This window comes from Dryobates pubescens, chromosome 17 (genome assembly GCF_014839835.1).
Source record: "Dryobates pubescens isolate bDryPub1 chromosome 17, bDryPub1.pri, whole genome shotgun sequence".
NCBI classification, from domain to species: domain Eukaryota; kingdom Metazoa; phylum Chordata; class Aves; order Piciformes; family Picidae; genus Dryobates; species Dryobates pubescens.
Genome location: NC_071628.1, coordinates 20,838,508 through 20,973,450, shown reverse-complemented (window position 1 = coordinate 20,973,450; position 134,943 = coordinate 20,838,508). Strand labels below are relative to the sequence as shown.

Genomic DNA, 134,943 nt, shown 5'->3' with positions numbered 1-134,943 from the left:
AGACAGCACTCGGCACACACAGCACACGGACAGACAGCACTCAGCACACACTGACAGACAGGACACGGACAGACAGCACTCGGCACACACAGCACACGGACAGACAGCACTCGGCACACACAGCACACGGACAGACAGCACTCGGCACACACAGACAGACAGGACACGGACAGAAAGCACTCGGCACACACCGACAGACAGGACACGGACAGACAGCACTCAGCACACACAGACAGACAGGACACGGACAGAAAGCACTCGGCACACACAGACAGACAGGACACGGACAGACAGCACTCGGCACACACCGACAGCACACAGACAGACAGCACTCGGCACACACTGACAGACAGGACACGGACAGACAGCACTCGGCACACACTGACAGACAGGACACGGACAGACAGTGCACGGACAGACAGCACTCGGCACACACTGACAGACAGCACACAGCACGCACAGACAGCGCACGGACAGACAGCACACATGGACAGAGCACAGGACAGACAGACAGTGCACATGGTGACAGTGCACGTGGACAGAAAGTGCACATGGACAGACAGAGCACACAGCACACATGGACAGACAGCACACACGGACAGACAGCGGACATGGACAGAGCACAGGACAGACAGTGCACATGGAGACAGCGCACATGGACAGAAAGTGCACATGGACAGACAGAGCACACGGGCAGACAGTGCACATGGATGGACAGACAACACATGGACAGACAGACCACACGGTCAGACAGCACATGGATGGACAGACAGCACAGGGACAGACAGCACACATGGACAGACAGCACACGGACAAACAGAGCACATGGGCAGACAGCACATGGACAGACACACAGCACAGGGACAGACAGAGCACATGGACAGACAGAGCACACAGCTCAGAGCATGCGGACAGACAGCACTCGCGGACAGACAGCACTCATGGACAGACAGCGCATATGGACAGACGGACAGCGCACACGGACAGACAGACAGCACACAAACAGCTCAGAGCACGCGGGCAGACAGCACTCGTGGACAGACAGACAGCACTCATGGGCAGACGGCACACGCGGCCAGCGCAGCCGCGCCGCCGGGGAGACAGCAGCGCGGGGCGTGGCTCGGTGCAGGGCTGTCCCCCCAGCGCCCCCAGAAGAGATCCTGACCCTGCCTCAAGCGCCGTGCTCCCATCCACACCCCCAGCCAAGTTATCTCCTGCCGGGGGCGACCCCGCGCCGCGCCCGGGCAGGCACTGCGGCTGCCACGATGGCAGCGAGAGGAGCGGGCATCAAAGACCTTGCTGCTGATGGGCATCAAAGAAGGACCTTGCTGCTGGTGATCCTGAACGAACGGCACGGCAGGGACGATCACCGTGGTGCTGACAGTGACAGCAGCTGCTGCCAGCCCGCATCACCCGCGCCCGGAGCCACAAAGCCTGACATGGCCATCAAGGAGGGGCGTCCGGAGGGCCCCTCGGCTGAGCGCGGCGGCGTGGGGGCTGCAAGGCAGAGGGCACCGGGCAGCGCCCCTGGGCTTGCTGTCTGCCTGCTCTGGTGTACGATGGGCTCTGCCTGTGGCACTGGCTGGAGGTCAAACGCAAGGGCAAGAGCCCTCCCTACGTGCATGATGCAATCTCCAACCCTTCCTGGGTCCCACCTGGAGCACTTCCCCCAGCCCATGGCACCTGGGAGCTCAGCTACAAGTCATAGCAGAAAAGGGCAAGATGAGTTTTAGCTCAGCCTCTCTCTCTGGAGAAAAACAAAACAGAAAGAGGCATTGAGCCAGCAAGCATCTTCCTCACAACAAACAGAAGTCTCAGCTCATACCTCCTCTGACCCAGCCAGCTCCACCTGGCAGTTGTCCCTGCACACTGGTCACCATCATCACAAACAGGGCTGGAAACCTTCCCAGGGCAAGAGATGCCTCTGCTGTGCTTCCTTCAAGGCGTAGGCCTTGGCTCTGGGTTGTGCCTTCATCACCTTTCTGGGTGCAGGCCTGGATGGGCATCATCTGCAACTTCAAGTGACAACACTCTGCCCTGGACTGCGTGGTCCCTTCAGCCCTCCAACGCATTTCTGAGGTTCTGCTATTCCAGTTTTCCCCTCTTGCTCTCCCAAGCCAGCAGTCAGTAGATGCAGCTATGGGGATCTCATAAACATTCCCTGAGAAGCCCTCAGCTGCTGGAGCTGCAGCGTGGCTGGCACCTGGCACTGGGGCTGAACTGACACTTGGCAGCACACTGGCTCTTGCCGTCCACCAGAGGCACCCTCCTTTACCTCCAGCAGGACTTTACAACTTGTCACCACAAAGCCCATGGATTCCAGAGCAGGACATGAGCCAGGACAGCCCAGGATGGTGGTGCCAGGATGGATCTGAGCCCTTGTAAGACATGGTTACAAGAGGGTCTTGTCTTACAAGTGCAGATGGGGCAGTGGGAGCTCAGCCAGCCTGCCTGTGCAGAAGGAAAAGGGAATGAGGTGCACCAGGGAGCCCAGTTGGAGCTGGGGGTTGCTCCAACATCAGGATGTGATGCTTGTGCCTTGCACACAGGCATAAAGCACCTCCAAGGTGCTATGAGACAGCAGCTAATGCAGGTGCAGTAAATTAGGCTGTGAGGACATGGAGGATTCACCATGCTGCAGGCTGGGAGGTGCAAGAGCCTTCTCCATGAAGCAGGACCTGCTGTGCAGGGCCAGGGGCTCCCCCAGAGCAGCTGTGCTGCTGCCTGCAGAGTGCTGCATGCTGGGCACACACAGCCAGCTTGCCCCTGGCTGCCACACGGCTCCAAGCTGTGCACAGCCACTTCATGGAGACAAAGGCAGCAGGCAGAGGTGTCTCCCAGAAATGAAGAGAAAGACCTGTGGCTGTGCAGGCCATGAAGCTGAGCCAGCTGTGAAGGACAGAGGCTGCCTCAGGCACAGCCATCAGATGAGGACATGCTCTGAGTGCATGAGATGAGGGTCAACAAGGAAGTGCTGTGCAAGATGGGGAAGGAAAGGAGCAAGGTCACCTCACTGAGAAGGAAGGACTAGATTTAGGGTAGCTTGGATGTGGCTCAAGAAGCAAACAAATGCAGCTCGTGGTGGAGAGTAGCTCTGGGGAAAAGGACCTGGGGGCCAGAAGGATGCTCAGAAGCCAGCAATGTGCCCTTGTGGCCAAGGCCAAGGGGTGGGGTGGATTAGAGGGATTGTGGTTAGCAGGTCCAGAGAGGTTCTCCGGCCCCTCTGCTCTGCCCTGCTGAGGCCACAGCTGGGATATTGTGTCCAGTTCTGGGCCCCTCAGCTCAAGAAGGACCTCAGGGAACTGCTGGAGAGAGTCCAGCCCAGAGGCACAGAGCTGCTGCAGGCAGTGGAACATCTCCTGTGAGGCCAGGCTGAGGGAGCTGGGGCTGGGAGCTGGGAGCAGAGCAGCCTGAGGGCTGCCCTCACTGCTGGGGCTAAAGATGTGCAGGGCTGGAGCCAGGCTCTGCTCAGGGATGGCCAAGGACAGCACAGGGGGCCCTGGGGGCAAGCTGGAGCAGAGGAACAGAAGGGAAATCTTTGTGAGTGTGAAGGTGCTGAGGCCTGGAGCAGGCTGCCCAGAGAGGTTGTGGAGTCTCCTCTGGAGAGCTTCCAGCCCCCCCTGGCTGTGCTCCTGGTGTGCCCTGCCCTGGGTGCCCCTGCTCTGGCAGGGGGCTGGGCTGGATGATCTCTGGAGCTCCCTTCCAGCCCCTGGCACTCTGTGATTTGGGATGTGCCTTCCACATCCAGAGAAGGGAAAAGAGGGATCAAACACATCCAGGCTTTCATGCTTTCTGAGGTCTTCTTCTGAAGGAAACTCAGCCTCAAGAGAGGAAGGCAAAGACAAACAGACAGCTGCATGGTCTCAGTGCAGTGATTCGCCTGACAATTAGAGCAGATGATGCAGCACATTTTGATTGAAGGGAGGAGTTTGATCTGCACCCAGTCTAAACCAGTTTCCAATGCTGGGAGTCATGGGTATGGATAGAGCAGAGGAGGAACCAGCTAAGCAAGCAAACGAGGGTGCCTCTGAGCAAAGAGATGCTTCAGTGATGTTCCTCCACCCTCGTCCTGGGATCACCCCACCAGGGTAGCAAGCAGTGCAGGGCCAGGAGTGTGGAGTCCTCATGCCTGGAATGTTTGCAGGAGAGACACAACCACGCCACTGGGCAGGCACTGGGAAGCTCTTACCTGCCCAAACATGTGGCCTCCATAGAACCATGAATGGTTTGGTTTGCAAGGGACCTTGAAAGGTCCAACCTCTGCAGCCAGCAGGGACATCTGCAGCTAGAGCAGGTGGCTCAGAGCCACATCTAACCTGCTACAAACGCTGGCAGCCAAGCCACCCTCCTGCAGATGGCTGTGGCTGCAGAGAGAACACAGGGCACAGTGTGTGCAGGGTCCTGTGTGCAGCAGTGCTGCAGAACTGTGGCACCCCTCTGGGATGGCTTTGAAACTAATCCCTAGGCTTGGTCTTCAGGGAACATCTCCAGGCCAGAGGGGCAGGAAGGGGGCATGGATGATGCACCATACCCTACACACATCTGAGGGCTTTGTCCAGTGCCACAAGGATCAGCTCCTGGAGAGAGTCACAAAGTGCTGAGGCAGAGCAGTGGTGCTGTGGGTGCTGAGGCAGAGCGGAGGTGCTGGGGTGGGTGCTGGGGGTGCTGAGGCAGAGCAGAGGTGCTGGGGTGGGTGCTGGGGGTGCTGAGGCAGAGCAGAGGTGCTGGGGTGGGTGCTGTGGGTGCTGAGGCAGAGCAGAGGTGCTGAGGTGCTGGGGTGGGTGCTGTGGGTGCTGAGGCAGAGCAGAGGTGCTGGGGTGGGTGCTGGGGGTGCTGAGGCAGAGCAGAGGTGCTGGGGTGGGTGCTGTGGGTGCTGAGGCAGAGCGGAGGTGCTGGGGTGGGTGCTGGGGGTGCTGAGGCAGAGCAGAGGTGCTGGGGTGGGTGCTGGGGATGCTGAGGCAGAGCAGAGGTGCTGGGGTGGGTGCTGTGGGTGCTGAGGCAGAGCAGAGGTGCTGGGGTGGGTGCTGTGGGTGCTGAGGCAGAGCAGAGGTGCTGGGGTGGGTGCTGGGGGTGCTGAGGCAGAGCAGAGGTGCTGGGGTGGGTGCTGGGGGTGCTGAGGCAGAGCAGAGGTGCTGGGGTGGGTGCTGTGGGTGCTGAGGCAGAGCAGAGGTGCTGGGGTGGGTGCTGTGGGTGCTGAGGCAGAGCGGAGGTGCTGGGGTGGGTGCTGTGGGTGCTGAGGCAGAGCGGAGGTGCTGGGGTGGGTGCTGTGGGTGCTGAGGCAGAGCAGAGGTGCTGGGAGGGGTGCTGTGGGTGCTGAGGCAGAGCGGAGGTGCTGGGGTGGGTGCTGTGGGTGCTGAGGCAGAGCAGAGGTGCTGGGGTGGGTGCTGTGGGTGCTGAGGCAGAGCGGAGGTGCTGGGGTGGGTGCTGTGGGTGCTGAGGCAGAGCAGAGGTGCTGGGGTGGGTGCTGGGGTGCTGTAGCTGCTGTTGGGCGCTCACTGGAGCTTCATTTCCAGCAGCTGGCAGAGCCCAGGGGCTGTGGCAGTGCCAGCACACAGCAGCTCCCAAGAACAGCAAGCTCAGATTCTGCCCTCAAAGAGCCTTCACCCCTCTGGGCTGCCTTCCATTCAGCTTGAGTACTGCCTTCAGGTCTGAGCACCACGGGATAAGGACATTGAGGTGCTGGAGGGTGTCCAGAGAAGAGCACCAAGGCTGGTGAGAGGTTGGGAGGGCATCACACAAGGAGCAGCTGAGGCAGCTGGGGGTGCTTAGTCTGGAGCAGAGGAGGCTGAGGGAGACCTCATGGCTCTCTACAGCTCCCCGAGGCTGCAGTGAGGTGGAGGTGGTCTCTCCTCCCTAGTAGCTCACAATAGGAGAAGAAAGAGGCTCAGGTTGTGCCAGGGGAGGGTTAGGTTGGAGATGAGGAAAAGATTTTTGCCAGAGTGGTCAGGGATTGGCACAGGCTGCCCAGGGAGGTGGTGGGGTGCCCATCCCTGGAGGCATGCAAGAAGCTCTAGTGTGGCTCTTCAGGACATGGTTTAGTGACCACGGCAGCTGGCACTCGATGATCTTGGAGGGCTTTTCCAACCTCAGTGATTCCATGGTTCTGGCCAGTGAAGCCCTGTGCAGGAGTAATGCTGGCCCCAAACTGGCACAGCCCCAGCAGTGTGGTGCAGGGCTCGGGCACCACGGAGGAGCTCTCCCAGCAGCGCTAATCCTATTGCACAACAAACTGCCTGAGGCAGCGGCCGCGGCGTGCTGAGGCAGCGCCGAGATTAGGGAGGGTTTAGCGAGGGGCTGGAGATCAGGCAGTGAATGGCAGAGCTGTTCCCCTTGCTGGGAGGAGGGAGCACGGGGGCAGCCGTGAGGACACGGAGGGGGACTGCTGGGACAAGGGGATTGGGAACTGCTGCAGACAAAGAGGGCTCTCGTCAGCATTCATGCTCCCAGGGGGCTTAACCTCAAAGCCACACTGGGTTGCTCAGGCCTTTGTCCATCCCATGTTAATCCACATCCTCATGAATGAGAATCCTTTCACCCCTCTAACCCTGTGGCATGGCTGCAACCACCCACCCCGTTCTCAAACCACCCTCCCTTCAGTTATGGGATGGAGAAGGTGGCACTGAAATACCCTTGCAAGGGAGACACATCTCAGATCTTCTGAGGAGCTCCTGCCCAGCTCCCCTCACAGAGAGGATGCAGTGCACCAGCCAGCCAGAGTCATAAACTTGCTGTGTGTATCAGACCCTCTAGGTCCAAACAGGACCCAGGACCTGCTTGGATCTGCCCCAGGTCCATCCCTGACCCAGCATCAAGCTGTAGGCTGGCCCTTTGCTGTGATTCTGCATCCTGCACTCTCCTCCTACCATTGTTCTTGCTGGACTTCCTCCACCACGAGGGCCCAAGGCAGCTGGAGGCTGCACTGGACTGGAGGCATTGTCCCCAAACTGCAGTGAATTCACAGCCCTCTGTCCCCAGTGTCCAGTGTCTCATGGTAATGCTGTGGAGAGAGGGACAAAACCAACTGAGCTGGGCTTGGAAAGCTTCTCTCCTAAAAATCCCTTCTTGACTCTGGTCAATGCCAGTCAGTGTTCAAGGATCACCTTCTCTGTGCCCAGGAGCACAGTTCACCCACAAAGAGGAAAGCAGGAAAGAATGCTGGGAGGCCTGCCTGGAGCTCCTGGACACCCTGGCACACAAAAAGAAACTCTACAGGGAGTGGAAGAGAGGAGAGCTGGAATGGGGAAGGTAAGGAAGCTGCCTGAGCAGCAGGAGAACTGGTTAGAAAAGCTAAAGCTCAGCTAGAATTAAATCTAGCCAGGGAGAGCCAGGGGAGGAGTAAACATTTCTGTAGGTACAGTCGTGGTAAAAAGAAGCCTGGGGAAGGTGTGGAGCCCTCAGAAAGGAAACTGATGAGCTGGTGACAAGTGACATGGAGAAGGCTGAGGCTCTCAATGAGTTCTTTACCTCAGCCTTCACTGGCAAGGGCTCCAGCCACACTCCCAGAATGATGGAATGGCAGGGACTGGAGGAAGGAACTGCCCACGGTGAGTGAAGGTCAGGTTGTGACCACTCGAAGAACCTGGAAGTGTTCAAGTCCATGGGACCCCATGGGATACACCCAGGGGTGCTGAGGGAGCTGGGAAGGAGGCTGCTAGGCCACTCTCCATCATACTCCAAAAGTCCTGGCAGTCCAGGTTGGTCCCCAGGGACTGGAAAAGGGGAAACATAACTCCATTTTCAAGAAGGGAAAGAGGAATGAGCCAGGGACCTATAGGCCAGGCAGTGTCACCTCTGTGCCCATAAGATCATGGGGCAGATCCTCCTGGAGGCACTGCTGAGGCAGAAGAATAAGGAAGAGGTGACTGGGCACAATCAGCAGGGCTGCACCAAGGGCAAATCCTGCCTGACAAACCTGGTGGCCTTCTGTGACAAGGTCACAACATCAAGAGATGAAGGCTGAGCAGCTGAGGTCATTGACCTGGAGCTGAGCAAAGCCTTTGACACCGTCCTGCAGCACATCCTGGGCTCCAGGCTGGGGCAGGATGGTTCCATAGATTAACCATTCAGTGGATACAGAACTGGCTTGAGGGCTGCACCCAAAGGGTGGCTGGCAATGGTCCATGGCCAAGTGGAGTCCCTCAGGGCTCAGCACTGGGACCAGTCCTGTTTAACATCTTTTTTGGTGCCATGGAGAGTGGCACTGAGGCTCCCTCAGCACCAAGCTGTGTGGTGCTGACTGCTGGAGGGAAGGCTCCATCCAGAGGGACCTGGGCAGGCTGCAGAGCTGGGCCCAGGACAACCTCCTGAGGCTCAACAAGGCCAAGGGCAAGGTCCTGCAGCTGGGGCAGGGCAGTCCCAGGCACTGCTAGAGGCTGGGCAGGGACTGGCTGGAGAGCAGCCCTGGAGCAAAGGCCTCGGGGGTGCTGGTGGAGGAGAAGCTCCACAGGAGCCAGCAGGGAGCACTTGCAGCCCAGAGAGCCAAGCAGAGCCTGGGCTGCAGCCAGAGAAGTGTGGCCACCAGGGCCAGGGAAGGGATTCTGTCCCTCTGCTCAGCCCACAGCTGGAGCTCTGGGGCCAGCTCTGGAGCCTCTGTGCCAGGAAGGCTCTGGAGGGGCTGGAAGGTGTCCAGAGCAGGGCCAGGAGGAGGAGCAGAGGGCTGGAGCTGCTCTGCTGTGAGCACAGCCTGAGGGAGTTGGGGTTGTGCAGGCTGGAGAGGAGAAGGCTCCCAGGAGAGCTTCTGGTGGCCTTCCAGGAAAGCTGAGGAGGGACTTTTGAGGGTGACAGGGAGGGATAGGACTGGGGGGGATGGAGCAAAACTAGAAGTGGGGAGATTGAGATTGGATGTGAGGAAGAAGTTGTTGCCCAGGAGGGTGGTGAGAGACTGGCACAGGTTGCCCAGGGAGGTGGTGGAAGCCTCATCCCTGGAGGTGCTCAAGGCCAGGCTGGATGTGGCTGTGAGCAGCCTGCTGTGGTGTGAGGTGTCCCTGCCCATGGCAGGGGGGTTGGGACTGGCTGATCCTTGAGGTCCCTTCCAGCCCTTATGATTCTATGATTCTCTCACTGCTTGGAGCAGGAGGGTGAACTACAGATCTCCTGTGACCCCTTCCTACCCCAGTCATGAGAGGAGTGTAGCCAGATCAAAGGCAGTGGCTGATCCCCTTTATTTGGCACTGGTGATGCTACATCTGAGTACATCTAGTCCATGACTGTCCTGGGGAGCTGGTGCAGTGCACACAGGTCTCACATCTCTTGGTGTCCAGCATGGATGCCCCTGAGATGCAGCCAGGGGCAGGATTCCAGTGTCAAGCTGCTCCAGCCAGCACTGGCTGCAGTTTGCTCCCTGCCACAGCTTCCCAAGAAAATCAACCAGACAAGAAGTGTCCCTCCTGGGGCTTCATTCCAGTGTGCCCTGGGATGAGATCTGTGCTAGAGCTGTCAGGGCACAGCAGGGCTGCTAAGGGCCCCTGAAACCTTTTTCAGAGCATCTAAGGGCATCTCTCTCTCTGCATCTCCAGCCCTTTCTGCAGGCTCTGCTGTAGCACTGCCGAGAGAAAAGCCCTCCAGCTGGAGTCACCTCTGTCCCTGCCAGACAAGATGCCTCCCTGGGATGGAGAGAGGCAGCTCCCTGGCTGCAGCTGAGCAGGGCTGTAAGGAGACACCGGGCGCCCAAGCAGCTCAACCACTGCCTTTTAAGGAGTGGCAGAGCCTGAGGCATCCTGGAACAAACCACCGCAGCTTCTGCAGGCTCCGAGCCACGGAGTGCACTCAGGGACCGTGCTGGCTATGCTTGAGGGTCCCCGCAGAAGCTCAGAGTGATGAAGGGCAGCAAGGACCACAATCCCCTGCCTACAGACTGAACCTGGGACGCCCAAGTCCCCAGCGGTAGAGCAGGGTTCCTGCTCCGGCTGCGGCGCTCACCCATGCAGGGTCCCCGCGGTGCCATCACCTTCACCCCCCAGCAAACAGGACCAGCTCCTTCCAGGCAGTGGGGAGGACGCTGCATCTTCACAAGGCAGCCATGGAGCCCCCGGCAACGCAGCCCACCGGCAGCCCGAGCACTTTGCTCCACCATTGAAGGCTCTGCCGGTCCAGCTGCCAGCACCCCCTCTGCTGAGCGGCGCGGAGGGGAAGGGGCCGCGCTCAGGGGAGGAGCGTGGGACCCAGCTTGCTCGGAAGCATGGACGGAGGACAGGGACGTGCGAGGGCAACACCACAGAGCAAGGTTAACAGGCAAGGGATGCATTAAACGCTCAGAGCACCAGACACAGCTTCAGCCAGGTGGAGAGGAGCAGCAAGCTGGCCCAAAGACAAGGCAGCAGGAGTCTGAAAACATCCAGAGGAGACGGGAGGGGGTGAAATTGAAGGGATTTGCCGAAGACTGGCAAGGGGTGAAGGGAAACAAGGAGGCCGAAGGTCCCCAGGAGCACAGCCTTCTGCAGGCAGGAACAGGCAAGCCCAGCATCAGCTCAGTGCTGCTCAGGAAGGGTCCCAAAGACACAGCAAGGACATGGCCCCTCGTCCACCGTGCCTCCCGAGGGAGCTGGCTGTGCCAACTGGGCACAGGGGGCTCGCTGTGTGCAAGAGCCAAGGAGAAATCAACTCGCTCAGAGCTTTGTGTAATGAGAGCCCCCTCCCCACCACTGCCCCAGCAGCCCCCTCCCTTCTCAGGGTGGTGGGATGCAGGCAGGCAGTGCCAGTGGCACAGGAGGTGCCCATGCACCGCTTTATTGGGCAGTGGTGCTGCAGCTGCAGCCCAGACTGGGCACTATTTACATTTGGCAAAGGACGGTGGCAAGTACCAGGCACGTGTGGGGGCCACCACCAGCCTGCCCAGTGCCTCGCTAGCCCTGGGAGGCCGCCGCTTGCCCCCTGCCAGCCTCACCTGTGGGCACAGCCCTTCCATCTCCTGTGAGCACAGCCTGGCACCCTCACGGTGGCACCTCAGTCTGCTACTCGATGACTTCCCCCCTTCTCCTACACACAGCCCCCAACCTGGCCTCTCCAGGGCCCCAGTTCCAGTCCTTGTGTCCCAAGCTCTGCCCGGAGGCAGGTGAGGGCAGCGGGCAACCCGTGAGCTCCACTCCGCTCCTCCGGCGCTGTCCCAGCAGGCAGACCAGCAGACAGGAGGCCCCGAGAGAGCAGGACCAGGGCTCCGGCCGCAGCAATCCCCAGCAGCAGCAGCCGTGCCCAGCAAGCCGCTCGCAGGCTGCCAGCCCAGAGCCGGCCCGCGCTCCGGGGGCGCTGCGGAGGGGCCCGTGCCAGGCTGGCAGGGGCCAGTACTATAAGGTACGGATGGCCACCGGGTAGAGCAGGGACATGTGCTCGGCCCCCTTGATGGGCAGCTTGCGGCTGGCGTAGTGGTGGATGATCTCGGGCACGCTGTCGAAGGGAGGGCTGTGCTGCCCCAGCACGTACTTGTTCTCCTGCGTCCGTGACAGCTTCATGTGCATGAAGCCCTGGCTGCTCCTGTGGGACAGAGTGAGGCAGGGGTAAGGGCTCCGGCCTCTCAGCCGCTCCCCACCCTCCTGAGACACATGGCCTGCCCCTGAAGCTGCGGCAGGGATGCCCCTCCCTCCCCTCCCCAGACACAGCCCGGCCTGCACCGGCCTGCTCCTGGCCAGCTGCAGGCAAAGCCCCCAGCGCAGTGCAGGGACACAGTGCAGTGGAGGGACGCGGCTGGCCACACCGCACTGCGGGCCCTCTGGGGAGCGTGAGGATGAGCAGGTCAAGCATGGTGCCAAGGCTGGGGTAGTTGGCACAACCCAGGCCGGAGCAGCAGCAAGTCTCACCGCAGGGTGATGCAGGGGCAGCAGCTTTCACACCTCCCATGTGTCAAAGCCCCTTTGCAACCACCCTGGCTCACAAGGGAGGCCTTCAGCTCACAAGAGAGGCTTTCAGATCCCATCTCCAGCCTCTCGGTGGCAAAGGAGGATTCTCTCCTCTGACCCACAACCCTCAGCCCCCTCTCCCGGGGCAGCACGGCAGGCTCCACACAGCCTGCTCAGCACAGCAAAGTCACTTACTGGCAGGGGCAGGCGGCGCGGGCAGCCCCTGCCACCAGCGCCGATGCCGAGTGACGAGCTAATGGCCCTGTTGCTATTAATTTGTGTCTCCGAGGAGAGCCACAGCCTGTCTGCAGCGTCTGGAATGCACATTACGGCAAAATATTGATGACTTAAAAGCAGACAGGACCTCATCAGCCATGCTGAGCCTCCAGCGCCGCAGCCCGGCCCCAGCCCCAGCCCCCGCTGCAGACGCTGCCCGTAATGGACGCGGCGCGGCTGCATTAGCAGAATGAGTTTGCAATCCACTTACGGAGGCGAGCCAAGGAGCTGCCTGCCCCCAGGGAGGGCAGGGGCAGAGCTGCAGCCCCCCGCCAGGGGCCAAGGGAAAGCGATCTCTGGCTGCATCCTGCGCCTCGGCAGCGGGGCGCAGGGAAGGGCTGCCGCAGGCTGCAGCCTGCGTGGCAGCCGGGAAGGCGCAGGGGCTGACCCTGCACGCACACGTGCACGGAGCTGCAGCCTGGCCGCAGGCAGACCCAGCCCCTGCCCGCTGCTGGCGGGAGCCCAGAGCAGTCAGCACCGGCCAAGAGCTGGAGCACCGATAGGTCCACAGCGGGGAGATGCTGTTTGCCCACATCACTCTGCGGGGCTTTGTCACCAGCTCAGGGACGTGACTGAGACCCCCGGAGAGATGTCCGAGGGAGCAAACCAAATCACCTCAAAGCCAGCAGCAGGGACAAGACAAGAACAAAGGACAGGTGCTGCTCCTGCTGAGCTCCTTGCAGCTGTGAGGAAGGACCCAAACGTTTGCAATGTGGCCTCAGCCACAGAGGCACAAGCCAGGGGGTCTCGTTCTCTGAGTGTCTGAGGCAATGACCCTGTCCGGGACAGGCCCCGTGGGGTTGCAGAGCCTGGACCAGGCAGGACTGAATCCTTGCAGCCACCTGCCATGCCACGGGGGCAGCCCACTCCTGCTGCTCTCTCTCGTGCGTATTTTGATTTAAAGCAGCACTAAAGGGCTTCAGGTCAGCACTGGAGCTCTCTCTCAGACCACTCCCCTGCTGGCCTCCTTCCTCCAGGTAAAAAACAAAACCAAAAGGAAGCCAACACGAAAAGAATTTAAAAATAAATAAACAATTGAGGGCAATGCAGGCAGGCAGCTTCAGACAGATACAGAACATCCCAGGGGACCTGCCTTGAGAAGACTCTGCAGAGGAGTAAAAATCTGCTGCCAAGGCTGTGGGCTCTCTGCAAGCACTGCTGGTGGACAGCCCAGGCTGCTGGATGGGATGCAGGCTCCCCTGGGGAGGGGGCACACAGCTGCAAGGCCACAGCCTAGCCACACATGCTACTTGAGAAGAGGATTTGGCCATTTTTGTCACTAGGGGTAAGGACAAGCAGTAGAGAAGTAAGGGGGGGGAAAAAACCACCAATGGCCTTGTAGAGAGGTGATGGGAAGAGGCAGCAGGGGTTGGCATGGGAGGAAGCCCCAGCCCCACCTCCCTGGCTGTCCAACACACACACCAGCCCATGCCACCCACGAGGGCATGGCTGAGAGGACCTCTCACAGCCTCAAATCTGACTTAGCCAGCTGGCAGAAGCTATTGCTTCAAAACTGCTCACAAACCAAGGCAAGGAAAAACTGAGGAGACCATTAAAACACCAGTGAAAGTTCTGAGCAAAGGCAAAGAGAGGAGAGAGCCTTCCCAGCAGGGCTGCTTGGGCAAGCTGAAAGCTACAAATGCAGATGGAAGAAAGACTATTTTCAGCTCAAATTCTGCACTGGATTGGTGCTGAAGGCAGCAAGAAAAAGTGAGATTCTGTCTCTCTATATACAGAGAGAGAGAGAGCAATCTAGTGCCAGGCTGCTGGGCCATGGCTTTGAGCTGGGAGAGGGGAGACTGGGACTAGAGATGAGGAAGAAATCGTTGGCAGTGAGGGTGGGGAGACACTGGGACAGATTGCCCAGGGAGGCTGTGGCTGCCTCCTGCCTGGAGGTGTTGAAGGCCAGGTTGGATGAGTAGATGATCTTCAAGATCCTTTCCAACCCCAACCATTCCATGAACCCAGGAATTCACAGTTGTGTCACTGGGAAACACAGAGGGCAGTCTGAACCCAGCAGGGAGCAGTGCAGGTGCAGACACCACCAGAGAAAAGCATCAGGCTCAGTGGGCTGTGGTTGGGCAGAGCAGGCTGCAGTACTCCATAAATTCTTGTTTCCCATCTGCCAGCAGCAGAGCTAACAGAGCCATCCAGCAGAAAGGCAAGAAGCTGTCAGCTCATCCATCATCATCTTCAGGACACTAACAGCTTTGGGGTTTGGGCTGCCCACAGATGAGGAGCTCTGGGCAGCTCCTCCTCGCAGCCTCAGCACTCAGGAGATCTGGAAAACATGGGCAGGGGGCAAAGATCCCCCCCAGAAAACCCAGGGCATGCTGTGGGGTGAGGTGATCCTGCTGGGAAGCCATAGCAGGGTACTGCCTGGGGGGAGCAATGGCAGCAGTGATGATGAGGGCTGGGGAGGCCATGGGGGGACTGGGGAGGGCCAGCACCACAGAGATTTGTGAAACTTAAGCTACAAAAACAACAGGGTAAGGTGAAGCCAGAGCTGGAAGCTGTAACCAGATACAATCAGGAAAGCACTGAGGCACATCCCTGGAGCCATCTGAGGGATTTCTAGCACTGCCAGGGGAAGAGCAGCCTGCCAGCAGATCCACAAAGCCTCCCAGATTCATGGAATGGATGGGGTTGGAAGGGAGCTTAAAGATCATCCAGCTCCAACCCCCTCCCACCAGCACAGGCTGCTCAGGGCCCCATCCAGCCTGGCCTGAAACACCTCCAGGCAGGAGGCAGCCACAGCCTCCCTGGGCAACCTGTGCCAGTGTCTCCCCAGCCTCACTCACAACAATTTCTTCCTCCTCTCCACTCTCAGTCTCCCCTCTCCCAGCTCAAAGCAAATGTTCCTTGTCCTGTCCCTCCCAGCCCTTGTCCAAAGTCGCTCCCCAGCTCTCCTGCAGCCCTTCAGCTCCTGGGAGGCTGCTCTGAGGTCTGCCTGGAGCCTTCTCTTCTGCAGGCTGCACAGCCCCAACTCTCCCAGCCTGTCCCCACAGAGAAGGTTCTGCAGCCTCTGCTCATTTTCATAGCCTCCTCTGGAGCCTCTCCAGCAGCTCCAGGTCCTTCTTGTGCTGGGGGCCCCAGAGTTGGATGCAGTTCCCAGGAATTGCTTCTGCCAGACAGCAAAAGCGAAGCTGCTCCCACACCACAAAGTGCAGCCCTCCCAGGCCAGCCACTTCCGCCCAGCCCGTGGTCATCTCAGACCCCTCCCATCAAGAGAGTTCCCGTGGGGCACCCACCCACAAGGGGCCACCCAGGGCAGCAGGTCAGGTGTGCTGTGGGCCCAGCAGCGCCCGAGTGCCCCCTGGCTCACTCACTTGAGGGAGAGGGAGAAGTCGTTCTTGCTGGTCTCGCTGTTGCGCACCAGGTAGCTGGCCTCCTTGCACAGCCGCAGCAGCGTCTCGGCGTCCGTCCGGCTGATGGCTCCGTGGTACCAGCTGCGGGCGGGACAGGGGCGGCTGTGCCACGACTCTGCCCGGGGCGGCCGCGGCGCCGGCACCCCGGCGCCTCCCCGGGGACGGCGGCCGCTGGCGGGGACGGGGATGTAGGTAGCGCCACCAGGACTGGGGCACAAGGTTCAGGGCCTTCCACCGGGCGGCACAGGGCAGCGCGGAGGGAACGCCGCGACCGTGAGATGGGCGGCAGGGACAAGCAGGCAGAAAGGCGGCGCCGGGGAAGAAAGTGAGAAGCAAGTCTGCCCTGGGGCTCATCGTGGTGTGGCCACAGGGATGCTGGAGCGGGCAGGACTCACCACTGGCTCTCCAGGGGCAGGGCAGGGTCAATTCTCTCCCCAACAAAGGGTCCGGGCTCGGGGGTCAGCGTCTTGCTGCTCTTCAGGCTGCTGGAGCCGTGCCTGAGGGCAGCTCTGGCCTTGTCCTCCCTGCAGGGCGAGGTGCGGCCGTAGCCCAGCGCCTCCGATGGACCTGCCGGACAGACACACAGCACAGATGGCAGTGAGGACAGCTGGACAGGCCGGGTCCAGCCTCCCTGACACAGAGGGAGCCCACACAAAAAGCCAGAGCCACATCACATCGTCCTGGGTCTCCTCACACTGCCCTATGCCTCTGCTCTAATCAAGGGCAGCCTGCTGCTCACTACAGTCCCCCCAAGACAGACATGGTTGGTTCCCCACCACAGCCACCACACCATGCCAGGACTGAGACCCTCACAGCACCGGTGCCCCTGGAAGGAGTTTCTTGGGAGGTTTCAAAATGCCAGGGAGGTTTGGCTGATGCAGCCAGAGAGGCAATGGGTGCAGCAGAGAGCTAAGTGAGGAGTAAGGCCACCAATGTGCCCTGGTGGCCAAGAGGGCCAAGGGCATCCTGGGGTGCAGCAGGAAAAGTATGGCCAGCAGGGCTGGGGAGGTTCTGCTGCCCCTCTGCTCTGCCCTGCTGAGACCACACTGCAGGACTGTGTCCAGCTCTGGGCTCCCAGGGCCAGAGAGGCAGAGAGAGAGAGTCCAAGGGAGGCTGTGAGGATGATGAAGGGACTTGGAACATCTCTGCTGGGAAGAGAAGCTGAGAGCCCTGGGGCTGCTTTAGTGTGGAGAGAAGGCTGAGAGGGACCTGATCAATGTCTATCAACAGCTGAGGGGTGGCTGGGAGGATGGAGGTGCCAGGCTCTGCTTGGTGGTGCCCAGGGACAGGACCAGGACCAATGGGCACAGGCTGGGACCCAGGAGGTTCCACCTCAGCATGAGGAGAAACTTCTTTGGGGTGAGGCTGCTGGAGGCCTGGAGCAGGCTACCCAGAGAGGTTGTGGAGTCTCCTGTGGAGACTTTCCAGACCCCCCCCGCCCCGGATGTGTTCCTGTGTGCCCTGCCCTGGGTGACCCAGTCCTGGCAGGGCTTGGCCTGGATGATCTCTGGAGCTCCGTTCCTGCCCCTGACATTCTGTGACTGTGTGAGACTGTGTGAACTCCACAGGCCAAGTGACTTTGCCGTCACTTGGCATCCCCTCATGTGAATGATTAAAGCCAAAGAGAATCTTGTAATGATGGACACATTTCTGCTGGCCCAAGTAAACCTCTGTGGGGAGGTGGAATTTCCCAAGGTGGGAAGGAGTCATTCTGACTGCAAGGTGCCTCCCCAGCACAAACTCCTGCCCGGCAGCAGCCCAGCCGCGGGCACCACGCACGGCCGAAGCGCAACCACCGCCGTGTGCTGTGGGGACAGCGCTGCCCCAGGGACCCAGCCTGCTGCTGGCTGTTGTTTCCATGCAGGATGATTTCAGCATGAACAATTTTGTTTCTCCCTCCTCCAAAGAGTTCATCACTGCTCCCCTGCCAGCAGCCCTCTCAAACAGATTGCTTATTGATCGGCAGTGCTGCCCTAGCGAGAGGCTGTGGTGCCTGCAGGCAGGGTTGGCCTGGATGTGGCCAAGTCTGGGGAGCTGCAGCTCCCAGGGAACTTGGGATGACCTGGGCTGTGCAGCTGCCCCCCAGTCCACACTCCCTGGCAAAAGGGAGAAAGATGCAAAAGCAGGGAAATGCTGAAGTCACTCTGCTGCAGGGCAGAGGCAACAAACACCCCGAAGGGGATGTTGTTCTCTCTAGCAGGGCAGATTGAGACTGGAGATGAGGAAGAAATTGTTGGCAGTGAGGGTGGGGAGACACTGGCACAGGTTGCCCAGGAAGGCTGTGGCTGCCTCCTGCCTGGAGGTGCTCAGGGCCAGGCTGGATGAGACCTTGAGCAACCTGGGCTGGTGGAGGTATCCCTGCCCATGGCGAGCAGGTTGGAAGTGGATGAGCTTCTAACCCAACCCTTTCTGTGATTCTATGATCCTCTAAGGTGGCTACTTGAGCGACATCATGCCTGGACCCTATACAGGCAAGCAGGTCCCCAGCCCCACCCCCAGCATCAAGAGCAAGGCAGCTGAAAGAAAAGCCAGCAAAAATCCCCAGCAGCTTAGCTGGGGGGCTCAATCCCCCCTGAGAAGGAGCTCGGGGAGGAGGTGCCTGGCACTGAGGCTTGCTAAGCTCTGCCTCTGCAGCAGTCAGCCTCTCACTGGCCAGGTTTGCCCTCCTACATACAACAACCAGGCTTCAATTTCAATTCATGTCCTTAAATACACAGGAGTGCTCGTTAAAAAGCCAGACAATCAACACACCAAAGTGTCTGCTGGCCCTGCAGAGCGGCTGTGCTGGAGGCTCAGGCAAGATGCGCCAGGCAGAGGCATGTGCATGACTAAACAGGATATTAAAAATCAGCCCCTAGGAGCAAGAGGACTAAAGAAGTTCAAGTCACCTTCAGACAGGGGAAGCAGAAATTCATGAAACAAAACTCTGGCAAGATAAACCTAACCGAACAAAGCAGTCAGGGGGTGAAAAAAACAGAGCCTCTGCGTTGCTAAAGGCAGGAGAAATGAGGGCCTGATGTGTTCATCGGCAGGGAACACGTGTCACAGCCACTGCAGGGATAATAAACGATGAGGGAAGAGGAGAGGCTGCACAGCAAAGAAATTAATTTTTCTTGACACCTGCATTTATTGTAGGAAGAGGATCAGGAAGTTTCCCCCTGGCAAGACCTGATCTCAGCCTGTAGCATCCCTGTGGGTTTGGGGCAGCGCCTCGATGCGGCCCAGGCACAGCATCCGGATCGCAGCTACCAAGGGCAGCCAAGCCGGCTGTCATGTGCAGCCTGGTGCTCAGCCCCACCTGGGAGGCAGCAAAGCCAGACTGGCTTTTCTTTCCCAGGCTCTGCAGGGATCTGGGTAGCTGCAGATAAGGCAATCAGCCATCTGCACCTGGCACACGGTGGTGCCGGCCGGGAGCAGCGTGAGCACCGCAGGGGCAGCCATGGCACACCAGCGAGCAAGCCACGGCTCACACACACCTCCTGGTGCCCTGCACAAAGAGAATGGTTGGGTTCTCCCAGCCCTGAAAGCCTGGCATGCCTTTCAACAAACCCCTCACCTCCTGGCAGAACCCAAATCCACTGCAGCACAGAGCAAGGTCCTTAAGATACCAGCAATGAGCCGAAGGAGCAGCAGTGATCTTTGGGCTCTGTAAGCAACAGTGCCAGAGGAGTCCAAGGGGGATTTCCACCAGGGCCCTGCCGCTCCGCACACACGAGAAAGGCTTCACAACAAAGCAAACCTGAGATGACAAAGTGTACTTGGGAGACTTGGCTGCTCAGGATGGCAGAAAGCAGAGCAGAGAACCCAGAGGGACCTCCTGCCGCTGAGCAGGGAGGTAATAAACCGCCGGAGGAGACATCGCGGTGCTGACAAAGGCAGGGAACCAACCCCACTGCAGCACTGGGACTTGCTGCTCCCACACCTCCAAGGGACTGGGGCATTAAGAGCTGAAAGAAAACATCAACTGAACGTTCAGAGTAGTTGTTGAGAGAAGCATAAAATCAGCCCTCAAACCCCGGGAATTTGGAGACAAAGAGGAGAGAACAAAAGAGGAGGCAGCAACTCTGCCAGCAGTGCAGCTCGGCTGCAGCATGCACAGAGGCACAGTGAGGCTGCGGAAGATGCAGAGGAGGTGAGGACAGACGCCTGGTGTCCAGCACAGGGCACCTGAGCAGGCCAGGAGCTGGGGGAAGGCAGAGGAGAGTGGGTGTCTGGCAGCACCGTCCAGCAGCAGGCAGGGCCCGGGCAGGGGCAGGCAGGCCGCAAGGTGTCGGCGCTGGCAGGGCAGCACGGCAGGGTCGCAGTGAGCCGGGCACAGTCCCCCCGCACGCCCCACTGTCACCCACCGTTGGTGTCCTCGAAGCTGGGCTGGCCGTGCTGCAGAGGCACGGAGGCACCGCCCTCACCCTCCAGGGGGCTTTCACTGCTGTCCAGCTGTCCCACCGGCGGGGGCCATGGCAGGTCTTTAATGACCTTGATTTCAACTGGATGGAGGGGGGAAGGTAGGGATGGAGAGGAAAGAGAGAGAAAGAGAGAAAGAAAGGGCTTAGAAAAAAACACGAGTAACACCAGGCCCATGGAGAAGAAGAGCAGCTGGGGGGGGGAAAAGACCTGAGGGTAATTCCTGGGAGCTCTACACCAGCTTGGCCATCTCATCCTCTCTGCAGCACTGAGCAGGAACAGGCCTGATGTGGGGCACACTCCCAAAGGAGAGACCCTGCCCCTCCATCAGCTTTCCCGGCCGACCCTCTCTGGGGTGAGGGGAGAGCCTGGGACCAGCCCGATCCCCATGTGCATATCCATGCAGGAGACCTTGGCAGAGCGTCCCATTGCCATCTGTCCTGCCCAGGCATCCTTCTTGCTCTGGGTGCTTCCCCACGGGGCCCACATTCCCCTTCCAGGCACCAGTGGGTTGCTGCCCATTAGCACACCCCGCAGGGGGTGAATGGGCCTGCAGAGATTCTGACAGCACCGCAGAGGAGAAGCTCCCTGCTTCAAGACCTGCTCCAGCTCTGAAAGAAAACGGGCAGCAGGTCCTAACGTGGGGCACAGGGACCTGGCTCCCTCAGGACTCTGGAGCACCCACACACAGACCAGACCTGCAAGCACCTCCACCCAAGCACATCAAGCAAGGTGGCTCCTCTGCCCAGATCCAAGGCATAGACAGCTCAGCACAAACCCAGCTCCCTGATGGAGCCTGAGAAGCCGAGTCCTCAGCGCAGCTGTGCCACGGGCACCAGCCCTGTGCCTAGCCAAATCCCCACAGCACAAGCTCAGCACTGGGTGTGAGCAGGCACCACAGCATTGAGCCCAGCATAGGCATCTCCAGCTGGCAGAGCCCAGACCTAAAGGGGAGTCACTGCAAACCCCACAGTGCCCCAGCCCATGCCCCTGCCCAGCACTGGCACCCCTCAGCTGCAGCCACACCAAGATGCCATTGAAATGCAGCCTGGCTGGCAGTGCTCAGGCACAGTGTGGGGCTCCTCATCAACAAACACAAACACCATGATCCTGCAGCACCAGGGCAGGGCAAGCACAGCTGCCTAGATAGAGGCTTCCATGGGGAGCACCCAGCTCTCCTCTGCCCCAGGCAAGGTCGAGCTTCTCCCCTGCAGTTTGAGGCTGGGGAGGTTGCACTGCAGGCTGTGATCAGTCAGAAGGAGGATGAGGCCATGAGAGAGGGCCACTAGAGAGGCTGCCAAGGCAGCTCCATCCACCACTCCACCCAGCCCAGCCTCCTGCTGAAAAGAAACAGCCTCTGCAAGTGCACCAGAGCTCGGCAAGGCACAGCGATGCAGAGGCCAACACTCCTGACCCCAGAAGTCCAAGGAGCCAGCCTGGCTCCACAAATGCAGCAGCAGCGGCGTTAGGGCAGCTCTCTGTCCTTCATGGCCACTCAGTCCTGGCTTTGCGGCCGCTCTCTGCCCATCCTGGCTTCGCGGCCGCCCTCTGCCCATCCCGGCTTCGCAGCCGCCCTCTCTCTGTCCCCGCTTCGCAGCCGCCCTCTCTCTGTCCCCGCTTCGCGGCTGCCCTCTGTCCCTCCCTGCTTCGCGGCTGCCCTCTGTCCCTCCCCGCTTCGCCGCTGTCCTCTGTCCCTCCCCGCTTCGCCGCTGTCCTCTGTCCATCCCGGCTTCGCCGCTGTCCTCTGTCCCTCCCCGCTTTGCGGCCGCCCTCTGTCCGTTCCGGCTTCGCGGCTGCCCTCTGTCCCTCCCTGCTTCGCGGCTGCCCTCTGTCCCTCCCTGCTTCGCGGCTGCCCTCTGTCCCTCCCCGCTTCGCCACTGTCCTCTGTCCATCCCGGCTTCGCCGCTGTCCTCTGTCCATCCCGGCTTCGCCGCTGTCCTCTGTCCCTCCCCGCTTCGCCGCTGTCCTCTGTCCCTCCCCGCTTCGCCGCTGCCCTCTGTCCCTCCCTGCTTCGCCGCTGTCCTCTGTCCATCCCGGCTTCGCCGCTGCCCTCTGTCCCTCCCCGCTTCGCTGCTGCCCTCTGTCCCTCCCCGCTTCGCCGCTGCCCTCTGTCCCTCCCGGCTTCGCCGCTGCCCTCTGTCCCTCCCCGCTTCGCCGCTGTCCTCTGTCCCTCCCCGCTTCGCCGCTGCCCTCTGTCCCTCCCTGCTTCGCCGCTGTCCTCTGTCCATCCCGGCTTCGCCGCTGCCCTCTGTCCCTCCCCGCTTCGCCGCTGCCCTCTGTCCCTCCCCGCTTCGCCGCTGCCCTCTGTCCCTCCCCGCTTCGCCGCTGCCCTCTGTCCCTCCCCGCTTCGCCGCTGCCCTCTGTCCCTCCCCGCTTCGCCGCTGCCCTCTGTCCCTCCCGGCTTCGCCGCTGCCCTCTGTCCCTCCCCGCTTCGCCGCTGCCCTCTGTCCCTCCCGGCTTCGCCGCTGCCCTCTGTCCCTCCCGGCTTCGCCGCTGCCCTCTGTCCCTCCCCGCTTCGCCGCTGCCCTCTGTCCCTCCCGGCTTCGCCGCTGCCCTCTGTCCCTCCCCGCTTCGCCGCTGCCCTCTGTCCATCCCGGCTTCGCCGCTGCCCTCTGTCCCTCCCGGCTTCGCCGCTGCCCTCTGTCCCTCCCTGCTTCGCCGCTGTCCTCTGTCCATCCCAGCTTCGCCGCTGCCCTCTGTCCATCCCGGCTTCGCCGCTGTCCTCTGTCCATCCCGGATTCGCCGCTGCCCTCTGTCCATCCCAGCTTCATGGTTGCCCCCTGTGCCCTTCCCTGCCCCTCCCTGAAGGCTGCTCTCTGCCCACCACTCACCAGCGAAGGCTTTGGAGATCCTCTCCTTCTTCCACTCCCAGGGCTGGTCATACTCCTCGGGCGGCCGCTCGTCGTCCTCAGGCAGCCGGGACTCGCGGGGCCGGGGCCCAGCCGGGCGCTCGCCGTCCGCCAGCGCTGCCAGCACAGGCTCGTAGGGGGTGTCATAGAGGTGCAGCGGCCGGGCAGGGGCCTCCCGCAGCCCCTTCTGGCGGATCTCTGGCGGAAGAGGGAAAAGGCCATGAGCGTTCTGCCCAGTTGAGCCCAGCCTTGGGCGCCACAGCCCTGCTCAGCTACACAGGGCAGGGAGCCTCAGGCACACACACCTCCTCACAGACCTTCAGCAAACACCTGCCAGAAGCAGAGAAGCTGTTGGACACCTAGGTCCCAAGCAGTCCACAGCATGGAGATGCCTCCTCTCCCCATGGTACAACACCCCCACTCCTGGCCAGCCCTACAGAGTGGGGTTGCTGGGGGCACATGGCCTGTGTGCAGCAATGTTTGGTTTCTGCCCTGGATGCCAGTTAATAAAATGTCCTTCCCACAGGCACCAGCAGCCTCCTCACTGCTTGCTCGTCTTAACAAGAAATCACAGAAACACTCAGGTTGGAAGGGACCTGAGAGATCATCCACCCCAACCTCCCCACCATGGGCAGGGACACCTCATCCAACCTGGCCTTGAACACCTCCAGGCAGGAGGCAGCCACAGCCTCCCTGGGCAGCCTGTGCCAGAGCCTCAGCACCCTCACAATGAAGAATTTCTTCCTCAGCTCCAGTCTGACCCTGCTCTGCCTCAGCTCCAAACCATTCCCCCTTGGCCTGGCTCCAGACCCCCTCAGGAGAAGTCTCTCTACAATCCTTCCTTCAGGCACTGGCAGGCAGCTCTAAGGAGCAGGCAGCTCTAAGCTCTGGAGCCTTCTCCTCTCCAGGCTGCTCACCCCCAGCTCCCTCAGCCTGGCCTCACAGCAGAGCTGCTCCAGCCCTGGCAGCATCTCTGTGGCCTCCTCTGGACTCTCTCCACAGCTCTGTGTCCTTCTCCTGCTGGGGACAGCAGAGCTGGAGGCAGGACTGGAGGGGAGGTCTGAGCAGAGCAGAGCCAAGGGGCAGGATCCCCTCTGTTGCCCTGCTGCCCACACTCCTCTGGCTGCAGCCCAGCACACAGCTGCCTGCTGGGCTCCATCAGGGCAGGGCACTGCTGGCTTCTGGGGAGCTGCTCAGCACCCAGCACCCCCAGGGCTCTTTCTTCAGAGCTACTCTTCAAAAAGCCACTTGAGGTTTCAAGAAACCACCCACTCTAGGAGAACCAGGGAACTGATCAGGGCCAGAGCCTGGAGCATGTCAGGCAGCACAGCCACCCCATGCAGGCTGTAGCAGCAAGGGTTATGCCCTTGGAAGTGTGGCCCCCAGCCTGCTGGGTCCCTGTTGCTGCAGCAGCCATGCTCTGCCCACTCCTAACCAGATGAAGCAGCTCCCACATCCATCCTGGTTTGATGCTGCCTGTGCCAAATGTCAGCCCTCTCCTGGCCCAGCCTGGCCAGCACACACCATAGTCTTGGAGGAAGCAGAGAGAAATATGGGGGTGCCTTGAATTGCTCAGGCAGCTGGTGAGTGCTCTGGCCACCGCCAGCCCAGCACACATGGCCAAAGCTCTGGAAATGCACCACCTGCAGAGGTGTCTGTGGGCCACCAGGGACCACCCCAGCTTGCCTTGTCTGGGGAGGGCCCAAAGCTTCCAAAGGCTGTCAGGGACAGAGCACAGTAGCCACCAAATTCACACAGCAGGTAGCAGAGGCACCAGGAGTGGCCCTTGTGCAGAGCCTTCCAGCTTACCAGCCATCATCTTCTGGGCTTCATAGGGCTCCATGTAGCCATCGTTCTCAGCCACCTTCTCCAGCCCTGCCTGGCTGCCAGCCACCTGCGCCGCGTCGAAGGGGTCTGCATAGTCCTCCAGGACAGGCAGCTGGAAGAGGGGAAGGGTAGGAGAAGGGTTAGAGAACCCCCTGCCTCTCGAGGGCAATGAGGCACCACTTGAAGCCCTTTGAAACCTCACCATGTGTTCCCCTCAGCCAGAGTGGCAGCTGGCAGCCCGTGCCCACAGCATGGCAGCCACGCAGAGCAGGTGCTGGCAGCCGGTGGCTTTCCAGGCACTGGCACTGGGCCGTGGAAACGCTCCAGCCTTTGTCCCAAAAGTTGGGAGGGAGCCAAGCCAAGCAGAAGGCTGTCCAGCCTCCTGCCTTACCATGGGCTCAGCACTGCCAGCACCTGTGAGCAGATGCCCCAGCAAGGCTCCCACCATGGCGTGGGGTTGCTGGCGGTGCCATCCTCCCATAGCATGCAGATGCTCCTCCTGCATGCAGCCACATTTCCTCACCCAAGGTGGAGAAGGGGCACAGATCTTGTACAGGGGTGTCAGCTGGCACTGGCATGACTGGGAACTCACTGGCTGTTTTCCAGTGCTCCTGCAGGCTCATCTGAGGACATCTCTTAAAGACAGGGCTAGGAACAGCCTCTCTGCTCGCTCCCAAGCCCCCACATCGTCCTCACATGCATCCCAAGGACACAAGAGAGCTCCTCCTGGAAAGCAGGACCAGGAGCCTCTCAAGCACCATGACAGAGGCACAGCACAAAATGCCCAAGGTTTGCCCTCAGTAGCCAAAAGGAGATGATCCTGCAGTAGGATATGAGGCCTGTCCCAGAGCTTGATCCTCTCCAGCACAAAAGCCAACTACCTGCTCCAGCTCCTCAGCAGCTTCCCAGCTGGAGCACCCCATCACATGACACTGCATCCCCTGGCAAACCTGGATCCTACTCCAGCCCCAAAGCCTGACCCCACAATGGAGCCAGGCAGTATTTGCAGTAGGGTCTGAGTGCACCCAGGCATGTTTGTAGGGTCTGAACTCCATCCACAGAGATGGGTTTTGGCAGCATAGTGCCAGCTATGGAACTCCCACAGCAAGGACCAAGCAACCCAAGCACAGCATGGCAGCTGCCTAATCTCACCCAGTGCCAGGCTCTGTCCTCAGCACTGCACACTCCCAGCTCCTGGCCAGCCCTACAGATCAGGGCCACAGGCATTCCTCTCCAGCTCCCATAATCGGCTTAGAACAAACCACTTCTTCCTCCTTCCTGTGCAAAGTGACCTGACAATAGCTTGGAGCAGCAAAACCCAGCAGGAAAAGGCAACAGGAACTGGAGCTATAAACACCTCTGTGCTGCCCTGAGCCTTCACATCCCTCTGAGCTGTGGGACCAAGGCAGCTCCCCAGGCCTCTGCTCCATCATCTCCTTCATGACCATCCCAGCTCCGGGCAGCAGGGAGCCAGGGCAGCTTTCCCAGCTTGGCCCTTCTGTTCCACAGCACAAGCAAGCAGCACAGTAACCCCCAGAGAAAGCCTTGCCAGCCACAGGGCTCCCAGCCCCACAGGGCCAGCACAAGCAGGGCTCAAAGGTGGCAGCCAGCAGCTGCTCTGACACCTCAGCAAGGCACCGGCAGGACAGGCTCAGGGTGCCAGCCTGCCCTGCGTGAGAAGGAAAGGCCTGGAGAAGCTCCCTCGTGGGACCAGGCTGGGAGAGTTGGGGCTCTTCAGCCTGGAGAAGAGAAGGCTGCAGGCAGACCTCAGAGCTGCATTTCAGTCTTTGAAGGTGACCTACAGGAAAGCTGGGCAGGGACTGTTCAGGAGGGACTATGGGGACAGGACCAAGGGGCAGTGGTTTGGAACTGGAGCAAGGCAGAGTTAGGTTGGACATCAGGAGGGAGTTGTGCAGAGTGAGGGAGGGGAGACACTGGCACAGGCTGCCCAGGGAGGTGCTTGAGGCTCTGTCCCTGGAGACATTCAAGGTCAGCCTGGCTGTGTCCCTGGGCAGCCTGCTCCAGCTGGGGCTGTCCCTGCTGAGTGCAGGGCTTGGACAGGATGCCCCTGGTGCATTCCAACCCAATCCAGTCTGTGAACCTGAGATCCCACGGGCTGCCCCCACGCCTCAGAGAGCTGCGAAAGATGCCTGCAGAGCACAGCCCCAGGCTGGTGACAGCTCACTGACACAGCCAGCGGTGCCGAGGGAGGCTTCAGCAGCTGGCACCTGAGCCAGGCAGGCAGGCAGCACCATGCCCCATGCTCACCCTCTGCGAGGAGCTCTCGTGGCTCCAAGCGTGCTCCAGGCTGAGATGCACTTTGCTGAGCCTCCTGGCTTCAGGAAGGCCTTCTCAGTGCTCCTGCCCCTAGCCCAAGCCGCCCACGTTGGAACCTGCCAGGAACCCCCTCCCTGGATGCGTTTTGCTCAGCAGACACAGACCCAGCTCGCTGCTGGCGCCAGCAGGGCCCCGGGCGCTGCCTCTCTCACCACAAACAGCTCCAGACAAGGCAGGGCACCGGCACGGCAGCCAAGAGGCTCCTCCATGCGGCCATCCTGCTGCCCAGCTGGAGCAAAGTCCCCTCTGCATCTCCTCAGTGCCCAGGTCTGGCTGCCCAGGGAGGGGGCACAGGCTCAAGCATGCTCACAGAGCAGCCCCCACTCAGCTGCCTCCAGCTCCAAGGCCAGGAAGCAGAGGAGAGTGGAGTATGCCAGCATGTCTCTGCTGCCACTCCTACACAGGGTGCCCTGCTTGCAGGGGGCTGCAGAGGCACTTGGCAGCAATCAGCTGGGCTTTCTGTAGACCCAGCCTGGTTTGCTGGGCTTAGCTGAGACCCAGAGCAAACAGCTCAGATCACAGGCTTGAATCTTGGGGATCCTTAGGGGTTGTGGGGCTCTGCCATGCTGGTTTTACTTCTCTGCTGCCTCAAGAATGCCTCTTCATAGGAATGAAGGCTCCCCACCATGGAGGGCTGGGCACACAAACTCCTTTGCTCAGAGCCTACGGTGGAGAGCCACAGATAAACACCCCCAAAACGTCCCCAGGAGACTTCAGCCTCGCAGCACCCCAGATCCCGAGGCTGAAGGCTCCAGCCAGTGCCAGGAACAGGGCAAGGCTCTTAGAGGGCAAACAGCAGGGATCACACAGTTACCACCTCCATCCCAATCCCCTTGCACGTCGGGCCAAATTAAGGTTGCCTGGGAAACCACATCTCTGACATCCCCCAGGCCCAGGGCTCTGTGACAGCAGTGCGCCTGCAGCTGCTCTGCCAGTACAGGAGGGGCCACAGCCGGCAGCAAGGCAGCTCCCAAGGGTGCCCCAGGCCCCCCCCCAGCCTGGTGAAGAGGCCAAGCAGACATTGCCATGCAGAGCTGCTCCTGGCCCGGCTGCCTGCGGCACAGCGCTCAGGTGCCACTCACACACAGCACCAGCTTCAATGGAGGTGAAAGATCTGGGGGCAAAGCAAAAGCCTGGCACACACAAAGCCAGCACCCCAGGGCAGCTCTTGGTGCAGAGCTGTCCTTCAGAGAGCAGCCCAGCACGGCTGCCACTTGGACACACATCCTCTTCGTGCTCCTGAGTGTTTGCCATGCCCTTATCTGCCGTGGGGATGCACACCCAGACCCCTGCCTCAGTGCTAAGCTAGGGTTGGCTCCATTACCTGTGCCAGCTGGAAGTACACAAGTGATAATCAAAAGGCAGAGGACTAGATCTTCCCTAGGGTAAAGCGGTTTTGATGCTGCCCACCAGAGAAAGAGACAGCAGCTCTGCAAGGATGTTCAGGCACTGGGAGCCGGAGCTCTTCACCCCACGTTGCCTACAGATGTCCTACCTGCCACCACCCTTAGCCACAACAAGAGTCTGCTGTTTGGAGAGCTCCCCAGAGGACACCTAGGGAAAGCCTTTGGTCTATGAACATGTTTCTCACCCTGCAGATAGTGTTTGGGGTCCTCTCAGGAGCCTGCTGGGCTTAATGCTGGAACCACTCTGAGTTATCACAGAATCATAGAATCCATCAGGTTGGAAGGGGCCCCCAAAGGTCATCCTGTCCAACCCCCTGCACTCAGCAGGGGCACCTCCAGCTGGAGCAGGCTGCCCAGGGACACAGCCAGGCTGACCTTGAATGTCTCCAGGGACAGAGCACCTCCCTGGGCAGCCTGTGCCAGTGTCTCCCCTCCCTCACTCTAAACAACTCCCTCCTGATGTCCAGCCTAACTCTGCCTTGCTCCAGTTCCAAACCACTGCCCCTTGGTCCTGTCCCCACAGTCCCTCCTGAACAGTCCCTGCCCAGCTTTCCTGTAGGTCACCTTCAAAGACTGAAATGCAGCTCTGAGGTCTGCCTGCAACCTTCTCTTCTCCAGGCTGAAGAGCCCCAACTCTCCCAGCCTGGTCCCACAGGGGAGCTTCTCCAGCCTCTGATCATCTCAGTTTGCTCTCTCTGCCAGGTGAGCTCTGCACACCTTGCAGCTTGGCTTTCAGGGGACACCAAAGCCAAACCCAAAAGCAGAGCACTGGCTGCCCAAGGTCCCCAGTGTGGGGTCCCCCAGCCCATGGGGGGCGAGCGGGCCAGGTGGGGAGCGCCGTGGCAGGGCAGGAGGCGCACGGCGCAGGATGAGTCAGTGCGGGAGGCTGTGGCAGGAAGGACACACACCCAGCAGCTTCCTGGCCGGCCATTCCCACACCCTGCCGCGCCGACCCCACGCTCCCAGCACCGATCCCGGCGGCCTGTCCCGCCCGGCCTGTGACACAGGCATTCCCAGGCAGAGCCCTGACCCCGGCCCCGGGCACACTGGGACCCCACACCACATCTCCCCTGACTGCTAGCGGCATTGCTCCTCGCATCCAGGCACGGCCAAGAAGCCATCTCGGGGGTGTCCACCTTGCTCAGGCAAGTCGTACAGGACCAGCCTGCTGCAAGGAAAGGACCCAGAGCGAGCGGGTGAGAAGGACCTGTGCTGGTCCCCGCCGCGTCCAGCAAGCGTTTGTAATGGAGCAGGAGCCGCTGCAGAGCTCAGCCTCGGCGCGTCCCCACCAGACGCTGCAGATGCCACGCCAGGCACAAAGATGTGAGGGCTGGTGCTGCACTGGCCTGGGCAGGAAGGATGCCAGTGCCAAGATGTTCCTGCCCTGTCTTCAATCCTCCAGAACAGGCAGGGCAGCTACAGCAAGCACAGGGCTTCCAGGGAACGTGCTTGGTCCCCCAACCTCAACACAGAGCCTGCACCACAAACCACATGGCCTCAGCCAAACCACACAACCAGGAACTGGTGGCTGCTCCTTCCTTCTGTCCATCCTCACCCTCCCTGATCCCAAGGGCTGCACATTTTATTACTGTTGTTCACTGACAATCATCAGAAAAAAGCCTCTCTGCTCCAGCAGTGCTGCCTGTACAATTGGACTTCTGCCTTCATCTTCAGCATCACCACAGATCGGGGCCCACAGCTCCAGTCCCTGCAGAGGGTAGGGAGCAGTGCCCACCTAAGCATGCCCTTCCTAAGCATGGCAGCACTGAGCCCCCTGCCACAACCATCATCTCAGTTTGAAGAGCTCAGCAGAGACTCCAGCCTGGCCCTAGTGTGCCTCCTCTACTCCAGGACACCTTGATGTCACCAAAAGCAAGAGCCACAAGCATCAGCAACCCCCCAGCAGGCACCTCCATCCTCCTGGAGCACTTCAGGGATCTTGCAGAAACCAGGGAGCCTCCCACCACTCAGCCCAACATCAGGGCCAGCAGAGGGGAGCTGCAAAGGGTGCTGAGGCCCAGCAGAGATGGTGGACACTGCCCGGATCCTCCACAGCTGCATGCACTATCAAATGCTACCACTTTATCTCCAGCTTCTCCCGGCCTTCAGGGCTCTGCCTGTGCCCATCACATTGGATCCCTGAAGAGTCAGAAACCTCCCCACACAGGCACACAGGAGACAATCTAATCACCACCTATCTTGGTCTTCCTCAGCCTAGTGCTGTTACCAGCATTTCCCCCAACGCATCTTCGCTTTGGGCTTTTCTCTAAACTTCCTGGCTTCTCCTCAGCCCTCTGGAACTGCAGAACCCTGCCTGTACCTGTGGGTAGCCTCACTTCCTGCAGCTCCTGCTCAGCCCTTTGCACATCACAGCCTGAGCCCTTCCTGTGACCACCACCCTCTCCTGGTCTCTCTGATCCCACAAGCTCGTCCCAGAAGGAAAACCATCCAGCCTGCCACAGCAAACTGTGTCACCACAACGGCACCTCGCTCCCTGTGCCAGGGCACTCTTCCTCTGCTGCCCACAGCGGCCGCGTAAGGACCTCAGCGCAATAGGGGTTTTCTGCTCGGCCCCTCCGGAAACCACCCGACAAGGACTAGGCAGTAGGAGCAACTTTCCAACATCCACGTACGCCAAGTTCTTCTATCAGCTTGAAACAGCCCGGAGCAGATTTGGCCAGGCGCTCACCCCGCCGCGCTGCCTGGCGACGCCGGGACCACAGACGGGCTGTTGGCACCCCGCACTCCCTCTGCCAGCCAGAGCCGCGTCCCGCCGAGCTCGCTCGGCAAGCCCGGTCCTGCAGCTCTGGCGGGCACCCGGTACCCTCCCGCCTTCCTCTGTGCAGTGCCCGCATCCATCTCCGCGCCGAGAGGCCCGGCACCGGCAGCCGCCGCGGGTTCATCCCTTCCTCTGCCGGGTCCCGGTGCCGCTCGGAGCCCATCTGCCCATGGGGAGCTTCTCCCCAGCGCCTGCCGCTCGCCGGGGATGTTTCTCGCCGCCTTTCCGGCACCGGCCCCTCTCTCCCTCCCCGAGCAGTCGGCTGGGAGGCAGCAGACAAAGAGGCGCTGAGGCTCCTGACAAAGCAGTTCACGGGAGCCCGGCCGCCGCCGGGACGGGCAGGCCCTGGCAGGCGGGCAGAGGGAGTTCCGCGCCGCTGGGCACGGAGTGCAAGGAGGCCCAGGGCTACCGGAGACGGTCCGGTGCCACGTGAGGCCCTCCCGGGCTCTCACCCCTGCGGAGCTGCCGGCACCTGGCTGCAGAGCAGCGGCAGGAAGGGGGCAGGCAGCCGGCGAGCTCCGCGCTCTCGCACCTCGGCGAGCTGCGCTCCCTGCCGGGACTGTACCTGCCTCCTGCGGGAGCCGCAGCAGCAGCCGGGGCCACCCTCTCGGCGCCGCGGCTGCTGACGTGTGACCGGCATGTCGCCGCTGCCGGGGCGCGGGGGGACACGGAGCGGGAGCCCCCGAGGAGCCCGGCCGCGGCTCTCGCTGTGACAGACGCTCGGGCTCCACCTGCCCCGGGAGCGCTGGCCCCGCTCCTCGCAGCGGGGGCCGAGGGTTCGGCGGGGACACCCAGGACATTCCCCCGGCCACGGGGCAATTGCATCCCGGGAAGGACGGCGGGGTGCCCGCGCCGGGACACTCACCTCCGGCGGCGGTGGCTCGTCGGGCGGCTCGGGACCGGCCGAAGGCGAGCTGGGGACGGCGGGCGTCAGTAGCAGCGGCGGGGGGCTGGCGGGGACCTTCTCGACCGTCTCCACCTTGATGAGCCGGTGCTTGGGCGAGACGTAGCGGGGTCCGTCGGGGGCGGCGGGCGGCGGCGCGCCGCTGTAGGGGTCCTCGAAGTCGCGCTCCTTCTGCAGCCGGTAGGCCGCCACGATGTCGGGCTGGGCGGCGGCCAGCGGCTCGCCGGCGCCCCCCGGCGGCGGGGGCGGCTGCGGGGGCAGCCCGGCGCGGTAGTCGGGCTTGGGCGGCGCGGGGGGCGCGGGCTTGGCGCTGCGGAAGCCCAGGTGCTCACGGAGCCAGCGGGCCATGGTGCCCACGCACTGCGGAGCCCCGCCGGCCGCCGCCCCGCCTGCCGCCCCGCCGCCGCCGCGCTCCGAGCCGGCCGCCGCTCCGCTCAGCAGCATCGGCGCTGGCGGACTGAGCGCGGCGGCGGAGCCCGGGCCGGGGGGGGCGCGGGGGAGGCGGCGGGGGGAGGCGGCCAGTGCCACCTGCCGGAGCCGCCGCGCCGGCTGCGCCGAGTGGGGCTTCCCCCCGCCCGCCAGCTCCGCCCGCCCCGCGTCCCCGGACCCGCTCCCCCCCGGCACGGTACGGCACGGCCCCGGCACGGCCTCCCCGCCGCCCGGCCTGGCACGGCCCGGCCCGGCCCGCCTCCCCCAGGGCCCGCCCCGCTCCCCCGCCGCCCGGCCCGCCTTCCGCCGCGCCCGGCCCGGCCTTCCTCGACGCTCCTGGCGCTTGCCTCCCTCCCAGCGGCCCCGCGTCCCGCCCCGGACCCGGGAGAGGACCGGCCCCCGAGAGCGCCCGCAGACCCCGGCCTGCCTGCGGCGGAGCCTGCAGCCCGTGGGCCTGGTCCGGCGCTGGCTGCCGCGGCTTCCCGGCTCTGGGAGCGAAGGCATGGTGCCCGCGTTGGCAGCAGAAGGGCTGCCGCCGAGGCAGGAGCGGTAAAGGGCCCCTCGATGGCAAATCCACCGCCCAGGAGCGTTGATAGGACCAGCTCCGTGCAGGACCCGCACAGCAAGTTGCTCCGGGGAGAGGCCAAAGCACCGGGCTGGCACCGCAGAGTCAGACTGGCTTGGGCATGAAGGGACTTTCAAAGGGTCATCTAATCCAACCCCTGCTGCAGTGAGCTGGGACATCTGCGACTAGAGCAGGTTACTCAGAATCCCAACCTGACCTGGCATGATTCCATGGATGGGCCATCTCCTACCTCTCTGGGCAGCCTGGGCCAGGGTCTCACCACCCTGAGCACAAATAATTTTTCTTGTATGAAGTCTAGATCTCTCTCTTTTACTTTAAACCATTCACTCCTTGTCCTGTCACAACAGGCCCTGCTCCAAAGTCTCTCCCTAGTTTTCTGATCAGCCTTTTTAAGCACTGAAAGGCCACGAGAAGGTTCTCTCCAAACCTTTCCAGGCTTAACAACCCCAACAGTCACAAGAACCACCATGGTACAGGGAAGAGCAAAGCTGAGCCAGGGGAAGGCACCTGGGAAGAAGGCTGAGGTGAAGTTAGATGTGTGGGGACATCATCAGGGCGAGAACACAGGGCTGAGCCCCAGGACACAAGAGGCAGGATGTGGCATGGAAGACATCTGGAGAGCAGCCCAGGTGGGGCTGGGTTTGCTGGTAAGGGGCCAGTGGTGACAGGCATGCAGAGCAGGAGAGCAGCATTGGGAGCAGCATGTTGGAGAGTGGCAGTGGAGGCCAAGGCTGTCGTGACAAACAGCACACTGGCACATGTGGTGGTCACCCCTGCACACACCCATCTCCAGCTACCACCACCCCTGCCCACGGACCACGCAGCAAGGCTGTTACCCTGCACCCTCCTAGCTGCCCCTGTGCACTGCCCTGGCTCTGGACCTGTGCGCCTGAATCATCCACAGCCCTGCCTGGGGGCACTCCATTCACCCAGCCCTGCTCTTGGGATGGACTCCCCAAAGGCCATAGGTCAGCTGTACCCAAAAGGAAAGGGGGCCAGAGGCAGGACACCCTGACAACAGGACCAGGGCAAAGGTGAGGCCATGCAGAGAGAGGAAAGAGGTTCCATGGTATGCTCCTGCCCTTCCTCACACCAATGTGCTCCTGCCCTTCCTCAGACTGTGGGCCAGGCTCCCAGGTGTTGGGAGGGGCTGTTGGAGTGCTGGCTGCAAGGAGAAGTTTCTTGTGGTGACCACTCCTCCTTCCAGCCCCTAAACAGGAGGAGAGCTGGGCTGGGGCTGCCACGGAGCTGAACCTTCTATGCCAGCCTGGCATGGCACACACTGAGCACATGCCCAGCGAGCCCAGTGAGTCCCAGAGTTGCTGGTTACTGAATACAGGCACACTGCACACTCCTGCCCGGTAAACCCACCCGCACCCCCCAGACCCAACCAGACAGCAGGGGAGCTTCCTCCCCAGGCAGAAGACAGCCATGGCACCTGGAAAGCAGGACTGGCAATTTTAGAGCATAGGGAATGCAAGACACATAAAGCATGAGGGGAAGAAAAATTGTCTGCCAGGAACTGAGTGAACACAAGGCAGCATCTGAGGTCTAGCAGCAGAGCTGAGCCCTGGCAGATGGCAGCAATGGGATTGCTAATGACATGCAGGAGAGACAGAGGTTCTCAATGAGGCTGGCTGGCATTTGGAAGGAAGCAGGAGCCAGGGTTGATGGCACAGGAGATTGAGAGTACTTCCACCCTCTGTCAGTAACCAAGGAGGATGTTCAGCAACATCTCTTGGAGATGCTCTTGGTAATCCTCAGGCCAGCAAAACAGCATCTCCTGAGCGGTGACCGACCCAGGAGGGAGCCACTCGTGGCCATGCACACCAGAGGAACTGCAGAGCTCCTTCCTTCCCATCTCATCCTGTCACATCCTTCCCATTGCTCCTCCTTGGAGAGGCATCTGCAGCAGGGCCATGTTGGGGGCAGAAGAGCATCTGTGGTCTGAGCCCACCTAGGACCACAGCACTTCTTCACCATTTGCTGGGCCTCTTTCTCTTCTAAACTCCTCTGTGCCCTTTTGGCAGATGGGCATCTGGCCCAGCATAGCCCTCTTCTGTGCTCCACAAGGCTCCTTCTCACCTGAGGCTTCAGTACAGCCTAGAAGGACACCAAGTGGAATACCTGCAGACCCACCTAAGCCCTCAAACTTGAGCTATCTCTGGGCCAAACCACCCTGACAGCAATATGGGGCAACAGGGTGAGGAGAACACAGCTGGGGTGGGAGTCCCACCAGGAGACTTCTTTGTGCTTGGGGAGCATTGAAGGAGAATCTAGGAGGCCAAATGAGCTCCTCACAGCTCAGCACAGGCAAAGGCTGCTCATGCTGGCATGACAGGTCCCTGGTGACATCCCTGCACCCACACCAGGTCACAGCAGGTTTGCAGAAGCAGCAACGTATTTCTGCATGGGCACTGCATGGGCACTGCCAAAGCCCAGCCCCGGCTGCGTCTGGCGCTACAGGTGGTGCCGCTCCGACCCTCAGCTGTTCCCAGCCTCCCATCGGCTGCACGCTGAGCCCCGGCGGCGCTGCCTGCACCGCAGACAGGCCCTGCTGCCACCGCCGCGATGCCACCCTGCCCGCGAGCCGCTGCGGGCCCTGGGGACAGATGGCTGCCAGGCAGCAGCACCCGGCAGGGACCGGCGTGGGCTGCGGGCGCGGCTGGCAGACGGCAGCGGAGCGCGGAGCAGCCGCGGTGCCGCTTGCGCGCCAGACGCCACACTTCGGCTGCTCTCACGCAGCACCGGCAGGCAGACCCCGCTGCGATGTGCCTGCTGCTCACCCGGCCCGCCGGCCCCGCGCCCCCGGCAAGGAGAGAGGGCTGCCGTCCTCAGTCGGGAGGAGAGCGCAGCCCCAGGAAGGAGGGAGGGAGGCTGCGGTCCTCAGCTGGGAGGACAACCCATGGCTGCGCAGAAGTGATTTTTGGTTCACTCTTCAGATCACCGGAAGAAGCAAGATGGAGGCCTCCTGCAATGGCCTTCATGGATCTGAGGCTGGACCTCTGCTCCAGGAGCTCTGCTCCCACTCTCTTCCCCATCTCTGGAGGGTACAGAAGCTCCTGGGCCAAAGCTCACAGCCTGGCCCTTCCCCTCACTGAAGGCAGCAGGAGCTGCTGTCTGGGTAAAACCTCCCAGGCGAGTCTGAGCATGCACCAGGAAGAGACAGCCAGGCAACGTCTTCCTAGTTCCTGCCAGCCCTGCAGAGAGCTGTGCACAGCCTCAGCCCTCCTCTGTCCTCCTGGCTGTGAGGAGCTGCCTCAGCTGCCAAGAGAGCTCCTTGTGCTTCTTGCCCACAGCTGGAGCCAGCCCTTGTTTAGTGACCAGGACAAGAGCAGGACACAAGGCCCTTCCTGGCTCTAGGAATGCTCAGGCCTGGCTAAACCTTCCCACAATGTAACCCTGGGTGATGTGGGCACAGCCCAGAATCCCTCAGGCAGCAGCTTCTGGTGACTCAGAGGAGAAGTTCTCTGCTCCTGCACGCTCTTGAGGAAGTGCTGGAAGATGATTCACCCACAGGTGATGTGGGGGCTGGAGTTAGCATTTCACGCTTCACAGTGTGTCACCTGAGTCAGGCACTGGCTTGGCTGCTCTCCCTGATGCCAGCATCTTCCCTGGCTTGCAGGGAGGCCTGCAGACCCTTCAGTCTCCAGGTGCTTCTTCCACAGCTTCAAATGAAAGCCATCACTGGGAGCTTGAAAACATCTGTGGTGACTCCAGCACCAGACCTCTGTACTGCACCCTGCAGCACAGCAGCACCCCGGAGGATGCCACATCTGCTAGGTGGTGCTGCGGCCTCCCTCGAGGTCTGGCTACAGCAGAGGACATGAAGACTGGAAGGTGGCAACTGTGGCACCAGAGAAATGTCACAACTTGCTAGAAGGCAGCCAGGGAGTCCCAGTCTGGGAAATGTCACATCTGCTCTCTGCCAGACAGGAGGAGGAAACTGGCATCAAGGTGGGACAGATGGGTAACTGTGACACATTGGCAACAGAGTCAGCACAGCTCTCTTTGAGTGAACTTCTTTCTTCCAGTGCTAGAGGCTTTCTTGGAAAGAGCCAGCAGGCACCTGAGGGACACCCATCTAAGAGAGGTCACCTGCACTGGCACAAGCAGGGGAGGTCAGCAGATCCAATCTGCTGATAATGTGGAATTATTCTGGATGCTGGGGATGAATCCTAGAGCTGCAGGAGGAGGAGTCTCAGAGCCTGACCAACTTGGCAATACAATGATGCAGGAAGGCAGCGTCAAGGAGGTGACACCCACAGGGAAACCAGGCTGAGCCCTGCGTCTGAAGTGATGTGCTGTGAGAGCAGGAGCTCTGACAGGCAGTGGCAGCAGCCCCTCAGTGCTCAGCAGAGCTCAAAACTGCAAAACCTCTCTGTCAAAGCTGATAGGAAGGGTTAGGAAAAGGCAGAGATGTCATCGGAGGGGACACTAATCCCCAGTCAGTACTGGCCTGTGTGTGGTGCCTGTCCCCTCATCCTGAGGGCACAGCAGATCTGGAAAATGTGCAGGAAAGGGTGACAGGGAAATCAAAAGCTTCTGCACATGGCATGTGTGAGGCAGCAGGGCTCTTTGCCACGGCACAGACACAGCTGGGGGCACAGCAGAGGGACCTGCATGGCTGCAGGAGGGTGGAGAGAGATGGCAGAGCAGGGGGCAGCAGGAGGAGGTGGCCTGGTGCACAGCAGCCCTGCCCACCATGGGCCACCACAGATGCTGTGTCCAGAGTACCTCTACATACAGAGACTGGCACAAGGAGCCTTACAAACATTTTGTGCCCAGGAGAAATGCCCCAGGAGTCCCTCAAAAGCTGAGCAGTGGGTGAGAAGGGACAGCAGCTGCCCAGGTGCAGGACACTGCTCCCAGCTCTGTCATGCAGGCAGCATTCTGTCATCTGGGAAGCCATTCCCAGGCTGGAAGCATCCCTCCTGCAGCAGCCCCTCCTCTGCACACTGAGCACATCCCCCACCAGCTACAGCACTTAGGAGCCTGCAAACTTCCAGGTATCCCAGCTCCCACCAGGCTGCAAGGAGGTGGCATGGAGCAGCCATGCCTGCCCATCCCAGCTCACTGCCAGGTGCCCTGGGGAAGGGCAGGGAGCAGGCTGACATGGGATGCTGTGCACAAGATGTGTCCTGGGCTGAATCAAAAGCAGTGAGAGCAGCAGTACTAGGGTGGAGATTCTGCCCCTGTGCTCTGCTGGTGCCCCCAGCACAAGAAGGACCTGGAGCTGCTGGGGAGGTCTCCAGAGGAGGCCACCAAGATGAGCAGAGGCTGGAGCACCTCCCCTGTGGGGCCAGGCTGGGAGAGTTGGGGCTGTTCAGCCTGGAGAAGAGAAGGCTCCAGGCAGACCTCAGAGCAGCCTCCCAGGAGCTGAAGGGCTCCAGGAGAGCTGGGGAGGGACTGTGGAGAAGGGCTGGGAGGGCCAGACTGAGGGCCAATGGCTTTGAGCTGGGAGAGGGGAGACTGAGAGTGGAGAGGAGGAAGAAATTGTTGTGAGTGAGGGTGGGGAGACACTGGCACAGGTTGCCCAGGGAGGCTGTGGCTGCCTCCTGCCTGGAGGTGTTTCAGGCCAGGCTGGATGAGGCCCTGAGCAGCCTGTGCTGGTGGGAGGTGTCCCTGCTCATGGCAGGGGCTTGGAGCTGGCTGAGCTTTGAGGTCCCTTCCAACCCAACCCATTCCCTGAAGTCTGTGAGTTCTATGATTGTTCAAAGATGCTCTGCAGCCACATCTCACCCCAGGCAGCCACAGTGAGCTGCAGATGTGCAAGGGCCAATGAGAAGCAATAAGCTGGGGGGAAAGCAAGGAGGAATATGGAGAATGTGAGCCCACAGCACTGCCCACGTCTGGTGTGACACGTTGCCCCTTGCACACGCCAGCTCCCAGGGCACTGCTGCATCAGCACCAGCATGGGGGGCACAGACCCAGGCCTGGGCAGGAAATGAGGCAGAGGCAGTTCTTGCAGACACTGCTAGCAGCTCCCCAGCCCTGCTGCCACAAGCAATACGGTGCAGTGGCTGATGGCTGGAAGCCCTGCAGGCCGACCAGCAGGACAGACAGACACAGCCTGCTGACAGACAGCTGCCAGCCCTGAGTGCCAGCCACAGCCATGCTGAGCACCTGCACTGCCTACACTGCCTGTGCTGCCTGCACTGTTGCACAGCCTCTGCTGCCTGCGCTGCCTGCTCTGCCTCTGCTGCCTGCTCTGCCTCTGCTGCCTGCACTGCCTTCACCACCTCTGCTACCTGCACTGCCTGTGCTGCCTGTACTGCCTCTGCTGCCTTGACCACCTCGACCACCTCTGCTGCCTGCACTGCCTCTGCTGCCTGCATTGCCTCTGCTGCCTGCACTGCCTCTGCTGCCAGCCCTCCGCACGTCTGCAGCCCTGAGTGTCAGAACTGCTCCCTGCTGCGATCTGTTATCTCATTAACGCTTGATGAGGTGTGGAGAGCTGTGGGGAACTTCATTTCCACAAATCCAGGCGCAGAGGCTCTGGAAAGGGGCCAGCAAGAGAGCTGGGTGACAGCTCACAAGAAAAATGGCTCCAGGACTGAGACACAGAGGGTGAGAAATGGCTTCTTCCACCAGCAACTGCCAGGGCTGGGCATGAGGGAAATGACCAAATGGACACTGTCTAAACCATTTGATGTTTGGTGCTTTTTTTCTCCTGTAGAATCATTTTGCATGGGCTCCAGCCCTGGACAGCTGAAGCTGCTCTCAGTGCCCATGGGGACGAGCCACAGGAGCTCACTGCAGCTGCCTTTAGCAGGCTCGTGGCACGGAAGCCTCTGGGCAGACACCAGCTCGGGGGCTACAGCTACATCATCTTGTGCAGATCCCATGGCCTCATCAAGCCACCCCCTTTCACATTCAGCCCAGCCAGGCTGAGGCTTTCAGGGCTCCAACCAGAGCACAGATTCAACCCTTTCAATCCAGTGGGGACAGCAGGGAGGAACATCTGCTTCTGCAGGGTGTTATCTGCCCCTACCAGGCTGCTTGACCCTGCAGTGTCCTGGTGGGATCGGATGCCTGAATTCCTCCCCTGAAGGAACAAAGGAAGTGGGACCAGCTGGCAGAGCAGAGCCCTGAACTGGATAGCAAGTGGTGAAGTGGAATTGATTGGAGCTGCCTGCACTCATCGATCTGAGGCAGAGCAAACTAAGGAGCTGGAGCATTTGTAGCTCAATCAGAGCCACACGCTGGCTGCAGGCCTGTGCTCTGGGGATGGCAGGGGCCCTGTGTGCTCCAGGAACCTGGTAATGGTGGCTTTGATTAATCCAGCTGCAATGGCCACACAGCTGAGTCCTTCTCCAGCCAGACTCTGTCTAGCTTGACATGGCTTAGCGGGTGTTAACCACCCCTGGCACCCTGCTTAGATCTCTTAATAGAGCTGTCATCGACCATCAGGAAGGTAGGCACCACAGGCAAGAGCAGAACAGGGGCTGTTCCCCCCCACAAAATTGCTTTTGCCACCAACCCAGTCCTGTGTCTCCCAAAGGGATGTGAGGTAGAAAATGAATGGAGAGGGGAGCTACACCTGGAGCAGTGAGTGCTGGGCAGCCTGCCTGGCAACACGGGGCTGTCTTATTTTCTGCCCACTCAGCATCACAAAGAAGGGTTAGAGGTGGCTGCCTGCAGGCCATAAATCCCTGCTGCAGGAGGCTCCTGCTCATGGCACAGCAGAGGCAGAGCTGGGGCTGGCAGCTGGAATGAGGCAGGGCACGCTTGTGGCAGCAGGGCCCTGGGGAGTGTTTCTGTCACATCCCATCTCCAGCTGGATGCTGGACCCAGATGGAAAGGGCTCAAGAGGCTGCTTCAGGCTTTGTGATCCCTCGAGGTTGGACAGGACAGCTCTGGTGAGTCCCTGCTCCATGCATCTTGGGGACTATTTTCCTTGATCTGTGAATGCCAAAGCCAGACAAGCAGATCCTGAAACACAACCAAGCAGTCTGTTGCCTGCCCTACATGCAGGGCAAACTGAAAGCTGTCCTTTGAAACATGGGCTTCAGAAGAACCAGGACCATCCCATGCACTGCTGGGAGCTCATAAAGCCTGCCAAGAGCATCACAGCTGAACATTCATGTCAAGAAATGCTTCAGTCCTTCTCCTTCAGCCCTTGGTGCACATCTCATGAGGGGGGACTACAAGAAAGCCAGGAATGGACTTCTGACAAGAGCTGAGAGTGATAGACTGAGAGGGAACAGCTGCAAGCCTAAGGGGGACAGACTGAGATTGGAGATTAGGAAGAAATTCTTGATAGTGAAGGTGAGGAGACACTGGCACAGGTGACCCAGGGAGGCTGTGGCTGCCTCCTCCCTGGAGGTGCCCAAGGCCAAGCTAGATGAGGATTGAGCAACCTGGGCTGGTGGGAGGTGTCCCTGCCCAAGGCAGGGGGTTGGAGCTGGGTGAGCTTTAAGGTCTCTTCCAACCCAACCCATTCTAGGAATATATGAGCTAGAAGAAGCTGGGGAGGTAGATGGTGGGCACAGCCATGTCAGGTTGCTTGCAACTGTCTCCCATCTCAGAGGTGCTGTCCTTCACCCCTCAAATTCAGCCTAAACCTTCAGCTCCAGAATTATCCCAGCCCCAGGCCACCTCCCTGGCCTGCCCTTGCTCCTGCATCCTCTAGGTATAGGAAGATGGGATCCTGGCCTAGGTGGTTTTAGCTCAGTGGACCTGTTCTGGTTTCCTTAGGAAGGAAGGTGGGCTTCAAGCAGCAGAGCACTGGCAAGCTGAGATTATGCCCTCTAAATGCCCAGAGATGATGGTGCTGGCCTTGACAGCTCACAGTGGTGTCCTGCAGCACTGGCATCCATCCTACATCCCCTGGCATCAGCCATGCTCCTGGTGCTGCTTTAGGGATCCAAGACCAAGAGAGGAAGTGATGGGGATCACTATGCCTCCCACCTGCCTCCCTGAGACAGGAAAAGGAGGCCAGGGGCTACCCCCAGTGATAGGACAGCTGGAGAGGTCAGGCAAAAGGCAGAGGAGCTGAGACAGCCATGTAGTGATGAATGGCTCCTGTCCCTGTGCCAGCTGAAGATTTATCTTTGTGCCACAGAGTGGCAACATCGAGGCCTGGCTGTGCTGGTTCCACATTGCAGGCACCTTCACAATCCTCTTGAACACAACTCACAGGCATCAGAAGGCTCAGAGGAAAGCCACCAAGGGACAGAGCAGCGTGGGAAGAGCAGAGGCACGAGCCTGGAGCCAGCATTCTGCCCAGGTGCTAAGCAGAGCCCAAAGGGATCAGATCACCAGTACAGATAGAACCAAGGAACCATAGAACTGCTGGGGTTGGAAGAGACCTTTGAAATCATTAAGTCCAACCACCCACCTGGAGCTCACAATTCCACCAGTACTGCTCAGTTGCTACCACTAAATAACATCCCTCAGCTCCACATCCATGAGTGCTTTAAGTCCCTCCAGGGATGGGGACCCCTAATGACCTCAGAAGCTCAACCCTATGCCTCCATGCTGTGTGAACATCCTAGCAGGTCTGACCCACCCAGGCCAGAGCAGGAGCAGCTCGTGGATAAACCCATGGAGTGAAGGGCTGCTGGGGCCCTGACAACCTGCCCTGACTTCAGTAGCAGTAGTCACATCCAAATCCTGCTGGGAAAGGCAGCCTGTGGGTAGGGAGCTCTGCCACCACCACCAGTGATGGGTGGCAGCAGCTTCATGCCTCCTCTCCTGCACCCATGGGGCCCCTGCCACTTATCTTCATGTGCACTTGCCACCTCCTGCTCACTTCCATGTTTGGCCACCTCCTCCTTATCGCTGCAGTGTTTATCTCGGCCATGCCAGTCTCAGCAGTTGAGGTCATTGTTATTCTGCTGGCTTCCAGAAACATCTGCTGAGGATCCAAAACAGAGTCCCTCTGCCTGCTCCAAGCAGTGCCTGTCCACACAAACGTGAGGAGACACAGAGGACCTCCTGCCAGTGATGCTGCACCCACTTGAGGTTCAGCATAAGGACACAGCCGGTGACAGCCTTAGCTGTAGATGAGCAAGAGCAGTGTTCATCCCCCTCACAGGACTTGAAGGGGCTGGGATCCTTGGAGGGTGGACAAGGGAAGGAGAAGAGCAGCACTGGGAAAGGAGGGCAGTACCAAAACCCACACAGACACCCACAGTCATCCAGAGGTGCCAGTGAAGAGCCCCTGCTCCACCATCTCCCGGTCAGCCAGGTCTGATGTTGTGGGGGGCATCTCCGTTGTGAAAGTTCCCACCCCTGCTGAAGGAGCAGCACACCAGTGCCCAGGAGCAGCCAGCAGCAAAGAGGCTGAGGGAAGAAAGAGGTGGGCACAGACAAAGGGAGGACACAAAAGGTCATTTCTTCTTCATCCACCACTCTGAGCTCTTCTGGGTTGGGTATGAGCAAGATGAGCTCGGGGTGGCAGAAGCAAATACTTCACAGAGTAATCAAGGTGCACAGAGCCTTCCTCTGGCTTGTTCGGAGCCTCAGGAAGACTCTTTCAGCTTTAGCACTCACCAGCTGTAGCTGATACACCAGGACAGAGCTGGGGCAGGGACAAACCCTGCCCAGCACAGCTTGGAGGAGACCTCTGCCTCTTCCCAGCCCTCCTCACATGCAAACAGAACAGGCAGGGGTGCACACAGGTGGTGCTGAGATGAGGTTTCTGTGAGCAGCTCAGAGGGATGAGTCATCTGCGCCACTGGAGCGCCTTGAAGTGCCACGGCTGCTCCAAAAATATTCTACAAAGAGCTCCTTTTGATCGCAGGTGTCTCGAATTCTTTGCATATCTGTGAAAAGAAAAGAGCCTTTGACATGCTGAGTGCTGTGAAATCAGCAGCAGCAAACAGTCATCAACCACCGAGGGGATTCGGCAGGAAGGAACAGCAGCCCGGCACAGACTGGTGCCTGCCCCAAATCCTCCTCTCCTTGGGCACCACCCCGGTGCCGTTAATGCCACTGTAAAGAGAAACTTTGTTCCCTGAGACGCAAGCATGGGGGTGAGAAGTGGGAGTGCAGTTGGGGGTGTGGGGACACGGTGACAGTTGGGCTGCGAAAGGTGGCAGCAAGAGCTGAGTGGGGTCAGGCTAGGACAGGGAGCAGGGACAGCGTCAGGGTCACATCCTGCAGCTGAGCAAAGCCAGAGAGAGAGGCTCAGGGTGCGGAGTGGGGTTAGAGAGGGGTACAGCCGCGGCCGGAGTGAGACAGCTGGGTTAAGGAAGGCCGGGAGGTGCAGTCAGAGGTGGGGGTCGCGTCAGGCAGGCCAGGGTGCGGAACGTGGGGCGGCGAGAGGCCCAAGGGTCACGGTCCCTGGCTCGGGCCTAAGTGGGAAGCAGAGGTGGGAGTCCCAGCCGGGGCCGAGCCGAGTTCAGCTAACTGCCCCGCACCGAGCCGAGCCCCGCGTTGAGAGGGAGACTGCGCCCGCCGTGCACCCCGCACCGCCATTGTGACGCGGCTCGGGGCGGGGCGAAGCGCGGCCGGCCCCGCCCCGCCGCTCGCAGCTAACAGCCGCCGCGACGCGCTCCGACCGCGGAGCCCCGGTAGCGCGCCGTGATCGTATAGTGGTTAGTACTCTGCGTTGTGGCCGCAGCAACCTCGGTTCGAATCCGAGTCACGGCATCGCCCCGCGGTACCACGGCACACGGGCTCCTCTTTTGACCGCAGCCCAACGAAACATTTTGCCTTCCCCCGCACGACGCCTGGACGCCGCTGAGGCTGCACCTGGGGGCTTCACCCCGCCCCAACGCTGCGCGCTTCCATTTTCCCGCCTCGCACCCGGGCGCGGGGCTGTGAGGCCTCCCGGGCCCCCTCCCAGCCCCCGGGTGGCTGAACGGGCAGCAACGGCGGGATGGGAAATTGAATGGAACAAAATAAAGTAAAATAAAACATTAAAAAATAAAATCATTTTAAAAAGTAAATTTTTTTTTTTAAAAGGAATAAAATAAAGTAAAATAAAACATTAAAAAATAAAATAATTTTAAAACGTAAAAGAAAATAAAATTAAAAAGGAATAAAATAAAATATAAAAAATAAATTAAATTAAACCACTGCAGAACGACAAAGGGAAATTAAGAAAGATAAGAGAGGAAAAGGGAAAAATAAAATTTAAAAGGAATAAAATAAAATATAAAAAATAAATTAAATTAAACCACTGCAGAACGACAAAGGGAAATTAAGAAAGATAAGAGAGGAAAAGGGGGAAAAAAAGGATAGCAAAGATAAGAGAGACAGAAAGAGTGGGGAAAGGAAAAGGGAAGAATAACTTAAGAACAGGGAAGGAAAGAAAGGATAAGAAAATAGAGAAATATGAAGTAAAGAGAGAATAATGAAATGAAAGAAGAAAGGAAAAAACAATAATAAAGTAAATTTAAATGAGGTGATATTAAAATAAAACGAAAAGAAGACGAGGAAGAAGCGAAAGGCGCCCGGGTGCGAGGCGGGAAAATGGAAGCGCGCAGCGTTGGGGCGGGGTGAAGCCCCCAGGTGCAGCCTCAGCGGCGTCCAGGCGTCGTGCGGGGGAAGGCAAAATGTTTCGTTGGGCTGCGGTCAAAAGAGGAGCCCGTGTGCCGTGGTACCGCGGGGCGATGCCGTGACTCGGATTCGAACCGAGGTTGCTGCGGCCACAACGCAGAGTACTAACCACTATACGATCACGGCGCGCTACCGGGGCTCCGCGGTCGGAGCGCGTCGCGGCGGCTGTTAGCTGCGAGCGGCGGGGCGGGGCCGGCTGCGTTCTGTCTCTCCTGGGTGTCGCGGTGGGGCAGGCCTGGAGGAGTCCCGGGCTCGGCCCGGCCCTGTACAAGTCACGAACCCGGATTTACTCCCGGTCTGCTGCGCACCAGTGCTGCGGGCAGGTGCCGAGCGCCCTCGCCAGCACCAGGCTCGAATGTCGGTGGTGTCAGCTCCGGCCCGGGCAAAGCCCGCGGCTGGAAGGTCCTGCCCAAACGAGAGTAGCACCGGGAGCGTGCCCCGCAGGGCCCTCCGTGCTGTGCGACCCGCCGAGCGCCCAGCGGAGGCGATGTCTGAGCCCATCTCTGCCCAACCCTGGTGCCCTGACCCCCTGGCATTCCCGCAGCCCCTTCACCCTGCCTATGCCCAGCCCCAGCAGGGAGACCCCAGCTGTGTGCGCGCCCGTGGGGGTCCCACAGCCCCCTGCAGGGCCTGGCTGGAAGGGCGCCGCTGGCCGCGCCCTGTTCTGTCCATCCCACTCCACTCAGGGTCTGGTGCCCCAGCTTTGCCCTGCCACGGCCTCAGCCTGTGCCCAGCTCCCGTCTCGGGCAGCCCTGACAGGGGTGGGGTAAAGTTGGATTTGTGCTTTCAGTGCCTTCCCTGAGGCCTCTTCCAGCGGGGGGTGAAACTGGCCCGGGCAAACTTCTTTTTGGCAGCATGGTGCCTGGCACAGTGCCCCAGCGGGCTCCCTGCGTGCCCTCGTGGCCACCCGGATGTGAGCCCTGGGAGAGGCTGGGGTGCCCTGGCTCCATGGTGCCCAGCCCAGCTCTTTGGACTGAGCTGTTAATCGGTAACTGGGGTGTGGGGCCAGGAGCCGTGTGGCCAGCTGGGCTGGCAGGTGAGTGTGGGAGCCAGTGGGCACCAAGGTGGGGGCAGACGTGGGGCACAGGGAGGGTGTGAGGCACAAGGACACAGGGGGTGTTAGGGCATGGGGTGTAAGGACATAGGGGTGTGAGGGCATGGAGCGTAGGGATAGGATGACACAAGACATGAGGACATGGGGGTGTGAGGGCATGGGGCACAGGGACAGGAGGCTATGGGGCACAAGGACATGGGGGGTGAGGGCATGGGGCAGAGGGACAGGAGGGTATGGGGCACAAGGACATGGGGAGTGAGGGTGTGGTGCACAGGGATGTGATGGTATGGGGCACAAGGGCGTGGGGCACAGGGACAGGAGGGTATGGGGCACAAGGACATGGGGGGTGAGGGCATGGGGCACAGGGACAGGAGGGTATGGGGCACAAGGACATGGGGAGTGAGGGTGTGGTGCACAGGGATGTGATGGTATGGGGCACAAGGACATGGGGGGTGAGGGTGTGGGGCACAGGGATGAGGGGACATGTTGGGGACACCCACCTGCTGCTCCGCTGATGACTGAGTGTCCATGCCCAGCCCTGAAGGGGAGGGCAGCCACTGAGTCTTCACCAAAAGCAGATGAGCCACATGGCAGGGGGTGGCACCGGGGGTAGGCACGGAGGTGAGGTCAGGCCAGAGGTCCTGGAGGGCACTGCGCCTGAGAGGGGGGTGGAGCCAAGAGCCCCTGCAAGGTCCCAGAGCCCTGAGAGGTTCTGCAGTGGTCTCTGAGTACCAGAGGGGCCAGAGGGGTCCAGAAGGGTCCCAGGGGAATGTCCCTGAAATGGGAGAGGGCCTGGGGCAGGAGGGTCCTCCTGATCCCTGCCAGAGCCTTGAGGAGGACTCCCTGAGTGCTGTGGGACACTGGGCATGCTGGGGACCCTGGCGGAGGTCTGGGGTCCTGGGCCCTGCCCTGCTGCAAAGGAGTCATGAGCTCAGGGACATGCTGGGGGACAGCATGCCTCAGTGGTCCCCTTGGTGGCTCTGCTGGCCTGTGGAGCCCACTGCCACCTTCCACTGCCATGAGGGTCTCCACAGCTCCTTACCTCCAGCTGTTCCTCTGGGGGCTGGGTGGCTCCCTCTGCACATTCATTGCCACGCTCTGGGAAGCAGCTCAGACCTCGCTGTCTCCACCTTCTCTGTGCAGACCTCTACGCCTCCCCTCCACAACAAGGACAGCTCCTTATTCCCTCTGGCCTCACAGAAGAGCTCCTGCAGTCAACCACTGCCTCCCCTGCCCAGCCCTCATCCTTCTCCAGGTAGTGGAGCCCGGAGAGTGTCTGAATGAGATGCTCCCAGTGCTCCTTCATGGCCCTGGTTGGGGCTTGTCTGGAGTGGTTCTCCCAGTAGGAGCCTCCTTTTGGGGACCAGGTTTCATGTGGCTACCACCTGCCCCTACCCATCACTGCTGCACTGTCCCGGTTGGCAGCATGGAAGGACCTTCTTCCTTCTCCTTGGCTGCACCAAGGGCTCTCCATGAGGGCTGCAGCCACCATCATCCAGTGCAGAATTCCACCTGCATCAGGGTTCATGGAAGCCAGTGCCACTGCCACCAACTTGGAGGATCAGCAGCAGCTCTGCCTGCTGCATCTAATCCTCTCTTGTAATTCCTTGGAAGAGCAAAGGTCTTCCCAGAGCTACAGGAGACAAGCCCCATGGCTTGAGGGCCCTGTGGGATGGTCTCCTGATGTGCTGGTGCAGGGGCTGCTCTGATGCCCTGCTCCACAGGGTGTTCTCCTCTTGGAGACCCAAGAGCTTGGGCCTTTGTCTTTCCCAGATGTGAGCCTGCCTTTGTCTCCTCAGGTGCTGCTGGCCCATCCCAGCGCTGTTTCTGTAGCACACTGAAGCTGTGGCACTGCTAGAGATGGAAGCAAACCAGATAACCCTGGAGAGCTTTGAGAAGGGCACAGAGAACCCAGCGTTCAGCTGCACCGTGAGTCAGCCCTTCCCCTCCTCACTGCTCTCACCGCTGCTCAGGGGGTTCCAGCTGAGGATCTTTTCCAGGGGGAGGAGAGACTCAGCGAGGAACATCATGGTCCGTGTGGGGAGAGGAGAGAAGAGGGGCAAGGGCAGCTCTCCTGCTGCAGGTAGGATAAGGCCTGGATGCCTGTGTTTGCAGGGGTCAAGAGCAGGTCTGCAAGCCTGGGGCCAGTGATTCTCCCCAAACCAAAGCTGAGCTGGGAGCAGAGCGGGGCCTTACTGACCCGCAGGCACAGGGGGGCAGCGCCTGGTGGCTCTGTCTGGCTTTGTAGGGTTGCAGCAGCAGGTCTCTATCCCCATAGCAGCCACCCAGAGCAAGCCTCCAGCTCTGGGTGGGAGCATGCAGTGGGGTCTGCCCTGGCATAATGGGCACAGCACACCTGGACCACCCAGCTGCTGCCACAGGTGCCCTGGGAGGCAGGGCCAGGAGCTGGTCTGTGGAGTTGGGCTGAGCTGACCTTCAGGCCCATCTGCTGCTGCTCTCCTGTCTCTGGCATGTGCCTGTCCCCAGGAGGGTCCTGCAGCCGGCGACCAGGGCCAAGCGCTTCTGCAAGGCTCATGCCAAGATGCTGAAGAGAATCATGCTGGGGCTTCTTGGAGTAGGTGAGGACTTCCTGGCACTGAGAACCCATCTCATAGCCCTTTGGCTGGCTGTGTCCCCAGCCTCCAAGCGCTGGGCATGGCCACCCATGTGGAGGCTTTACCTGCTCGCACCGGCCCCACTGCCTGCCCCTCCTCATACCACCTCTGCTGTCATTGTCCTCTCCTTCTTCATCTCCCCTCCCTCACTGTGCAGAACTCCCTCCTGATGTCCAACCTAACTGCCCTGCTCCAGTTCCAAACCACTGCCCCTGATCCTGTCCCCACAGCCCCTCCTGATCAGTCCCTCCCCAGCCCTCCTGCAGGTCCCCTTCAGGTACTGGAAGACTGCTCTAAGGTCTCCCTGGAGCCCCAACTCCCCCAGCCTGTCCCCATAGGGGAGGTTCTCCAGCCCCCTGCTCTTCTTGGTGGCCCTCAGTCCTACAGCCCTGATGTCTCTGCCCCTCCATGTGCCTCCTCCAGGCTACCTCTGCTACTTCATTGCTGCCTGCTGGCTCAACTTCCAGCGAGCCCTCCCCTTGGTCATCATGACTGCTGTGGTTGCCTTCTTCACCTGCTGGAGCCTCTTCAAGAAGTTCTGTGGGGCAAAAGTATTGCTGCTGCTCAGGCCTGCTTGGAAATGCCTCCAGAAGGGCTGGCCGTGGCTCAGATGGTGAGTCAGGGGCGGGCAGGGCCAGGGCCCTCCCGGCACCAGGTCCCACCTCCTGTGGCTGCATTGCCTGCGTGTCCCAGCGACGCCGCTGCGGGCACTGCCCTCCTGCCACTAGGGCACCTCATGGGTGGTGAGGCATGGACCAGCCTGGGGACCAATTCAAAGCCACAGCAGAAATGTGGTGATGGGTACTGGCATCACCTGTGTCTGAGCCTCAGATTTCTTCGTCTGCGTGGACCTCCTGCTGCCACCTCCTGCACAAGCAGTTCCTGCCCTTTGTGGGCTCCTCTCCCCATGGCTTCATCCTGTCTGACAGCCTGGGACTTCCTTTGCAGGTTCCTGTGGGCAGCTCTCCTGGGGGGCCTGATTGCCTGGCTGGTGCTGGACACCTCCAAAAACCCAGAGCAGCTCATCTCCTTGGCTGGCTTCTGCTTCCTGGTGCTGTTCCTGTTTGCCTTCTCCAAGCACCACGGCGCAGTAGGTGTTTCAGGTGCTCCCCTCAGGGGAGGTGCTCCCTTCCCACTGGCATCCCCTGATGGCCCTTTGCTGGAGCTCCCTGGAAGAAGCAGGAGCCCAGCAGGGCTCCTGGACAGAGTGGGTCCCAGCTGGTTGGGTGGATGAAGCCTCAAAGCCACCTCACTGCTCTCCTTCCCACTGCTCACCCCAGGGCTCCCCAGTGGTTCCTCCATCTTGGTTTCTACCATGTCCCTCAGTGGGTCAGATCCAGAAACCCAGCACCAGCCCCACACTGAGTTTCAGGTGTCTGTGGATGGAGGGTGGGCCTGAGCCACCCAAAGGGTGCCCTGGATGGCTCAGGCAGAAGTGGCTGAAGTGCCCAGCTTGCTGCAGTGCTGTGGGTAACTCCACCTGCCTCCTCCAGAGGCTTGGTGACCAAGCAGCTCTGCTCTCCTGGGCCTGTACTGCCAGCTAAAGCAGCAGCAGGTCTCTGGCTAAACCTGGCAGGCTGTGTTCCACTATCCTGGTCCCAAGTCCCACCAGCTTCCTCCTTGGGCTCCTGCTCTGTGCTGGTACCCTGTGACCCTCACCCTGGGCACAGTGGCTGCCACGGGCAGCTGTGGAAGGGAGCTAGGAAGGGAAGGTTCTGTAGGCTTTGCTTATGTCTCAGCATTGCTCTCTGCTCTGGTCATGGTCCTCAGGTGTCCTGGAGAGCTGTTCTGTGGGGTCTTGGCTTGGAGTTCTTGTTTGGAATCTTTGTGCTGCGAACCACCCCTGGCATCCAAGCTTTTCGGTGGCTGGGTGACCAAATCCAGGTACTGCACCCACCCACCCCAGCCATGCTTGCAGCCTCCACCCCCCACCCCCCACCCCCATGGCATCATCCAGAAGAGCTGAGGGCAGCATGGGGAAGAGAAGCTGCTGGGGCTGGACACTCACAGACAGTTTAGTTTGTGGCTGGAGCAAAGCCACCAGCTCTTTTCTGGGGTCCTGCAGAGACCCTTCAGTGTGGTCTCCCTTGCAGGCTGAAGAAGTGCCCCATGGCTTGGAGACAGCCACCAGTGTCCCCAGCTGAGGTCTCAGGGCCGTTGTCTGGGGGCACAGACCCCTGCTAAGCAGCAGTAAGATGTCAGGGCAAGAGCTAGTGGAGAGCTCCATCCTACCCTGTACCTTCTCCCCTTGCAGTACTTCCTGGGCTACACCACAGCTGGCTCTGGCTTTGTCTTCGGGAACGAACTCATTGCAGAAGTCTTTGCCTTCCAGGTCAGACTGGGGAGTGGGGAGTGGGGTGTGGGAGGCAGGGCCAGGTTTTCACCTGGGCTGGCTGCCTTGCTGGGTCCTTGGAGAGCATGGAGCTAAACACAGCCAAGTTTGCTGCACCACAGCTCAACCAGCTCAAGGATGGGTCTGCTGCAGCTTTGTGCCCACCTCCAGCTCTCCTGAGTGCCAGGGGGTGTTTGCACTGGTTCCTGTCCCTCCCACCAGCCTGGCTCTCTGTTGTGGCTCCCCAACAGCATGGACTGGCTGTGCAGTAACACACCAGGCCCAGAGGAGCTTGGGTCCCAAGTGGACTTGGATGTGGTGTTGCTCAGCCCTCCCTTAACTCTGTGCCTTGGTGCCTGCTTGCAGACTCTGCCCATCATTGTCTTCTTCAGCTGTGTGATGTCCATCCTCTACTACCTGGGTGTCATGCAGTGGATCATTGTTAAGGTGGGGGTCTCACAGCTGCCTTGGGGGGTGCTGGAATGGAGAAGAAGCTGGTGGCTCTGTGACTGCTGTGATCAGCTGAGGGATGTCCCAGAAAGAGGCAGGGTTCTGATTTGGGTGATTTGTCCTGCATAAAGGGACACACACAACCCCCGCCCCCCTCCCCCACACCTGCTGAGAAAGCCCAACCCTGGAGCGGCTGCTGCCCGCCCTGGGGGCAGTCCCGAGACCCCGTCCGTGCAGCTTCAGGGTCAGGCAGTGCCTGCTGCGGGGGGCAAGGTGCCCGAGGTCCTGCTGAACGCGGTGTCTTCGTCCTTCCCCAGATCTCCTGGCTGCTTCAGGTCTCCATGGGCACCACTTCCACGGAGACCCTCAGTGTGGCGGGGAACATTTTCGTGGGACAGGTAAGGCCCCGAGCGGGAGATGCAGCTCCCCGGCGCCGCCGCCGAGCCCGGCGCGCAGGAAGGCTGCGCTGGCGGCCGGGGGCGGTGCGGGGCGCGGCTGAGCGCGGCTCTGTGCCCGGCAGACGGAGGCGCCGCTGCTGGTGCGGCCGTACCTGGCGGACATGACGCGCTCGGAGCTTCACGCAGTGATGACCGGCGGCTTCTCCACCATCGCGGGCAGCGTCATGGGCGCCTACATCTCCTTCGGGGTCAGTCTGCCCCTGCCCCCTGCTGTCCGGCGGCGCCTGCCCTCGGCGAGCAGCAGTCCCTGCCGTGAGCAGGGGCAGAGCAGAGCCCCCCCGTGCCCAGCTCACCTCTGCCCTCGGCGAGCAGCAGTCCCTGCCGTGAGCAGGGGCAGAGCAGAGCCCCCCCGTGCCCAGCTCACCTCTGCCCTCGGCGAGCAGCAGTCCCTGCCGTGAGCAGGGGCAGAGCAGAGCCCCCCCGTGCCCAGCTCACCTCTGCCCTCGGCGAGCAGCAGTCCCTGCCGTGAGCAGGGGCAGAGCAGAGCCCCCCCGTGCCCAGCTCACCTCTGCCCTCGGCGAGCAGCAGTCCCTGCCGTGAGCAGGGGGAGAGCAGAGCCCCCCCGTGCCCAGCTCACCTCTGCCCTCGGCGAGCAGCAGTCCCTGCCGTGAGCAGGGGGAGAGCAGAGCCCCCCCGTGCCCAGCTCACCTCTGCCCTCGGCGAGCAGCAGTCCCTGCCGTGAGCAGGGGCAGAGCAGAGCCCCCCCCGTGCCCAGCTCACCTCTGCCCTCGGCGAGCAGCAGTCCCTGCCGTGAGCAGGGGCAGAGCAGAGCCCCCCCCGTGCCCAGCTCACCGCTGCCCTCGGCGAGCAGCAGTCCCTGCCGTGAGCAGGGGCAGAGCAGAGCCCCCCCGTGCCCAGCTAACCTCTGCCCTCGGCGAGCAGCAGTCCCTGCCGTGAGCAGGGGCAGAGCAGAGCCCCCCCGTGCCCAGCTCACCTCTGCCCTCGGCGAGCAGCAGTCCCTGCCGTGAGCAGGGGCAGAGCAGAGCCCCCCCGTGCCCAGCTAACCTCTGCCCTCGGCGAGCAGCAGTCCCTGCCGTGAGCAGGGGCAGAGCAGAGCCCCCCCGTGCCCAGCTAACCTCTGCCCTCGGCGAGCAGCAGTCCCTGCCGTGAGCAGGGGCAGAGCAGAGCCCCCCCGTGCCCAGCTCACCTCTGCCCTCGGCGAGCAGCAGTCCCTGCCGTGAGCAGGGGGAGAGCAGAGCCCCCCCGTGCCCAGCTCACCTCTGCCCTCGGCGAGCAGCAGTCCCTGCCGTGAGCAGGGGGAGAGCAGAGCCCCCCCGTGCCCAGCTCACCTCTGCTGGCCTGGCTGGAAGGTCAGAGCCCTGCCAGGGCCCAGGGGCAGCTGTGGCATCCTTGCTGCTTGTCCTTGCCCAGCCAGCAGGGCCAGGCTGCCTCACTGAATAACTTAGCCTTAACTTAGACCCTCTGGGGGGCTCTGATTCCCCCTCCTGCCCACAGGAGCAGATGGCAGAGGCCAAGCTCGGGGCCTTGTCCAGATTGGTGGTGAACATCTTCATAGATGGAGGTCTCCCCACACCTCTCTGTTCCACCCCACAGGTTTCTTGGGCACAGGGAACAATTGTTTTCCATATCTCCAACTGGAATTCCTCCACTGAACCTGCCCCACCATGGGGCACCTCTGGGTAGCGTCCTCCTGCCAACCTTGTTAAAGCAGCTGAGAGCTGAGCCCCCTCTGCTCTCAGCTGAACAAGGCTCCACCTCGGTGCTCCTGTGCCCCAAGACCCCTGGGAATGCCCTCTCCAGTTCCTCATCACCTCAGACCTGGACAGGGTGTCCAGATGAGGCCTCATCAGTGCTCTGTAATGGGGACTAGACCTTCTCCTCGATCTGCTGGCTGAGCTCCTGCAATTTGAACATTAATTAGCCTCCTTAAATGAGGAGCCAAGGGTGAAAGGCCAGAGAAATTAGATGTTGCAGGGGAGGGGTGAGGCTGGGGGCTTGACTCTTCATCAGCAGGTAGAAGTTCAGGATGTTGCACAACCTATGGCTCTGATACTGATAAAAAGGGACAAGGAAGGGACAAGGCTGCTCAGGATGAGGTCAAACAGCAGGGCAGATCAGCATCTCTGAGGCTGCAGTCGCTGCAGCTCCTGCCAGCAGTGTCAGGGCCAGCGGAGATGGGAAAAGCAGAGACATTCTTCCCACCCTGAGCAAATGGGCAGCCCTGAACTGCTCTGATACCAGCTGGGGGGGGAAGGAGGGATACCCTCGGGTGGGATGCCATGGGGCACAGCTTGGCACAGAGGTGCCTAAGCCCAGGGTGTGTGTTGCAGATAGATGCAGCATCGCTGATCGCAGCCTCAGTGATGGCTGCGCCCTGCGCCCTCGCCATGTCCAAACTCATCTACCCTGAGGTGGAAGAGTCCAAGTTCAAGGGCAAGGAAAGTGTCCAGATATCCAGAGGGTGAGTGAGCAGAGGACTGGGGACAGCATTCAGCCCTGCAGAGGGTGAGTGAGCAGAGGGCTGAGCAGAAGCTGTGGGGCAAACTGGGAACAGGAGTGGACACTGCAAGCGGCCCAAGGCTGGGAGAGCCTCTGGTGTGCAGACACCCAGGGAGTGAGAGCCATCCAGTCACAGGAGCCCACTGGGGTCTTGCCTGTGCAGGGAGGAGCAGAACGTTCTGGAAGCTGCAAGCAATGGGGCAGCCACCTCAGTGGGGCTGGTGGCCAACATCGCAGCCAACCTCATTGCCTTCCTGGCAGTGCTGGAGTTCATCAACGCTGCCCTGCGCTGGCTCGGGGAGATGGTGGACATCCAGGGGCTCTCCTTCCAGGTAACCCCCAGGGCAGCCCTCTGGGCTGGGCTGCCGAGATCCTGCATCCCCCACCCACCCTCCCCCATTCTCCACTTTCTCAGCAGGCTGCAGCGCCCTTTGCTGGGTGCTTGGCAAATGCTGCCCGCGGGTGCCCAGGGCTGTGGGGCAGCTCTGAGCTGCTCCCTCCTGGGGTGCTTTTTGCAGGTGATCTGCTCCTATGTCCTCATGCCCGTGGCCTTTCTGATGGGGGCAGACTGGGCAGACTCCCCGGTGGTGGCTGAGCTCCTGGGCATCAAGATCTTCCTGAACGAGTTTGTGGCATACCAGCACCTGGCAGAGTACAAGAAGAACCGGCTGGCAGGGCTGCCTGAGTGGGATGGCAGCCGCAAGCAGTGGATATCTGTGAGGGGCACTGCCGCCCTGCCGGGCACGGGGTGGAACGGGGTCCCGGCCAGGCGGGGCTGTGACGGGCAGGCGGGGGGTGGGGGGCACCTGTGCCCAACTAGGCTTCGCCACCTGCTGTGTTCGAGGGCATCCTGAAGGAGTCGAAGCCCCTTTCCGTGTGTGCTGCCCCCTGCAGGGCAGCTCGTGGTGCCACAGGGCTGCCTGTCCCCCCCGGCCCAGCCTCTCCCAGGGGCAGGCTGCCTGCCACCTGCAGCCCCAACCCAGCTGAAGAAGAAAGGGCAGGGGTGGGGCCCTCCTCTCAGTCACGTCTGGCTGGGCTGGGGTCTACTGTGCAGTGCTCAGCTCCGGGTGCTCTGGGCCTGCTGCTGCCAGGGGGTGACCATCCTGTGCCACTGTGCCCCTCCAGGAACGAGCTGAGAGCATCACCACCTTCGCCCTCTGCGGCTTCGCCAACCTCAGCTCCATCGGCATCATGCTGGGAGGCCTGGGTGAGTGCCCCCACAGCCTGGGTGCATGGGCACCATGCAGTGGGACCCTGGGCACAGGGAGCAGAAGCTCAGCAGGGGCAGGAGGAATTTGCTGCCCTCCTTCCTCCAAGGCTGGTCTCTGCCAGCAAACAGATAAGGAACCGGCTGGGTGTGAGGTGATGGTGATGAGTCTGCACTGCACCCATGGGCAGGAGCACCTGTGTGCCCCACAAGCCCAGGTGCCACCCAGCCATGGGGCAAAGGGCAGGGACTCCAGTGCTGAGAGCCCTGAGGACTCTGGTTGATCACCCATGGGTGCAGGGTGAGCATGGCACAGGAGAGGCAGAGAGCAGGCTGGAGATGGGCTGGGATCACCACGTCCCTGTGGTAGGGGTGGTCAGGGCACCGTGTGGCAGAGCCGAGCAGGGACCTGGGTCACACCCCAGCCCCATCCCCTGGCTGGGGAAGAGCAGAGCAAGGACCTGACTCTGTCCCTTCCCTGCAGGCTCCATGGTCCCCCAGCGCCGGGGGGTCATTGCCTCCCTCGTGCTGCGTGCCCTCCTCACCGGCATCTGCGTCTCCATGCTCAACGCCTGCCTGGCAGGTACGTCCCTGCCCACCGCCACTGGGGCCAGAGGGGCTGGGGAGGGACAGGCAAAAGGCTGAAGCCCCCTCAAGTGCACCTGCAGGGCTGGGGACAGCTGCAGGGCTGGGGACAGCTGGCCTGGCCTGGCCTCCCCATGGCTCAGCCAGGGCCTCCAAACCCTTTGCTCTCCCTTCGTGGCTTTGCCAAGAGCTGCCCATGCCCAAATCTCTGCTGGGGCCCTCACCCCCACCTGGACTCACCTGGGGACACGGCAAGGGCACAGCAAGGAGCTCCCCTGGGGCACTGCTGCAACCATCTTGGGGGTGAGGGGCATGGGACCTGCAAGCACAGTGCCAGGCACAGCACTTGCACTCGGGCATAGCTGAGGTGTGGGAATTGGCAGCAGGGGTGGGGTACAGGATGTGGAAGCATGCTATGGGGATGGGATCTGTATGCATGGTCCTCAAGAACCCCAACCAGACCTTGTCCCCAAGGTCTGCTTCATGTGCCAACGGAGGTGGGTGACTGTGTGACCTTCTTCAGCACTGCCAACACCAGCTCCCCCAGCTACACCCTGTACACCTGCTGCCAGGAGCTCTTTGCCAGGTGGGTGTGAAGGGCCCTAGACCCATTTGGGGCTCCAGGGGGTGGGCAGCAGCTTGCCCTGACCATGCTTTGTCTTCTGCCAGCTCAGTGCTGGAGAATGGGAACCTGTCCTTCACGGGTCCCTGGGCTGGCGTGGCACAGGCTGTGCTGCACCTGGCACAGTGCTGTGGGCCCTACAACCACTCCTCCTGCATGGGGACGACCTAGAAGCATGCAAGAAGCTGCCTGCTGGGTGCACCAAGGCCTGGCCCCAAAGGGAGCAAAGCAGCCCTGGCAGAGACCTGTGTGCTTGGTCTGCTCTGCTCAAGCGACGAGGGACAGCAGCAGGCACCCTGCAAGCAGCACACTCAGGTGCTGGCCCTGTGGTACATGGGAACTGCTCCCAAATAAACCCTGGGACTCTCCCCACCTTTAGGGGTGGTTGTCAGGATGAAGGTGCCAGGCTCTTTGTGGTGGTGCTGCCCAGTGACAGGACAAGAACCAATGGGTACAGGCTGGAACCCAGGAGGTTCCTCACCATAAGGAGAAAATTCTTTGTTGTGAGGGTGCTGAGGCCTGGAGCAGGCTGCCCAGAGAGGTTGTGGAGTCTCTTCTAGACATGTTCAAACCCCTCCTGGCTGTTCCTGTGTGCCCTGCCCTGTGTGGCCCTGCCTCGCAAGGGTTGGTCCCTCCCACCCCCTCCACTGGCCTCTGACCATGCAGGGCCAGAGTCCCCTCAGGACAGCCCAGCCCAGCCCAGCCTCTACCAGGTGCCAGCTTGCAGGTGGAGGCCCAGCCAGCCCCTTGTCCACAGGCTGGGGTACAGCCACCACTCACAGACATTGCTGTGCCCTCAAGATGCAGCCCTGGCACTGCCACGCTCGGTGCCCCATGCCCGCAGGCAGCAGGCTCCGGGAGCAGGCCAGGCCTTGCTTTATTGCACTCCAGCAGCCAACCTCCTCCACACCCTCAGCTTACAGCGAGCCTTTCTCTGCCACCACCATGCAAGGTGGCATTGCTGGTGCCCAGCACCCTCCTCCAAAGCCTTTTTTGCAAGCTATGCTGCCCACTGCCATGCTCCACTGGCTGCTGGGCAGCTGAGTGAGCTCATGGGCAGCTGGGAGGCTTTCCTCTGCCACGTGAGCATCACTGCCTGCCCAGGACTGCCTCCTGCCCTGGGGCAATGTGGTCTGGAATGGGTGCTGCCAGCTGCCACTGGGCTAGGCAATGTGCCAAGGAGGGGTAATGCTAAGCAAGCATGACCAGGTCATGTTGTGGGGCTGGGCAGGGCCTACAGGCTCTGCATGTGGCAAGTGGGCAAGGAGAGCTGAGTCCTGTGGGCTGGACACCCACATGTGCCAAAGCAGTGCCTGGCATGGAGGTCACTGCTTTGCCTGCTTCTGGGTGCCCCATATGAGGTAGAGCATCTTTCCTGTGAGGCTGGCTGGCACCCATAACAGCACCACTGCCCTCAACATCCACCCAGCATGGGAGTGGGAGGCTTATCCTGGGGGGGAGGGGAGGCTGGCAGGGCAGGGGTGCAAAATCCCATCCTCCTTCAGCTGCCAGCGCCAACACCAGCACCCTAACATGGGCCTGGCTTGCACTCCAGAGCCTCACACAGCAGCAGCAGCCCTGCAGCTCACCCTAAGGCCCTTCTGCAGCAAAACCTTGTAGCCCAGCGTGTGCCAGGGCAAACGAGGCCACCTGGGCACTGCTGGGGCTCTCAGCTGTGACACGGAGCATGAGCAGGGCTTGGCACAGCTGCTTTATGGTAGGACACAAAGAGAGACAGGAGGTGCTGGGAGCCAGGAGGGCAGCCCAGCCTCCCGGTTTGCTGGGGGCCAGCCAGGCAGCGGGCACAGCACCCGCAGAGCCTGAGGGAGCAGGGCTGCTGGCCCTGCCTTAGGGCAGGCAAATGGAGAGCGCTGGGAAAGGGACCCGAGCCTGAGGGTGTAGGGACACATGGCCCCAGGGGCTCCACCACAGCAGCAGCCCTTGGTGACAGGCAGTGGGAAGGGGCCCGTGCCGCCCACAGCTGGCAGCCCCCGGGGCCCTGGCACTCACACTCGCACACAGCACACACCGGGCACCGGCCAGGGGAGGGGAGCGGCGGCGGCAGCCACCGCCAGGGCATCCCCTGCCCGGCCGTGCCGCACGCCGCCTCCAGGCTGCCCAGGCTGGGGTCGGGAGTGGGGGTCCCAGCTGCAGCAGCTCTGGCTACTGCGGGGGGCCGGCCCTGCCCCTCTCTCCTGACCCCGCTTTGGAGCCCGCCGCAACCTCCCTGGTTTCCGCGGCTCTCCGGGAGGCCTTGGGGCTCAGGGCAGCCTTGCGCACGCCCTGGGGACTTGCCAGTCCCTTCTTCTGCAGCTGGGGGCTGGACTGCGCAGACTTCCTGCCCATGGAGGGGCTCCTGGAGCCCTTGGGCTTGGCTGGCTCCAGCGTCTTCAGGCCCAGGATGCTGCAGTAGTGGTTACAGCGGTGAGTGGCCGCAAACTGCTCCAGCAGTGAGGGGAAGCAGCTCTCCTTCAGCCCCTGGTACCTGCCGGCAGACGTCACAGTGTGCCATCAGGGCACGGGGCTGGGGATGGAGCCCAGCCACCGAGCTCCACCTGTGTGCTGGAGCTGGGCACAGCCAGGGCCGCCCCGCACCAGCAGCTCCGTGTCGCTCACCCTTTCAGGCTGGTGGCGATCCGCACATTGGTCACCTTCCAGCCCACTCCTGCAAGGAAAGGAAGGACAGCAACCAGGCTCTGCTCAAAGCACAGACACTGGCACCAAGGGCAGGTTGTTGCCCTGGGAGCTGGGCTCCGTGGTACGTGGGAAAGAGGCAGGAGGGCAGGGCTGGGGGTTGTCCTGCCCCTGTCACAGGCCAGAGTGTGTCAGGAGGCTGCAGGAGTTGGATGGGAGATGCCTTTACCTTCCATGTCAGTCACCAGGATGTTTCCGTTTGTCCACTGGTAGACCCAGTGCTGGAAGGTGCAGCACTTGAGCACGACCTCTGAGGTGCCAAGTGCCACCAAGCTGCCATCTCTCTCGGTGGCACAGTACTGCTGGCAGGGCGCGCCCAGGTCCTCCTCCATGGTGGCGTAGGGGATGTTGTTGGCCGGGCGGTAGACCAGGTACAGGGGAAGGATCCTGGGGGGGCACAGCGTGGGGGTCACGGCAGCCGCTCAGCTCTGCCCTTCGGGACGTGCCCAGCAGGCACGGGGTGCCCCGGGACGCCGAGCTGGGCGGCCAGGCCGCGGTACTCACTCGGGCACCGCTCCGAAGCCAGGGGCAGCCCGTGCCTCGGCGGCGAAGATCTTGCAGTACTCACGGCTGGAGTTCTGCACTTTGCATTCCTGAGGGGGCAAAGAGAGCAGTCAGGGACTTGGCCCAGCCTCCACCAGCGCCTCCAGGGGACCCCCACTGGCACAGGCATTCCCTGGCACCACGGCCAGTTGGTTCCCTGTCCCGGTGGTCAAAGGACAAGTGACAGGAAAGTTCCCAGCAGCTCCCAAAGAAGAGCTGAAGCCAAGAATAACAAAGGGCATTGGCAGCCTTCTGGGACATGGCTCAGTCCCTCTGGAGAGTCCAAAAACAAAGGAAATGCCATCCGGGGGTGCAGCAGGAAAAGTGTGGCCAGCAGGGCTGGGGAGGTTCTGCTGCCCCTCTGCTCTGCCCTGCTGAGACCACACTGCAGGACTGTGTCCAGCTCTGGGCTCCCAGGGCCAGAGAGACAGAGACCTGCTGGAGAGAGTCCAAGGGAGGCTGTGAGGATGATGAAGGGACTTGGAACATCTCTGCTGGGAAGAGAGGCTGAGAGCCCTGGGGCTGCTGAGTGTGGAGAGAAGGCTGAGAGGGACCTGATCAATGTCTATCAAGAGCTGAGGGCTGGCTGGCAGGATGGAGGTGCCAGGCTCTGTTTGGTGGTGCCCAGGGGCAGGACAAGGAGCAATGGGCACAGGCTGGGACCCAGGAGGTTCCACCTCAGCATGAGGAGAAACTTCTTTGGGGTAAGGCTGCTGGAGGCCTGGAGCAGGCTGCCCAGAGAGGTTGTGGAGTCTCCTTCTGTGGAGACTTTCCAGACCCCCCCTGGCTGTGTTCCTGTGTGCCCTGCCCTGGGTGACCCTGCCCTGGCAGGGGGTGGGCTGGATGATCTTTTGAGATCACTTCCAACTCCTGGCACTCTGTGAGTCTGTGGTAAAAGGCTCAGAGTCCCATGGGCAGGTGCCATAAGGATGTGGTGTTTGGGCTACCGTGGCTGCATGCTCTCAGAGACCAAGGCTGTTGGAGCAGGCTCTGTGGGTGCAGCAGGTGAAATGAATTGGCCACGGAGCTGGGGACCGTGGCACAGCGAGATGGGAAGGTGTGTGTGGGACAGGAGGAGGCTGCTCACCTGGATGGTGATGTCGTAGTTCTTCTCGACGAGGCTGTTGTCGTTCTTGGTCCCAAAGACAATGAAGTTGTGCACTTTGATGACGCAGGTGCAGCCGGACTCGAAGAGGGGCTCCAGCCCGTAGATGGCCCTGGCGCGGCAGGCTTTGCGCAAGGGCCCCGCAGGCAGCTCGGTGTCCTCGCTCACCACACGCCCGAACAGCTTGTCCCCCCAGTACCCCGCGTCGGCCAGGCCCTTGGCGAACACCATCGGCGTCATCTCGATCTCCTCTCCTACCGCTGCGGGGAAGAGCCGGCGAGGGATGGCAGGCCGGGCGCGCCCTGCCCCCGGCCCCCTGCCGCCCCCCGCCCCCGGCCCGGGGCAGCGCCGCAGCTCGCCGCTCCCAGCCCTTACCTTCCGTCTCCTCCCGTGACACCAGCCCCGACAGCACTGCAGGAAGAGAGCGCAGGGGGCTCAGGGGCTGGCCGCGGCCCCTCCTGCCCCGCGGCTCCCGCAGCAGGGCGGTGCGGAGGGGCAGCGCTCGGCGGGCAGGGGCAGAGGCGGCTGTGTGCCCCTCCGCAGCCTGGCAGCAAACCCGGCTCACGGCGGCAGCCCGCGGCGGGCACAGTGCCGGGCACAGAGCCGGGCTGCCCGAGCCCCTCACCTTCTGGGGTGAGCAGGAAGTGTGTGGCGGCGGTGCCGTGCTCGTTGCTGATCACGCAGCGGAAGGCGCCGCAGTCCCGGGGGGACGCCTGCACCACGGCCAAGGCCACCTGGCTCTCGTCGCCGGCGCTGCAAGGAACCGGAGCAGGGCCTCAGCCCCGGGCGCTTGCGGGCACGTGGGAGCCCACACGGGATGGGCACCGTGCTGCCCCTGCGCGGACTGGAAGAGGGCTACCAAGGAAGCCAGCCCGAGGGCCTCTCACCTGCTCCCCGGTACCTCACGGCACCAGGGGTCTTGCCCTGCAGTTTGCACTCACAGAGATGCCCATCTGCCAGGCAGGCCCTGCGGCATTTGCCTGTGCCTGGGCTACAGAGGGCTGAGGGACTGAGAGGGGCTTGAGTTGACAGACTGCAGCTGGGTGGGGTGGCCCCAGGGTTGCCCAGCATCACCTCCAGCTGCTCACAAGCGAGAGCAGGCACCACTCCTCCCCCTGCAGCCTGCCCTTCTCCCACAGACTGCCCAAGCACCAGCTCTGTATCAGCAGGCTGCAGGTCTTCTCCAGCACAAGGCTTTGGGCTGGCACTTCCTCTGGCCAAGCTGGTGAGGCACCAGGCAGACCGATCTCCACCAGGACCTAAGGCCTTTCTCTGCCAGCATGAACCAGCACGGGGGCCACAGGGGAAGGGGTGGGACCATCATCCTGAGACCTGCTATCAGCTACAAGGCATGGCCACTCCTGGTCTGCCTGGTCCATCTCAGGCATCTGCTGCAGGAAGTGGTTTCTGCCCCAGGAGTGCCTCTTTCTGCCCCCTCATGAGAGGAGAAACACAAGGGATGCCCAAGGGCATCAGGCAAATCCTCTCCAGTGTGGGAGATGTTTCCACACAGGCTCCTGTGGGCTTGGGAACAAGCTGCTGTGCACTGCAGGCCCAAAGGAACATCCCAGGGTACAAGAAGCCATCCAGCTGCCCCAGCACTCTCTCCCTGTGCAAGGGTAGTGCCACGGGACAGAGCGGGCACAGCCTGAGCTGCCTTCTCCCTGCTGCCGTTTGCCAGTGGTGGCTGCAGGGAAGCACCTGCTGGAGTGCGATGTGCAGACCCTCCCCTCACAGCTGCCGCCCTCCCAGGTGTCATCTGGGGACCCAGATTTGCAGCTCACACCCAAGTCTCAAACTCTGGGATGGGCACAAGACCCCTCCTGCCCTGCACGGGGCTTGGGTTCAGCCCCTGCCTTCCCAGGGCTCTGCTTGCCACACTTGGCAGCAGGTCCCTCCCACCCTGCACAGTGAGATCAAGGTGTGCCATGCAGCGAGCCTCTCATGCAGGCCTGGCAGAGAGGGCACCTCCAGCCCAGGGGCTGGAGCTGAGGGCCATGTCTGTGAGCACTGTGATGAGCAGCTGGCAGGTTACCTCCTGTGGGCTTCTGCTACAGGGGTCTCATCCTTGTACCACAGCAGCTTCGAGTCGCTCAGGATGTTGAAGAACTGGCACCACAGTTTCAGGTTACCTGAGGCGTCGGAGAACTGCTCTGCCCTGATCTTACGAATCACCTGTGGGGCTGAGGAGAGGGGCAAAGGTGAGCCAGCCCTGGCTGCAGCTCTGGGCACAGGCCAGCTGGCCCCAGCACTGCTGCACAGGCAGGGCTGTGGTGGCCTCAGTGCCAGCACAGCCTGGTGTAACGTGCAGGGCTGGGCAGGGATCGTGCCCCTGTGCTTGGCACTGTTGAGGCCACACCATGAGTCCTGGGTTCAGTTTTGGACCCCTCACTCCAAAAAGGACATTGAGTGGCTGGAGCAGGTCCAGAGAAGGGTCTGGAGAGCAGGGCTGGTGAGGAGCAGCTGAGGGAACTGGGGGTGTTCAGCCTGGAGAAAGGAAAGCTGAGGGGAGACCTTCTGTCTCTCCACAACACCCTGAAAGGAAGTTGAAGCCAGGTAGAGATTGGTCTCTTCTCCCAAGGAACAAGTGATAGGAGAGGAGATAGCCCCAAATCAGGTTGGCCATGAGGAACAATTTCTTCCCCAAAAGGTCTGTCAAGGCCTGGTCCAGGCTGCCCAGATCAGTGGTGGAGTCTCCATCCCTGAAGGGGTTTCAAAGCCATGGAGATGTGGTGCTGAGGGCCGTGGGTTAGTGGTGACCTGGCAGTGCTAACAGCTGGACTTGAGGATCTTAAAGGTCTCTCAACCAAACCAATTCTGTGACCCCCTCAATACAACCTTCCCAGGAAGGCTCAGAGCTGCTCTTGGATCACTAGGATGGGATACAAGTGGTACAAATCTGCTGCTGTAGGCCTGCAGTGCCAGAGGGGCTTGGTCAGAGGCAGCCCAGGAGACCACTACACAGTGCTGGAGGGAAGGTTCCTCTCCTGGAGCAGGTTTGCCAAGGCTGCCCTTCCTCCTGCAAGAGTGCTGAGCCTGGCTCCCAGAAGCACTTCCCCACCAGGGTCATGTCACCAGGGATCAGTTCAGCACTGCCCATGGAGGGTGCATGCTGCTGATGCCCTCTGGACCCCTGACAAACATCAGACATGGTGAGGGGCAAGACACAGAGACCAAGAACAAGAGGATTCTGTGATCAGGGACATGCAGACTGTCCCCAGCCAGTCTCAGCACTGCTGTCCTGGCATTCCTTCACCCTCCCTGCACCGGGGAAGAAGTTCTGGTGCCACAGCCAAGGGGCAGTGCTGAACACCCTGCCAGGAGCACAGAGCTCTGGTGGCCCCGGGGTCACTCTCACCACAGGCTCCCTTTGAGGGCATCAAGGAGAGAGGCTCCCTGTGGACCACCTCTGCCCTTACCTTTGAAGGGGTTATTGGCTTGCTTGGTCTCTGCCGGCTGTGCTTCTGGCTTAGCGTCCTCAGAAACCTCCTGGTCACCGCTGCTGTCACCTGCGGGCTGCTGGTACAGCTTGGGGACTTCCAGCGTGTCCATCTTCCTGGCGGGGGCCGGCAGGCGCCGCTCCGCGGGCGGGGACGCGGCCGGGGCCGTGCCCTTCCCGGGGTGCCCTGGAGAGGCAGCAGGACTGCCCCCGAGGCCGGGGCCCTGCGGGGCTGCCTGCCCCTCCTGGCAGCCCGCGGCTCGGGGCAGGAAGATCTTGCGCCGGGCGCCAGAAGCCAGCTCCTCCGGCGTGGCACAGGGCAGCGCCGCCGCGGAGCCAGCGGCGCCCTCCTCGCAGCTCCCCGCGCCCAGACGGGAGCTGCCATGCGGAGCCTGCCCGGCTCCCTCCGCCGGCTCGCTGCCCACCACGATGGAGGGCACGGAGAGCTGGGGCGGCCCCTCCGCCTCGGCAGCCGGCCGGGGCCGTCGCTTGGGTGGCACAGGCCGGGAGGCCAGCGTCTCCTGGCTGGTAAGCAGCTCCTGGTTGATCATGCCCGTGATGCGCCGGGACGTGCGGGGCGTGAGGGGCAGGCTCTCTGCCGTCTGGAAGAGCTGATTGTTCTGCACCTTCTCCAGCACCCTCCGCGACGTGCGGGGGCTCAGACCTGCAATGCCTATCTCCGGCGGCAGGGCTTCCTCTGCCCCGGGCTGCTCCTGGGCGCCGTGCTCCGGGGCCTCTTTGGAGGCATCCTTGCTGCCGTCTGACATCTTTAAAAGCAGCAGCAGATAGTTCTTCAAGGAGGAAACCAGGTCCTTGTGCTGCATCTTCTCCTCCAAAGACATCTCCTGAGGTGTCTTGGGGCTCGGCAGCACCAGTGGTACTTGTGGCTGAACCTCAGCACCTCCTTCCAAAGAGCCTGAAGGTGCTGCTGGTTCCTGGCACGGGGCTGTGGCTGTTGGCTCCCCTCCTTCCTTCTCCCAAGGTCCTTTAGGCACTGATTTGGCACTGTCCTCCCATTGCATGCTGTCTGAGAACTTCTGCTGTGGGGCTGCTCCATAAAACTTCTCCTGTGGGGCTGCTTCATTAAGCTTCTCCTGTGGGGCTGCTCCACAAAACTTCTCCTGTGGGGCTGATCCCTGGAACTCCTCCTGTGGGGCTGCTCCATAAAACTTCTCCTGTGGGGCTGATCTCTGCAACTCCTCCTGTGGGGCTGCTCCATAAAACTTCTCCTGTGGGGCAGACCCATCTGCTTTTTTGACTGCTGTTTCTCTGCTGGCAGGAGGCAGGCTCTGGGCTGCAGCTGGATGCTGTCCTGCTGGGGCCTCCATCCCTGGGGCACTGTGAGCTGCAGCCTCCTGAGCTGTGGCCCTCCCTGCTGCAGGGGCAGGAGGTGACTCCTCTTTGGCAAGCTGAACCGAGGTAGGAGCTGACCTTTCAGTCTCCTGACGTCCCAGAGGTGTCCCTGCTGTCGGCCTGTGTACAGCCCCAGGAGAGGGCTCTGCTGCACTGCTCCCCCCTGCCTCTGCACTGGGATGGCTCCTGGGCAGCTCTGCTCCTGCCTCTTTGCTCTCCCCATGCTTGACTGTTGACTGAGGTGTGATTTGCTCCAGAGGAGACTTCTCTCCAGGTCCTGGAGGACTTGGTTTCTTTGGCAATGGCTCTTCCTCACCTTGGCTTTTGTCCTTTTGATTTAGCAGTCCCTGTTGGGCCTCTCTGCCCTCAAGAGCATGGGAATGTCCTTCTGCCTGCTTCCTAGAGGCAGGGTGTTCCAGGCTGGACTGCACATGGTCTGCAGAAGGTGCTGGTGGCTTTGGTGGCTCCCGGGGTCTCAGGCGAGGATTTGTTCTTCTGACAGCCCCTGTGGTGTCCTGGCAGGCAGGCAGCTCGCTCCTGGCCTCCTCTAGCTTGCTGGCCTGCTGACTGGCCTCTACAACTGGAGCAGACACTGGATGTTGCAGGTCACCAGCAGGCTGTCCCACTGCTGCTGAAGCCTAGCCACAAAAGGAAATGGAAAATCAGCATCATTGGTCTGCCTGGCTCTGAGCAGGGCCTCCTGTGGTCCTTCTGCACTGCCCAGCTTCTGATGAAGCATCAACCTGCAGTCACTGGCACTCATCCAGGGTCTGCTGGCTTCACTGTGGTCCCACAGCAGTGGGTTCCCTCAACCCCTGTAATGGTTTGAGGCTGGATGCCTTTCAGAACCACAGAGTTGAGGAGCTCCATGAGGACCAGAAAGGCCCAGGGATGGACCAGAAAGTGCAACTGTGTTATGTCATTCCCATAAGCCCTGCAAGCCTTTCTAAGCAGGCATTTCTCTCTGCTCTGCCCTTCCCTCTCTCTGCTCTCTTCTCAGCATGCTGTAGTTATGGGGGAGGTGAGGCTTTGGGCCTTGAGCAGCCTGGAGCTGGCAAGCTGTATCACTTGGGCTTGGTGTGTGTGAGGGGGTAGAGAGGCATGGCGGCGGGGGGGGATTTGAGGCCTGGGGTTTTGGTCTGGCTTGGAGGGAGGTTGTGGAAAGCCTTGGCCTAATGAGGTTTCTTTTGGGTAGCATGGCTGAGGTGGACTATGGATTGGTGTCTTTTATCTGCTCTGCACTGGTGTGTGTACTTCCATTTACACTTCCACTTCTTTCCAATCTGGGCTGGAGGGTTTCCCTTGAACTCCTTTGAGAAGGGCTCCTTAAAACCAAGGCAGCCCCTGAGGTGCTGCACAGAATGGCTCCAACACTTCAGTGCCTTGGCTGTGCACAGGCAGCAGGAGATCTGCCTCTAAAACACTCCACAGAGTCACAGAATCATTTGGCTGGAGAAGCCCTTCCAGCTCCTCCAGTCCAACCAGTCTCTAACTCTGCCCAGGCTGGGGCTAAGCCATGGCCCTCAGCACCCCAGCTCTGCCTCTTGGAAACCCCTCTGGGGATGGGGACTCCACCACTTCCCTGGGCAGCCTGGGACAGTGCTTGGGAACCCTTTGAGTGACAAAGCCTCTTCTAATGTCCAACCTAAGCTTCCCCTGGCACAACTCCAGGCCAGTTCCTCTCCTGCTCTCACCTGAGCCTAGGGAGCAGAGCCCAAGCCCAGCTCCCTGCAGCCTCCTCTCAGGGAGCTGCAGAGAGCAATGAGGTCTCCCTCAGCCTCCTCTGCTGCACACCAACCCCCCCCAGCTCCCTCAGCTGCTCCTCCCCAGCCCTCTTCCCCAGCCCCTTCCCCAGCTCTGCTGCCCTTCTCTGGCCCTGCTCCAGCCTCTCAGTGTGCTGCTGGCAGTGAGGAGCCACAACTGCAGCCAGCACTCTAGGTGCAGCCTCAGCAGTGCCCTGCCTTGCTCCTGCTGCCCATATTTAATTCAGTGTCCTCTGACATGAAGCCTTCCCAAGGAGCTCAGGGCTGCCCTTTTCACCAGCTGTTGCCAAGACCTTGTATAATTTCCTTGCCCTTTTTTAAGCTCCATGCTCTGCCTCTGCCACATCTACATCTCCTCTGAGACAGGGCCATGGGCACCTCACATGCTGCCTGCAGGAGGCTGGCCAAATGCCTGTCCCAGCATCCAGTATCTTGCCCAGGAGCACAATGCCCAGAGGGGTTTGGATGTCTCCAGACAAGGAGACTCCACAATTTCTCTGGGCAGCCTGCTCCAGGCCTCCAGCACCCTCACACCAAAGAAGTTCCTTCTCCTGATCAGGTGGAATCTCCTGGGCTCCAGTTTGTGCCCATTGCCCCTTGGGCTGTCCCTGGGCACCACTGACAAGAACCCAGCCCCATTCTCTTGCCCCCCACAGGCCTTTTAGCTCTTGCTGAGCATTGCTCAGCTCCCCTCTGGGGCTGCTCTGCTCCAGGCTCTCAGCCCCAGGGCTCTCAGCCTTTGCTCCTCCCAGAGCTGCTCCAGGCCCCTCAGCAGCTCCCCAGCCTGCCCTGGACTCTCTCCAGCAGTTCCCTGGCTCTGTTGCACCGGGGAGCACAGAACTGGACTCAGTACTCCAGATGTGGCCTTCCTAGGGCAGAGCAGAGCCAGAGGAGAGCCTCCTCAACCTGAGTTGAGAGGCCACACTCTTCCTGCTGCACCCCAGGAGACCGCTGGTGTTCTCAGCCATGAGGGCACCGTGCTGAGCAGCACAGTGCCCGCAGGGGCTGGAGATGGACCAGGGCTGGTGGCTCATGATGAAAGCACAGAGGGGGCTCTGCACAGTGGCGCTGCTCAGTGGGGACCTCTGTTGGCTGCAGAGGACTTGGGGGGATTTCGGTTATCGTTGGGGCACCGACTCAAGGTCAGTCAGAAAAGCTCTCTGGGGAAGAGCTCCTGTCCTTAGGCAGCTGCAGAACACCCAGAGCAAGGGCAGGGGAAAGAAATGCCATCAGGCCATCAAAGCTGGACAGCAGCCATCACCACGGACACCCGGTGTCCTCTCCCGCCCTGATGCATGAGGAGCTTCAGAGCCTGGCTGCAGGACTCAGCAAAGCAAATCCAGCTCACGTCCTGAGCATGAGGGACAGCGAGGTCCCAAGGCCAGGCAAACTTTCATGCTACCACCCTGTCTGCTTTAAAAGAGAAAAAGCAAAGCAACTGTCCTGGGGAGGGAAAACATCCTCAGAATGAGAGTCAGCTTTGAAGGGCTTCACAATAACTTATTTGGGCACACAAAAGGCTGAGCACTTCCCGAGCACCAGCAGCTGCCGGAGCATTCAAATGCAAATCAAAAGCATCCCCTGCTCAAAGGCACACCGCTGACAAGCTGCAGGGTTCCCTCCCAGAGGGTTTTTGAAGAGGAAAAGAGCCTCAGGGATGACAGCCTGAGCCTGGCTGCTGCACACCACCACTTCCCACCCTCCCCAAAAGCAACGGCAGGAGAAAAGAGCGAGCAGAGAGGGAGAGAGCACATTGCTTCGCCCTGCCCGGCACTGCGCGATGCTGAGGGGCAGTTTAAGGGTGGGCTCGGCACTCTGCGCTCTGGGGAGCACAGGACTCGCCCCCAACACAGCAGCAGGTTTCCTGCCCGTGAGTGAGGCTCCTGCCTGTGCCTGAAGACCTCTAGAAGAGAAAAAGCTTTTTCTGTCACTGCAGCACCTGTATCAGATTCCTGCAATGGCTTGGGGTGGAAGGGACCCCAGAGCTCAGCCAGCTCCAGCCCCTGCCATGGGCAGGGACACCTCCCACCAGCACAGGCTGCTCAGGGCCTCATCCAGCCTGGCCCTCAGCACCTCCAGGCAGGAGGCAGCCACAGCCTCCCTGGGCAACCTGTGCCAGTGTCTCCCCAGCCTCACTCACAACAATTTCTTCCTCCTCTCCACTCTCAGTCTCCCCTCTCCCAGCTCAAAGCCATTGGCCCTCAGGCTGGCCCTCCCAGTCCTTCTCCAGAGTCTCTACCCAGCTCTCCTGGAGCTCTTCAACTCCTCGAGGCTGTTCTGAGGTCTGCCTGGAGCCTTCTCTTCTCCAGGCTGCACAGCCCCAGCTCTCCCAGCCTAGATGCTCATGGGTGTTCCCACTACCTGAGGGATCTGCCTTCCCCACCAAGGGAGACTGCACCCACAGAGCCTGCTCCAACAGCCTTGGTCTCTGAGAGCATGCAGCCACGGTAGCCCAAACACCACATCCTGATGGCACCTGCCCATGGGACTCTGAGCCTTTTACCACAGAGTGCCAGGGGTTGGAAGTGATCTCAAAAGATCATCCAGGCCAACCCCTGCCAGGGCAGTGTCACCCAAGGCAGGGCACACAGGAACACAGCCAGGGGGGTTCTGGAGAGCCTCCACAGCAGGAGACTCCACAGCCTCTCTGGGCAGCCTGCTCCAGGCCTCCAGCAGCCTCACCCCAAAGAAGTTTCTCCTCATGCTGAGGTGGAACCTCCTGGGTCCCAGCCTGTGCCCATTGCTCCTTGTCCTGCCTCTGGGCACCACCAAACAGAGCCTGGCACCTCCATCCTGCCAGCTCTTGATAGACATTGTTCAGGTCCCTCTCAGCCCTCTCTCCAGGCTAACCAGCCCCAGGGCTCTCAGCAGAGGTCATTAAAGAAGGAAAGGCAAAGGAGCCCTGGCAGCTTCCTGGGAAAGGCTTCAGGTTGAGTGACAAAAATACAAGCTGACTAAAAGATGTGGTGCTGAGGTTCAGGAGCAGGTGCTGTGTCCTGGCACGGCATTGCCACCACAATGAGTCTTCAGCAGAGTTTTTCCAGCAGGGAGAAGCCAAAAAGCCATCCTAGCTGTGATCTACTGTATTGCTGTTGCACTGTAAACAAGCCCCGGGGCCCTGCCCGGCAGCCCCCAGCTCCTGCACCTGGCAGGCTCTGCTCAGCTGCGCGGAGCTCCTTCAGCCTGGGCTGGAGCTCAGGCTCAGCTGCCGAGCTGATGTCACTGCTGTCACATCCACCCCCGACTGGAAATAGCCACTCAGTGCTGCCAGCTTCACCGATTTGGAAGCCTCTCCCATGAGGTCAGCCTGCTGCTAACCCAGCAGAGCTCAGGCTGTGCCCCAGGCCAGCAGGGACCAGCGGCTGGGCCAGGGCCCTGCTGCATCGCTGCTCAGCGCCGCGGCTGGGGCGTGGGGTGGGAGCTCTGCTGCCTGGGCACACCAAGCCCTTTCTCCTGGCTGCTTTTCCCAATGGAGGCCTAGGAAGCCTCTGCAGCAGACCCTGTGAGATACACACAGCTCCCCAGGGCTGCTGCCACAATCACAGAATCGATCTCAGAATGGCTCTGGTTGGAAGGGGCCTCAGAGATCATCTGCCCCAACCCCCTCCCGTGGGCAGGGACACCTCTCAGCTGGAGTCAGCTGAGGCAGCACTGCCCTGGGCAGCCTCTGCCAATGGCTGAGAGCCTTCCAGTGCAGAAACAGTTCCTGAGCTCCAGCCTGAGCCTCCCCTGGTGCAGCTTGGAACCGTTGCCTCTGCTCCTGTCCCTTGCCACCAAGGAGCAGAGGCTGTCCCCTCCTCACTCCAACCTCCCTGCAGGGAGCTGCAGAGAGCAGTGAGGTCTCCCTCAGACTCCTCCTCTCCAGGCTGAACACTCCTAGCTCCCTCAGCCCCTCCTCTAGCCCAGGAGCTCCAGGCCCTGCTCCAGCCTCACTGCCCTGCTCTGGACCTGCTCCAGCCCCTCAGTGTCCTTCCTGCAGTGAGGGCCCAGAGCTGAACACAGCACTCGAGGTGTGGCCTCCCCAGAAGAAGGGACAGGCATCCTGGGAAGAGCACAGGGATGTTGCCTGGACATGTAGGGATGAGGTCAGGAAGGCCAAGGCACAGCTGGAACTGAATTGGGCAAGGGATGTAAAGAACAAGAAGGGTTCCACAGGTCCCTAAACCAGGTAAGGAACGGTAAAGAAAGCTTCCTCCCTGATGAGCAGCAGAGGGGAACCAGGAACAACAGAGCAGGAGAAGGGTGAGATTCTCAACAACTTTTTTGCCTCAGTCTCCACTGGCAGCCCCACTCCTCATGGCTCTCATGTTGAGGCCCCACAAGATGGGGAGCAGAGAGACAAAGTCCCTCCCACCAAAAGCAGAGACAAGCTGCATGACCATCTGAGGAACATGAAGGTACACAAGACCTGATGAGATGCATCCATGGGGCCTCAGGAGATGGCTCTGGGCAGCCTGATCTAGTTGGGGGTTGCCCCTGCTTGCTGCAGGGGGGGTTGGACTGGATGACCTTTGGAAGTCCCTTCCAACCCAGACCATTCTGTGCTTCTGTGCATCCCAGAGTCCTCAGGCAGTCAGCTGGTGCCAAGCCACTCTCTGTGATATTTAACAGCCCTGGCAGCCAGGTGCAGTCCCTGGGGACTGGAAGAAAGGAGACATGGCCCCCACTGCTAACGAGCCTGGGAGCCACCAGCCTGTCAGCCTCACCTCCTGCCTGGGAAGATACTGGAACAGAGCCTCCTAGATGCCAAGCTGAGGACAGGGAGGACAGGAGGTGATTCAGGACAGCCATCAAGGCTTTGCTAGGGGCAGGTCCTGCCTAACCAACCTAGTGGCCTTCTACAATGGAGTGACTACATCAGTGGACAAGGGGCACCCCATGGATGTGATCCACCTGGACTGCTGCAAGGCCTTTGACACTGTCCCCACAACATCCTGCTGGCCAAGATGGAGAGATGTGGATTTGCTGGGTGGATGTTCAGTGGGTAAGGAATTGATTGGAGAGTCACATCCAGAGGGTCATGCTCAATGGCTCAAGTCCAGCTGGAGAGCAGTGACAGTGCTATTCCTCAGGGGTCTGTACTGGGACCTGTGCTGTTCAATAGAGTTATCAATGCAGAAGGAGCCAGGCACCATCAGCAGTTTGCAGGTAGAACCAAGCTGAGTGGTGCTGTTCATACACCAGAGGGACAGGAGGGCATCCAGAGGGACCTGGCTGCAGAGATGGTACCCAGGTGAACCTCAGGAGGTTCAACAAGAGCAAGTGCAGGGGCCTGAACCTGGGCTGGAACAATCCTCACTGTCAATACAGACTGGGGGAAGAGGGGATAGAAAGCAGCCCTGAGGAAAAGGACTTGGGGATGCTGGTGGGGGAGAAGCTGGCCAGGAGCCAGCAGTGGGCACTGGCAGTCCAGAAGGCCAAGGGCAACCTGGGCTGCACCCAAAGCAGACTGGCCAGAGGAACCTGCCCCTCTGCTCAGACCTCACCTGCAGGGCTGCATCCAGATACGGGACCCCAGCACAGGAATGACCTGGAGCTGATGGATAGGGACCAGAGAAGGCCACCAAGATGATCAGGGGGCTGGAGCACCTCTGCTATGGGGACAGGCTGAGGGAGATGGCAGTGTTCAGCCTGGAGAAGAGAAGGCTCCAGGCAGTCCCAACAGCAGCCTCCCAGCAGCTGAAGGGCTCCAAGCAGGCTGCAGAGGGACTGCTCCCAAAGGCCTGCAGGGCCAGGCCCAGGGGCAATGGTCTGAAATGAGAGCAGAGCAGAGTGAGATTGGAGGTGAGGAACAAGTTGTGCCCCAGGAGGCTGCTGGAACACTGCAGCAGGCTGCCCAGGGAGGTGGCTGAGGCTTCAGCCCTGGAGATGTTGAAGGGGAGGCTGGAGAGGGCTGTGAGCAACCTGCTGCAGGGGAGGATGTCCCTGCAGGGGCTGGGCTGGGTGAGCTCTGCAGCTCCCTCCCAACCCAGCTCTGACTCCCTGCTGGCAGTTCTGCCCTGGTTACCTCTGCACTGCTGGCTCTGTTTGCCTCCGGCTCGCATGCATGGTGCTGGCCTCTGCGTCCCTGGGGTGGCACAGGTGCTGCCTGCACCCTCCTTGAGGCTGCCGCCGCATCCTCTGGGTGCCCGCTGGCTGCGGCAGGCTGCAGGACAGGCTCGCTGGCTGCCTCCTGCTGCTGCTGCTGCTGCCCTGCTGCCTTCCCTTGCTCGTCAAAGAACATCTCCTTCAAGGAGAAGTGCAGGGCACCCTGGGCCGTGGTGCCCTGGGCTGTGGTGCCTGGGGCCGTGGTGCCTGGGGCCGTGGTGCCCAGGGCCATGGTGCCCGGGGCCGTGGTGCCTGGGGCCGTAGTGCCCGGGGCCATGGTGCCTGGGGCTGTGGTGCCCGGGGCCGTAGTGCCCGGGGCCATGGTGCCCGGGGCCATGGTGTCTGGGGCTGTGGTGCCCAGGGTGGTGGTTCCCGGGGCTGTGGTGCCTGGGGCCATGGTGCCAAGGGTGGTGGCTCCTGGGGCTGTGGTACCCAGGGCCGTGGTGCCTGGGGCCGTGGTGCCCAACGTGGTAGCTCCCGGGGCTGTGGTACCCGGGGCCGTGGTGCCCGGGGCCGTGGTGCCCTGCGGCACAGCCTGCCCTTGCTCTGTGGCTTTGGTGCTGCTCTCGGCCTGCGCCTCGCCGGCTGCCCTGGGCCGAGCGCTCCGGCGCGCGGCGGGCGCGGGGGCAAAGCGCGGGTTGGCGGCGGCCTGGGCTCTCTCCCTGCCGCTTTCTTCTCGAGGGGCAGCTTCCTGCTTCGCCGCTGGAGCGGCCTCCACCTTCTTCTTCCTCTTGGCGGCAGAGTCCTTCGGCCCGGGCTGCGCAGCCAGCCCCTCCACCGTCTCGTACATGTACTTGAGGAGGCCGTGCGCGCTCTCCTCCGCGCTCTCCAGGGCGGCGTCGCCGTTGGCGGTCACCTCGGCCTCCCGCGGTGCCACCAGCTTGTTGGGGAAGCCCGTCCTGGCACGGGCTGGCTGCTCCTGCAGCTCGGCGATGTCCTTCTGCAGCCTGGGCTGAGCGTCGGCCACGTGCACCTTGGGCGCATCCTCCTCCTCCCAGGCCGGGGCCCCGGGGCGGGCGCTGCGGTCCCGCGCCAGCCTCCGCTTCCGCTGCAGCCGGTCGGGGCTCATCCCCTGCAGCCTCTCCACCTCCACGTTCTCCTTCCCTCGCTTCTTGCCCTGCTCTATCTCTCGCAGCTTTTCTTCGGCTTTCCTCTTGATCTTCTCAAACCACCTCTGGTGGATCTTGAACTCTGTCATGGTGCCCACCTCCAGCACGCCCGAGCAGGACACGATGCCCTTGGTGTTCCTGGCCGAGGCCTGGTAAATGCCTGCATCCTCCTCTCGGCACCTGGAAACCAATGGCTCTGTGTGAGACCTGCCCTGCCCTGCCCAGGCTCCGCTGCTGGGCACACTGCAGCCCTGCCCTGCCCTCCCCAGGCACCACTGCTGGGCACACAGCAGCCCTGCCCTGCCCTGCCCTGCCCTGCCCTGCCCAGGCACTGCTGCTGGGCACACAGCAGCCCTGCCCTGCCCTGCCCTGCCCAGGCACCACTGCTGGGCACACAGCAGCCCTGTTGTGCCACAGCTTGCTCCAGAGGGGCCAGAACCATACAGCTATGGGGTGGCTCAGGCTGAAAGGGCCTCAGACAGAGTGGAGACGAACAGGGACTGCCTGGAACAGTCCAGAGCTGGAGGTCACCAACAGAGAAGGTGGGAAGCAATAAATGAAGTGACAGCTCCCGGATCAGCCTCTGCCACGCTCTGAGGGGGGCTCAGAGCTGTGTGTTTGAGCTCAGAATAATCACAGAATCATTGGGCTGGGTTGGAAGAGACCTCAAAGCCCAGCCAGCTCCAGCCCCCTGCCATGGGCAGGGACACCTCCCACCAGCACAGGCTGCTCAGGGCCTCATCCAGCCTGGCCCTCAACACCTCCGGGCAGGAGGCAGCCACAGCCTCCCTGGGCAACCTGTGCCAGTGTCTCCCCACCCTCACTGACAAGAGTTTCTTCCTCCTCTCCAGTGCTGGATCCCACAGTGGTGTGATCGGCCACCCATCCGAGGGGTGAACTGCGGAGGAAGGGACAGCAGGGGGGGTGGCTGTGGTGAGCAGATTCCTGCTGGCAGAGGGCTCCTCCAGACCCATGCTCCGAGCTGCCTCCGCAGGCGGCAGCAGCCTCCGCACTCACTTGTAGAGCTGCAGCGTGTGGCGGTTGCCGTGTCGGAAGATCTGGTACTTGGGCAGCCCGCAGTAGCGATCCATCTCCTGATCGTCCTTGTACCAGGTCACCTCCGGCGCCGGGAACCCTGCCGCGGCAAACACAGCGCGTTGCGAGGCTGCGCACCGACCCAGCCCGGCCCCTGCCGCCAGCAGCGACGTCCTCCCCAGGAGCTCACCGCCCTGCCAGCCTGCCTGCTGCCTGAACACGAGCCAGCAGTGTGCCCAGGCCAAGAAGGCCAAGGGCATCCTGGCCTGCAGCAGGAAGAGTGTGGCCAGCAGGAGCAGGGAAGTCATTGTGCCCCTGGACGCTGCACTGGTTAGGCCACACCTTGAGTGCTGTGTCCAGTTCTGGGCCCCTCAGCTTAGGAAGGACATTGAGAGACTTGAAGGTGTCCAGAGAAGGGCAACAAGGCTGGGGAGAGGCCTTGAGCACAGCCCTGTGAGGAGAGGCTGAGGGAGCTGGGGTTGCTTAGCCTGGAGAAGAGGAGGCTCAGGGGAGACCTCATTGCCCTCTACAACTCCCTGAAGGGAGGTTGTAGCCAGGAGGGGGTTGGTCTCTTCTCCCAGGCACCCAGCACCAGAACAGTCTCAGGCTGTGCCAGGGGAGGTTTAGACTCAAGGTGAGGAGAAAATTCTTCCCAGAGAGAGTCATTTATCATTGGGATGTGCTGCCCAGGGAGGTGGTGGAGTCCCCATCCCTGGAGGTGTTCAGGAGGGGATTGGATGTGGCACTTGGTGCCAGGGTCTAGCCATGAGGTCTGTGGTGACAGGGTGGACTCGGTGATCCTCGAGGTCTCTTCCAACCTTAGTGAGACTGTGAGACTGTGATGCCATGCAGCTGGAGCTCCTGCTGGGGCACAGCAGGTGCCTCCCCAGGGCAGCTCTGGATGGTGTCATGTGTTACTGCCTCCCTTCCCCTGCGCCTTCACTACTGAAGAGGCAGACCCTCCGGCCTGCCCTCCCCTGCTTTTGCCCTGGCTGCATGGGCAGGAGGCTGCTCTCTTGCTGCACTGTGGGGGCTAGCCCCCTGCCCTCCTGCTGCCTGCATGCATTCCTTTCACCTCACTGCCTTTTGTATTCCCTTTACTTTGGTAAAGATTACTGTTGGGAACTCCCAGCTCTGTGCAAGTGTTTTATTTACTCCTTTGAGGGTAAATCTACATTCTGCTGGAGCTGGAAGCTCAAACCAGGACACTCCCCTTGAAGATCTCCAGGGCTGGAGCCTCAGCCACCTCCCTGGGCAACCTGCTGCAGTGTTCCAGCAGCCTCCTGGGGCACAATTTGTTCCTCACCTCCAATCTCACTCTGCTCTGCTCTCATTTCAGACCATTGCCCCTGGTCCTGGTCCTGCAGGCCTTTGGAAGCAGCCCCTCTGCAGCCTGCTTGGGGCCCTTCAGCTACTGGAAGACTGCTCTGAGGTCTGCCTGGAGCCTTCTCTTCTCTAGACTGAACAGCCCCAGCTCCCTCAGCCTGTTCCCATAGCAGAGGTGCTCCAGCCCCCTGATCATCTTGGTGGCCTTCTCTGGTCCCTATCCATCAGCTCCAGGTCATTCCTGTGTTGAGAGCTGCAGGAGCACATCAAGCCTGCTCCTGGGGGGACAAGGTGCCCCCAGCAGTGCCCCCTGCTCCCTGCAGCCCTTAGCCCTGGAAGCATTGTTGAGTGGAAACCTGAGGGGCTTATCTGAGGCTTTTATCACTCCTAGGGACAGGGCTATTTTTGAGAAGAAAATCCCAGCACCTCATTCCTGAGCAGAGGGGCAGGGATCACACGACCAGCTCCTGGGAGCACTCTGCCACTGGCATCAGAGGAGGCTGCTGCTGGGCAGGCCGAGGTTAGAAAGCAGGCGCTGGCCTGGCCACCCAGCTCCAGCATTTCACTGCTGCCTGTAAGCTGATCCCAAAGTTTCCACCAAACAGGAACAGCCTTGATTGCATCACAGCCAGCTCAGTGTCCTAAAAATGTCACTTGACAACAGATGTCACCTGCCTTTTCAGTCCAATGACATCATGATGCATGTGACTGGCTGCTGAGCAGGGCTGGGCACCCCGCCACATCCCTGTCCCTGGGAGAGCCCCGCATGGGCCAGTGGCAGCACAGCCTTCCTCTCCCACCCACTGCAGCTCTGGCTCACCAGAACAGCAGCTTCTAGAGGCAAACTGCTTGAGCCAGCAGGCAGCATGGGCTCTGTGGCTCCACATGGAGCTCCTGGCACAGCCAAGCTGACCCTGGGGCCGTGGGATCACCACTGAAGTCCAGGCACTCAACACCGAAGCCCCAGGGTAAATGCCCAAAGGTTCTCCCCTGCACTTGCTCCTGCTGCCTTCCCCTGCTGCTGAAGTGAAGCTCAGCACACTGCTCACTTCCACCACTCCCCAGGGGCCACCTCATGAGCCACCAGCACCCCACAAACACAGCAGAGGGTCAGCTCTCATGGACAGCCCTGGCGTGGGGCCAGCAGGGCTCTCCAGGAATATCCACTGCCAGCCTTGATGGCTCTGAAGAAGAGAGAGGGCAGGACAGGGCTCTACCTGCTTCTCCTGGGTACTTCCCAGCTGCCAGCCCAGAGGCATCAGGGCTGACCAGCACCGTTTTAATCTCCAGGGTGCAGCAGCACATCTCCCACTTGAACCAGCCAGAGACATCTGCAGGCTGCAGCCACCTCTGAGCCCAGCTTACAGCTGCAGCCAAAGCAGCACAGCCAGAGATGGAGAGAGGGCTCTGCCCCTCTGCTCTGCTGAGACCTCATCTGCAGTGCTGTGTCCAGCTATGGGCCCCCAACACAAAACAGACATGGACCTGCTGGAGAGGGTCCAGAGGAGGCCACAAAGAGGATCAGAGAGGTCTGGAGAACAACTCCTGTGGGGACAGGCTCAGGGAGCCAGCTGGGGCTGTTCAGCCTGGAGAAGAGAAGGCTCCAGGGAGACCTTAGAGCAACCTGAGGGGGAACCAACAGGAAGGCTGGGGAGGGACTGTCAGCATTCCTGGAAGCCTCCTTGTCTACAAGTGATGTGAGGTTTCAATCCACAAAGCCAGGAAGGATGAGAGCTGGAGGGCACCTTGCTGGGCTGGGAGCTGTGAGGAGCAGGCCTGCCCTGCTCCCAGGGCATCAGCACCGGGGTACACTGACTGCTGGACCTGCTGTGGCCTCCAGGAGGGCAAGTGGACCATAGCAGAGCTGCTCCAGCCCTGGCAGCCTCTCTGTGGCCTCCTCTGGACTCTCTCCACAGCTCTGTGTCCTTCTGCTGGGGACAGGAGAGCTGGAGGCAGGACTGGAGGGGAGGTCTGAGCAGAGCAGAGCCAAGGGGCAGGATCCCCTCTGCTGCCCTGCTGCCCACACTGCTCTGGCTGCAGCCCAGCACACAGCTGCCTGCTGGGCTGCCTCAGGCCACTGCTGGCTCCTGGGGAGCTGCTCAGCACCCAGCACCCCCAAGGCTCTTTCTCCAGGGCTGCTCTCCCCCCACTCTGCACCCAGCCTGGAGCTGTGCCTGGCCTTGGCCCGAGCCAGCTGCAGGACCTTGCCCTGTGCCTTGTTGAGCCTCCTGCAGCTGGCACTGGGCCACTTCTCCAGCCTACCAAGAGCCTTCTGGATGCCATCCCTGCCCTCAGGTGACTGAAGTGCACCACACAGCTCTGTGCCACCAGCAAACCTGCCGAGGGTGCCTCAGTGCCACTGCCCATGGCTGTGACAGAGATGTCAAAGAGCACTGGGCCCAGGACACAGCCCTGAGGGACTCCAGCTGCCACTGGTCTCCACCTGGACATGGAGCCACTGCTCACAACTCTTTGAGTGTGACCATGTGGTCAGTTCCTTACCCAAAGGCCACTCTCTGAAGAGAAGAGCCCCAAACCTTCTCACTGGGAAAGACCTGCCCAGGGCTGCTCTTGGTGCAGGGTATGCCCTGCTCTGTGAGGAGCTGTGGCTGGAAAGGTTCTCATTGCCTTTTCCAGTCCCCTCACAGAACAAAGGCTGGACTCATTGTGTCTAAAAAAAGAGCACAGCTCACAGCTGAGGCAGGATTTGACCCAAAACAATCAAATCAGAGGTGGCATCAGGCAGGGTGCCTCTGCCTGAGTTGTGTTCTCCTTGCCTGCACCACCCAGCACATTCTGGAGCCTGCCCCTGGCTGGCTGCCTGGCACATGGCCAGCAGGTGCCTGGTGCTCACAGCAGGGAGGCTTTCCTGCAGCTCTCCCATGGGTCTTGTGTCCCTGTTTGTAGCCTGAGAGTCAAAAGAGGAGCAGCTGACAGCCTGTCCTTTGCCAGTCTGTGAGCCAGCTCAGCTGGGTCCCCTCTGGTCATCAGCCAGGGATGGCACTGCCACTTCCTTCCTCTCCAAGTGTCCCAGGTGAATGCAGACCTCCTGGCAGGGGATCCCTGTCCTGCAGAGCAGGCAGAGCTCATGGCCACCTCCTGCCCCTCGCTCCCAAAGAGATGCTGAGCTGCTAAAGCAGTGCACAGGACCCTGTGCAGGAGATGGCCTCTGGCACAGCTGCTCCTGACAGTTCTAAGGATGTGTCCAGGGAACTTTGCAGGTGTATTAATTCCAGTGCATGAAGCCCCCCCTGACCTCACTGGGCAGGTCCACAAATGCCTGCTGCAGATGCTGCCCTGGCACTTGCCTTCACTGAGAGCAGCAGCAGGTCAAGTTTTCCTCTGGGTGACACACACCAAGTTGTGCTGCACAGCAGCAGCAGGGTCTCCAGCACGGGGAGGCAGTGTCCTGCCTGCCAAGAGCAAGGAAGGGCTGCAGAGGCGACAGAGACTGGGCCTGCCTCTGGCTGGTGGTGCTTTGGTTTGGTGCAAGCAGAGGAGGTTAACCCTGGGCAGCACATCTCCTGCTCAGTGGTGAAGAGAGGCTCCAGCTTTTCCTGTTGAGATGCTGGAAAGGCCATGAATAGTTACAAGGCCTCCCTGATAGGGCTGACCAAAGGATGCCTTCCTCATTCCTCCTGAAGGGAACCTGAGCGTGCTGGGCACCACACATGCAGGGCACTTCCCACCCTGCCATCCACTTCCTGGCCCCACAGTGAACCAGAGCTCAGCCCTACCAATGCACCTCTCCTTGGCACAGCCTTGGTGGAGCCAATGCTATCACCTGGGCTTTGGAAGAGATGAGGTTTGTTACAGGGAACTATCAGCCTCCAGGTGAAGCTGGGGAAGCTTCAAGCCAGTGAGAGAAGCCAGACCAAGGCCCTTCAAAAGGGGCAAGAAATCAGAGTGCCAGGGGCTGGAAGGGAGCTCCAGAGATCATCCAGCCCAGCCCCCTGCCAGAGCAGGGGCACCCAGGGCAGGGCACACAGGAACACAGCCAGGGGGGGCTGGAAGCTCTCCAGAGGAGACTCCACAACCTCTCTGGGCAGCCTGCTCCAGGCCTCAGCACCTTCACACTCACAAAGATTTCCCTTCTGTTCCTCTGCTCCAGCTTGCCCCCAGGGCCCCCTGTGCTGTCCTTGGCCATCCCTGAGCAGAGCCTGGCTCCAGCCCTGCACATCTTTAGCCCCAGCAGTGAGGGCAGCCCTCAGGCTGCTCTGCTCCCAGCTCCCAGCCCCAGCTCCCTCAGCCTGGCCCCACAGGAGATGTTCCACTGCCTGCAGCAGCTCTGTGCCTCTGGGCTGGACTCTCTCCAGCAGTTCCCTGAGGTCCTTCTTGAGCTGAGGGGCCCAGAACTGGACACAATATCCCAGCTGTGGCCTCAGCAGGGCAGAGCAGAGGGGCAGGAGAACCTCTCTGGGGCTGCTAACCACAGCCCTTCTAATGCACCCCAGGATGCCCTTGGCTGCCTTGGCCACCAGGGCACGTTGCTGGCTCCTGGGCATCCTTCTGGCCACCAGGACTCCCAGGTCCCTTTCCCCAGAGCTGCTCTCCAACAGGTCCCTCCCCAGCTTACATCCATGCCTGTTCTCCATATAGCCCAGGTCCTGCTCTCCTGCTGGCTCTGTCTCAGGTTATGCTTTTGCCTCTTCACAGCCTCCGGTGCTCCCCACCACTGTCAAACTCTCAAGCAGCCAAAGCTGGAGCCTGGCCGCAGAGTTGCGGCGGTGTGGGACTGCCTGGTGGCAGGGGGTGGCCTGCAGGCTCAGGGGGTGGCCTGCTGGCCCAGGGGGTGGCCTGCAGCCCCTCACCTGTCACCACGCAGGTGAACTTGGCGTCGGCGTGCTCGGACACGGCGCGCGACTGGATGGTGCTCTCGAAGAGGGGCTGGGTCTCCTCGGTCAGCTGTGAGATGATGGCGCAGAAGGTGCTCCTGGAAGGGCCAAGAAGCATTTCTCAGAGGTCAAAGCACCACAAGAGCTCAAGGCTCCACTTTCTGCCTCCTCACAGGAACCTGTGGTGCCCTCCTCGCTGAGGGTGGCCTCCTCCCCTCCCACCCTTCCTAGGCTGGGGTGCCCGCAGGGTCCGGTCCTCGGCAGGGCGTGGGGCTGCTGTGGCACTCCTGAGGTGGCTGCCCGTGCCAAGTGTCCTCTGAGAGACATCCCCTTTGTCTCAGCCTTGGTGGCTACCAGGGCAATAAACATCAAGAGCCGTTTCAGTCCTTAGTTACGGCAGAACAAGAGGAGATGGCCTCAGGCTGTGGCCAGGGGTTTAGGTTGGACACGAGGAACAATTTCTCCTCTGAAAGGGTTGTCCAGGCCTGGCCCAGGCTGCCCAGGGCAGTGGTGGAGTCCCCATCCCTAGAGGGGTTTCAATGCCATGCAGATGTGGTGCTGAGGGCCATGGGTTAGTGGTGACCTGGCAGTGCTGGGTTCAGGGTGGGACTTGGGGATCTTAAAGGCCCCTTCCAACCAAAACGCTTCTGTGGTTCTGCTGGCAAACTTGCTCAGCCAGCAGGCTCCAAGGAAGACCCTGCCAGTGTCAGCTTCCCACTGCCAGTACTGCCCAGCACTGCCCCAGCACTGCCCCAGCAGTGGTGCTCTGGGCACTGGGGTTTTACTTCACCTCAGAAGACTCCATGAGCAATTTCAGTCACCCACACACAGCAGCCCTCTTGGAAAGCTCTGAATGAATAAGAGCTGCCTGCTGCTCACTGAAGGAGCCCTTGACCCTGGCTTGCAGCTTTCTGAGCTCAGGGACCAGGTGTGGAGCTGACATCCATTCCCTGCTGAACCTCCTGTGTGGGCACTCACACTGTGTGCACGCTGTGGGGTCAGGCTGGGACACACAAACAGCCAGGAGCTACCCAAACAGTGCCACCTTTGGAGCTCAGAGCTGGGCCTTCGAGTCTCCAAGCACTCCAGCGCTGCTCAAATGACTGCCAGCTCTGCTGGAGCAGCACCAAGGGAGGCCTCAGAAGAGCTGAGCTTTCTTAACTACAGGAAAATGATTTAATTGCAGGCTGGGCTCAGGAGCTCTGGGGCTCTTGCAAGGGAAGAACTTCTCTGCTTGCTCCCTCTGCAGTTAAAACACTGCACATTTACACATGGGCAGAGGAGGACCCTGAGGTCCCAGGGGCAAGGATCTGAGGAGGGACAGCAGCTCTGGCAAGAGAACTGGCAGCACTGCTTATGCAATTCCCAGCGGTGAAAGACATTCCTCAAACAAGTGACCAGCTCCTAGGTGAGACATGCAAGAGGTGGGACAGGCCCCAAGCCACTCCTGACAGCTCCAGCCACAGGCAGAAGATGGTGAGGGCTGCAGGGGGAGCCTGGCCTCCCAAGCAGCCCTCAGCTGCCAGGCAGGGTGCTGCTGCTGCTGCCCCCCTCTAGCACCACTGCACTAGGTGCACTGCCAGGCTCTGCAGCAGGCATTGACCTGCATGGCCAAAGGTGCCAGGAGAGCCCCAGCCCCAGCAGCTGCCTGTTCCATCCACCCAGCAAACCTACCTGGAGGCTGCAGCACCAGCACCTCCCCCCTGGCTTCTTGGGAAAGGCACAGGGAGGGGAACCCTGGACACCCACCCCTGGGCCCAGCTCCCAGGCACTCTGGGAAGCTGGGGAAGGATGTGGCAGAGGGGCAGCCAGAGCTCATCCGCTGAAACAGGCCTGCAAGCACTGTCTGCACCCACCACACTCCTGGGGTGGGTACACAGCAGATGCCACAGCTCAGCCTCCTCCCTGGAAATCAGTGGGGCCCAGGCCCTGGCAAGCAGCTCTTAACACACCTACAGGGCCAGGAGAGGGCTGTGGGGCAAACATCTGCTTCAAACCAGAGAAACTTTTCCATACTCCAACCCTAGGAAGACAAACTCCCATTTCCAAAGAGCCAGGCAGACAATCCAGTGCCAAGGCAGTTACTGGTGGGGGGCTGGATGCCCCCTTCAATGCAGATCCCCAGCCCTAAACCAGTAAATGCCTTTTGGATCCACATCAAGAACATTTCATACCCCAGCAGGAGAGCAAACAGATCAGCACCTTAAAACACAACCAGGTGATGCACATCCACAGAGTGACCCTGGGCACCAAGTTTAATCCCGGTGGCACGCCGCCGGGCTCGGGAGGCAGCACCAGGAGTAAGGCTGGGCCCAGGCACTGCAGCTCCCACAGACAAGGTGAAGGGCAGCAAAGGCTACTGAATGGTTCAGCAAAGCAGCTCACCAGAAGCTGGGGGCTCCACAGGCACTGCAGGGGCATCAGAGGAGCCTTGCCCAGAGGCCCCCTGGCAGGCAGCCCTGGCAGGTCCGTTCCACCTCTCCAAACCCCAGTGTTAGACGTGGGAGCTTTAGAGACTGAAGCACTGTGGGGCTCTCAGCTGCCACAGCCTTGCCCAATTCCAGTGGCTTTCTAAACCAGTCATTCCCAACATTCCAGAAAGCCAGCACGGAGGGGCAGCCCCTCGGGCCCCTGGGCCTTCCTGGAGCTGCCCCTGTGCTGCAGCAGCAGCCCAGCAGCCCGGGCAGAGGAGCCCTGCGATTCAGTAGCCTTTCCACAGCAAAGAGAGACTTCCCTGCAGAGGCAGCCTGCAGGAAGGGGGCAGCTGAGGAGCCACAAGCCTCATCCCCAGTCTGCTGTCCTGGCATCTTTGGTGAGCTCCAGGGGTGGGAGAGGCCACGGAGAGCTCTGTGCTCAGAGGTCATTCCTCTGCCTGCTCCCGTGGCAAACTGGCAGTGCCAGCTGGTTTGCAAAGGGCAGGGCCCAAATGGATGAGGATCTTCACAGCAGAGCACAGGGTGGCAGGGGGAGAAACACAACCACCACCACCCCCATTCCCTCCCCAGTGTGCTGTGACAGCCTCAGGGCAGGCTCATCAACTGCTGAGTGCCTCTGGATGGAAGTCTCACTTTCACATCAAGAAGTAGCTGAACATCCACCCTCTGGCTAAGGAAGAGGAATATCCCTTGCACCTCAACACAGAGCTGAGCAGCCAGGGTGCTGTCTGCAGTGCAGGCAGGGGTTAGGGAGCCAACCATGCACAACAAGGCCGTTAGGATCACTTGAGCTCTGTCTGTAGTTAGTACCAAAGCACTGCAGATTAGTCAGACCCAGCCAAGTGTTCTGGTCAGAGCAGTTTTAATGCAATGTAGTTTTTTTACCTTCCTAAGCTGGAGGGAGAGAATCTGCTGCTTGATAAGCTAAGCAAAAAACAGCATAAAGACCATTAGAGAGAGCAGGGTGGAGAGGAGCTGAAACAAACCACCACAGAGCAGCATTAATGATGAGCTGGGCGGCAGAGGGCACAGCTCCTGTTGTAAGAAGGTGCAGCTGCCTCCCCCAGGCTGCTGCCAGCACCAGCCAGCCACACTGCCAGCTGAAACCATCAGGCTGTAGAAATGAAAAGGTCATTAACAGAGACCCAGGCTGAGAACCTTCTTTGTCCAGGGAGGTTTCCAAAAGCAGCACCTGAGCCTTCCATGCACTGCTTACAGCTCTGGGCTCAAAGCAGCCAACCCAGCCAGCGAGATGCTGGCTCAGGGTAGTCCCAACACAAACCCAGGCTGGGCTGGAGAGCAGCCTGAGGAAAGATTTGGGGGTGTCAGGTGGTGACAGAGTCCCCAGGAGCCAGCACTGGGCCCTGGCAGCCCAGAGCCAGCTGAGTGCTGAGCTGCAGCCAGAGCAGGGAGAGCAGCAGCACAGGGAGGGGATTCTGCCCCTCTGCTCTGCTCTGCTCAGAGCCCACCTGCAGCACTGCCTCCAGCTCTGGGGCTCCCAGCACAAGCAGGACCTGGAGCTGCTGGAGAGGCTCCAGAGGAGGCCACCAGGAGGAGCAGAGGCTGCAGAGCCTCCCCTGTGGGGCCAGGCTGGGAGAGTTGGGGCTGTGCAGCCTGCAGAAGAGAAGGCTCCAGGCAGACCTCAGAGCAGCCTCCCAGCAGCTGAAGGGGCTGCAGGCAATCCCACATGGCCCTCAGGGCAATCAAAGGCTGGAACCAATGAGGTAGCAGCAAGTCAGCAGTGAGGTCAGGGGGATGGCTGAGGTCCCAGCCCTGCAGATACTCAAGGTGAGGCTGGACAGAGGTGTGGCAACCCGCTCCAGGGGAGGATGTCCATGCTTATTGCAGGGCTAGGACTGGGTGACCTTTGGAGATCCCTTCCAACCCAGACCATTCTATGATTCTGCCTTAGCCATAGCTGTGCAGCACCCTCAGCACACAGCTTCAGCAGTGGCTGCAGCACAGATGTCCCTCTGGGCTGTCATGAGCCAGGCCCACAGCAGAACCTCAGCAGAGTTCCTCAGCCTCCTGCACTGAAGGCCTCCACTGAGCAACCTCAGCTCAGCACTAGAGAGGAGCCTGGAGGCAGTTGTGCCCCAGGGGTCCTACCCAAATGACCACAGCCAGGCTCTCTGCACCTCCCAGGGGCACAGAAGTCAGCAGGCCTGCAAGTCTTGCCCTAAAAATGACCACAGAGAGTCCAGGGTGACCTCAGAGCTGCCTTCCAGTGCCCAAAGGGATCCTACAGGAAGGCTGCAGAGAGACTTCTCCTGAGGGGGTCTGGAGCCAGGCCAAGGGGGAAGGGTTTGGAGCTGAGGCAGAGCAGGGTCAGACTGGAGATGAGGAAGAAGTTCTTCAGTGTCAGGGTGGTGAGAGTCTGGCACAGGCTGCCCTGGGAGGCTGTGGCTACCTCCTGCCTGGGGGTGTTCAAGGCCAGAGGTGGCCTTGAACAGATGCAGGTTTTCATTGCAGAGAGGCCACAGCACGCTGCAGGGCTCCATGGGCTCCTCTCCTTCAGCTCAGGAGAGCAAGGGCAGCAGACACTTTAGCCAGCAGCTCAGCAGCAGTCTTAACCCAACAGACAGGGCTGGCCCTTGCCCTTCTGGCAGCAGCTTCACGCTCTCCACCCCCAGCCACACGATCCTGATCCCTCCCCAGTGCCAAGTGCTGCCAGACAGTGGATCAGGGGTTATCCAGCTGGAAAAATCCCATACCAGCCAAAGCAGGCTGCAGACCAACACCCATCCATCTCCCATGCTGGCCCAGGGCAGAAGCTAGACAGTGGAATTTGGTCTTTCCAGCTGAGTGCCACCCACTGGGGCACCCCTCTGAGCTCCAAGGCCCTTCCAGCACCCAGGGCATGCCTGTGCACTACCTGCCTTGCTGACCACTCTGTCCCCTTGGCCTCCTCCAGCACTCCCAGCTGTCCCAGCAGCTTGCAGAGCTCACGTTGCAGCTCCAGCTGCTCTCTCCCTGCCCTGGCTCCCCGAGGCACACAAGCTTCCTCCTGCACAGCTTCCCAAGCATGACCTCCCCAAGTGACCCCCGGGGCAGTGGCAGCGATCCTGTGCTCCAGGCAGTCCCCAGGCAGCTCTGGCTGGCTGGAAACAGAACTGCTGGGCGTGAGCTGTCTCGATCCTCAGCTTTCTGATGAATCCAAAGAGAATCTGCATACCACTGCAGGGGGTAAAAACGTTCTTTAGCCTCCAGGAATGCTAAGGAGCTGAGCTGTGCTGGAGGAGGCAGGAGGGAAGACCTGCTGGAGAATTCCAGGGCAGGCAGGGGGGGCTGGGGGGAGAGTTAATCATGCTTCTCTTGCAAATGGGAAGGTGTCTGGGGTGGGACATGAAACAAATCACCCAAACAGCAAGAGTCAGGATGAAGAGGGCCTGTGCCACAGCCCTCTTGTGCTCATCAGTGTGATCAAAGAGAGCAGCCCGGGGCTGCAGAGAGCACAGCCTGGGGCTGCGGAGAGCACTGCCTGGGGCTGCAGAGCGCACGGCCTGGGGCTGCAGAGAGCACGGCCAGGGGCTGCAGAGAGCACAGCCTGGGGCTGCAGAGCGCACGGCCTGGGGCTGCGGAGAGCACGGCCTGGGGCTGCAGAGCGCACGGCCTGGGGCTGCAGAGCGCACGGCCTGGGGCTGCAGAGCGCACGGCCTGGGGCTGCGGAGAGCACGGCCAGGGGCTGCAGAGAGCACGGCCAGGGGCTGCGGAGAGCACGGCCTGGGGCTGCAGAGAGCACAGCCTGGGGCTGCAGAGCGCACGGCCTGGGGCTGCAGAGCGCACGGCCTGGGGCTGCAGAGAGCACAGCCCGGGGCTGCGGAGAGCACGGCCTGGGGCTGCAGAGAGCACAGCCTGGGGCTGCGGAGCGCACAGCCTGGGGCTGCGGAGAGCACAGCCTGGGGCTGCGGAGAGCACAGCCTGGGGCTGCAGAGAGCACAGCCTGGGGCTGCGGAGCGCACAGCCTGGGGCTGCGGAGAGCACAGCCTGGGGCTGCAGAGAGCACTGCCTGGGGCTGCAGAGAGCACAGCCCGGGGCTGCGGAGAGCACAGCCTGGGGCTGCAGAGAGCACAGCCTGGGGCTGCGGAGCGCACAGCCTGGGGCTGCGGAGAGCACAGCCTGGGGCTGCGGAGAGCACAGCCTGGGGCTGCGGAGAGCACAGCCTGGGGCTGCAGAGAGCACTGCCTGGGGCTGCGGAGCGCACAGCCTGGGGCTGCGGAGCGCACAGCCTGCGGAGCGCACAGCCCAGGGCTGCGGAGCGCACAGCCCCGGGCTGCGGAGCGCACAGCCTGCAGAGCGCACAGCCCAGGGCTGCGGAGCGCACAGCCTGGGGCTGCGGAGAGCACAGCCTGCAGAGCGCACAGCCCAGGGCTGCGGAGCGCACAGCCTGGGGCTGCGGAGCGCACAGCCTGCAGAGCGCACAGCCCAGGGCTGCGGAGCGCACAGCCCAGGGCTGCGGAGCGCACAGCCTGCAGAGCGCACAGCCCAGGGCTGCGGAGCGCACAGCCTGCGGAGCGCACAGCCCAGGGCTGCGGAGCGCACAGCCTGGGGCTGCGGAGAGCACATCCTGGCCTTCACTCACTGCACCCCAGGCAGCGGCTGAGGGTCCCTCGAGGAGCCCGGGCAGCATCAAAGCAAAAGGGCCATCGGCACGAAGATCCTCCCTGCCAAGTGAAGTTTAACCTCAAAATGCTGAGGAGCCCTGCTTCCCGGAGGAGCACTGCCAGCCCGGAGTGAGCAGGCAGTGAGCAGCCCTGCTGCCCCTCAGCATCTCCAGCACACCCAGCTCCCTGCCAGCGCCTCAGGAGCCGCAGCACCCCTGGGCTCACCCTCCTGGGACTCCCCTGTCTGTGTCCTCAGCTCCCCAGAGGCTTGTTAGCCCACAGGCTGCGGGGCTCTGCTGAAAGGCAGCAGCAGCAGCAACTCCCCCAGGGCAAGCTTGGGGCCTTTTGAGTTACTGGATGAAGGCAAACGACTGCCCGAGGAACACCTCAGAGGTGGATGGATCAAAGCCTCAGTGTGGATGGATCAAAGTCTAAAGTGGGGCAATCCCAAGCACAGCTCCAGGCTGGGTGAGCAGTGGCTGAAAGCAGCCTGCAGGAGAAGGCCTTGGGGGGGTCAGGTGGTGACAGAGTCCCCAGGAGCCAGCACTGGGCCCTGGCAGCCCAGAGCCAGCTGAGTGCTGAGCTGCAGCCAGAGCAGGGAGAGCAGCAGCACAGGGAGGGGATTCTGTCCCTCTGCTCTGCTCAGAGCCCACCTGCAGCACAGTGGGGACAGGCTGAGGAAACTGGGGGTGTTCAACCTAGAGAAGGGAAGGCTCCAGGGAGACCTCAGAGCTGCATCTCAGTACCTGCAGGGGACCTGCAGGCAGGCTGGGCAGGGACTGATCAGGAGGGCTGTGGGGACAGGAGCCAGGGGCAGTGGTTTGGAACTGGAGCAGGGCAGAGTTAGGTTGGACCCCAGGAGGGAGTTGTGCAGAGTGAGGGAGGGGAGACACTGGCACAGGCTGCCCAGGGAGGTGCTTGAGGCTCTGTCCCTGCAGCCATTCAGGCTCAGCCTGGCTGTGTCCCTGGGCAGCCTGCTCCAGCTGGAGCTGTCCCTGCTGAGTGCAGGCCTTGGACAAGATGCCCTCTGTGGGTCCCTTCGAGCCCAGTGCAGTCTGTTACTCTCTGAATTCCACCCCTCTGCTTGGTACCTTCCCCAGCCTCAGTCCTTCTTTTCATTCCTGTTTCTCAGAAGCTTTCAAACCCCTCTGGACATTTATCATCCTCTAAGGGTTGTGCCCTCCAGCTCCTCACTTTTCCCCAGCAGTGCAGACATCTGCCTCATTTTTCATGCCCTGCCACACTTCAGTCCTGCTGCCAGGGCAGGAGGCAGAGCTGCCAACACCACTCACTCCTTTTTAAGCACTAAAAAATACTGCTCAGGTTGATGGCCCCGGCTGGGACATCACCTCCCTGGCTCTGGAAAGGTCTCTGACTGAAAAGCATTGATCTGAAACCCCACAGCTTTTCTGACCCTCTCATGCAATCACTGCAGGATCTTCTGCTCCTTCTCCAATTCTTCTTGAGATGAAGAAATCAATCTCCTTCCAGCTCATGGAAGTCAACAAGAGCTCAGGAGACCTTGAAATGGGCTTCACAGTGGCTCCATCCTCATGTGGAGATCAGGACAAGTTCCTACAAGAGTGTGGGACAGGCTGCGCAGTGAGGGGCTGGAGTCCCCAGCCCTAGATCCTGCTCTGGCAGGGGAGTTGGACTCAGTGATCTCCAGAGTTCCCTTCCAACCCCCAACACACCACAAGCTTGTGAATCCCTGGAGGTGTTCCAGCAAGGTGTGGCCATGGCAGCTGGGGCTCTGGTTTGGTGGCCATGGTGGTGCTGGGTTGCTGGTTGGAGTGGATGAGCTCGGAGAGCTTCTCCAACCCTCTGGTTCCGTGTGCAAGTGCCTGGACTTGAGCTGTGTGAGCTGCAGCAGTCACTGACACACTGCAGGGCTCCTCCACAGCACACAAAGTGTGCAGGGCAGCAAGCAAAGAGCAGAACCTGCCAGGGGCAGCACAGCTCAGCCCTCCAAGGTTTGCTTTGACAGAAACAGCATCCACAGAATCATGGAACCATGGAGTGGGTCGGGTTGGAAGGGACCTTAAAGAGCACCTAGTTCCAACCCCCTGCCCATGGGCAGGGACACCTCCCACCAGCCCAGACTGCTGAAGGCCAGAGAAGCTGCTGAGGAGAGCCCCCTGAGGCCCAGGCAGCCCTTCCACCCCCGGAGCAGGGCAGAGGGAAGGTCCTGGCAAGGCCCCAGCGATGCTCCCTCTCGGCAGCACCCTGGCTTATGACACTGCTGGGTCTGTGCTGCACATGCAGACTTCAAAGGGTAGGATTTCACAGGGACCTCTCTGCCTCCAAGGTTAATGCTCCTCGAGTCAAGAACAAGCCACCTGAGTGTCTTCTCAGCTTTCAGCATTTGCACCATTCCACAGCCTGGGCTGCAGCAAAGGCAGTGTGGCCAGAGGTGGGGAGAGGGGATCCTGCCCCTCTGCTCTGCTCTGGGGAGACCTCACCTGCAGATCTGGAGCCCTCAGCACAGGAAGGACCTGGAGCTGATGGAGAGGGGCCAGGGAAGGCCATGGAAATGATCAGGGGGCTGGAGAACCTCTACTGTAAGGACAGGCTGAGGGAGCTGGGGGTGTTCAGCCTGGAGAGGAGAAGGCTCCAGGCAGACCTCAGAGCAGCCTTCCAGTACCTGAGGGGCTCCAAGCAGGCTGCAGAGGGACTGCTCCCAAAGGCCTGCAGGGCCAGGCCCAGGGGCAATGGTCTGAAATGAGAGCAGAGCAGACTGAGATTGGATGTGAGGAACAAGTTGGCCCTTGGAAGAGAAGGTGGTGATGAGGAGTAGTCAGCATGGATTCATCAAGGGGAAATCCTGCTTGACTAACCTGACAGCATTCTGTGCTGCCATAACTGAATGGGGAGATGCAGGGAGAGCAGTGGATGTGGTCTGCCTTGACCTTAGCCAGGCCTTTGACACCGTCTCCCATGACATCCCAGTGAGCAAGCTCAGGAAGTGGAAGAGCAGACAGTGAGGTGCATTAGGAAGTGGTTACAAGATAAGGTCAAAGAGTGGTGATCAATGGTGCCAGGTCCAGCTGGAGAGCTGTGACCAGTGCAGTCCCCCAGGGATCAGCACTGGAACCAGTGCTGTTCAGCATCTTCACTGATGTGCCACTACACTGATGAGGGAACAGACAGACAGGCAGGCAGAGTCTGCTCAGCAAGGTTGCTGATGACACCAAACTGGGAGGTTGGCTGAGACACCTGAACGCTGTGCGGCCATCCAGAGAGACTTGGACAGACTGAGAGCTGGGCAGAGAGGAACCAAATGAGCTTCAACAGGGACAAGTGCAGAGTCCTGCATCTGGGGAGGAGTAATAAACACCACCTGTACAGGCTGGGAGGGGATCTGCTGGAGAGCAGCCCTGTGGAGAGGGACCTGGGAGTGCTGCTGGATAACAAGTTCTGCATGGGACAGCAATGTGCCTGGGGGCCAAGAAGGCCAATGGGATCCTGGGGGCCATTCAGAGGAGTGTGTCCAGCAGATCCAGGGAGGTTCTCCTCCCCCTCTACTCTGCCCTGGTGAGACCCCATCTTGAGCACTGCGTTCAGTTGTGGGCTCCCCAGTTCAGGAGGGACAGGGATCTGCTGGAGAGGGTCCAGTGGAGGGCTACGAGGATGGTCAGGGCCCTGCAGCACTGCCTGGTGAGGAGAGGCTGAGGGACCTGGGGCTGTTTAGTCTGGAAAAGAGAAGACTGAGAGGGGATTTAATCAAATTTTATAAACATCTGAGAGCTGGGGGTCAGGAGGGAGGGGACAGGCTCTGCTCACTTGCACCCTGGGATAGGCCAAGGAGCAATGGATGTAACCTGCAGCACAGGAGCTTCCACCTGAACACAAGGGGGAACTGCTTTACTGTAAGGTTCCCAGAGCACTGGAAGAGGCTGCCCAGAGAGGCTGTGGAGTCTCCTTCTGGAGACTTTCAGGGCCTGTCTGGATGTGTTCCTCTGTGACCTGAGCTAGATTGTATCAGTCCCACAGAATCACCCAGGTTGGAAGAGACCTCAAAGATCACCAAGTCCAACCTGTCCCCACAGACCTCATGACCAAACCATGGCACCAAGGGCCACATCCAATCCCCTCCTGAACACCCCCAGGGATGGGGACTCCACCACCTCCCTGGGCAGCACATCCCAATGGCTAACAACTCTCCCAGTGAAGAACTTTCTCCTCACCTCCAGCCTAAACCTCCCCTGGCACAGCTTGAGACTGTGTCCTCTTGTTCTGGTGCTGGGTACCTGGGAGAAGAGACCAACCCCCTCCTGGCTACAACCTCCCTTCAGGGAGTTGGAGAGGGCAATGAGGTCACCCCTGAGCCTCCTCTTCTGCAGGCTAAGCAACCCCAGCTCCCTCAGCCTCTCCTCACAGGGCTGTGCTCAAGGCCTCTCCCCAGCCTTGTTGCCCTTCTCTGGACACCTTCAAGTCTCTCAATGTCCTTCCTAAGCTGAGGGGCCCAGAACTGGACACAGCACTCAAGGTGTGGCCTAACCAGTGCAGAGTCCAGGGGCACAATGACTTCCCTGCTCCTGCTGGCCACACTCTTCCTGATGCAGGCCAGGATGCCCTTGGCCTTCTTGGCCCCCTGGGCACACTGCTGGCTCATGTTCAGGCAGCTGTCACTCAGCACCCCCAGGTCCCTCTCTGTTTGGCAGCTCTCAGCCACTCTGCCCCCAGCCTGTAGCTCTGCCTGGGGTTGCTGTGGCCAAAGTGCAGCCCCTGGCCCTTGGACTTGTTGAATGCCATCCTGTTGGCCTCTGCCCATCTGTCCAGCCTGGCAAGGTCCCTCTGCAGAGCCCTTCTGCCCTCTAACTGACCAACCTCTGCTCCCAGCTTGGTGCCATCTGCACACTTGCTGCTGACTGACTCCCTCCCCTCATCCAGATCAGCAATGAAGATGTTAAAGAGGCTGGGGCCCAGCACTGATCCCTGGGGCACACCACTGGTGCCTGGCTGCCAGCTGGCTGTGGCACCATTCACCACCACTCTCTGGGCTCAGCCTCCAGCCAGTTCCTAACCCAGCTGCTGTCCAAGCCAGGGGCTGACAGCTCAGCCAGCAGTTTGCTGTGGGGGACGGTGTCAAAGGCCTGTATGGACCAGATCTGGCAGGGGGGTTGGACTGGATGATCTCTTTGGCTCCCTTCCAACCCCTGACATTCTGAGATCCTGTGAACAAGTTGTGCCCCAGGAGGCTGCTGGAACACTGCAGCAGGCTGCCCAGGGAGGTGGCTGAGGCTCCAGCCCTGGAGATGTTGAAGGGGAGGCTGGAGAGGGCTGTGAGCAACCTGCTGCAGGGGAGGATGTCCCTGCAGGGGCTGGGCTGGGTGAGCTCTGCAGCTCCCTCCCAACCCAAACCATTCTGTGACTCTGTGATTCCAAAGCTGAGAGTGAAGCTTTCCCAGCTGTGTATTTATACTTAAGGCTCCTCTCCTGCCATGTGTCCTGCTCCTTATCAAGCCTCTGAAGCAGAAGCAGGAGGTGGCTGTTCCACAGCCCATGGCTATCAGGCACCCCATGACAAGGCAGCTGTGAGTGCCATGGAGCTGTAGGAGACAGCTTGGATGGAGCCTGTGCCTGTCAAGGTCACAGAGCAAAGCCATGTGGGAGCTGGAGATTTTGTTTGCTGCAGGTAGCTGCCTTTGAGTGGAGATGAGCAGGGACTGCCTGGAACAGTCCAGAGCTGGAGGTCACCAACAGAGAAGGTGGGAAGCAATAAATGAAGTGACAGCTCCCGGATCAGCCTCTGCCACGCTCTGAGTGGGGCTCAGAGCTGTGTGTTTGAGCTCAGAACAATCACAGAATCATTGGGCTGGGTTGGAAGGGAGCTCAGAGCTCAGCCAGCTCCATCCCCTTGCCATGGGCAGGGACACCTCCCACCAGCACAGGCTGCTCAGGGCCTCATCCAGCCTGGCCTGAAGCACCTCCGGGAAGGAGGCAGCCACAGCCTCCCTGGGCAACCTGTGCCAGTGTCTCCCCACCCTCACTCACAACAATTTCTTCCTCCTCTCCACTCTCTGTCTCCCCTCTCCCAGCTCAAAGCCATTGGCCCTCAGCCTGGCCCTCCTAGAACCTGTCCACAGTCCCTCCCCAGCTCTCCTGCAGCCCTTCAGCTGCTGGGAGGCTGCTCTGAGCTCTGCCTGGAGCCTTCTCTTCTGCAGGCTGCACAGCCCCAACTCTCCCAGCCTGGCCCCACAGGGGAGGCTCTGCAGCCTCTGCTCATCCTGGTGGCCTCCTCTGGAGCCTCTCCAGCAGCTCCAGGTCCTGCTTGTGCTGGGGGCCCCAGAGCTGGAGGCAGTGCTGCAGGTGGGCTCTGAGCAGAGCAGAGCAGAGGGGCAGAATCCCCTCCCTGTGCTGCTGCTCTCCCTGCTCTGGCTGCAGCTCAGCACTCAGCTGGCTCTGGGCTGCCAGGGCCCAGTGCTGGCTCCTGGGGACTCTGTCTCCACCTGACCCCCCCAAGGCCTTCTCCTGCAGGCTGCTTTCAGCCACTGCTCACCCAGCCTGGATGTCTAACTTTGGTGTCCTTTCACAAAGCCATTCCCATGCCTGTGAGCACCTCTCCCATGTCACTGCACTTTCTGCTGCCTTAAGGATGAGTGTGGAGAGCAGGGCAGAACCTCAGTGCAGCTCACCCTCCCCAGGCAGGCAGCAGGCAACAGCAGAGGAGCCTGAAAAGCCCAGACCTTCTTCAGCTGAAAATCTCCATTGCTGCTCTCTAACCACCTGGGCAACCTTCTACCACAGCTCTGTCTGCAGCCCTTGTCTCACACCTTTACTGCCTCCAAACCCACCAAATTCCAACACGTCCTGAGTTCAGGACTGTTCTCTGCTCCTTGAGGCATGTCACCCATCTTGCTTTTCAAGCTCTCCCAGGCAAGCTCTCCAGATGTTCCTGCATTTCATTAAACTCATCCCTGCTTTCTGAAGGCCTTCTTGCCACACCATCCCCCCGCCTTGGCTCCCCATTCCTTGTGTTACATCACTTAATTACAGCATCAAAACCCACACTGTACCCAAAGCCCGAGCACTCAGAGGTCATGAATGCCCTCTCCCTGGAGAGCTGGGGCTGTTCAGCCTGGAGAAGAGAAGGCTCCAGGCAGAGCTCAGAGCAGCCTCCCAGTCACTAAAGGGCTCCAGGAGAGCTGGGGAGGGACTCTGGAGAAGGGCTGGGAGGGCCAGGCTGAGGGCCAATGGCTTTGAGCTGGGAGAGGGGAGACTGAGAGTGGAGAGGAGGAAGAAATGCTTGTCAGTGAGGCTGGGGAGACACTGGCACAGGTTGCCCAGGGAGGCTGTGGCTGCTTCCTGCCTGGAGGTGTTTCAGGCCAGGCTGGATGAGGCCCTGAGCAGCCTGTGCTGGTGGGAGGTGTCCCTGCCCCTGGCAGGAACTGGAGCTGGCTGAGCTCTGGGGTCCCTTCCAGCCCAACCCATTCAGTGAATCCATGAATCACAGACCATGACCCAGCTCAAGCCTCCAGCACCTGCAGGTGGTCTCAGGGCTGTGCAGGCAGCTGAGACATTTATGTTGCTCCTCCCAGATTCATCAGAGAAACTGGAAAGGGACATGAGCAGAGGGAAAGGTCAGGTCTGCTCTTTGGAGGATATCTGTTCACTGCTGCTGCAACAGAAGGGGCAGCTGCTGGAGTCAGCAGGCAAAAGGAAACAACCCTGCCAGAGGCTTTGACCAGCACAGAGTCACAGAGTGCCAGGGGCTGGAAGGGAGCTCCAGAGACCATCCAGCCCAGCCCCCTGCCAGAGCAGGGGCACCCAGGGCAGGGCACACAGAAGCACAGCCAGGGGGGGCTGGAAGCTCTCCAGAGGAGACTCCACAACCTCTCTGGGCAGCCTGCTCCAGGCCTCAGCACCTTCACACTCACAAAGATATCCCTTCTGTTCCTCTGCTCCAGCTTGCCCCCAGGGCCCCCTGTGCTGTCCTTGGCCATCCCTGAGCAGAGCCTGGCTCCAGCCCTGCACATCTTCAGCCCCAGCAGTGAGGGCAGCCCTCAGGCTGCTCTGCTCCCAGCTCCCAGCCCCAGCTCCCTCAGCCTGGCCCCACAGGAGATGTTCCACTGCCTGCAGCAGCTCTGTGCCTCTGGGCTGGACTCTCTCCAGCAGTTCCCTGAGGTCCTTCTTGAGCTGAGGGGCCCAGAACTGGACACAATATCCCAGCTGTGGCCTCAGCAGGGCAGAGCAGAGGGGCAGGAGAACCTCTCTGGAGCTGCTAACCACAGCCTTTCTAATGCACCCCAGGAGGTCCTTGGCTGCCTTGGCCACCAAGTACAGACATGGCTCAAGCCCAGGACTGAGCCATTTGTGGAGCTCCAGTGCTCTGCTGGTTCAAGCCTGGCACCACAGTGTCCCTGTGCCTGCAAGGCAGCAGGGCCCCATGGGTGGCACCGGGGATGCACCCCCCCTAGCCTGACAAGCTCAAGGTGCTCAGGCCTCAGAGCTTTGCAGACAGGGCCTGGATTCACCACACCTGAGCCACAGCATGGAGCCAAGCAGAAAAGCCCAGGAAAGCCCCGGGGGAGGCTGCATTGCTGTGTGCCCCCTCAGCAGCCTTGGGGAGCTGGGGAAGCTGGCTGGGGGTGCATGCAGGGCTGAGGAACCCTCCTACATGGTTAAACTGATTAAAGCTGCAACTTGAACACATTCAAGGGGGAGAATTAAAGTCAAGCTGTGGGCAACCCAACACCTCAGCACCTCCTTTGTTAAAGACTCTCCTCCTGCAGCCTGCAGAACAGCCTCATCTGACTCAATGCTGTGATTCCATGAGGCTGGCTAGAACAGGCCAAGGGGGAATGGTTTGAAGCTGAGGCAGAGCAGGGTCAGAGTGGAGCTGAGGAAGAAGTTCTTCATTGTGAAGGTGGTGAGGCTCTGGCACAGGTTGCCCAGGGAGGCTGTGGCTGCCTCTGGCCTGGGGGTGTTCAAGGCCAGGCTGGATGAGGCCTTGAGCAACCTGGAATAGTTGAAAGAAATCCCATGGCAGGGGGTTGGAGTAGATGAGCTCTGAGGTCCCTTCCAACCTGAGCCATTCTCTGATGCCCTTTGCATGGTGTGGTCTGAGGTCACAGATGGGTTGTAGATACTACATGGGCATTTGTTGGCACTGAAGAGGGACCTGGAGCAGCAGGAGAGAGTCCAGAGAAGGCCACCAGGAGGAGCAGAGGCTGCAGAGCCTCCCCTGTGGGGCCAGGCTGGGAGAGTTGGGGCTGTGCAGCCTGGAGAAGAGAAGGCTCCAGGCAGACCTCAGAGCAGCCTCCCAGCAGCTGAAGAGCTCCAGGAGAGCTGGGGAGGAACTGTGGAGAAGGGCTGGGAGGGCCAGGCTGAGAGCCAATGGCTTTGAGCTGGGAGAGGGGAGACTGAGAGTGGAGAGGAGGAAGAAATTGTTGTGAGTGAGGGTGGGGAGACTCTGGCACAGGTTGCCCAGGGAGGCTGTGGCTGCCTCCTGCCTGGAGGTGTTTCAGGCCAGGCTGGATGAGGCCCTGAGCAGCCTGTGCTGGTGGGAGGTGTCCCTGCCCATGGCAGGGGGTTGGAGGTAGCTGAGCTTCGAGGTCCCTTCCAACCCAACCCATTCTGAGAATCTCTGGAAGATGCCCCAGGCTCTGTTCTACAGGCAGGCTGCAATCAGGTCACAGCTGCGATCCAGGCACAAAGGAGGTGAGTTAAGGACCCTACCCTTTGTCAGTACCCCAGTTTCACACCTGGCTGCCACGCAGCACTCTTTAGATCTCTTTGGGTCCTGTGTTTATTTTTACCAGTCTCTGTTTCTCTGAGGCTTGACACGCCGGCCATGGATTATTTATAACCTATCAAGAGGCAAGAGGCAGGCTCGTGTCAAGAGCTCCCAGACTGCACAGCATTCCTCCTGAATTCAAAGCGATTTAGAGGCTTTATTTGAACCTCTAACACAGGCACTGACACCTCTGCCTCTGCTGGCAGGTCGCCTGGTACAGCTCTGGCCGTGCGGAGCTCCGCCAGCCCCAGCTGACAACGTGTTTGTCGTGCCTCTGTCGTGTAAACACAGCCCTGCTCCCGCACAGCGCCCTGCTGCAGGCCATTTCTGACCCAGGAATGCTGTCCCCATCACCGCTCAGCCTCTATCTGCGTCGCGGCAGTGCCTTTTTGGCAGGGAGATAAGGCACACATGCAGCGGGCCCCTGCCGATAACGCCGACGGCTGCGCCGGACCCGGCGAGCCACAGCGGCTGCTGTGCCTCAGGACCTGATGGCCAGGCGAGCGGCTTCACCCTGCCCTGGTGCCCAGCCATGCCCCACGCCGACATCCCCCCCGCCCCACGCCGGCAGCCCCTCGCCCCACGCCGACATCCCCCCGCCCCACGCCGGCAGCCTCTCGCCTCACGACAGCTCCCTGTCTCATGCCCGCAGCCCCCTGCCCCACACCAAAGCCGTCTGTGGGGGTCGCGGGGCTGGCCCGCAGCAGGTGAGCTGTGTGGGACAGCCCAGGCCAGCACTGGTGCTCTGCAGCCTGGGGAAGCCCTGGGGCAGGGGCAGCAGCCGTGGTGCCCAGCAGCTGTGGGGCCCGCAGCTCGCCGTCCCCTCGGGGCCGCGGTGTTGCCTTACAGCCTGGGCTGCCGCACGCCCTGTCCCCGCTCCCGCATGCCCTGTCCCCGCTCCCGCACGCCCTGTCCCCGCCCCGCTCCCCTCTGCTCCGCTCCCGCACGCCCTGTCCCTGCTCCCTTCCGCTCCGCTCCCGCACGCCCTGTCCCCGCCCCGCTCCCCTCTGCTCCGCTCCCGCACGCCGTCCCTGCTCCCTTCCGCTCCGCTCCCGCACGCCCTGTCCCCGCCCCGCTCCCCTCTGCTCTGCTCCGCTCCCGCACGCCGTCCCTGCTCCCTTCCGCTCCGCTCCCGCACGCCCTGTCCCCGCCCCGCTCCCCTCTGCTCCGCTCCGCTCCCGCACGCCGTCCCTGTTCCCTTCCGCTCCGCTCCCGCACGCCGTCCCTGTTCCCTTCCGCCCCGCTCCCGCACGCCGTCCCTGTTCCCTTCCGCTCCGCTCCCGCACGCCCTGTCCCGCTGCCCTGCTCCCCACTGCTCCACTCCCGCACGCCCTGTCCCCGCCCCGCTCCCCTCTGCTCCGCTCCCGCACGCCGTCCCTGCTCCCTTCCGCTCCGCTCCCGCACGCCCTGTCCCCGCCCCGCTCCCCTCTGCTCCGCTCCCGCACGCCGTCCCTGCTCCCTTCCGCTCCGCTCCCGCACGCCCTGTCCCCGCCCCGCTCCCCTCTGCTCCGCTCCCGCACGCCGTCCCTGCTCCCTTCCGCTCCGCTCCCGCACGCCCTGTCCCCGCCCCACTCCCCTCTGCTGCCCTCTGCTCCCCTCTGCTCTGCTCCCGCACGCCCTGTCCCGCTGCCCCCTGAGCCCCCCGGCCTGCCTTTGGAAGGTCCCCGCAGGCCCCGGCCCCAGCCCCGGCGACCCCACGCCCCCATGGCAGCAGCCGGCCAAGGGTCCCCCCGGCCCGGCCCGGGCGCCCTCACCTGTTCTGGGGCCGGATGCCCAGCAGGTAGCTGCGCCGGTCCGGCCGGGAGGCCCAGGCCGCGCTCTCGGCCTCCTCTGCGCCCTCCACGGTGCCCGGTGCCCGTCCGTAGAGGCCGGCGAGGGCTCGGCGGGAGGAGCCCATGGCGCTGCCCAGGCTGCCCCTGCTGCAGCCCTGCCGCCGCTGTCACTCAGCGCAGCCTTTATAGCCGCCGGGCACTTGCCGCTGTCACTCGCGGCTGCCGGTGACGTGCCGCGGCCCGGGACCGGCCTCCCGGGCCCGGGGCCCGGCCCCTCCCCTGCCGCTGCCGGTCTGGGACAAAGGGGAAGGTTTTGCCTTTCGTTTCACAGCAGCCTTCACCCCCCGCCGCGCTCGGGGGTGTCTCACTCTCGGAGGGGGCTCAGGATCAGCTGCAGCAATAAAGGAGGCGAGCAGAAAGCTAGGGACAGCCTTTGAGCAAGGCCTGTGGACAAGGGGAGATGGTTTGAACTGCAAGAGGGAGACTCAGACTAGAGAGAAGGGAGAAATGTTTGACACTGAGGGTGCTGAGAGCCTGCCCCAGGCTGCCCAGAGAGCTGGGAGCTGCCCCATGGCTGGCACCAGGGCAGGTCAGGTTGGTTAGGGCTGTGAGCAACCTGCTCTGGTTTGGGCTGACCCTGGTGGCTGCCAGGGGGATTTGATTAGGTGACCTTTGAAGGACCCTTCCAACCTAACCCATTCTATGATTCCAGTCCTGTTTCTGGCAGGCAAGAGGCCCCCGGCCTGGCCGGTGGCACTGCTCAGGCAGTCACAGCAGCCACTCCTTTGTGCCAGCCTGGAGAGCACCTCGTGCCGTGGCAGCCTGGTGCCTACCCTGGGTGCCTGGGAGAAGGTCTGCGGCGGCGTCCGCTCAGGCTCCACGTGAAGGGGACAGCACCAGAGCTGTCTGCACGAGGTGGGTGCACGTCACAGAGGGTTACCAGCAGTGATTTAATGCCCAGTGGAAACACAACACGCAGTGAAAGAGATTTATTCTTGTTCCACCTCCGTCTCGCCTGTCAGGCTGTTGTATGGTGCTCCAGGGGCACATCGCTGGTGGCACTGCGTCTCTCCGGCACAGGGCTGATGGATGGAGCAGATTCGCTGTGGATCAGCTGTCTGCCCACCACTGCACAGCAGCCATCGCTGCAGAGGGGGAGGATGATGAGCTGCAGACTGCCAGCGACAGCAAGCTTCGAGCTGATCCTCCCTGGGCAGGAGAGGCCATGAGTGTGGCCCCAAGCAGCTGGCAGGCAACCACAGAATGGCTCAGGTTGAAAGGGACACTGACTCCAAACGCCCCTGCAATGGGCAGGGATGCCCCCGGCACAAGAGAGACATGGAGCTGCTGGAGCAGGTCCAGAGGAGGCCGTGGAAGTGATCAGAGGCTGGAGAACCTCCCCTGTGGGGACTGGCTGGGAGACCTGGGGCTGTTCAGCCTGGAGGAGAGAAGGCTCTAGGGAGACCTCAGAGCAGCCTTCCAGGAGAGTTGCGGAGGGACTGTTCAGAAGGGCCTGTAGGAACAGTATGAGGGGTAATGGTCTGAAGCTGGAGCAGGGCAGAGTTAGGTTGGACATCAGGGTGCACAGTGAGGGAGGGGAGACACTGGCACAGGCTGCCCAGGGAAGCTGTGGTTGAGGCCTCAGCCCTGGAGATATTCAAGATCAAAGTGGCTGTGTCCCTGGGCAGCCTGATCCAGCTGGAGGTGTCCCTGCAGGGGGCTGGACGAGATGATCTTTGGGGGTCCCTTCCCACCCAGTGCAGTCTGTGAATCTGTGATATCAACAAGTTCTCAGCCCCGGTTCTTCACCTGCCGTTGGTGCAGGCTGTGCAGGGCTCTTACAGCAGCCAAGCACGACAGACTTTTTGTCTGGAGGTTTGATGGATGCTGTCTCTGACAGCCAGGGAAGTGGTCTGTGTGGAGCACAGCAACCTCTGGCTGGCTGGAAGGATGCTGCATCCACCGGAACTGTCATCTTCAGCTGCAGGGAGCACGGTGTGACTGTCCCATCCTGCACAGAGGAAGGGACATGGAAGGAGAAAACCCTTCCTCCATCCCCCAGCTCTGCTGCGCTTGGCTTTTTCCCACCATCATCTTCTCCACCCCTTAGAAGAGAAAAGCAGCAAGAGGAGGCATCCCTCGGCCATGCTTATTCCCTCTGACCTCATCTCTGTCCTGGCCTCCCCAGAGAATTCTGTGGAGGTGATCCATAACCACTTTCAGCCACGACTGCTGCTCTCCACCATCCTGGAGATCTGCCTGCACTCTTCCACGCTGCCACTGAAGGCACCTGGGAGACAAGTCCCTGATCCCTTGTTCTCCCTTGGGCAGCCCCCAGCAGAGCCACTGCTGCAGCCCCAGCAGGGAGAAATGTCAGCAGGGGAGCAGGAGTCCCTCTCACAGCTGCTTCTCCACGGTCCCCAGCACGAGGAGGTCCTGAGTCCCATCACTTCTGGCACCATAAAGACTTGCTGACCAGGGCCACAGGCATGGGGGGAAGCCAGCCCAGTGGGGATATTTGTCTGCCCTGGGGCTGGAAGCCAGTCAAGTCCTGATCCCTGACCTGTTTCATCCCTTGGCTAGGGTTGTGTATCAAGCTCCCTGCCCAGTCCATTCTAAGGTCTTTGGGAATGACAGTCGGTGGCTGCCTGCTCACCCCCCCCCCCTCCCGATTCCCCATTCCCAGCTCTCTCCACATGGTCCTCCCCTCTTTTGAAAGGCTTTGGGTTAATGATCCTGACCTCACTTGTGAGGAGTTTGGGGTTAATGATCCTGACCTCACTTGTGAGGAGTTTGGGGTTAATGATCCTGACCTCACTTGCCCCGACTCAGCGGGTGAAGGTCACAGCACAGCAGAACCTGGCGCTCTCTCTGCCACACTGCTGCCCCCGGCCAGCCCCGGTTCCGCGGCAGCCTGGGTGGCCTTGTGCAACCTCCGGGCGGGCTGGGCCAGCATCACTTCCCCCGGGGCCTCGTGATGCGGCCCGGCCGGTGGGGATTTCTCAGAGGAAGCAGCCCCGCAGGGGTTCCACCGCCCGGCGCAGAACGGGCACCGGATCTGTGGCTCCACCATGCGCCTCGGGGCCGCAGGCACTCGGAGGGAGGTGAGGGTGGCCGTGGGGAGGGCAGAGCGGCTGCGGGGAGGGTGTGAGGGTGGCCGTGGGCTTCTGAGGAAGGGTGGTCGTGGGGACAGGGACAGGAAGACCTGCGGGAGTGGGGAATGACACCCGTGGGGGTGGGGAATGACCCCCAGTGGGGATGGGGAATGACGCCAGCGGGGAGGACAGCTGCTGGGACAGGGGAAGGAACACCGCTGGAGAAGAGGCAAGGGCGCCCATGGGGAAGGGAGCAGGGACACGCGTGGCGGTGGGAGTGAGGTGATTAAGGGGCAAGGAGCACGGACATTCGCGGGGTGGGAGCGAGGAAATAAGGTCGAGGACACCTGGTGGTGCTGCGGCGAGGACGGCCGCGGGGATGTGATGTGGGTGAGAGGGGCTGTGGGGACGGGAAAGAGGTCACCCGTGGGGGCGGGATGAGGACACGTGTGGGGATGGAGTGAGGACACCCCTGGGCAGGGGAGGTGCAGACAGCTTCGGTGCCCGAGCTACAGGCGCCTCCTGCCGCGTCCCCGTGGGAGCGGGCCGGGCCGGGGGGCAGCCCCGCGGGCTCCGCCCGTGGGAGCGGGGCGGGCCGGGCGGCGCGGGGCCTTCCCCGGGCGGCGGGGGCCGGTCGCGGGTGGTGGGGAAGCCTCTGCGGCCACGGTCCTGCGAGTCAGAGTCCGGCCGGCCCGCCCCGCCCCCGCGGCCGCCATGCCCGCACGCCGCCGCCGCCCCGGGGCCCGAGCCCTGCCCCCCCAGCTGCGAGCCCTGCCCCCCAGCTGCGAGCCCTGCCCCCCCAGCTGCGGGCGCTGCCCCCTCAGCTGCGAGCCCTGCCCCCCCCAGCTGCGTGCGCTGCCCCCCCAGTTCCGAGCCCTGCCCCCCCAGCTGCGTGCGCTGCCCCCCCAGCTGCGAGCCCTGCCCCCCAGCTGCGAGCCCTGCCCCCCCAGCTGCGTGCGCTGCCCCCCCAGTTCCGAGCCCTGCCCCCCCCAGCTGCGTGCGCTGCCCCCCCCAGCTGCGAGCCCTGCCCCCCCCAGCTGCGTGCGCTGCCCCCCCAGTTCCGAGCCCTGCCCCCCCCAGCTGCGTGCGCTGCCCCCCCAGTTCCGAGCCCTGCCCCCCCCAGCTGCGTGCGCTGCCCCCCCAGTTCCGAGCCCTGCCCCCCCCAGCTGCGTGCGCTGCCCCCCCAGTTCCGAGCCCTGCCCCCCCCAGCTGCGTGTGCTGCCCCCCCAGTTCCGAGCCCTGCCCCCCCCAGCTGCGGGCGCTGCCCCCCCAGCTGCGAGCCCTGCCCCCCCCAGCTGCGTGCGCTGCCCCCCCAGTTCCGAGCCCTGCCCCCCCCAGCTGCGTGCGCTGCCCCCCCAGTTCCGAGCCCTGCCCCCCCAGTTCCGAGCCCTGCCCCCCCCAGCTGCGGGCGCTGCCCCCCCAGTTCCGAGCCCTGCCCCCCCAGTTCCGAGCCCTGCCCCCCCCAGCTGCGGGCGCTGCCCCCCCAGTTCCGAGCCCTGCCCCCCCAGTTCCGAGCCCTGCCCCCCCGCTGCGGGCCCTGCCCCCCCAGCTGCGGGCGCTGCCCCCCCAGTTCCGAGCCCTGCCCCCCCGCTGCGGGCCCTGCCCCCCCAGCTGCGGGTGCTGCCCCCCAGCTGCGGGCGCTGCCCTCCCGCCTGCCGCAGGTGCTGCCGCTGCCGCCGCCCCGGGAGAGGAGTCGCCGTGGGCTTGGCCGGCGGCCGCTGAGGCCGGGCAGGAGCCGGCGCAGCGATGCAGGCAGGTGAGAGGCCGGCAGGCAGCTCGGGCCGGGCCGTGCCCCGGAGCCCGCGCAGCAGCGGCCCCGTGGAGGCACCCTGGGCACGGGCGGCCGGGCACCCTGCCCTGCCAGATCCCCTGTCCCGCGGGGCTGCACGGTGAGAGCGAGCCCCGGGGCCGTGCCCGGCCGGCCGCTGCCACCTCCGTGCCCTGTCCTTCACAGCCATTGTGATCACTGAGCAGCCGGTGTCGGTGGCCGTGCCCGTGGGACACAGCTTCAGCCTGCGGTGCCGAGCCCAGGGGTGCACGGCGCTGTGGTACCAGTGGTTCTGCCAGCACCAGGTGAGGCACGGCACCGGGCCGGCTGCCAGCCCCCGGGGCTGGATCTGGCCCTCTGTGGGCAGAGCTGGTGGGAGCCAGAAGACTGGCAGGAGACAGGATCTGTGTGCCAAGAGCTCCTGCAGGTGCTGAGGGAGGGCAGAGAGTCGTAGAGTGGTTTGGGTTGGAAGGGCCCTTGAAGATCTAGGTCCAACCCCTTGCCATGGGCAGGGGCACCTTCCCCTGGACCAGGTTGCTCCAGGCCCTGTCCATGAAAATGGAATGGAAAAGTTCCATCTGCATCCCAGCAGCCGGAGGAGACCAGGGATTCCCACTTCTGCTCTCACTAGTGGCCTGCTGGTACCTTCTACTACCAGCACTGAGGGAGGCCTTGCTGCTTACTGCCTGTGCTTTCCCTTCAGTCTGTCTGCCAGCAGATCCCTGGTGCCACCCAGGAGGACTTGCACATCACTGCACAGCAGTCCCAGCTCTACACCTGCAGAGTCAACGACCTCCACAAGAACTGCGTCTTCTCCGACTGGGTGAAGGTGGAGGTGCACCAGTGTGTGGCCAGAGGTACCAGTGTGTGGCCAGAGGTACCAGTGTGTGGCCAGAGGTATCAGTGTGTGGCCAGAGGCACCAGTGTGTGGCCAGAGGTACCAGTGTGTGGCCAGAGGTATCAGTGTGGCTTGTGGCCTTGCTGCAGTTGGTCCCTTTCTCAGCCCTGCAGCAGTGTCTGGGGCAGTTCCAGCGACAGTTGTGTCCTCCCGGCTCAAAAAGCGCAGGGCAGGAGAGCTCCAGCCTGCAGGCCTGAGCCAGACCTCTGCATCCACCCCCTGGATGGTTCAGGTTCCCGTGGTGGTCCCAAAGCCCTCCTCTGTCTGTGTCTGCCCCACGTGCTGAGCGCTCGCCCTGGGGTTCCCGGCGTGCTGCTGGCTGTTTGCCAGCTTGCAGCGGGCGGAGGGGCCGGGAGAGACGATTTGGCTGTTGCCAAGCTGAGCAAAAATAACTCCAAGGGTGGCTGCCCTCTGCACGTTGGCTTGGCCTTGGCAGCAAAGGGCAAGAGTCAGGCCTGAGAAGGCAGCAGCAGGGCTGTGAGGTGTCCCTTGCTGCGGTGGCTGTCACTGAAAGGTGCGGCAGCGATGCTGCAGCCACGGCTGCCCCGGGGGGAGACCGCTGCTCTGCCAGGCTGCAGAGGGCTGCTGGTGTCTGATGGGCTCCAGCCTGGTGGCTGTTCTCTGTCCCGGAGGGAGGACACATTGTGTGCCACTGCTTCACAGGGCTGCCCCCTCAGCTCTGGCACGGAGAGCCTCTCATTGTCCTCAACCCCAGCGCGCAGCGGCTGGAGGCGGGGAGGCCGCTGCAGCTGCGCTGTGCTGCCCTGGGAGTGCCGGCCCCCAGCTACCAGTGGTACCGCAACGGCAACCCGCTGCAGCACCAGAAGAGAAAAAGGCTCTGGGTAACGTTGCCTTGGGGGAGCTCGGGCTGCTGAGGTGGGTGATGGCAGGAGCTCAGAGAGGCAGGAGAGCCTCGGGAGAGCCTGCTGAAAGCGGTGTCGCTGCCGTCCGGGCCGGTGCCGGTCCTTCAGCCTGGCTTGTGGCTGACTGCAGGGCTGGGGTGTGCCTTGGTCTGTGTGCTCAGGTGAGTGCTGGCAGAGAGCAGCCTCCCCCTGGCCAGCCTCCCCGTGACCAGCCCTTGAGGAGCAGCTTCCTGCTTAGCTCTCCATGTGCCGTGCCGCAGGGCTGTGAGGAAGCTCTCCAGGTATCCAGCTGGGTGAAGAGGGAATACATCTAAGGAGCTGCTTTCAGAGCCGCTCCGAGGAGTAACCTATCACAGACGTGTCAAGGGCTCTCAGCGTAGCTCTCTGCTGCTTCACAGCGGTGCTGGAGAGCAGCTCTTGTGCCTCTGCGCAGGGCACCGTGCCGTGGTGGAGCTGGGGGAGTGCTGCGTGCCTGCGGCAAAGCTAGGACAGTCCTGACACAAGGAGCCGGGGGACAGCAGGGGCTCTGGGGTCACTGTGGGTCACTGGCTGAATGCCAATCACTGCTGTCTTCTTGAGGCAGGAAAGGCAGATTTCACAGAGCAACTGTCAGGGCTGCAAGGGACATCAAGGCTCCTCCAGTTCCAACCCCCCTGCCATGGGCAGGGACACCTCACACCACAGCAGGTTGCTCACAGCCACCTCCAGCCTGGCTGCAAACACCTCCAGGGATGAGGCTTCCACTACCTCCCTGGGCAGCCTGTACCAGGCTCTCACCACCCCCATGTCTAATCTAAATCTGCCCTCCTCCAGCTTGGAGGGAATGTCTTTCTGGGGCATCCTAGGGAGGGTAAGGAGGCCAAGACAGCTTCTCAGCAGGTGTAGGTGCTGCTGGAGTGGTAGATTGCTCTTTTCATGGGGAAGTTCAGGGTGGGGATTAGGAAGAGGTGAGTGGTGCTGCCCTGCAGCCAGAGAGGCAGCAAGAGCTCTGCCCTGGACAAAACCACAGCCAGCCTGACCCCACTGATGGCTTCAGTTCCTCTCTGAGATGGAGAAGCACAGAGGTCCTGGGCAGCCAGTCCTGTTCTGATCCTTGCCCCCTGCCAAGAGAAACGTGTGAGAGCTGAGAGCTTGCCAGGGGAGAGCAGTGGCCATGGCCAGGCTTTGAGTTCAGACCAGCTGGGGCAGAGCATGGCTGTGACAGGCTGCCAGGGTGCTGCAGGGGGAAGGGCAGGCAGCTGGGCAGAAGGTTCTTGCACTCCAGGAGCTGGGGCTAGCGGCACACCTTCCGGCCTGGCCTCGCTGAGCTGCTCAGGGAAGGCAGAAGCTGTGGGAAGGCTCAGCTGAGGCCAGGAGCAAGGCCTCAGCAGCAAGAGCAGGGGTGGCCTGGGCAGGAGGGTGCAGACTGTCCCCCATAACTGGCTGTGGTTTGCTGTTTGGTCTCCAGATTGCCCAGGCACAGGCCGGCGACTCGGGCACCTACCTCTGCTGTGCCTCCAACAGCCGTGGGCAGCACTGGAGCAGCGCCGTGGACGTGCTCGTGGGTGAGCCTCCCAGCCTGGCACCAGCCCTGCCAGGCTAGCTTGGGGGTGCTGGTGGGGGAGAAGCTGCCCAGGAGCCAGCAATGGGCACTGGCAGCCCAGAAGGCCAATGGCAGCTCAGCTGCCATTGGCCTTCTGGGCTGCCAGTGCCCGTTGCCAGAGATGGAGAGAGAGGATCCTGCCCCTCTGCCATGGGGCAACACAAGAGAGCCCTGGTCCAGAGTAGGCCACCAAGATGAGCAGAGGCTTCCCAGGGCAGGGCACCCAGGAGCACAGCTAGGAGGGGTTGGAGAGCCTCCACAGAAGGAGACTCCACAACCTCTCTGGGCAGCCTGCTCCAGGCCTCCAGCAGCCTCACCCCAAAGAAGTTTCTCCTCATGCTGAGGTGGAACCTCCTGGGTCCCAGCCTGTGCCCATTGCTCCTTGTCCTGCCCCTGAGCACCACCAAACAGAGCCTGGCACCTCCATCCTGCCAGCCAGCCCTCAGCTCTTGATAGACATTGATCAGGTACCTCTCAGCCTCCTCTCCACACTCAGCAGCCCCAGGGCTCTCAGCCTCTCTTCCCAGCAGAGATGTTCCAAGTCCCTTCATCATCCTCACAGCCTCCCTTGGACTCTCTCCAGCAGGTCTCTGTCTCTCTGGCACTGGGAGCCCAGAGCTGGACATAATCCTGCAAGGCAGAGCAGAGGGGCAGCAGAACCTCCTGATGGTTCTCAAACCCTCCTCAGCTCACCAGATCTGTGTGGTGAAGGCTGGCAGCAGGCTGTGGAGATCTCAGCTGTGGTGTCTGGTCCAGCTCTGTGCTGCTGGGGGCTGCTGAGCAGGTGCCAAGCTGTGGTGGGAGCTGGCATGGCTGCTTGGCACAAGGGAACCATTTCCCTCTTTCTTTTCCAGGTCCATGCTGCTCAGAGAAGTTCTTTGGTGAGTACTGCAATATTTTGCCCCTAAGCAATTAATCCCTCCATGAAAGGCAGGCTGTGGGTGGGTGGCAGGGCAGGACAGGACAGGGCAGTGCTCCTCAGCAGAGGCTGCTGCAGGCCTTTGTGCCCACACTGCCATGGGCTCTGTGCTTTGGGGCTCACAGCTGCCAGGCACAGGGGGAGTCCCATCCCTGCCAAGCCCTGATTGGTCTCAGCAAGACTACTCCTTAGGAGCAACCCAGTCCTGTCCACTTTGCCCACCAAAGGAGTGTTGTGCTTGGGACACCTCTTCCCCTCCTTGAAACACCTCCCAGAGCAAGGCAGGACTCCTTGCTGCCACCACCACCAGTCTGGTTTCCCTGCAGTGGAAAGTGGGGGTCAGATGAAAGCAGGAGCCTGGGGGGGGCGGATCCTCCTGCAGCCCTGAGGGGGAAAGAGCCTCTCAGCCTGGCTCAGGCAGTGCTGGCAGGTCCTGGCAGAGCAGGCACTGAGTAAGCTCAGCCCTGCATCTCCTCCTGCAGTGCTGCAGTGTGGCTGGCAGCAGAAGCTTCCAAGGTGTCCCTCCCCAGGGGATGGCTCTGAGCTCTGTGCAGGGGCTCGGCAAGCCCACAGCGTTCTGGAGGCTGCCCCAGGCCGGCAGGAGGGCAGGGCCTGTACTTCCTGCCTAGCTGAGAAGGATTTGCCCTGCCCAGGAGGTGAGCCCTTGCCTCCTGCTGCCTGTTCCCAGCCCTGTCCCTCGGTGTTCCTCCCAGCCACAGGCAAGGTCGCGCTGCTGGTGGGCAACAGCCACTACCGGCACCACCCCAGCCTGCGGGCTCCCGGCAGAGACGTCTGTGAGCTGAGGCTTCTTCTGGAGCAGCTGAGCTTCCAGGTGGTGTCCCTGCTGGACCTCAACAAGGCTGAGATGCTGGCAGCAGTCAGTCAATTCCTGCAGCTCCTGGGGAAGGGAGTCTATGGTAAGGGGCAGGCAGCCCTGCGCCGAGCGGCGGGGAGCAGGCAGCAGTGGTTGGGTGGCAGGGAGGAGCAGGAGCCACAGGGTGGGATGGGTTGGGTTGGAAGGGAGCTCAGAGCCCAGCCAGCTCCAGCCCCTGCCATGGGCAGGGACACCTCCCACCAGCACAGGCTGCTCAGGGCCTCATCCAGCCTGGCCCTGAGCACCTCCAGGCAGGAGGCAGCCACAGCCTCCCTGGGCAACCTGTGCCAGTGTCTCCCCACCCTCACTGCCAAGGATTTCTTCCTCCTCTCCACTCTCAGTCTCCCCTCTCCCAGCTCAAAGCCATTGGCCCTCAGCCAGTCCCTCCCCAGCTCTCCTGCAGCCCTTCAGCTGCTGGGAGGCTGCTCTGAGGTCTGCCTGGAGCCTTCTCTTCTGCAGGCTGCACAGCCCCAACTCTCCCAGCCTGGCCCCACAGGGGAGGCTCTGCAGCCTCTGCTCATCCTGGTGGCCTCCTCTGGAGCCTCTCCAGCAGCTCCAGGTCCTGCTTGTGCTGGGGGCCCCAGAGCTGGAGGCAGTGCTGCAGGTGGGCTCTGAGCAGAGCAGAGCAGAGCAGAGGGGCAGAATCCCCTCCCTGTGCTGCTGCTCTCCCTGCTCTGGCTGCAGCTCAGCACTCAGCTGGCTCTGGGCTGCCAGGGCCCAGTGCTGCCTCCTGAGGAGTTTGTCACCAACTGACACCCTCAGATCCCTCTGAGAGTGAATCAAAAGAGGAGAGATGGAACTTTGCTTTGGGGGAGGTGGCAAGGGAGGCCTGCAGTGGTGCCAGGCTTGGCAGGATCCCCCAGACAAAGAGCTTGGGCTGGGTTCAGGCAGGCAGAGCAGGCCTTGCTCCAGCCCCTGGCTCACTGCCACCTCCAGCAGCCTGCTCTCAAGCTGAGGCTTTGGGGAGCCAGTGCTTGTGACAGCAGATGGGAGGAGCTGCTTTGGTACTGCCTTGGATGTCAAAACCGAGAGCCTGATCTGCACTCCTGTTTGTGAGGACAGCGCCAGAGGATCAGAGAGTCACTGAGGCTGGAAAAGACCTTTGAGACTGTCCCTTCCAACCATAACCCAGCTGCCATGGTCACCAAACCATGTCCCAAGGCACCACACCTCCAGCTTCCTGCACACCTCCAGGCATGGGGACTCCACCACCTCCCTGGGCAGCCTCTGCCACCCCCTGACCGCTCCTGCAGCAAAGAAATGTCTCCTCCTCTCCAGCCTAACCCTCCCCTGGCACAGCTGGAGCCCAGTTTTGTCTTCTTTGGAGCCTTGACTGCTACAGCTGCCCACAATTTCCTCCTTTCTCTTTCCTGATGATCTACTTTGGGCCTCTGAAAGCCTTTCTCTGCAGCAGAGCATTCCCAGCTGCAGGTGGCTCTGGGCTTGCACATTTTGCTTGTCAGACTCTGTCCTCAGTGGGCAGGGCTCAGACACAGCCCCAGGCATGGGATCCCGTGGGTCTTGGTCACCTTTGCTGGTGCCTGTCACTGCTTTGGCCTTTCTGAGCTCCTTCCACCCCCTGAGAGCACCTTGCAGCTAGCTGGGGCTGGTCTCTGCTTCCAAGCCTGAGCAGGAGGCTGCTCTGCAGCCCTGGGGCACTGCAGGGCGCTCCGGGCAGCGCAGCTGGCGCAGGGCAGGCCAAGGGCAGCGCTCAGCTTGGGGCTGGAGCTGGTGCAGTGGGCAGGGACAGGGCACAGTGAGGTGCTTCTGGAAGCTGTGTCTCACTGGGGCAGGCTGAGTCTTTAAGGCTGAGAGGGACCTGATCAATGTCTATCAAGAGCTGAGGGCTGGCTGGCAGGATGGAGGTGCCAGGCTCTGGTGGTGCCCAGGGGCAGGACAAGGAGCAATGGGCACAGGCTGGGACCCAGGAGGTTCCACCTCAGCATGAGGAGAAACTTTGGGGTGAGGCTGCTGGAGGCCTGGGGCAGGCTGCCCAGAGAGGTTGTGGAGTCTCCTGCTGTGGAGGCTCTCCAGACCCCCCCTGGCTGTGTTCCTGTGTGCCCTGCCCTGGCAGGGGTTGGCCTGGATGATCTCTGGAGCTCCCTTCCAGCCCCTGGCACTCTGTGACTGTGATCTTGGTAGCCTCTTCTGCCCTTTTTTGCACCTTCCCTACCTTCCTCTTGAAGTGAGATCCCTAAAACTGGACAAAGGATCTAAGTGAGGTCTACCTGAGACTGAGGAGAGTGGTGAGAGCCTCCCTGCTGACCTTGCATCTCCTGGCAGAGCTCTGCCTGCAGCCAGTGCTGGCTCACCTTCAGCAGCATGTGCCCCCCAGGCCCTGGCCCAGCCCTGCTGCTCAGGCAGTCCTCAGCCAAAGCACTGCCAGGGTTTGTCCTCCTCCTTGGCTTCTCCAGCCCCTGGCAGGGGCTGGCTGTGTTGTGAGGCACAGGACCATCCTCTGCCTGCATGCTGAGCTGCTCCACAGGTGGAGACTCAGGTGGCTGCTTGTCCTCCAGCTCTCTGCTGAGGAAAGCTGCAGAGGATCTTTGAAGGCCTCAAACATCTCCTGAGTCAGCCAACTGTGCAGCTCTCAGGGCAGCAAGGAGTGCAGCCTCAGCCAGGGTGCAGGTGGCACCCAGCTAAGGGTGGTAAGGCTGAGGGATGGGATGGGAGCCATCCAGAGGGACCTGGACAGGCTGCAGAGGTGGCTGAGGAGAGCCTCATGAGGTCCAACAAGGCCTCTCCCTCCCTCTGCTGCTGAAGGCTTCCTGCCTTGTACCAGCCTGCAGGTTCCTGCCTCAGTGCCTAGGGGCTGCTGTAGCCTTCTGGCCTTGGGTTTTGTCAGAGATGATCAGCAGTGATGTGGAGTCCCTCAGGGCTGTGTCCTGGGCCCAGTGCTCTTTGACATCTCTGTCACAGCCATGGGCAGTGGCACTGAGGCACCCTCAGCAGGTTTGCTGCTGGCACAGAGCTGTGTGGTGCCATGGACTCCCCTGAGGGAGAGGATCCATCCAGAGGGCTCTTGGCAGGCTGGAGGAGTGGCCCAGTGCCAGCTGCAGGAGGCTCAACAAGGCACAGGGCAAGGTCCTGCAGCTGGCTCGGGCCAAGGCCAGGCACAGCTCCAGGCTGGGTGCAGAGTGGGGGGAGAGCAGCCCTGGAGAAAGAGCCCTGGAGGCCTTCTGCAGCCCAAGCAGCTCTGTGGGTGTCTGGCTGTGAGGAGCAGGCTGCAGGCTCTCTCCAGCACTCATCCTCTCCTCTCCCTGTTCCCAGCTGTCTTCTACTATGCTGGGCATGGCTATGAACATCTGGGGAGGAACTACATGGTGCCTGTTGATGCTCCCCAGCCCTACAGCCCTGAGCACTGCATCAGTGTGCAGAGGGTCCTGCAGAAGATGCAGCAGCAGCAGACAGCCCTGAACCTCGTCCTGCTGGACACCTGCAGGAAGTGGTAGGCTTCAGCGCCCCCCCGGGCTGGGCCCAGCCTGCAGCGGGCAGGGGCTGTGGGGGCAGGGGCCAGGCTCAGCCCCAGCTCCTGCCCCAGCCCCTGGGGGGCTCCTGAGGCTGCCCAGAGGCATACCCCCTGCTGTGCTGCTGAGCCCAGGCCTCTGGTAAGGTCCAGTGGGTTGTGCCATAACATCAGCAGGCTGCCAGCTCCTGCAGGGTGTCCTGGCCTTGTGTTAGGGGCAGAGGGCACCTGCCTGAGCTCTGCTGGAAACCTCCCCATGGCTCTCTGGGTGAAGAAGCCTGGCAAGCAATGGCAGGCTCCCTGCAGGCTGCAGAGGGCTGGCTGTGCCCTGCCATGGGGGCTGGCTGTGCCCTGCCATGAGGGCTGGCTGTGCCCTGCCATGGGGGGCTGGCTGTGCCCTGCCATGGGGGGCTGGCTGTGCCCTGCCATGGGGGCTGGCTGTGCCCTGCCATGGGGAGCTGGCTGTGCCCTGCCATGGGGGCTGGCTGTGCCCTGCCATGGGGAGCTGGCTGTGCCCTGCCATGGGGGCTGGCTGTGCCCTGCCATGGGGAGCTGGCTGTGCCCTGCCATGGGGGCTGGCTGTGCCCTGCCATGGGGAGCTGGCTGTGCCCTGCCATGGGGGCTGGCTGTGCCCTGCCATGAGGGCTGGCTGTGCTCAGCACAGGCTGTGTCTCCCTGTCAGCCCTCCCTGGGGCAGCTGACCTGAGAGGCTGCAGCAGCACTGCTGACCTGCTGCTGTGTGGAGGGGATGCTGCTGGGGCTCCTGAGCTTCCCTCCTCCTGGCTGTGCCCTTGCCAGCATCCCCAGGAGTGCAGCAGGGTGGGGAGAGGATTGCAAGCTGTGCAGCCTGGCTCCTGGGGTCCCTGCAGTGGTGTGAGCTGGGGCCCAGGCTGCTGCTGAGCTCAGAGCTGCTTTAGCTCTGTCTGTGGAAAGCTCATCCTGGAATCCCAGGGTGGGTTAGGCTGGAAGGGAGCTCAGAGCTCAGCCAGCTCCAGCCCCTGCCATGGGCAGGGACACCTCCCACCAGCACAGGCTGCTCAGGGCCTCATCCAGCCTGGCCTGAAACACCTCCAGGCAGGAGGCAGCCACAGCCTCCCTGGCCAACCTGTGCCAGAGTCTCCCCACCCTCACTCACAACAATTTCTTCCTCCTCTCCACTCTCAGTCTCCCAGCTCAAAGCCATTGTCCCTCCCAGCCCTTGTCCAGAGTCCCTCCCCAGCTCTCCTGGAGCCCTTCAGCTGCTGGGAGGCTGCTCTGAGGTCTGCCTGCAGCCCTCCTGGGGCAGGTGTTGAGGCACAGCCAGCTCCAGCGATGCTGGCAGCATGGAGTGAGGCAGTAGAGCAGGTCGCAGGCTGTAAGCTGCTCAGGGTGAGCATTCCCAGCCCTGCAGAGGAAGGGCACCAAGGGCTGCACACTGCAGGGGTGGCAGTGCGTGCAGGCTGGGGGCAGCAAGGTCCCTGGCACCTTTCTGGTTGGGGTGCAGGCAGCACAGGGACAGCTCTGCACTGGCTCCTCCCTGACCTGCCAGTCTGCCTCAGGTGGGCTGCTCCCCCTGGGAGTGGGCAAGCAGCCACCTTCTGCAGCTGCAGGCCTGAGATCTGCAGGCCAAGGGCATGGCTTGATGGCCATGGTGGTGTTGGGGTGGGCTCAGTGATCTTAGAGGGCTTTTCCAGCCTGAGCAATTGAGCCCAGCCCTTCTCTAGCCCTACCCAGGCTGCTGCTCAGCCAGGTCCCTCAGCTCTGCCTCTCTGAGCCCCCTGTAGGGATGGGGGTTCAGCCCCTGCCTGGGCAGGCTGTGAGGTGCCTGCATTCCCTGAGGAGCAGCTGAGGAGCAGCCCCAGCTGGCAGGGGCTGCAGGGTAGCCCAGAGCCCTGGGCCAGGTGCTGGAGACAGAGTCCTGCCCGCTGTGGCTCCCTCAGGGACACTGTCCCTTGGGCCATGCTGGCCTCCTCTCTTCTCTGCACTGTCTTGCTCAGAAGTGGCCTCAGGAGGCTTGGCTGCAGCCACAGCCTCAGGCTGCTTGCAGCTCTCTGCTGCAGACAGGTCAGAGCTGGCCCCATCTGGGGTCTTCATGGGACTCCTGGCTTCAGCCTCTGCTGCTGCCCAAGGAACTGCTGCCAGCAGTGCCCAGGTGTCCCAGGAGGCCACACCTGCAGTGCTGTGTCCAGCTCTGGGCTCCTCAGGAGGGACACTGAGGAGCTGGAGAGGTCCAGGGCAGGGCAGTGGGGCTGGAGCAGGGCCTGGAGCCCCTGGGCTAGAGGAGGGGCTGAGGGAGCTGGGGGTGTTGAGGCTGGAGAGGAGGAGGCTGAGGGAGACCTCGCTGCTCTCTGCAGCTCCCTGCAGGGAGGTTGGAGTGAGGAGGGGACAGCCTCTGCTCCTTGGTGGCAAGGGACAGGAGCAGAGGAGAGGGCTCCAAGCTGCCCCAGGGCAGGCTCAGGCTGGAGCTCAGGGAACATTTCCCCCCTGGAGGGGCTCTCAGCCATCGGCAGAGGCTGCCCAGGGCAGTGCTGCAGCCCCCCCCCCCCGGGGGTGTTCCAGCAGCTGTGGAGCTGGTGCTCAGGGCCATGGTTTGGGGGTTGGGCTGAGGGTTGGGCTGGAGCAGCTTGCAGCTCTCTTCCCACTGGCTGCATCCTGAGTGTGGTTCTGTGCTGGTCTCGCTGCCCAGGGCAGGGGCTGGGCACTGCTGCAGCTCTGGGCTCTGGCTGCTGCCAGCTGTGCCCAGCTGTGAGCCTGCCTTGCTCTCTTGCAGGTACAGCCCCGGGGGTGCCCTGTCGCAGGTGCAGCCACTGCAGCCCTGGGGCAACACAGTCTATGGCTATGCCACGTGAGTGCCACCCAGGGCCACAGCCTCCTCCTGTCCCCTCCCCTCCTGCTTGGGGGCTTTGGGGGCTCCTGGCCCCACGCTGGGACGCAGGGCAGAGGCTCCTCCTGTCCCCTCCTGCTTGGGGGCTTTGAGGGTTTCAGAAGGCTTCCCTCAGGTCTCCTTTGGCACTCCCCCTGCCCTCCAGCCCTGCTCTCCAGGCTCTTCTGTCCCTCTGCCTGCCCTGCTGGCAGCCTGTCATCAGTCACAGGTGGCATCAGCTCCAGCCCACCGTGCTCCCAGGCCTGCCCCTGTCTGCCCAGCTGCCTGTGGTCTGAGCAGGTCCCCTGAAGCCTCCTGAGCCGCTCCCCCGGCAGTGCCTCTGGCTTGGCAGCTCCTGTCACCCCTGGAGGCTGGCAGAGAGGCTGCCCTGCTCTCCACCCCTCCTGCTGCTCCTGCCCATCCCATGCCCACCCCCCCCCCCCTCCCTGGCCAGCCCCAAGCACTCTGTGTCACTGCTGGAGGCCCTGGCTTGGGGCTCAGCCAGCAGAGGCTGTGTGGAGCCCTGGCTGCCCCTGAGGGCTCCATGGCAGCACAGGGAGCTGAGGCCAGATCCCTCCTGCAGGAGTGAGGATGCAGAGGCCTATGAGCTGCAGGATGGGCAGCTCAGCTTGGGCATCTTCATGCAGTACCTGAAGCAGCACATCCTGCAGGAGAAGAAGGTCACACACATGCTGGAGGATGTCTTGGAGGGTAAGGGCTGGGCTGGAGAGCACCTGCAGGGCTCGGCAGAGACAGCGGCAGGAAAGCACTGCTGCCACACTACCCTTCCCCATTCTCCCTTCCCTTTCCCCTTCCCCCTCCTTTCCCCTTCCCCCTCCTTTCCCCTTCCCCCCCCTTCCCCCTTCCCCCCCTTTCCCCTTCCCCCCCCTTTCCCCTTCCCCCCCCTTTCCCCTTCCCCCCCCTTTCCCCTTCCCCCCCCCTTTCCCCTTCCCCCCCCATTCCCCTTCCCCCCCCTTTCCCCTTCCCCCCCCTTTCCCCTTCCCCCCCCTTTCCCCTTCCCCCCCTTTCCCTTCCCCCCAGTGCCAGGCCCTGCCCCTGGCAGCTCAGGGTGGGTTGGCAGCAGCCTGGAGCTTCCCTCCCAGCCAGGCCTGGGCTGGCAGGGCCCTTCAGGGCAAGGGAGGTGCAGCCCCCTGCCAGGGCAGTGCCCCTCGGCCAGAGCAGGGGGTGCCAGGCGGGGGGTGCCCGGCAGGGGGTGCCCGCGGCTGAGCCCGCGCTGCCCCCACGCCCAGCCGTGGGGCAGGACCCGCTGGTGGCCGGCAGGCAGGTGATGGAGATCAAGCACTCGCTGAAGGAGCCGCGGGCCCTGACAGACCCCCTGCGCCCCGCCGCGGCGGTGGCCCAGCGCCGGGGGCACGGCCGCGGTGAGCCCCGGGGGCGGGCAGGGCACGGCCGGGGGGCGCTGCCGGCCGGGGGGCACTGACCAGCCGGGGTCGCTGTCCGGCGGGGGGCGGGCAGGGCACGGGCAGGGGGAGCTGCCGGGGGGGAACGCTGCGGGGCGGGGGGCGCTGCCGGGCTGGAGCAGCTGCCGGGGGGGAACGCTGCGGGGCGGGGGGCGCTGCCGGGCGGGGGGCGCTGCCGGGCGGGGGGGCGCTGCGGGGCGGGGGGCGCTGCCGGGCGGGGGGCGCTGCGGGGCGGGGGGCGCTGCGGGGCGGGGGGCGCTGCCGGGCGGGGGGGCGCTGCCGGGCGGGAGCAGCTGCCGGGTGGGGGGCGCTGCCGGGTGGGGGGCGCTGCGGGGCGGGAGCAGCTGCCGGGTGGGGGGCGCTGCCGGGTGGGGGGCGCTGCGGGGCGGGAGCAGCTGCCGGGCGGGGGGGCGCTGTGGGGCGGGGAGCGCTGCCGGGCGGGGGGGCGCTGCGGGGCGGGGGGCGCTGCCGGGTGGGGGCGCTGCGGGGCGGGAGCAGCTGTGGGGCGGGGGGCGCTGCCGGGCGGGGGGGCGCTGCCGGGCGGGGGGGCGCTGCCGGGTGGGGGCGCTGCGGGGCGGGGGGCGCTGCCGGGTGGGGGGGCGCTGCGGGGCGGGGGGCGCTGCCGGGCGGGGGGGCGCTGCCGGGCGGGGGGCGCTGCCGGGCGGGAGCAGCTGCCGGGTGGGGGGCGCTGCCGGGTGGGGGGCGCTGCGGGGCGGGAGCAGCTGCCGGGCGGGGGGGCGCTGCCGGGCGGGGGCGCTGCCGGGCGGGGGGCGCTGCGGGGCGGGGGGCGCTGCCGGGCGGGGGGGCGCTGCCGGGCGGGGGGCGCTGCCGGGCGGGAGCAGCTGCCGGGTGGGGGGCGCTGCCGGGTGGGGGGCGCTGCGGGGCGGGGGGCGCTGCCGGGCGGGAGCAGCTGCCGGGCGGGGGCGCTGCCGGGCGGGGGGCGCTGCCGGGTGGGGGCGCTGCGGGGCGGGGGGGCGCTGCCGGGAGGGGGCGCTGCGGGGCGGGGGGCGCTGCCGGGCGGGGGGCGCTGCGGGGCGGGGGCGCTGCGGGGCGGGGGGGTGCTGCCGGCCGGGGGGCGCTGCGGGGCGGGGGCGCTGCGGGGCGGGGGGCGCTGCCGGGCGGGGGGCGCTGCCGGGCGGGGGCGCTGCGGGCCGGGGGGCGCTGCGGGGCGGGGGGCGCTGCCGGGCGGGGGCGCTGCCGGGCGGGGAGCCCGGGAGCGGCTCAGGGCTGGGCTTTGCCTTGCAGAGCTGCCGAGCCGGGTGCTGACCTTCCCCTGCGGGGCGGCGGCGGAGCTGCACTGCCACCGCCTCTTCTCCAACGTGCTGCTGCTCTGTGCCAAGCTGCTGCCCGCCCCGGCGCGCCTGGCCGATGCCCACCTGCTGCTCCGCCGGGCCCCGGGCACCTCCGAGAGCATCTGCTCCCCCTCGGGCCCTGCCCCTCCAGGCCAGCAGCCTCCTGCTGCCCAGGCTGAGGTGAGGGGCAGCCCAGGGGGTGCTGAGGGCTGGGGAAGGGCAAAGACCTCCCTGCACTGCTGCCTCTGCCGCAGGAGTGCTCTGCAGAGCTCCTGGAGAGCCCCTGACAGCCCCCCAGGCCCCCCAGGCTGCCTGCCTGGCTCCTAACCCAGCCCAGCCCTGGGCCCTCACTGCCAGCAGCACACTGAGAGGCTGGAGCAGGGCCAGAGAAGGGCAGCAGAGCTGGGGAAGGGGCTGGGGAAGAGGGCTGGGGAGGAGCAGCTGAGGGAGCTGGGGGGGGGTTGGTGTGGAGCAGAGGAGGCTGAGGGAGACCTCATTGCTCTCTGCAGCTCCCTGAGAGGAGGCTGCAGGGAGCTGGGCTTGGGCTCTGCTCCCTAGGCTCAGGTGAGAGCAGGAGAGGAACTGGCCTGGAGTTGTGCCAGGGGAGGCTTGGGTTGGAGAGGAGGAAGAATTCCTTTGGTGCCAGAGTGGTCAGGGGCTGGCAGAGGCTGCCCAGGGAGGTGGTGGAGTCCCCATGCCATCAGCTGAGCTGAGCTGAGCTGCCCTTGGCCTTCTGGGCTGCCTGTGCCCATTGCCAGAGCTGGAGAGAGAGGATCCTGCCCCTCTGCTCTGCTCTGCTCTGGGGAGACCTCACCTGCAGGGCTATGTCCAGCTGTGGGGCCACCGACACAGGAAGGACCTGGAGCTGCTGGAGAGGCTCCAGAGGAGGCCACCAGGATGAGCAGAGAGGATGGAGAGCCTCCCCTGTGGGGCCAGGCTGGGGGTGTTCAGCCTGGAGAGGAGAGGGCTCCAGGCAGACCTCACCTGGGGGCCACAGAGCTGCAGGAGGGCACCTGGCTCCTGGCAGGGCTTGGGCAAGCTGGCAGCTGTGCCAGCCCTCAGGGGAGCTGCTGGCACTGCCTGAGGCACCCTTGTAGCACAGCCTGAGCTATGCCTGTGGCACCTTTGGGTGCTCTCCCTGAGGCCCAGAAGGGAGCTGGTGGTGGGGCTGGGAGGGTGCTCTGCACCTCAGCAGGAACCTGGGGAGGGGCAGCAGGGGCCTGGGGAGGGGCAGCAGGGGGCAGGGAGGGGCAGCAGGAGCCTGGGGAGGGGCAGCAGGGGGCAGGGAGGGGCAGCAGGAGCCTGGGGAGGGGTAGCAGGGGGCAGGGAGGGGCAGCAGGAGCCTGGGGAGGGGCAGCAGGGGGCAGGGAGGGGCAGCAGGGGGCAGGGAGGGGCAGCAGGCGCCTGGGGAGGGGCAGCAGGGGGCAGGGAGGGGCAGCAGGGGGCAGGGAGGGGCAGCAGGAGCCTGGGGAGGGGCAGCAGGGGGCAGGGAGGGGCAGCAGGCGCCTGGGGAGGGGCAGCAGGGGGCAGGGAGGGGCAGCAGGGGGCAGCAGGCTGCCCTGCATGGTCCCTGCTGCCCCCAGGGCTGCCCTGCATGGTCCCTGCTGGCTTCAGGGCTGCACCACATCAGGAGCTCATGGAACACAGGTTCCTAGAGCCACACAGTGGGTTGGCTTGGGAGGGAGCTCAGAGCTCAGCCAGCTCCAGCCCCTGCCATGGGCAGGGACACCTCCCACCAGCACAGGCTGCTCAGGGCCTCATCCAGCCTGGCCCTCAGCACCTGCAGGCAGGAGGCAGCCACAGCCTCCCTGGGCAGCCTGTGCCAGGCTCTCTCCAGCCTCTCCCTCAGCTCCAGGTCCTTCATGGGGGCTCCACCTCTGGGCCCAGCCCTGCAGGGGGGTCTGACAGAGCAGGGCAGGGGGCAGGGGGCAGGATCCAGCTCTGGCCTCCCTGCCCTGGCTGCAGCCCAGGCTGCCCCTGGCCTCCTGTGCTGCCAGTGCCCAGCGCTGGCTCCTGCCCAGCTTCTCCCCCTCTAGCCCCCCCAAGGCCTTCTCTGCAGGGCTGCTCCCAGGCTCCCCCCCAGCCTGGACTGCTCCTGGGGGAGGTGCAGGCCCCTGCCCTTATTCCCTTCTGTTGCCTCTTGTTGTGCTGCCCCAGGACAGGGAGAGCCTGGCCCCCACCTGGCAGAGCCCCCCGGAGCTCCTGGGCTCCCTGCTGGCCCCTGGGTGCCAGCAGGGGATGGACTGCACCCTGCAGCTGCCTGCCCTGCAGAAGGCTCAGGTAGGGAGCTGCCAGCTGCAGGCCTCCTGCCCCCTCCCCCAGTGCCAGTGCCCAGAGCTGGCTGTGCTGCTCCGCTGCTGTGCCCTGGCACTGCCCCCCCGGGGCACTGCCCGCCCTGGGGCAGCCAGCTGTGTGCAGGAGGAGCTCTGCTGGCCCTGCAGGCTCAGCAGCTGTCCCCTGCCCCCTGGCTGGGTCCCTGCTCCCTGCCTGTGGCAGCTGGGGGAGGTCCCAGGGGGCTGCCCAGGCCACCTCAGCCCCTGCCAGCAGGGTGGCAGTGCCAGGCCCGCCCCCAGCTGTGCCCCTCAGGAGCCCCTCAGCCTGTGTGCAGGGCAGAAGAGAGGCAGCACTGCTGCTGCCCTGGCCTGGCCCTCCCCCCAGCCCCTCCCTGCCCCTCCTCTCTCAGTGGCAGCTTTCCCCTCTCTGCCCCCCAGCCTGGGCACTGCCAGCTGCTCCTCTGCTGCGGGCAGGCTCGCCCCAAGCCTGCTGCAGGCAGCTCCTTGGCTGAGGTGGTGCTGAGCCCCAGCACAGGGCAGCTGCTGCAGCCCCTGAGTGCTGCTGAAGCTCTTGGCTGAGCCCTGCACCAGCACTCAGCATTGCCCTCAGCTGCAGGCCTGAGCCCTGGCCCTGCCTGCCGCAGTCCTCTGGCTCCATTCTACCTCTGCCTGCCTGGCACAGGGGGCACAGCCCCTGCTGAGGGCTGTAGCTGCCAGGAAGGTCTCTGCCTCCTGATGGTTGCTTTCTGCTGCCTTCACCACCTCTGTAAGGACCTCAGCCCTGCTGGGTCCCTGGGGGTGCTGCTGTTTGAGCTGCTGGCTGCACTTCAGGGAGCCATGGAATGGGTTGGAAGAGACCTCAGAGATCGTCCAAGCCCCTGCCAAAGGCAGGGACACCTCAGTCCAGCCCAGGCCTCATCCAGCCTGAGCAGCCCCAACTCCCCTAGCCTGTCCCCTGCCCTCTGATGGCCTTCATGGCCTCCTCTGGAGCCTCTCCAGCAGCTCCAGGTCCTTCCTGTGCTGGGGCCCCAGAGCTGGAGGCAGTGCTGCAGGTGGGCTCTGGGCAGAGCACTGTGCCAGCCCTGCGCTTGCACCCTGCACTCCCTGTGCCCTGCCCTGGGCACTGTGGCTGTGCCTGGCTGCAGTCCTGCTGCCCCCAGAGCAGATCACCAAGGTGCTCAGAGCCAGGGCAGCCTGCTGCAGCCCCCCTGTGCTGTGCCAGCCTGCAGCTGCTCTCCTGCAGCGCCAGGGGGGCTCCTGCCTGGCCTCCCAGCTCCCCTCAGGCCTCTCTCTGGCCTCTGCCCTGCCCTGCAGAATGGCAGCTGGGGAAGAGCTCTTCTGCCTTTGAAGGGAAGCAGAGGGCAGCCTGTGGGGCTGGTGGTGCCAGGGCTTTGTCCAAGCAAGCTGTGAAGCTCTGCTAAGCCCAGGGATGGTCAGCTGAGCTGCTGGAGAGGCTCCAGAGGAGGCCACCAGGATGAGCAGAGGCTGCAGAGCCTCCCCTGTGGGGCCAGGCTGGGAGAGTTGGGGCTGTGCAGCCTGCAGAAAAGAAGGCTCCAGGCAGAGCTCAGAGCAGCCTCCCAGCAGCTGAAGGGCTCCAGGAGAGCTGGGGAGGGACTGTGGAGAAGGGCTGGGAGGGCCAGGCTGAGGGCCAATGGCTTTGAGCTGGGAGAGGGGAGACTGAGAGTGGAGAGGAGGAAGAAACTCTTGGCAGTGAGTGTGGGGAGACACTGGCACAGGCTGCCCAGGGAGGCTGTGGCTGCCTCCTGCCTGGAGGTGTTTCAGGCCAGGCTGGATGAGGCCCTGAGCAGCCTGTGCTGGTGGGAGGTGTCCCTGCCCCTGGCAGGGGCTGGAGCTGGCTGAGCTCTGAGCTCCCTTCCAGCCCAACCCATTTAGGATGCTGTGATTCCTGCTCCCCCCTGGCAGCATCCTGGGGGTGCTGCTCCCGGGGGCAGTGCCCTGGCCCTGCTGCTGGATGTCAGTGAGGTGTCCTGAGCTCGGGGGAGGGCCTGGGGTGCAGCCCTGGCAGCAGCACTGCTGCCTCCGGCCACGGCAGGGAGCTGCGAGCCTGCAGCGCAGCCCTGCGGCTCCGCGCTGCCCCGGGCCCTGCCCTCTGCTCTCCCCTGCAGGCAGACGTGGTGCTGCAGCTGGATCTGCACTACAGGCAGCGGGGCAGCGGGCAAAGGACTCGGGAGAGCCTGAGGATGACCCTGCAGAGAGCCCTGCTGGGGCAGGGCTGCGGCCAGGGCGCTGCAGCTGCCGCCCAGGAGTGGCTGCAGCAGGCGGCGGTGCTGAGCACCGAGCCCCAGGGCCAGGCATCTCTGAGCACAGGCTCTGGGCACAGCCTGCCCAGCAGCAGCCCCAGGAGCAGCAGCAGCCCCAGGAGCAGCAGCAGCCCCAGCAGCAGCAGCCACAGGAGCAGCAGCAGCAACCCCAGCAGCAGCAGCAGCAGCCACAGGAGCAGCAGCAGCCGCCCCAGCAGCAGCAGCAGCCCCAGCAGCAGCAGCCACAGGAGCAGCAGCAGCAACCCCAGCAGCAGCAGCAGCAACCCCAGCAGCAGCCACAGCAGCAGCAGCAGAAGCAACCCCAGCAGCAGCCACAGCAGCAGCAGCAGCAGCAACCCCAGCAGCAGCCACAGCAGCAGCCAGCCTGAGGAGAATGATGAAAGTGACCTGAGCCAGCTCTGCACTGCCCTGTGGCAGGCTGGCACTGGGCACGGCTGCCCCTGACCCTGCTGGGCATGGCTGGCATCCATGGGACCTGCTGGCACTGGGCACAGCTGCCCCTGACCCTGCTGGGCATGGCTGGCATGGCTGGCAGCTGTGGGGTGGGTGCCACCTCTGTGTGGGTGCCACCTCTGTGTGGGTGCCACCTCTGTGTGGGTGCCAGCTGTGGGGTGGGTGCCAGCTGTGGGGTGGGTGCCACCTCTGTGTGGGTGCCAGCTGTGGGGTGGGTGCCAGCTGTGGGGTGGGTGGCAGCCATCCAGGCCTCCTCTCCGGTGCAGGACCTCCCAGCTGTGAGAGGTGGAGAAGAGCAGGGGGCAGGGGGCAGAGTCCCCCAGAGGTGGGGTCAGGGCCATTCCTTCTCCTGAGTGCCAGCCTGCTGTGCTGAGGGCAGCTCCTGGCACTGCCTTGTGTGGCACAGAGCTGCCCAGGGGAGCCAGGGCCCCGGGGGCAGCCCAGCTGGGTGCAGTCCTCTCCTGCCTGCCTCTTTCCTCACTGCTCTTGGAGTGCTCTGCCAGGCCCTGGGGGGATCAGCTGCCTCAGCAGGGAGCAGCCAGCTGGGGGCCTGGGAAGGACCTCTGGAGATCACCCAGCCCCTACCCCTGCCAGGGCAGGGCACCCAGGGCAGGGCACCCAGGAACGCTGCCGGGGGGGTTGGAAGCTCCCCAGAGCAGGAGGCTCTACAACCTCTCTGGGCAGCCTGCTCCAGGGCTGTGCAGCCTCAGCCTCATGCTGGAGAGCAGCCTCTGGAACCACCAAGGTGCCAATAAATGAAGCCAGCCTGGCAGGGGCTGGAGCAGAGAGCAGCAGAGCTCACTTCTGGCTCCTGTGATCATGGGGGAGAGAGAGCCTGGAGATCAAAGACTGCTTGAGAGCTGAAGGGTGGTGGAAGGGGGAGGGTGCCCAGGCTCTCTCTGGAGCTAAGGGTGGTGTGGAGAGAGCACTGGGTGAGCTGTGAGGAGGCTCCTGAGTGCCTGTGGTGTCTGCTGCAGCCTGCAAGTGTGGAATGCTCCCTGCAGGAGCAGGGGAGGCCCTCCTGCATCTCACCAGGAGCAGAGCCAGGGGAGAGGAGAGGCCCCAGCTGGCTCAGGCCTGGAAAGGCTCCTAGGGAAAAATGCCAGGCTGGGGGAAGGGGAAATGTGGATGAGGTCTGCCTGGACCTCAGCAAGGCCTTTGACACCATCCCCCACAGCAAACTGCTGGCCAAGCTGTCAGCCCCTGGCTGGGACAGCAGCACTCTGAGCTGGGTTAGGAACTGGCTGGAGGCTGAGCCCAGAGAGTGGTGGTGAATGGTGCCACAGCCAGCTGGCAGCCAGGCACCAGTGGTGTGCCTCAGGGGAGACCTCATTGCCCTCTACAACTCCCTGAAGGGAGGTTGTAGCCAGGAGGGGGTTGGTCTCTTCTCCCAGGCAACCAGCACCAGAACAAGGGGACACAGTCTCAAGCTGTGCCAGGGGAAGTTTAGGCTCAAGGTGAGGAGAAAGTTCTTCCCAGAGAGAGTTGTTAGCCCTTGGGCTGTGCTGCCCAGGGAGGTGGTGGAGTCCCCATCCCTGGAGGTGTTCAAGAGGGGACTGGATGTGGCCTGTGGGGACAGGTTGGACTTGATGATCTTTGAGGTCTCTTCCAACCTTGGTGACTCTGTGATTCTGTGAAATGTCCAGGCTGGGCTTTGGGAGGGGATGGAGCAGCAGAGGAGCTGCCCCAGAGAGGCTCAGCTGCCTGCAGGGGCAGCCAGGGCTCAGCTCCAGCTGCAGCCAGCTGCCTGGGAACGGCTCCAGAGGGGCTGGGGAGAGCTGGACTCCTGCTGCCTCCTGAGGGAGAGGCTGTGGGGCAAGAGGAGGTCCTGGCCCACACGGCCATGGCAGAGCTGAGCTCTCCAGTGGTGGCACCAGCCTGGGAGGGGTGGCTGATCCCTGCCAGGCTGATCCCTGCCAGGCTATGCTGCCAGCCAGCCCTGGGCAGGCTGAGGACTGGGCTGGGGAACCTTATGAAGTGCAATAAGGGCAAGGGCAGGGTCCTGAGCAGGGTCCTTGGTGTGAGGAACCTTTGCCAAGGGCCGGGAGGGCCAGGCTGAGGGCCAATGGCTTTGAGCTGGGAGAGGGGAGACTGAGAGTGAGAGGAGGAAGAGATTGTTGTGAGTGAGGGTGGGGAGAGACTGGCACAGGTTGCCCAGGGAGGCTGTGGCTGCCTCCTGCCTGGAGGTGCTGAGGGCCAGGCTGGATGAGGCCCTGAGCAGCCTGTGCTGGTGGGAGGTGTCCCTGCCCATGGCAGGGGCTGGAGCTGGCTGAGCTCTGAGCTCCCTTCCAGCCCAACCCATTTAGGATGCTGTGATTCCTGCTCCCCCCTGGCAGCATCCTGGGGGTGCTGCTCCCGGGGGCAGTGCCCTGGCCCTGCTGCTGGATGTCAGTGAGGTGTCCTGAGCTCGGGGGAGGGCCTGGGGTGCAGCCCTGGCAGCAGCACTGCTGCCTCCGGCCACGGCAGGGAGCTGCGAGCCTGCAGCGCAGCCCTGCGGCTCCGCTGCTCTCTCCCGGGCTGGTCCTGACCCTGCTCAGGCAGCCAGCTCCCTGCCAGGGGCCAGGAGCCGGGTGGCAGAGGCATGGCAGAGGTCTCAGCAGGGAAAACTCTTCCTGTCCACTCCCTGCCAGAGGGGAAAACCAGCAGGCACTGAGCAAGGGCAGAGGAGGCCACAGAGATGCTGCCAGGGCTGGAGCAGCTCTGCTGTGAGGCCAGGCTGAGGGAGCTGGGGGTGAGCAGCCTGGAGAGGAGAAGGCTCCAGGGGCACCTCAGAGCTGCCTTCCAGGGCCTGAAGGGAGCCTGCAGGAAGGCTGCAGAGAGACTTCTCCTGAGGGGGTCTGGAGCCAGGCCAAGGGGGAAGGGTTTGGAGCTGAGGCAGAGCAGGGTCAGACTGGAGGGGAGGAAGAAGCTCTTCAGTGTGACGGTGCTGAGGCTCTGGCACAGGCTGCCCAGGGAGGCTGTGGCTACCTCCTGCCTGGAGATGTTGAAGGCCAGGCTGGATGAGGCCCTGAGCAGCTGAGTCTGGTTGAGAACTGTCCCTGCCTGTGGCAGGGGTTGGAGCAGATACTGCTGAGCTCCCTTCTAAGCCAAAGCACTCTGGATTCCCCCTGTGGAGGCAGAGCCCCCAAGCCAAGCACTGAAGTGTCTCAGGTTGTCATTGCAGAGAGCCCCCAGCACCTGCAGGGCTCCATGGCCTCCTCTCCCTCAGCTCCAGGGCTTGGTGCCGAGGAGCTCTGAGCCCCCCCAGCCTGAGCCATCCTGGCCTTGTGGGAACAGGGCCCTGGGTCCCAGAGCTGGCTCCAGCCAGGCCTGGAGAAGGGAGAGCAGCTTCTGCTGTGTCACCACAGCCGGCCCTGGGCCTCCTCCTGCCGTGGTGCTGAGGCTGAGCCCCAGGACCCCCACCCAGATGGATGCCTTTGGCCTTTGGGGATGACGGCAGGAGCCCTGCGCCGCCGGCACGCAAATGCCAAGGGGCTGCGGGAAAGGTCAGAGCAGGCTGGGGCAGGGCTGGGGCTGGCAGCCAGCAGCATGCCCTTTCCTGATGCCTTTTTAATGGCTGCTCTCAGCTGCAGCACCTGGGGCTCTGCCTCACCTCGGCTGGGGGCTGGGGGGAGCCTGCTGGGAAAGAGCAATGAGGCTGAGCTGCCAGGGGAGAGCTGCAGCAGAGCCTCTGAGCTGCCAGGGGAGAGCAGCAGCAGAGCCTCTGAGCTGCCAGGGGAGAGCAGCAGCAGAGCCTCTGAGCTGCCAGGGCAGAGCTGCAGCAGAGCCTCTGAGCTGCCAGGGCAGAGCTGCAGCAGAGCCTCTGAGCTGCCAGGGCAGAGCTGCAGCAGAGCCTCTGAGCTGCCAGGGGAGAGCTGCAGCAGAGCCTCTGAGCTGCCAGGGGAGAGCTGCAGCAGAGCCTCTGAGCTGCCAGGGGAGAGCAGCAGCAGAGCCTCTGAGCTGCCAGGGCAGAGCTGCAGCAGAGCCTCTGAGCTGCCAGGGCAGAGCTGCAGCAGAGCCTCTGAGCTGCCAGGGCAGAGCTGCAGCAGAGCCTCTGAGCTGCCAGGGGAGATGCAGCAGAGTCTCTGTGCTGCCAGGGCAGAGCTGCAGCAGAGCCTCTGAGCTGCCAGGGCAGAGCTGCAGCAGAGCCTCTGAGCTGCCAGGGCAGAGGTCTTGTGCCCTTGGACTTGTTAAATGCCATCCCATTGGCCTCTGCCCATCTGTCCAGCCTGGCAAGGTCCCTCTGCAGAGCCCTTCTGCCCTCTAACTGACTAACATCTGTTCCCAACTTGGTGTCATCTGCAAACTTGCTGCTGACTGACTCCCTCCCCTCATTCAGATCAGCAATGAAGATGTTAAAGAGGCTGGGGCCCAGCACTGATCCCTGGGGCACAGCACTGGTGCCTGGCTGTCAGCTGGCTGTGGCACCATTCACCACCACTCTCTGGGCTCAGCCTCCAGCCAGTTCCTAACCCAGCTCAGAGAGCTGCTGTCCCAGCCAGGGGCTGACAGCTTGGCCAGCAGTTTGCTGGGGGGGGACAGTGTCCAAGGCCTTGCTGAGGTCCAGGCAGACCACATCCACAGCCTGCCCCATATCCACCAGGCAGTCAGCTGGGCATAGAAGGAGATCAGGTTGGAGAGGCAGGACCTCTGTGTGTGTGCAGCCAGGGCTGGAGGCTGCGCTGCCCTCGCCCAGCAGGGCTCACCTCTGGAGGTTCCTCCTCTCTCTGCTGATCAGAAACCTTCCCTGGAGTCTCTGCATTGTTAATTAGACTTTTGGAACAAGCAAAGCTTTGCAAGCAGCTCCAGGTGAATCTCCCAGCTCTGACAGGAGCAAATTAATCACTGCCTGGGAAGTGACAGCTGCCAGGCAGGAGCGCTCAGGGCTTCGCTGCCCTTGCTAGGCAGGGAAGAAACAGGCTCCCAGAGAGGCTGTGGAGTCTCCTCCTGTGGAGGCTTTCCAGAACCCCCCAGCTGTGTTCCTGTGTGGCCTGCCCTGGGTGACCCTGCCCTGGCAGGGGGTTGGACTGGGTGACCTCTGGAGGTTCCTTCCAGCCCCTGACGTTCCTGGTTGTGTGGCTGCCTGCAAACAGCCTTCCAACACAGGCAGCTCCTGTGGAGGACTCCCTTCCCTCAGCTGACAAGCAAGAGCCAGCAAGCCCAGACAGCAGGAAGGATGGAAAGTGAAGCTAGGAAACAGGACCTTCCAAAGAGTCTGGGAATTGGCCATGTTTGGGGCAAAAAGAAACCCAGAGCAGCCTTCCAGCAGCTGAAGGGCTCCAGGCAGGCTGCAGAAGGCTCCCAAAGGCCTGCAGGGCCAGGCCCAGGGGCAGTGGTCTGAAATGAGAGCAGAGCAGAGTGAGACTGGAGGTGAGGAACAAGCTGTGCCCCAGGAGGCTGCTGGAACACTGCAGCAGGCTGCCCAGGGAGGTGGCTGAGGCTCCAGCCCTGGAGATGTTGAAGGGGAGGCTGGAGAGGGCTGTGAGCAACCTGCTGCAGGGAAGGATGTCCCTGCAGGGCCTGGGCTGGGTGACCTCTGCAGCTCCCTTCCAACCCAAACCATTCCACAGCTGTGCCTGAAGGATCAGTTCAGGTCCCATCCTGCTCAAGCTGGCAGGGGCAGGTGACAGCAGCTGTTCACTCCTGCCCTGCCACCCAACCCTCCCTCTTTAGGCTGGGCTGTGGGCAGAGCTGCTCCTGGTGCTGCAAGCACAGTGGTGGCAAACAGCCTCTCCTCATCCCAGGGCCCCCAGGAGCTGTGTGTGCTTCCAACACAGCCTTTTAAGCAGCACCAAGCTCCTGCAGGAGCTACCTTCTCAAGCTGTCAGAGGCAGCACTGCTCCAACCCAAAGCAGTCTGTGAAGACCTCATCTACAGCTGGGAATGGCTTTAGAGTATTTCATCTGGGGGCTCCCCTCACCAAGGTGCCACCAGGGCACAGTGGTTCCCAGGAGTGCTGCTCCAGCCTTGGCATTTGCCATGTGCAGAGGGCTGCCTTGTGCCAGCAGCTGCTTTAGATCCACAGCTCTTGTCTCTTCCTTGTCAAGTGTCTTAGCTCAGGTCATGAAAGAAGCCTGAAGGGACACTCTTAAACCTTAACAAAGCACAGGAGGAGGGGGTTTGTTGTTTCCAGATTTGCCAGCTTGCTCCCTTGCACCCCAAGCTGGGTGAGGAACTGGCTGGAGGCTGAGCCCAGAGAGTGGTGGTGAATGGTGCCACAGCCAGCTGGCAGCCAGGCACCAGTGGTGTGCCCCAGGGAGCAGTGCTGGGCCTCAGCCTCTTTAACATCTTCATTGCTGATCTGGATGAGGGGAGGGAGTCAGTCAGCAGCAAGTGTGCAGATGGCACCAAGCTGGGAGCAGAGGTTGGTCAGTCAGAGGGCAGAAGGGCTCTGCAGAGGGACCTTGCCAGGCTGGACAGATGGGCAGAGGCCAACAGGATGGCATTCAACAAGTCCAAGGGCCAGGGGCTGCACTTTGGCCACAGCAACCCCAGGCAGAGCTACAGGCTGGGGGCAGAGTGGCTGAGAGCTGCCAAACAGAGAGGGACCTGGGGGTGCTGAGTGACAGCTGCCTGAACATGAGCCAGCAGTGTGCCCAGGGGGCCAAGAAGGCCAAGGGCATCCTGGCCTGCATCAGGAACAGTGTGGCCAGCAGGAGCAGGGAAGGCATTGTGCCCCTGGACTCTGCACTGGTCAGGCCACACCTTGAGTGCTGTGTCCAGTTCTGGGCCCCTCAGCTTAGGAAGGACATTGAGAGACTTGAAGGTGTCCAGAGAAGGGCAACAAGGCTGGGGAGAGGCCTTGAGCACAGCCCTGTGAGGAGAGGCTGAGGGAGCTGGGGTTGCTTAGCCTGGAGAAGAGGAGGCTCAGGGGAGACCTCATTGCCCTCTACAACTCCCTGAAGGGAGATTGTAGCCAGGAAGGGGTTGGTCTCTTCTCCCAGGCACCCAGCACCAGAACAAGAGGACACAGTCTCAAGCTGTGCCAGGGGAAGTTTAGGCTGGAGGTGAGAAGAAAGTTCTTCCTAGAGAGAGTTGTTAGCCATTGGGATGTGCTGCCCAGGGAGGTGGTGGAGTCCCCATCCCTGGGGGTGTTCAAGAGGGGATTGGATGTGGCCCTTGGTGCCATGGTCTAGTCATGAGGCCTGTGGGGACAGGTTGGACTCGATGATCCTTGAGGTCTCTTCCAACCTTGGTGATACTGTGAGACTGTGATCCTGCAGGGGGGAGCAGCCCCTCCTTGGCCTGCTGGTGTCCCTGCTGCCTTGAGGAGGGCACTGCAGCTGCCACCCAGCAGCAGCAGGGCTGCCTCTGGGCCCTGGGCACCTGGGATGGAGCTGCAGTCTGCTGCTGTGGTGTTTCTGAAGCAGCACAGCCCTGCTGTGGCTCTGTGCAAATCAGGACTGGCTTGGGCCTGGGTGGGATCCCTGTGCCCAAGATGTCAGCAGCCCCAGGCTGGGCAAGGAGCGGCACAGAGCAGCCTGGAGCAGGGCTTGAGGGTGTCAGCTGGTGACACACTCCCCAGGAGCCAGCAGTGGTCCCCTTGACACCCTCCCTCCAGGTATTTCTGGACACAGGGGAGGTGCCCTCTGAGCCTGTTTCTCCCCAGGAAGATCAGTGCCAGTGCTGGAACCCATGCCCCATCTCTTCCAGCCTCCTTCTTCACCTTGGGGACCCTTTGTTGGGCTCCCTGGTGCGATGCTGAGCCCAGCACAGGACACAGCTCTCCGGGCATGGCCTCCACCCCACTTCCAAGTCCCTCACCAGCTGTGGAATGTCTGTTAACCCTTTGGTTTGTTTTAAAGGGTAGGATTTAATACCTGAGAATGGCAGCAGCTAAGGAAGACACAGATGGAAGGTCAGCAGATGAAACCTGCTACCAGCTACCCGTGGAGCCACAGAACAGCTCAGGCTGGAGGAGACCTCAGAGATGATCTAATCCAAGCCCCTGCCAGGGACAGGGACACTCCCCACCAGCACAGGGTGCTCAGGGCCTCATCCAGCCTGGCCTTCAAAACCCCCAGGCAGGAGGCAGCCACAGCCTCCCTGGACAATCCATTCCAGAGTCTTGCCACCCTCCCAGTGAAGAACTTCTTCCTGAGATCCAATCTAAACCTATTCTCCTTCAATTTAAATCTATTCCCCCTTGGCCTGGCTGCAGACCCCCTCAGGAGAAGTCTCTCTGCAGCCTTCCTGCAGGCTCCCTTCAGGCCCTGGCAGGCAGCTCTGAGGTGCCCCTGGAGCCTTCTCCTCTCCAGGCTGCTCACCCCCAGCTCCCTCAGCCTGGCCTCACAGCAGAGCTGCTCCAGCCCTGGCAGCCTCTCTGTGGCCTCCTCTGGACTCTCCCCACAGCTCTGTGTCCTTCTCCTGCTGGGGACAGCAGAGCTGGAGGCAGGACTGGAGAGGTCAGTGGCTTCTGCCAGTGGGAAGGCAAAACCCTAACTCCAGTGCTCTTTGTGAGTAGGAAATGATTAATTCCAGATCCCTTCATCTAGATTTAAGGTCACAGACAGGAGCTGAAGGGTGCCTTGGTTTGGGTGAAAAGGGCACCAGAGCTGGGGAAGGGGCTGGGGAGGAGCAGCTGAGGGAGCTGGGGGGGGTTGGTGTGGAGCAGAGGAGGCTGAGGGAGACCTCATTGCTCTCTGCAGCTCCCTGAGAGGAGGCTGCAGGGAGCTGGGCTTGGGCTCTGCTCCCTAGGCTCAGGTGAGAGCAGGAGAGGAACTGGCCTGGAGTTGTGCCAGGGGAGGCTTGGGTTGGAGAGGAGGAAGAATTCCTTTGGTGCCAGAGTGGTCAGGGGCTGGCAGAGGCTGCCTAGGGAGGTGGTGGAGTCCCCCTGGCTGGAGGTGCTGCAGAGCCCTGTGGCCATGGCAGCTGGGGCCATGGTGTGGTGGCCATGGTGGGGCTGGGCTGAGCTTGGCCTGGCTGAGCCTGGAGGCCTTCTCCAGCCCAGCCGTTCGGTGATTCGGTGCCGGAGCTCAGGCTGCAAGCGGCAGCGCTCGGCCCCGCGGCCAGGCAGGAGGGCGGCGGGCCCGGGGCACGGCGGCGCTGCCCGGGCCGGGACCCCGCCGCCGAGCGCAGGCTGCCGCTGCCGCCGCGGCCGCGGCGAGGCACGGGAGGGGGCTGGGGGCGTTTCCGCCGTGCCCCGGCCCGGCCCCGCCCCGCCCCCGGCCCCGCCTCGCCGCCGCCATGTTGCGGCCCTCGGTGCCCGGTGCGGGGTGAGGCCTGCGCGGGGCCCCGGCGGCGGCGGGGCCCTCCCGGAGCCGCCTGCGTGGGTGAGTGGCGCCCGGCCGGGCTCGGCCGCTCGGGGCCCGCCCCTCCGCTCCCCTGCCCTCCCCTCCCTGCCTCGCTGGCTGCCGGCCGGGCGCTGCTGCCTCCCCGCGGGCAGGGCGAGCGGCCCCGCCGCCGCCGCCGCTCCGAGCCCCGCCGCCGCCGCTCCGGCTCTTCCGGCCCGCGGGCGCCCGCTCCCCGCACCGCCCGCGCGGGCACGGCCGCGGCCCCGGCGCTGCCGCGGCCCCCGGGCGCGGCCCCGGGCGCGGCCCCGCGGCTCCGGGGCAAACTTAACTTGAGCGGGCCCGGCCCACGTGGGGCCGGCGGCGGCGGGGCCGGGCCCGGCTGTCAGCGCGGGGCGGGGGGCCGGGGACGCCCCCGGGCCTTTGTCTCGGGCGGGTCGCGGCCGCGGGGGGCGGCGCCGGCTCGGGCCGGGCGGTCCCGCGGCGCCCCGGAGCCGCCGGCACCGTTAACCGGGACGCGCCGCGCTCCCGTGCCCGGCGCCGCAAACTTTGATGGGTGTGGAGGCGCCGGGTCCCGGCAG

At 62.3% G+C, this 134,943-nt stretch overlaps 4 protein-coding genes and 2 non-coding genes across 6 annotated transcripts; 3 read left to right on the top strand and 3 right to left on the bottom strand.

Moving 5' to 3' along the window:
• Window positions 1-11,269: 11,269 nt before the first annotated feature.
• On the bottom strand, window positions 11,270-32,632 carry LOC104304268 (SH2 domain-containing adapter protein F-like). The gene is made up of 7 exons (XM_054169162.1): window positions 31,937-32,632; window positions 24,532-24,661; window positions 22,705-22,920; window positions 19,819-19,956; window positions 15,868-16,039; window positions 15,434-15,553; window positions 11,270-11,466 (listed from the first exon to the last, which is right to left on the bottom strand). Exons 1-7 carry the CDS (start codon window positions 32,417-32,419, stop codon window positions 11,280-11,282), a joined length of 1,446 nt encoding a protein of 481 aa, XP_054025137.1. The 5' UTR covers window positions 32,420-32,632; the 3' UTR covers window positions 11,270-11,279.
• Window positions 32,633-44,519: 11,887 nt separating this feature from the next.
• TRNAH-GUG (transfer RNA histidin (anticodon GUG)) lies at window positions 44,520-44,591 on the top strand. The gene has a single exon. It is a non-coding gene; the product is annotated as a tRNA-His (tRNA).
• Window positions 44,592-45,557: 966 nt separating this feature from the next.
• On the bottom strand, window positions 45,558-45,629 carry TRNAH-GUG (transfer RNA histidin (anticodon GUG)). The gene has a single exon. It is a non-coding gene; the product is annotated as a tRNA-His (tRNA).
• A 2,357-nt stretch (window positions 45,630-47,986) lies between these two features.
• On the top strand, window positions 47,987-57,554 carry LOC104306226 (sodium/nucleoside cotransporter 2). The gene is made up of 17 exons (XM_054169099.1): window positions 47,987-48,486; window positions 48,558-48,640; window positions 49,045-49,136; window positions 49,596-49,785; window positions 50,121-50,262; window positions 50,943-51,056; window positions 51,427-51,504; window positions 51,871-51,951; window positions 52,272-52,352; window positions 52,475-52,600; window positions 54,704-54,834; window positions 55,036-55,204; window positions 55,391-55,588; window positions 55,998-56,079; window positions 56,564-56,662; window positions 57,139-57,250; window positions 57,334-57,554. The coding sequence occupies exons 1-17, from the start codon at window positions 48,418-48,420 to the stop codon at window positions 57,455-57,457; spliced, it is 1,971 nt and encodes a 656-aa protein (XP_054025074.1). The 5' UTR covers window positions 47,987-48,417; the 3' UTR covers window positions 57,458-57,554.
• Window positions 57,555-59,373: 1,819 nt separating this feature from the next.
• On the bottom strand, window positions 59,374-101,268 carry ALPK3 (alpha kinase 3). Its single transcript, XM_054169098.1, has 15 exons — window positions 101,108-101,268; window positions 82,552-82,673; window positions 76,397-76,514; window positions 74,770-75,559; window positions 74,191-74,433; window positions 66,262-67,058; window positions 65,048-66,072; window positions 63,664-63,811; window positions 62,254-62,381; window positions 62,004-62,039; window positions 61,611-61,888; window positions 60,485-60,573; window positions 60,150-60,367; window positions 59,903-59,951; window positions 59,374-59,771 (listed from the first exon to the last, which is right to left on the bottom strand). Exons 1-15 carry the CDS (start codon window positions 101,248-101,250, stop codon window positions 59,450-59,452), a joined length of 4,506 nt encoding a protein of 1,501 aa, XP_054025073.1. The 5' UTR covers window positions 101,251-101,268; the 3' UTR covers window positions 59,374-59,449.
• Window positions 101,269-104,196: 2,928 nt separating this feature from the next.
• On the top strand, window positions 104,197-125,175 carry LOC104306224 (mucosa-associated lymphoid tissue lymphoma translocation protein 1). Its single transcript, XM_054168779.1, has 17 exons — window positions 104,197-104,229; window positions 105,852-105,972; window positions 106,175-106,293; window positions 106,692-106,845; window positions 107,550-107,728; window positions 109,197-109,293; window positions 110,186-110,212; window positions 110,964-111,167; window positions 114,395-114,572; window positions 117,340-117,414; window positions 118,016-118,143; window positions 118,683-118,814; window positions 120,099-120,239; window positions 121,911-121,921; window positions 122,303-122,425; window positions 124,545-124,776; window positions 125,044-125,175. Exons 1-17 carry the CDS (start codon window positions 104,197-104,199, stop codon window positions 125,142-125,144), a joined length of 2,055 nt encoding a protein of 684 aa, XP_054024754.1. The 3' UTR covers window positions 125,145-125,175.
• Window positions 125,176-134,943: the final 9,768 nt, after the last annotated feature.

Bases quoted from the DNA above. Each gene is read 5' to 3' on its own strand.
- LOC104306226 (XM_054169099.1), top strand. From the start codon at position 48,418: ATGGAAGCAAACCAGATAACCCTGGAGAGCTTTGAGAAGGGCACAGAG. The intron at 51,505-51,870 runs GTCAGACTGGGG...GCCTGCTTGCAG, and splicing joins CAGAAGTCTTTGCCTTCCAG to ACTCTGCCCATCATTGTCTT. The intron at 51,952-52,271 runs GTGGGGGTCTCA...GTCCTTCCCCAG, and splicing joins TGCAGTGGATCATTGTTAAG to ATCTCCTGGCTGCTTCAGGT.
- LOC104306224 (XM_054168779.1), top strand. From the start codon at position 104,197: ATGCGCCTCGGGGCCGCAGGCACTCGGAGGGAG. The intron at 109,294-110,185 runs GTGAGCCTCCCA...TTTCTTTTCCAG, and splicing joins CGCCGTGGACGTGCTCGTGG to GTCCATGCTGCTCAGAGAAG. The intron at 110,213-110,963 runs GTGAGTACTGCA...TGTTCCTCCCAG, and splicing joins CTGCTCAGAGAAGTTCTTTG to CCACAGGCAAGGTCGCGCTG.
- LOC104304268 (XM_054169162.1), bottom strand. From the start codon at position 32,419: ATGCTGCTGAGCGGAGCGGCGGCCGGCTCGGAGCGCGGCGGCGGCGGG. The intron at 22,921-24,531 runs GTAAGCTGGAAG...CTCTTCCGCCAG, and splicing joins AGCCCAGAAGATGATGGCTG to AGATCCGCCAGAAGGGGCTG. The intron at 11,467-15,433 runs GTGAGTGAGCCA...TCTGTCCCACAG, and splicing joins GACTTCTCCCTCTCCCTCAA to GAGCAGCCAGGGCTTCATGC.
- ALPK3 (XM_054169098.1), bottom strand. From the start codon at position 101,250: ATGGGCTCCTCCCGCCGAGCCCTCGCCGGCCTCTACGGACGGGCACCG. The intron at 82,674-101,107 runs GTGAGGGCGCCC...TGGCCCTTCCAG, and splicing joins GGCATCCGGCCCCAGAACAG to GAGCACCTTCTGCGCCATCA. The intron at 75,560-76,396 runs GTGAGTGCGGAG...ATTGGTTTCCAG, and splicing joins CACACGCTGCAGCTCTACAA to GTGCCGAGAGGAGGATGCAG.